Source organism: Sphaeramia orbicularis, chromosome 8, assembly GCF_902148855.1.
Source record: "Sphaeramia orbicularis chromosome 8, fSphaOr1.1, whole genome shotgun sequence".
Taxonomy (NCBI): domain Eukaryota; kingdom Metazoa; phylum Chordata; class Actinopteri; order Kurtiformes; family Apogonidae; genus Sphaeramia; species Sphaeramia orbicularis.
Window position 1 is genome coordinate 47,637,225 of NC_043964.1, and position 144,179 is coordinate 47,781,403.

At 39.8% G+C, this 144,179-nt stretch overlaps 4 protein-coding genes across 9 annotated transcripts; all 4 read left to right on the forward strand.

The window, feature by feature from the left end:
- Nucleotides 1–10,063: 10,063 nt before the first annotated feature.
- On the forward strand, nucleotides 10,064–72,037 carry hoxb3a (homeobox B3a). Of its 6 annotated transcripts, XM_030141866.1 has the most exons (5): nucleotides 10,064–10,187; nucleotides 22,353–22,722; nucleotides 54,724–54,790; nucleotides 62,016–62,713; nucleotides 67,514–72,037. In XM_030141866.1, exons 4-5 carry the CDS (start codon nucleotides 62,137–62,139, stop codon nucleotides 68,380–68,382), a joined length of 1,446 nt encoding a protein of 481 aa, XP_029997726.1. In that variant the 5' UTR covers nucleotides 10,064–10,187; nucleotides 22,353–22,722; nucleotides 54,724–54,790; nucleotides 62,016–62,136; the 3' UTR covers nucleotides 68,383–72,037. The 6 variants fall into 6 exon arrangements, with proteins under 6 accessions (XP_029997726.1, XP_029997730.1, XP_029997727.1 ...); XM_030141870.1 differs by lacking the exon at nucleotides 54,724–54,790; XM_030141867.1 differs by lacking the exon at nucleotides 10,064–10,187 and having other exon boundaries at nucleotides 22,309–22,722.
- Nucleotides 16,123–20,469, forward strand: hoxb4a (homeobox B4a). Its single transcript, XM_030141871.1, has 2 exons — nucleotides 16,123–16,964; nucleotides 18,371–20,469. The coding sequence occupies exons 1-2, from the start codon at nucleotides 16,475–16,477 to the stop codon at nucleotides 18,682–18,684; spliced, it is 804 nt and encodes a 267-aa protein (XP_029997731.1). The 5' UTR covers nucleotides 16,123–16,474; the 3' UTR covers nucleotides 18,685–20,469.
- Nucleotides 72,038–75,401: 3,364 nt separating the features above from the next.
- Nucleotides 75,402–79,043, forward strand: hoxb2a (homeobox B2a). Its single transcript, XM_030141864.1, has 2 exons — nucleotides 75,402–76,182; nucleotides 77,595–79,043. Exons 1-2 carry the CDS (start codon nucleotides 75,564–75,566, stop codon nucleotides 78,437–78,439), a joined length of 1,464 nt encoding a protein of 487 aa, XP_029997724.1. The 5' UTR covers nucleotides 75,402–75,563; the 3' UTR covers nucleotides 78,440–79,043.
- A 27,609-nt stretch (nucleotides 79,044–106,652) lies between these two features.
- hoxb1a (homeobox B1a) lies at nucleotides 106,653–117,005 on the forward strand. The gene is given in 9 exon segments (XM_030142269.1): nucleotides 106,653–106,699; nucleotides 110,367–110,524; nucleotides 113,060–113,098; nucleotides 113,640–113,833; nucleotides 114,031–114,198; nucleotides 114,200–114,323; nucleotides 114,326–114,370; nucleotides 114,373–114,429; nucleotides 116,613–117,005. Coding segments are annotated over 9 exon segments (1,206 nt in total). The 3' UTR covers nucleotides 116,987–117,005.
- Nucleotides 117,006–144,179: the final 27,174 nt, after the last annotated feature.

A 144,179-nucleotide genomic window follows, 5' to 3' on the forward strand; every position in this document is an offset into this window, starting at 1 on the left:
ATGTATGTATGTATGTATGTATGTATGTATGTATGTATGTATGTATGTATGTATGTATGTATGTATGTATCAGATTAAACTTTAACAAAAAAAAGTGATTTTTAACTTTCTACCAACTTGCTGGAGTGCCAAAATAGAGCTCGAACTGACCCAGTTGGGTGTTTACGTTATTTTTAAAGGCATGAAACTGATCTTTGCTCTCTCTGTGGATTTATAGAAAAATAGATACCTATTATGCTGTAAAGTGAATTCATATGTCTTGTCTTATGGCTTTTACTGCTATTGATTGATAACACTTTACCCCTTTCTTCATTCACGTTTACGCACGATCGGCCTGTGCGTAAAAATGGCTCCAATAAAAGACTAAGAGTGGGAGGAATTCTGCCTGTGTCTGCTAACATCTACCAACAATAAACGGACATAGACACATACACGAATGTGCACATACACAGTGATATATAGTGAAATGCGTCCTTGGGTACAAGAAAATCTGTGTGCATTCCCCGCCCTTGTATTTTCCAGACAGGATGGGTGTGAGTGAAAAAGTGTCGCGGATACAAACATTCCCAAGGCCCGCCATCACAGGAGTCCTTGCAGGTTATTTTGCGCTCAGTGTTGGCCTATTTTTTAACTCTTAGAAAACGTACAAGCATTGTGTGTGCTGCGGTCAGAATAAGGGAAAAATCTATCCAAACTCGTACTAAACATGTCACCTTTGAATGAAGTCCTTGCTATTATTAAAAAAGTAAGGCGATTTTTCATATAATTGGAGCAATTTACTGTAATGTCTACAACATGCATATACTACTGGCGTTTGTATAAAGAATCTTCAAACTGAAAACTTAACCAAATATTATTGAAGACAAATCAATCAACCAACCAGTCAACTAAACTACACACTGACGATGTGGGGACCCCAGAGGAACCATGGTCATATGCAAATTAATCACATATTAACCCGTATTACACAAATACATTTTGACACTGAAACTGAAAATGCGCCACTTGCACGGAAGTCAATTATTATTCAATTTCGCTAAGTGCCTTCGTGTCAGATATATCGTCCAAGCACACAAGTAAAAATTTTTGAACCAGTTCAGTCAAAGAATTAAATATTCATTGATTTCAAGCAACCATAAGGCCACGTGACACCACGCGTCTACATTAACACAACTCGGCCTTCAGCGTTAATGCAACTTTCAGTAAAACGCCAACATTGTACAGAAATATTCATTACGTTTTTCGACAAAATGAAAGGAGGTTATAAGTGTGTAAAGGCAAAAAAAAAAAAAAAAAAAAAAAAAAAAAGATACACATAATGAAGTTATAAGCCTGAGTTTCTTTTGAAAAGACTAGAGCAGAATGATGGAGTAATACTATTAAAGCCACCTTTAAAGCATAAATAACAGTATATGCTGTAGAAGCTTTTGGTGTCAACAGTACAGCATATCCCTGCATGCACTGACCCTCTAAACCTTTATTTCTCCCCTGCACTCTTCCTCTCCCTGTGATGTCTGAAAAAGAGCTGAAGCCAATCCACCTCTGTCGCTCTCTATTGCTCGTATCTGTCATGCAAATCGTTTAACATCTCATTCACATTTCGGTACACGACTGAGTTACAAACTTTTCCCCCCTCAAACACTGCATTGCGCCGTCTTTCTCTCGGCCCTTCCCAGTTATCAGCCCCAACAGGCGGAGTTAAACTGTCCATCAAAAGGGGAAAAGACGCGACATAATCACGACAATAAAGTTCATAGTAGCGGTTTTGTGTAGGGGCTCAATGCAACATGGCGCCCTGAAGAGAGAACACCGATAAATGTAGAGTATGGAGAGATGGATGAGTCTCAGCACTGAAGCGCTTTTACAATACAATATAAAATACCACAGAATGCGCTACAAACACCAGAAAAATCTGAAAGTGGACACTGAGGTGTAGTTTTGTATATTACTGTTTCATTTGTTATAGAAAAGTTGGCATAATTCCATAAGAGCTCTATCAGTTACTAGTGTTTTTATGGTCTAAAACGCTATATAATATAATATGTTCGAGTTAACACATTTCCTCAGTGTTGTATTTCATCGGCTGCTGCACAAAGTGTTTTACTGCGGAATAAATGTAAACCAAAGCTCTCTTCACTGTATTTACACACAGTCCAAGTGTGCGTCAGATCGCACGGTTAATCCTCTGTCCTCAGCACACTCCGCTAATAAGAGAGGAAGGATTCTGCTTTCGGAACTCTCGCTCTCTCTGGGTGAGTGCCTCTTTTTTCTCAACTCTCAAACTCTCATTTATTATGTTCACTTTACACGTGAGGCCGGTATAACTCCCCCGATGCATTTTCAGTCTGTGTTTTTGTGGGGTGATTTTTCAGCGTTTGCCTTTTTTAGCCTTTGGAATGATTTTTCACACAAAGGCTTCTCAAGAATGTTACTGAGAGTCATGTTGGGGATGCCATCAATTATGGAGATACCAGTAGACCAGCAAAAAAAATTCTTTGAAGAAGTGTCCCCCCCCCCCCCCCCCCCCCGCGTTTTGAGCTATTAATGAATGTTAAAAGTTTTCCCTATAAACTCTGAACTGTGTCTCCGCTGTGATGACACATACAAATATCTATTTCGATGTTTGTTTGTTTTGTTTTTTTTCCTTTTTAATAATCATGTTCGCTCAGAAAATAAACAGCCTTCTGTTTTATTTGGACACAATTTTTGTTTTCCAAAATTACTCATATCATGCGCACATATACGAAATAAACAGTGAAATATTAGTAAAAATAAATAAATAAATAAATATATATATATATATATATATATATATATATATATATATATATATATATATATATATATATACACACACAATGAACAATCAGTTACATTCGCATAGAGCAATTGTCCTATTGGTATTTTTATACTTTTTGAGAATCTGATATTGATATATTGTATATTTTTCGTAAAAAATGCGTACTGAAATGCATCTGAATGCAATATTTTTCCTCCTATTTTTTTGTAGCAGTGCATTCATTTTAACTTCTCTTCTCTACAATGACGAAATTGTTTTTGTACTTCCTGTGTTAGATACAACATGTAACCGTGTGTGTGTGTGTGTGTGTGTGTGTGTGTGTGTGTGTGTGTGTGTGTGTGTGTGTGTGTGTGTGTGTGTGTACATATATGTGAGAGTATCTGTGGAGTGTCCTGGGCCCCGAGGAAGTTTCAGTATAGTAAACAGGAAGACGAAAAAACTCCCCATTTCATTTTTCATCAGCTTCCTCCTTTTAATGATGATACAGGAATCCACCCTCCCCAAAACCCCAGGAGCTTCCCCTAACACTCACACACACACACACACACACACACACACACACACACACACACACACGCACACACATGCGCGAGACATAACACGTATAACACGCCTGACAAATATCGTTGCGTTTCTTGTCGGAAAAAAGTGAGAGAGGTATTTTAACGCACAGGCCGATCCTGCGTAAAAGTGAATGAACATGACATGAGAAGGCGCAGCAGCAGCAGCAGCAACAGCAGCAGCTCTTCTATGGCCTCCTTTGTTTTTTTCTCGCTCTGTTATGTGTGTGTGTCATCTGGTTCCCGTTTATGTACACAGGGCAGCTCCAGCCTACACAGTTCGCTTCTTCTCATAGCATTATGTGTATTATGTGTACGGGCTTGCTGTCTCCTTTGAACCTGTCGAGGCTGTCAGAAGGCGCTGAGTTTGGCTTTACAGTCTGTGTGTTGGTGATGATGAGTGGGGTGAGTAACTAATGCGACCGGCCCTTTTTTCTCTTCCTCTTTCTTTTTTTTTCAACTGCTAGTGCAAGGTGTGTGTTTGTGTGTGTCTGAAAGATTCTTGGGCTTTGTGTGGGAGTTAGTGGGGAGTGTTTTGTTGTGTTTGGTGGGTCTATTGGCAGGGCATGAGAGAGTAAAGAAAAAGAGAGAAAGGTGAATGACCCGGGCATGGGAAAAAAAAGAAACACAAGTAGGAAAACTTTCCTTGAAAATTTAAGGTGATTTCTTCATTGTTAAGTCCTCATTTTCCCATTCTATGCATTCCAGCAAAATAGATTGTTACTGTGAAGCCTATTTGGAAAAGGCAGCACACCCATCTGATTCCTTTCTCAAACAGACTCTATTTCCCCTCTCTGCATCTCCTCTGATTGCTTTACGTTTAAATCGACATTTACGGAGCCTTTAATGTCTCCTGCATACTGATAGGGGTGAAACGCGCGGCCATGCCTCATGAATAATGCACGAGGAGGAGTCATCGCGGGGTCAGCAGACAAGATCGAGCCACGCACTTGTGCCGGGAGGTCGTTCGCGCAGGCGCAGAGGAAATGGGGAAAAAAAAGAAAAAGAAAGACAGCAGCTAAGCAAGCCCTTAACACGTACCCCGATGTCTGCGGTTTGTTTACCCGACAAACACGGGGAAAAGGATTCAACAACTGGCAGTTTGTGTTTATATGTCACTGTTCCTCCTTTCCGGGTCAAACAGGGAGGGAAATTTACCTCAAACGATTTTCCACAATTTAAACAATTTGCAGCTCTCCACTGTGCCCACATACACCTTTGGTGTTTTTAAATGAATAAAAGAGCAGGACATGTATCTTAAATCAACGCTGAACCCTTTAAATGAAAGGGAAATCAACCTTGATTGGCTTGTTATTATTTTTAAAATGTGTTTTCAGTCGATTGTAGGAAGGCGTTATCAGCACCGCCTTGTGAGAAAAGGAATAAAGCCTTGATAAGACAACAATAAGCTTTTGTTTGTCTTGGCCACGGGTTATGACAAGTCGATAACCTTGCAAATATTTAAAGTTAGATAGGTCAGAGGTGGCATTAGCCTGAGTTTATTTTTCAGGTTATGTGTAATGTAGTGTATTAGATAAAGGTTTAAAATCATAATAGGCTAATGATAAAAGGTAAAGGCAAAATGTCCATATGAAAGGTCTCCAGTCCTCAAAGACCCAAATAGCCACAGGCAACCAAAACCACCTACTAATGTAAAATGTTTAATACCTGTTGATCCACTTTATGTAAATAATTGGTGTAAAATGCAGTTTGTCATATTTTCATGGTCATCAACTATGTCCCATTTGGACGTTGAGACGAACGTGGAAACACCGTCATCTTCTCCAACATTAATTCACCAGTAAAACCCATGGAATTTGATGCATGGCCATGAATGAAGACGGTTGTTTTTACATTCAGTTACTGATATCTTTGCTGTAAAAACCCACTTTATCTCCAGTTTTCCGTGTTTCTGATATAATAACTCTCAACTTGAGTGTTATTGAGCTTTAAGTTTTTGATGAACATCTACATGATCAGTAAATTATAACAGCTACCTGATTTTCACCGAAGAAAATGCAAAATACAGAGGATAACATTATAATAAATGATGATAAATCACTTAAGAAAGGTTAAATACAGAGGAAAAAATAACTTGGGGACTGCCATAAAAGTAGCACTGGGTCTTTATGGGATAAATAAGCAAAGTCTGTTAATAAAATTAGCATCTATCGATAAATACATTAGAACAACCTAATGATAAAGATATTACAATAATTATGCAAAAAAGGAAAAAAAAAATAAGAAAAACTAATATAGGAGATGGCTGACGGGCTGTTAGGTTTTTATTTCTCTAACCCGACTGAATTATTTTCCTCTGTATTCCAACCATCGTAACTCGGTGTCGGCGTCTGTCAGAACAATTTTCCCACCGAATGCAGCTCTCTCGCGCCGCCACCAGAGCCCGCTTCAGACCAAGAGGACGGTGCGAGCCCCCGCGAGCCCACACTGTGTTATCTCCACTGCCAGCACGCGCCCCCGTCCTTTAGAATGTTAACCGACGATAACCTGGAACAACCTCCCGTCTCTGTCTGTCGCTGTTAAAATACACAACTGTCAGAACTGTCACTAGCGCTCAGGTGATTAATGCTGAGCGAAAAGACACGCAAGTAAAAGCCTGGTAAGTGTAAGAGGAGTATTTGTGTAAAAAAGAGCGTTTAGGAGGCGCTGTCTGATCATTTATGCCTCTTTTGGGCTCAGTTTTCTGAGTTGTTTTTAACCCTAAAGAAGCCAATTAGCATAAACCGTCAAACTTAAACCCACTAGTGAGTTTGCCTGTTTCTCTTTTTTCTTTTTCTGGCTCTGTCGTTGCTGTTTTAACACCAGAAGCGAGTTTGAGAAGGAAGAATCCGAGGTTATCATGATGGGAGCAGCGTGGTTGGACGTCCAAGCTTCTAGAACAGTGTACAGCTGAGGGGTCACGGAGTTGAAGGGTCAAAAGTTCAGCGGCGCGCGTGAGTTCCGCCCTCTCCTCTCCTCTCCTCTCCTCTCCTCTCCTCTCCTCTCCTCTCCTCTCCTCTCCTCTCCTCTCCTCTCCTCTCCTCTCCTCTCCTCTCTCCAGACCAAAGAGAGAGGGGAGTAAGGGAGTAAGAGGAGCAGAGCTACAGAGGGGAGGGGGCTGGGGGAGTGCAGATGAGAGAAATGATAGCAGGAGGCAAAAGAGAGGTGAAGGCTTGACCTTCCCTTCCCTTCCGCGTTAACAAAGGCTGAGCTCCTCCCTGCACAAGAGACCGAGATGAAGGGAAAAGAAAGACAGGAAAATGGAGGATTAAAGGGTTCAAGGTGGCGGTGGGAGGGCGGAAGGTATTCGGTGACATGGAGCTGGGGGGTGGACGTCTGGGGCTGGATGTATGAATGTGTGTCTGCAGGTGTTTGCACATTTAGTTCACACTTAGGCTTAAAGCCCAGTCACAGCTACCCGTCATCCTCCCCAAAAACAAGGACTAAGTAGTCGTCTACCTGTTTAGTTTGTACCAACCTCAGTCATATTAACAATAATAATAAAAATAATGACCAAATTAGTACATAATAAATAATCGTGATTTAACTACTATACCTAACATAACAGATTACTGCAATCTTACACTTTGATTTTATTGTGCATTTACTGGTCAATTCCTTTTCCATACAGACAGTTTAAATTAGTAGTTTATTCTTCTTAACCCATAAAGACCAAATCAGCCACCATTAACCAAAACATCTACAGATCTAAAATGATTAATACCTGTTGATCCACAAACCCTATCAATACACGTAAATAATTGGAGTAAAATGCAGTTTGTCATCCGCTCCGTAGTGAACTTGGAAACATCATCATCTTCTACAACATTGATTTGCCAGTAAAACCCATGGAGTTTGATAAATGACAGTGAATGGAGACACTTGTTTTTATGTTGTTAATGATATACTTTGCTGAAAAGTCACATTTTCTTCAGTTTTCTTCTGTTTTGATAAAATAACCTTTGAATTTATGATGAGATATAATAAACATCTACATGATCACTGAATTAAATAGCCAATAGGAAAATACATGATTTACTCTGAAAAATGCAAAATGCGAACAATAATATAATAAATGAAAATAAATCACTTTAGAAAGGCTAATGTAAAACTAAGCCTATATATGAATAATGTGATCAAATAAAAATTGGAAAAAGTATCAGCAATGGACAATACTATTAATGATGTTAAAATTCTAATACAGATGATGTAGTAAAGTAACACTGAGGCCAAATGCAAAAACTAGGCTTGTGCCTATAGCCTGTTGTTATTTTCATGTGTTGTAGTTAATGTGTTACTGCTAACGCCACATATCTATGATCCCATGTGTATCAGAGTTTAGTGGTAGTGGTGGTGTTTACTTTGGAGCTACATCTATATTGTATAAACCCCTTGCAGCCATTTTTGAGAGGCAGTTATAGCAAAGCAGAGTGCTTCCTCTCCTCAGCCTTATCTACACCAGCCTGTCAAAAATAAACTCTTATCTTGCACCGCATCCAAAAAATATTACTCTCCTTATCTGATTTTTCCACTACAAGATTAATGTTTGGGCCCAGTTTACGTTTTTCTTTCTTTTTTTTAGTTAAAAAGAATGAGCCTCAAACCTTTTTCTGCTCTTTATTTTCTTCTTCTTTTGTGTTCTTTCTTGCTGCTTCTCCTTTTTTCAGTGTTGACAAGTCAGCTATAGCTACTTTACTGAAAAATATGTGGTAGGCTGTGGTACTAAATTTCAGTAAGTAAGAGACAACTTCAAATTGTGGTAAATAAGTTGTCAGTGTACACAACATTAACATTTTCACCTAAGGCGAAATTTATGCTTTATGGAAGAATTGTTTGATTATTTATTTGGTTATTTATAGGCCTATTTAACAGTGACAAAATGTGTATGAAAACGTGTGAGACAGGAAACTTGGACCAGGGTTAAAAAAAAAGGGAAACAGTAAAAAAGACAAAAGAATGATTAATAATAGAAGTTGTTGGATGTGTTTTTGATGAATTGTGACAAAAAAAGATGTCCCAAACTAAAGTCCAATTCGTTTTTATCTCAGTTCTTGTTCACTAAACCTGTTTCTACAGATATTATTTTATGGTAAAATAGTGATAAGGTATAGAGGGGGAGAAACTAGTCCCCACTAATGGACTAAATGGTAATTCAGTAAATAAACAGTCTATAATAATCTCGTAAATAAATAGGACTGGCTCGGCTGCGACCGGCCCGGTAACCCCCTTCCTACTCCAGTCCCCAAATAGGTAATGGCTATCTAACTGTGTTACAGGTTCCTTTCTCCGGGGTTCATCTCCAGTTCACGACATTAATTCAATTTAAGAGGCAGCGCGAGCGCCTGTCAGTCTGTCAAACGTGACTTTTAATCATCTCCAACATGTGCGCCTGCGCGTATAAACATCATCCTCTTAGCATGTATCTCCAGAAATATATCGCCTGGATAAAATGTTTTGCTACAAAGTCTTCTCCGTCACTGTAAGCGTTGTGATGGTGATAAAATGTGGAAATATTAGGGGAGTAATAGTAGTGGAATTAGTAGGAAAAGTGTGGATATATGCTGCAGTTAACTCGATAAAAATCCATCCGGAGAGTCGAATGTCATCAATATGAATCCACCTGATACCTCTGAGTCTGAAATCTGCCCGGCTCAGAGCACGTTAAGCACAAACACAAAACGAACCGAGCTGCAACACAACGCATTTGTTTCGAGCAAATAACCGGAGTGTAAAAGTGATGGTGCGGTTAGACGCTGCGGGTTCACGTGTCAGCGTGAAAGCGCCGCGGAGTCATTTATATTTCTACAACAAAAGGAGAAGAAGGAGAAATGATCCTGGAAGAAAAGAAAAATCTCTGAAAGAAGGAGAGGGAGAGAGACCCCCTCCCCCTGCGCATCTACTGACCATTTTTCTTCAAAGTAATGACTCCAACTCAATTTAGTATGACGAGAGGGAGAAAGAGAGGGAGGCAAAAATGACAGAAAGAAAGAGGGAATGAGGGAGAGAAGGGAGGAAATGACAACAAGAAAGGGTGTGGAAAAGGAGAGGATGGGGGAGGACAAGAGGAGGAGGAGGAGGAGGGGGCTTGGCTGTGTTCGAGGTGAACGGGAGGTCAGCGCGTCTCTCCGATATTAAAATGTGTACCGGGGACGCGGGGGTGACACGCCTCGCCCGTTAAACAAAGAGTGTGCCAAACTGGCAGATTAATTTGAAAACTTGAGTCCGTGCACACACACACAACAGTTAATGCCTTAAAGAGCCCACAGTCACCACAGCAGCCCTTTGCTTCGGTCTCCATCAGTCCCAAAACAGCTCGCTTTAACACCGGGGGAAAAGCGGCCACCGGTGAACGGGGCTTTTCCTCGTTCAAGTTTGATGACGCCTCACCTTTATTTTCACTGGACTATCTCCGTCCTAAACTGGCTTTAAACTCGGCACATAATTTTAAAGTCGGGTTTTGATTCGGTTCGGATAAAGACTTGAGCTTTATCGGCGTCTGGAGCCGGTGCGTCTTTACGCGCGTGCGTGTACGTGATGGGGGGGGGGGGTGTCCACGGAAATGACTTTTTTTTAAAATGCCACGAAGAATCCCGAAGAGGTCAAAAACCTGTGGCGTCAGAAGAGGAGAGAAGACTAAATTGGGGTTTAAATGCAGAACCAGGAAGGCTTTTTTTTTTTTTTTTTTTTTAAAGAAAAACAGTGGAGCGGAGCTGCGAGCGGACGAAGACGGAAAAGAAGACAATGTCATTCTAACAAGTAGAAAATGGTTGAAATCTACGTTACGACGACGCCACATAGGAGAGGCGGATCCGGCGAGCTACAGAGGAGTGAGTACACAAAAACAGAAATGGCCTTGTAGAAGAAGAAGAAGCTGCCTAATTTGCATATTGCTGTGTGTGTGTGTGTGTGTGTGTGTGTGTGTGTGCTCCTTCTTCTTCGTTTTTTTTCGATGCCAGCAGCGCAAATGTGTGTGAGTGTGTGTGGCAGGTGCTTTGCCCACGCTGGGAGGAAAAGGGGAAGACCACGTGTTGCAGTCAGAAGCCATGTTCCCCCCTCCTTTCCCTACGTCCCCCCTGTCCCCCATTCTTGTCTTTATTTTCGTCCACATCTGCCTTGCCTTTTCGTTTTTACTAATTCTACCGATTCTGCGAGATTTATGGATTTATTATAGATAGATAGATAGATAGATAGATAGATAGATAGATAGATAGATAGATAGATAGATAGATAGATAGATAGATAGATAGACATTCTACATGACGACCACTAAATAGCTACTGAGGGTGAAGGCGAGGTCGTGGTCAGAAGGTTAAAGGTCACGCTGCACAACTTTCTCTCCCTTCAGTCTGAAATCTCAAAATGCCCCTCTATGCTACTTCTAACTTATGTAGGAGCAAGTATTTCTTTATTTTTTCTTTATTATTTCTATTTCTTTATTCAAATATTTATTTTGGCTGTGATTGCTACAATGCTTTCACGTTTGTTGTTTTAAAATTCCTTAAAGAAGAAGGTTCTGATCCTCATGTGGTAGAAATATTTTGACGAGGAGGAAGTGTTTTTGCTCATGTTTGATTCAAAACAGTCTCAGTATTGCGTTTTCTATTTTTTTTTTTTTTTTTTTTTTTTTTACAATTTTCCATGCGCATTTGTGGTTTCCGAGCACATGGTTGTATTAAACGTGTTGGCAATTGTCGGCAAGCCGGTGGTTAGGGCTGTTTATTATTCTCTGCTGATTGCTAATGTCCTCTGTCTTTGATTGTAAGGCTGCATGTGGAAAACAATTCTGCAGGGACCATTTGTTTGTTTCTTCTTTTTTTTTTAACATGACACGGGTTGCTTTTTAGAGACTACCAATATTTATGCGCAACTTTTTTTTTGTAGTCTGCACGCATGTTTCTAACATGTAAAAGCTGATACATTGTGTTTAGAAAAATATATATTTTTTTAGTTCAATTTTAAAGGGTATTATAAAATAAAGACTGAAAATAGGAGCATTGTAGATTTTCACAACATCAGAGCAGTGATATCTTCTAATCTGCCAAAAATATTAAATAGACCTATATAAAATTGCAACCGTATGTTAAAATCACATGCTTACATTCACAACTTCTAGTCGAAGCCACCAGGCCTCTGCGGCACATTTTTTTCGCTCCCTCTGTCCGAATACTTTGCATCACAATAAAGCAGCTCGACTTATTTTTCACACTGCACAAAGGAGGAAAAACATTTTTCTTCTGTCTTTCACCTCAGTAATATTTCAGAGCATTGACAAGCCTGGGCGTTGAAGATAATATGGCCGTTTAACCCTTCAATATGGTCTTTTAGCTTTTCACATTGTGGCCTTATTTTTAACGCGGGCCTGTTGTTTAAAAAAAACAACTCTATCCATCCTTACAGGCCATAGTTTCTATTACTTATTGTATTATTATAAAGATTTCAACTTATTTTACGGTTCTTACATAGGCTGCTTTATGCAGCTTCTAGTCTTACATTTTAGCTGAAATCTTACCTTAACGCATGTTCAAAATCGTCCATTTCAGAGAGTTTAAGTCCCAATTTGTGGTCGAAAGAGAGGTAATAGGAGCGAAAGGTTTATCGCAGCTTTTCTGCTGCTTTTCTGTAGCTTTGTGAGCTGCTTTGCCAGACTCACTCGCTGAAAAGGTCGTAAAGGGGGTTGTAAATAGTGAGAAAGTGGTTAAAAGTTATTTATTCACTCCGACCCGCTTCCGTTCTCTGAATATTTTATTGCCTCTTCTCTTTATTTTAGCCCCTCTTCTCCTCCACTGCTACCTCGCTGTTGGTGTTTGAGCTGTAAACGGAACTGACCCGCAATAAAACACACAACCACATGTTTCAAATCCAGATGCGTTGACCTTTTGCACTGCTGTATCCTCGCCGTATGTCATCCGCTGTGTCTGCCACTGTATCTCTGGATCTGTGTCTTCACTTCACTTTATCCTGATATTACAACCAAAGTCTTCTCCTGCAAGTTTATAGTGCGCCATTTCAGAGAAAACAAGACAGGCTGGTTTGTCAGGTGTTGTTGAAGTGGTCCTTAGCTGCATGACAGGCCAGGATTTATTTTATTTAAAGAAGCTAAACCCTCGAATAAAGGGCTGAAAGAATAGACCAACGAATGAAAGCTGCCTTTAGGAATACAGGCCTAATCTTTCCAGCACATCATAACCTTTTTCCTTTATTGTTTAAATGTTTCCGAGCGTGTGTGGATCTTCCTATTGGACATTGACCTCTACCTGTAGCCGGAAGTGGTGATTGGGGGGGCTGCTGACAAACTTGACAGAGGGTTAAAGGAAGTGGCGCAGTCAGACAGACAACACACCTTGATCGATACCTGAGATGACCTGCAGCAGAGAGGGAGGTCAAGGTGACATGAGCACACACCTGCACACAACGGAACACAATAGAATGGAATAGAATATTTTGTGATGCAGAATAGGGGACATTGGAAGCCTATATGCTATATATATGCTATTCACTAACTAGATGCAGAAAGACAGAGCTGAAGCAGGTTTTTTGCGGTGACAGTGATTCCTCCTGCGGCCTAAAGATTCTCCATGTTCCTCGCTTTTGTTGTCCAGGTCCGGGTGATGTATGAGCAATTTTTGGAGGAAACGGGAGCTGGAGAAAGAGTGTCAGTGTCACAAAATCAATGCGGGGAGTAACAAAGGAGTAGCGTGACACCATGATAGAAATTACACTGAGAATACAACGGGAATTCTATGTGAAAAACACCCAAAATGCAACGCGAGCAGAACACGTCTAACATGTGAATCGATATGTGGTTTATTTCGTCCCTGATTTGTCTCAGAGCGGTGTTACATGACATGAACTAAAAGCAGATTTTAAACAATTAATGGATAAATGGATTAAATCATAGATAGATAGATAGATAGATAGATAGATAGATAGATAGATAGATAGATAGATAGATAGATAGATAGAGTGTAGTATTTATTTTTTGATGGTAAATTTCATTCAGTTAGATCAGATTAAATCAGAGTTTTTTGGGTTTGTTTTTTTTTTTTTTTTTTAGATGGATTGCAATTCATTTAATACACATTGAAATGCTTTTATTTCTTTATTCATTGCTCCATCTATTTTTCAGTCGCATCATTCAGAACATTTTTGATAGGACAGTGTTTCCCCGTCGTGCCAAGTAATTTGTCTTTTTTTTCTCCTTTCATTAAATTCATTCTAGTAGAACCGTCTACGTTCAGGGCTGCCAAGTTTTGTTTTTTTTTTTCTTCTCCGTTTCTCATCCTTTTCCAAGTAATTGCAACTTTATTTCTAATTAGATTTTTTTTTTTGGGGGGGGGGGGTATTACGTGCATGGATTTTTTTTTTCTTCCTTTTAAATTAAGTTCTGAAATTAACCGTAAAAATATTAAAACAAAATAAATGCTAAAAATTAGAGATGGTTGCCTTTGTGACTTTCTTCTCGTGTTCTGTAGTATGTCGCTTCAACCAATTTAACCAATAATATTTCGCATATTTAATTTAATACTGTTTTGCTATCTTTGTAGCCTAAAATTATCTGGGCCTAAAATACCGCCTTCCGTTTTTAAAACTCGTTCATTGAAAATGCCAGTTGGCAACGAATTTATGACAATAGGCCTTGGTTTTATAGTATTATTTCGATGTTTTGCATTTAATTATTGCAGTGTTTGGACCTTTATTTCATCATAGAGTTACCATTCATGTATCATTACATTTCCATTACACGTGAAGCTAAAAAAAAAAAAAAAGACAAATTAAAGACTTTTTTTTTTCTTCATTTTGCCTTATTTTTTCTTTGGGTTCTTTACGAATAGGCTATTTAATCCGCAATATTGTCTTACAGGAAACATGCTATTGTAACTTCATTTCCCAGACTCCCACCAGCAAGTGAGAAAGAGAGTCAGGGGGTCAGAGATAGTACAGATAGATGAACATTTTCCAGCGGTGGCTATAAAAGACAGGGAGTTTATGAAAGCAATAAAAGTCTATCGACGGTGCGTAAAGCTTGTGCCTCCAGAGAGCCGCTGTCTTCTATATCTACCCTGTAGATCCGGATTTGTGTGAAAATCCTTTAAACAATCACAAATTCGCTTCTAGGGGAGTATATAGTGGATTTATACGCGACGGCAGCGATGGATCCAATGCAGGCAAAGAAAGGCCTTTAGTCGCTATTATTGGGTTGTAATGCGTTCAAATCTGTTGCTGGTCGCTGGTTTATGTTTTATTTTGTTTATATGCGGTGGGAAAAATACATTTAAGTGTGATGTTTCGTTTATAAATTCCATACAAGTATTTTTAGCGCTTTGTTGGTTATTTTAAGTCCGTCTCAGCTCATATATTTTCTACAAAGTGATTTTTTTTTCTTTCGATCGTCAAACCACCTCAGACTTTTAAAGGCCAACTCCAGGTTGAATTGGACTCTTTTTTATTTATTATTTGTCTGGTTGAAAAATGATGCGGCCGCCTTTTACTGTTCATCCAGGAGGAAAGCGTAGTAAGGGTGGGGTGGAGTGAGCAGGTTATGTGTGTATGTGTGTGGGGGGTGAGGTTTCGATTTTGAGACGGTCAATTTTCTAGAAACAAAGGATGCTGGATGTCTCCATCATCTTCCCTCTGCGTGTGAGCATCTGTAACGTCCACAGCTTCATTTTGGTCCAGTTGTGTTCTACTTGTATATGCTTTCATTTGTATTTTTGGCAAATGCTATATGTCTTTTTTGCACTTTTTTTTTTTTTTTAATTTCGTGTGCATTACAGAGTATATGATGATATGGGTGTTGTGTTTAAATGCAGTCCTATTTGTAGCTGATGTAGGTGGAGGTGTGAGCTCTGGTGAATGTTACATCAGCGTTAGTATTTGAGAGGAGAAAATAAACAAGTGTATAATAGTATGTTGCTCCTTGTGCGAGTGGGACGGCTGGGGAAATGGAAAACAAAGAGCGTTATATCTCTGCCTGCTAATGCACAGCTCAAGGGCAAAAAAGCAGCCTCGCACTTTGGATGTGGCATATGTTTGCGAGTGGATTTGGACTTACTATGCCAGTGATGTTAATATCGGGGCAGAAGTGGCGGAAGGGGCAATAAATACTGTTTATAAATGTGAGGCAAAAGGCTGAACGGCTGAATTACCATGCAAGAAGAGTTGAACATGTGGAATGAACAGTCTGTTGGAACCAAACACTGGTTTTAAAAAAGCGAAACGATGCTGCTGGATGCTCGTTCCTAATGCAAAGGTCTGCAAGTGATTTAGGAGGCCCTGGAACTTGAATTAGTTGATGAATTTTCTATCGATCCTAAACAAGCCAGATTTATCTCTGACACGGTGCTGCTGGGTGGCGGCGCAGGAGCCGCTCAGGCCACTCTCCTCTTTATTAGCGATTTAGAAAAAAAAAAAAAAAAAAAAAAGAACAGGGGAAGAAAAAAAGGAAAAGGCTTTGGAAAGCACGTTTTAACACACACCCAAATATACACAGTGAGGGTGGTAGAGGCGCCACCTTAAATCCCCTCAAGCACTTTCGTTCTGCTGCTTTCCACCGTTCTCATTATTTCTTTTTTTCTATTTGAAGTTCCAGCCAAACGCGTAAGAGGAGGGAAAGGGTTGGTTTGTAGTAGGCCTACTTGTCATCTGTACTGTACTCTCGCGTGTGTCCATGCGTGCGCGTCATCCCCGTCTTCAGTGCGGCAACAGCTGGAGCAAGAATTTATTTCGTCGCACGCGCTTTGTTATTGTTGTGATTGGGCTTCGGGGGAGACGCATGCGAGAGAAATGTGAAGAGAGAGCGAGCAGGACATAAAGAATAGAGCCGGGGAGGGAGAGGGCAAAGTATTGTAAGACTGTGAATGCCCACAAACTGAGGCCATATGATGATGCGCGTGCTGGGGCCGTGTATATGCTTAATCCTATTTCCTTATCCGGGGTTCGTCCTGGAGCGGCGCCATTGGCCAACTGCTGTCACGTGGCTTCTTAACTTTGTTCACTTGACAGAAAAGTAGGAGGGTTCAACGGAACAGGAATAACCGAAGAGTAAAGGGATGAGATATAAATTTTAGTTATATATTTTCCGAGTAGGTGCAATTCCACAAAAAGACTGAAATTAATGGCCATGAGCTCCTATTTGATCAACTCCAACTATGTGGACCCGAAGTTCCCACCGTGCGAGGAATACTCACAGAGTGACTATCTACCCAGCCACTCTCCGGACTATTACAGCTCCCAGAGGCAGGAGCCAGCCGCCTTCCAGCCGGACTCTCTCTACCACCACCACCATCAACAGCACCACCACCAACACCACCCACAGCCACAGCAGCAGCGCGCCGAGCCGCCGTACACGCCGTGCCAGCGCGCAGGGCAGCCAGCCTCGGTGGTGATGTCCCCTCGGGGTCACGTTCTCCCCCCGAACACCACCAGTACAAACGCCGCCGTCGTCCCGGAGCAGAGCCACCGCTGCGAATCGGTGACACCCAGCCCTCCTCCGCCTCCGTCTTGCGGTCAAACGCCCCACAGCCAAAGCACTTCTTCGTCCCCCGCCAGCACTCGTAAGGACCCGGTAGTCTACCCGTGGATGAAGAAAGTCCATGTAAACATCGGTAAGTGCTGCATGCAAACTTCTTTCTCTCTCTCTCCCACTCACTCTCTCGCTGCGCCTTTGTGCCGTGCGCCTTTGGAGTCAGCTAGGTGTCCACCGTCAAAATCTACGGCTTTCCCCTCCCTGTTTTCTGCTGGAAACAGTAGAGTAGCCCTTGGGTCAAGATTTACGATCGTCTGTTTGCTGGGCCAATATAATTACACCCTCCATAAATTTTTATTACACCTCTTTGCTGAGGTGCCTTTTGAAGTCCGATCTCCAGCTCGTCTGCTCTAATTCCTCGCCTTATGACAACTCGGACCGAGACCATAAGTTAGCTTTTATGCTTTGGTAATTTGATTTTAAGTGGTCGGGTTATATAAACGATGTACTTTACTCTGTCGAGCCTTCCTACCCCACTCGTAGTTCCAGGGGAGGGAAAGTTTTATAGCAGCTGAAATATTCATGTTTATGGAGTCGGCCGTAAAACACTAATGTTAAACCCGAATAGCTCCAGTCTATTGCTCCTCTCTGATGATATAACAGACCTGCTGCCTATTGACTAGTACTGGGAGAACTGCATGTCTTTTGCAGCTACAACAGAAAAAAAAAATGCAAAGTCACTGTAATGCAATAGTGGTTCGGAAAGAAAAGTCATTGCGTTTTGTGTTATGAAAAAATGGACAGTGTTGTAGCACTTTTTTTACTCTGGTTGTTTTTCTTTTAGGAGGTTTGTTGAATCATTACCCAGACCATTCAGTGTCGTCGTGTAGCTGCTACACCTCCCCACGCCACGACCTTTATTCTCCAACAGCTTATACAGCGGATACAATGCCACCGTCTTCGCTTTCCACCGTGGCATCTGTGCGTAAAATCATTGGAAAATGAGGGCTCTGAACTGCTCAGTGCCGCGTTCTCTGCAGCCCCTCTTATTATTTCTACTCTGCTCATACATGCCTGCGTGTGTAGACGTGTCAGAACAGTAGATTCGGGCCCCCGATTTGCTGTCAGATCACAACATTTGGACACCAGCGTCAGGCTGGATGTGCGGTGAGTCACATCGCCGCAGGGCCAGAAAATGACACCTGACAACATGGTCACTGAAAATACAGAGGCGAGCACAGACCCGTGGTCGTCTTCTTTATACAGACCACCTAAGCCTCAGTTAAAAAATATTTGATGCAGCTTTTTCCACTTAAAGTGTTTTTAATTTATTGTGGCTTCTGATGGTAATTTAAAAGCATTTGCTGTAGGACTCAGTGTTATTATTATTATTATTATTATTATTAGTCTGTTATTATTGTTGGTGGTGGTCATATGATTGTGAATGTTGTGTTTATTTGTCCTTGTATTTACCTCCATATGCTTTAATATGACATGTATTTGGTTGTTATGTTATCATGACCATGTATTTGCTTTTCCCCACAGTGAGTTCAAGCTACACAGGAGGAGAACCTAAACGATCTCGGACAGCCTACACGCGCCAGCAGGTCCTGGAGCTCGAGAAAGAGTTCCACTACAATCGGTACCTGACGCGCAGGCGCAGGGTGGAGATAGCCCATACGCTTTGTCTATCAGAGCGCCAGATCAAGATCTGGTTCCAGAACCGAAGAATGAAATGGAAGAAAGATCACAAGCTGCCAAACACGAAGGTCCGCTCCGGAACCAGTACCAGCAACACCAATAGTACAAACTCACAGGTTCTAACTGGCTCCCAGAACCGCTCTAGCGGACCCCTATAGCCCGGTTCTTCTAGATCCTCTTGTCTTCCTTCCCTTTTACCCTGTTTTGTTTCACAAACTGAACGCCGACGCGGCAGCTATACGCTTCGAAATCCCGGAAACCTGCACTTTTGGACCGGATTAACGCCTTTGCTTTGGATGGAGAAAGGATGTCATTGCTGCGTGTGCGGCCTGATCTATACTGATGTTCCTCACTATAAATATGACGTTAGGACGTGGGAGGAGAATAGAGAGGGAGATTTCCCATTCATAAAAAATTAAATGAACAGAAAGTAGGTGAAGAAGGAGCCTGAAAGAACTGAGAAAACGATAGAGCTGCTTTATGCTTCTGTCCCCTCTGTCTCTCTCGGCTTTCTTTTTATACTACGCTCTCTCTCTTTCTCTCTGTGACGGTATAGTCAGAAGATAACCAGCCCGTGTGTGTGAGTGTGTATGGTTTCTTTACTCTTTTTTTTTTTTTTTGGTGAAGATGGATCCTCGTTTTCATCTTTAATCATGCCAAACTCGGGCCCCATTTGTCATGTTTACTCTGCGGGTACAAAGAAAAAAGGGGTGAACCGCAGCTCTACCCATTACCCCCCCCCCCTCTCTCTCTCTCTTACCAAAACCACTACCCAACCCCACACACGCACACACACGCGTAAATTAATGGAACTATCGTTTCGTCAAAAGAAGTATTGTTAAACCCCGCCACACACTTTTATCCTTAAAGTATTCTAACATCAAGTATAACCTAACTCACCTCCAAAACGACACCGGACAGATTTCTGTCTTGCTCTTAATTATAACAGTTTGTTTTGTTTATTGACAAAAATAGCTTTTTAAATTTTAATTCTAGGGTTTTTTTGTTTGTTTGTTTGTTTGGTTTTGCTTTTGTTTTTATTTTTTTAATTACGTGTTGATTGTACAATGATGCTGTTATTGCTGAGAATGTCATGGAGCATTTATGTGGTCCGCAGATTGTTCACTTGTGATGTTATATATACAGGGAAGCACAGACTAACAGGGTGATTAAAATAGAATAAAGTTAAATTAAGGCATTTTTTTCCACTACGAACCACACAGGGTTTTTAAAGCTGCCTAAAACAGAACATTATAATACTTCAAACCAAAACCCAGTTACGAGAAAATACATATGAACACATTATAAACGCAGCACTATACAATGTACGACCTATTACCTCAGTTGTACTTACATATACTTTTATTATTTGGTCATCTTCTTTTCTCTTGCTCGTATAGGCCTAATGAAGTGACTGCTATTCAAGGTTTTATATTTTTGGAATTGTGTGACAAGTTACTATATTAATTATTATTATTACCTGGATAACATAAAGCGCTATTAATTTCTTGTACGTGAAATTTAAACAAAAAATGTAATTTAATTAAAAAAGCATTTGTTCTAGCCAGGGACATTCAGAAAAAAAATAAGGAGCATTATTATTATTGCATGTCTGAATTGTGTTGATTTATTTTTCTATTTTTTTCCCTCTCCTCTTTTTCTCTTTGTGCCACTTTTTAGATATTTAATTCTGAAAATGTTCTTTTTGTTAAATCTATGTTATTTTATTTACATTCCAAAGATCAGTTTCTATCGGTATTGATGAAAATAATAATAATGATAATAATAATGATAATAATAATAATGAGAATGGTAATAATGGTGGTATTGTTGAACATGTGTTACCTTGTACGTTGCTCCTTTTCTCGCTTATGCCCCTCAGTGTTTACCTTCCTATTTTTTGTAAATAGTTCATAGAAATTTAAATAAATGGCTGAAAACTCTCCCTTTTCTCTCTCTTCTCATTTCCTTCCTGATATTCACGGTTCATTGGTGCCGATAGAATATTCCCAGGTTTAAATCCGCATATGTCTGAATGAATTCATGTTTCCTGATTAAATTTCTGTTTTCTTCCATATATAATAGAATCGTTTTCATTTTGCTTTGCATCTAACAGCATCTAACACAGGAAAATGCCCTGGTCTTCTCCCCCTGTATTTGCTGTATTTAAAGGCAGCTTGGACGTACTCATACATGCGCACACAATAAATATTTTCATTTCATTTCAGTGTTGGTTTTTTTCCTCCAAAACGCACAGCGACCTGTCTTCAAAAATCAGGAGCCTGCGATGATTAATCTGTCCCAGCCGTGAGTGATCTTGGTACATTACGTCCTGTAATCTCGTTTTAAATCACAAACCGTCCCTCCGTTTCACTCCCATTCTCCCGTTAATTTAACGGCTGCTCAGACGCGCCTGCAACCGGCCCCGGCTCGTATCTTACCACCACCACCACCCACCCCCCATCCTCCTCTCCTCTTCTTTCGCCACCTTAGTTTTTTGCTTCTTAAAAAAATACTTTCTCGGTTCGTGGTCTTTTAATACTTTAATGAGTGTAATTTTCGCACAACAGTTTTTTTTCTGTCAGTGTTTTGCGGACCGCTGGAGTGCGCGCATGTGTGTTTTATTTTTTATATATTACAAAAAGGGAGCGGCCCGGCGCCATAGCTCAAACCCTGACAACCAAATAGATAATCAACAAGACGAATGGCTCCTTTTGTAAGGCGCGGCTCCCGTATTAATTTTCATTTTCTTTTCTTAGAGCAGGTATCGAAAAATATAGAGCAAAGGGGGGAGAACGAGAAAATAGCATTCCTCTCGATGAACTTTAAACAAAAAAAGTGTGCCCCCCAAATTGGTCCCCTCGTATTCCTCGGCCCAGAGAAGATTCCCTATTACTTGTTGGTTGATTTCTCCCTGGGCCTCTTGCCACAGAGACTCCCTCTGCCCATTTATCTGTTTTCTTCCTATTTATGAAAGGCTCCTCTGGCGCAAAAAACCCGCCCTCCTATCAAACTATACACATGTGTTCTAAAAACCAATGCGCATTGCGCCAACGTCAGCTCAGTTTGCGTAAAAAGCATGACTCCAATCTTCTTAACCTGCTTTCCTAATGATTCAGTGTTTCATTATTGGGACACATATTTTTATTTGATTCTTTATGTACCACTGAACACTAGTCTGAAGTCAATCTCAAGCTTACATATATGTATTTGTTTATGTTTAATTCTGCTGGGTATGATTTAACACTCTCCTCTTTCCAGTATACATTTCCTCACACGGGATAATAGTTGTGTCCGAATGCTGCAATCGTCATATACTGCAGCATCTAAACAGCATCCCCCCTCCACAATATTCACACACACAGGCACCCACATATGTGCTTTCACAATAACCCCTAAAGCCCCCTGAGCAGTCACAGTTCAAGATGAAATAAATGAATTTGCGTGCGGGGTGACACCGCTCACAATAAAATCCACTAAGGAATCCTTATTCTTTTTTAGCCTCCTTTATCAGCTGGTCCCTTCTGCTGCTTCTGTGAATGGGAGCAGATTTTTTTTTTTTTTTTACCACCATCACCACCTCTCTCTCTCTCTCTCTCTCTCTCTCTCTCTCTCTCTCTCTCTCTCTCTCTCTCTCTCACACACACACACACACACACACACACACCATTGAAAAAGTTCACCGCCATTATTTTCTGAACAAGACAAGGGGGGGGATGATCTTCAAGAAAAATGCGAGAATTATACAAGAAAAATCATTAATCATTTGTTCTTCTTTAAACACTTCTTTTTCCCTTCTTCTGCTTCTCTATTGTCATCTCGGCAGCCACACACAAGACCCTTCTGCCAAGAGAGAGTGAGAAAGAAACATCCAGACAAGAGGAAAAGAAGAAGAAAAAGAAGACGTCTTGGAAGACACTTGGAAGACAACCCCCTCCTCCACCCCCTCTCCTCCACCCCCCTTTCTCACACGCACACAACTTTGTTCACACATAAACACTCATACATTCCCTCCCCTTCCCACCCAGCTATTTTTTACACCCCACAAGTATCCTAGCATAAGAAAAAAACTTTTTCTTCCTTATTGGAAAGAAGGAAAATCCCTCCAAAGAATCACCCAACAAACCAGTCAGAGAGGCTTCACAGCGTAGAAGAAGAAGATGGCCCAGGGGTTGCTGCAAGTGGTGTCGTCTAAGGTAAGAAAGAGGACTGGGAATTGAATTTTCCTGCCGTTTCTATCGTTGACTCTCTTGCTTGGCTGTTTTGTGATGGCTCTGTGGCGTTTTTATGGTTTTATTGCCCCCTGCGCATTTGGCGAGGTCAGGAGATGGGGGCATGTGTGGCCTCGGGGCTTTGATTTTTCAGACTTTTGGTGTTTGTGTTGAAAGGTGTGTGTCTGTGTGGGTGTGAGTGTTTGGATTCAGGGTATATACAGTCACAGATGACAGCTTTGACAACAGTTTCCATCCCCTTTTATTTATTTGTGCATCACTGTATCATTGACGTTTTATGCACGGGATGTTGGTACCAGTTATTTTTTAAATATATTTTTAAGATGATCAGTGTGTGAATTCAATTGTCTGGGCTTATGAGGACTTTTGGTTGCACAGTTGCATATTCAGGTTCATATTATCATTGGAAAAAATTCAGAAATGTTGTACCTAATGTATGACAGAGTAGCCCATGTGAATAATTCCTGGTTCATCCAGAGCTTATTATGCATTTTGTCTTGGCTTTCCTTGGTTATAAAGTGTTGCAGTGGTTTAAGGCCTATAGCTTATAATGAGATACTGTGTGTGTGCGCGTGTACGCTGTCAGCCAGGTGCAAACACAGAGACTGCCGTGGGAATATGAAAAATACGGCGCTCAATTGGAGAGAGGGACACAGAGGGAGGAGGGAGGGTGAAAAAGAAAAATTAAAAGAACTAGGGGAGCGCTGGTTAATGGATACTCTCTCGGTTGCGCTCCAAAACAATTTAGCTTGAAAACAAACGATCTGCGAGGCTTTCCAAATGAACTGCGAACGATCGGCGGGTCGAGCTGAGTCCGCTCCGGTCTCGGCTCTGTTGAGCCGAGCAGCAGCGGCCCTCAGGACGCGCATTCACTCCTGTTTGACCCCTCAGAAATCAATCCGACCGGGATTAAAAAGAAAGGGGTAGTGGGTGTGGTGGACACTCTCTGGCCTCTCAGGGCTCAGGCCGTGGCGTGATGTGATGCGTGGAGAAGTAAGAGAAACTAATGTCAGAAATATTAGCGGTGGGTATCGAAGGGAAGGCAGAGAGGGAAAAAATCGATGGTCATGCAGGGGCAGCGGAATGGCCAAGCTGCGGCCAGAGAGGGTTCAACCAGGGGACACGTTTTTCTGACCGATGAGGTCCACTGGCTCTGAAGCCAGAGGCTGACCCGTGCTTACCCCCTCTCCCCCACCTCCTACGCACACATACGCTGCTCCCATACTCCCACCAACTCTGGGTCCCCCTTGACCTCCCAAGGCTGATGGAACCCTCACATCACTTGGACATTCCCAGACCTCCGGACCCCCCGGGCCACTCAGTCATAACAGGCCGAGTTCAGGGCACTGTATCTCTTGGGCACCGGGGTGACAGTGCGCTGTCCGCTCCCACACCACCAGACAAGCTCAAGTAAACCCTCCTCCTATAGACAGGGGTCATGCGTAGGCCAGAGCTGACTGGCAGTCTGTTTAGTCGGGTCCAAATGTAGAAGAGCAAACTTTACCTCCATCTATTAAACCTAGTTTCAGTTTGTGGTTAAATGACATAACGCGACATGAAATTTTCAACGCCTTGGCAAATATAATCGTGTCATGATATATGGTGTTCCACAGTTAAAATCGGTTGATTTGAACAACTGGTGAGCACACAAATAAAAAAAAAAGTAAAGGTCATGTCAGTATCGCCAGTCTCATGTACCTTAGCTTCACTTTGATTCATGTCAGTGACTTCTATTTTTAGCTTATGAAACAGTTTTCCTATTTTACAGTCCTGGAACTGAGGATGTCGGAGGATTTCTGCATTAATTATTTTTTTGTAAGTAAAAGGACAATCTGGTTGAGCATGTAGAGAACAAAGTTAACAGCTGTAGCTTGTTTCTGGTTGGAGAAATTCAAGGTGTTACAAGTAGAGATTGATCTGTGAATCACGCTGATGAGACATTTTACAAACTAGTGGTATCAGCAGAATTTGGTTCCAGCTGGTGTCTAGTATTAGGCTTCTAAATTGGCATTACTTAGTTTGAAGGAAAATAATACTGTAGAAAAATGAAAATTGTATCCACAGCTACCCAGACTCCAAAGGTTTAGCTTGATATCCAATTCCACATTTTTGATTGACTGATTTGTCCATTTAAGTCTAGATTTAAGAGTATCATACATTTTGTTTAACTTGATACTTGTGAATTTGGCTGTACAATCGCAAATCTCACCTTCCTATTAGAAAAATTAAAACATAGTCATTATATACGCTTTTAGAAAGCCACCATTTGGTGCCCTGACTCCCCAACATCAATTTAATGATCCTGACAAATTCATAATCTAATTTTGTCAAGCCTAAAGGAAAATATGCAAATATGACTACAAATTTGTACCCATGTGGCTTTAATTGACATACTTGTAGGAGCCATATGTAAGTTTTCTTTTTGTATTCGTGGGTTTGGTTTGTGTCTGTACAGTGCATTGGTGCTCGGGTGAGGGGTGTGTCACTGTGGGTGTGTCACAAGTGGTTATTTGTAATTGCACTCACCTGTCCTCCTTGGCTGGCGTATTGGACATGGCGTGGGGTGAGCATCGGGAGTGAAATTTTCTGTTGAGCACAGTATTACTGTGCTTTATAATCATTGCAGGAACGACTGAAAGCAATTGAAGCTTCTGTATTGTGAAAAAGAAATAAAGGTGCAGGTCACAGTTTTCTCACACGTGTAGCCCGCCGCGGCTGATTGTTGTTGTTGTTGTTGTTGTTCCTGGTTTGCCGCAAAAATACTAATACAAACCTGTTGTTACTATGTGTACTTATGTTTTACCTTCAACAATGTTATCCATATAGCAAGTTTAATGTCATTATATGAAAAATCATTATTTGTCCTCAGTTTAAGGACTGACTCAGTCCTGAGTGACAGTTTAAAAAAACAGATGATTGTTTGCAGTTTTTCTTGTGGTCAAAACACGATTAAACCTTACCAGACAATGTGCAATATTTCAGAAATATAGAGGTGTAACATTCAGAATAATTATAATGCTAAAATATTACTCCAACATCAAAATGTGCATGACTGTAGTTACATAAAACAACAAAACACTGACAAAAAAACCTTTAGTTGACGATGCAAACTGAATAAATTTCAATGTGCATTGTACTATGTAGGCCTATAACTGTGCATGTGACAAATAAACCTTATAACCCCAAAATACAATAGAGTATATTGCACTAATGATAACTAATACAATACTAAATTATATTGCAGTAATGATGATTATTGCTTATTGCCCAGCCCGTATCAGCAGTCCCCATTTTTAAATCATCTAAAGCTCTGCACACTCTAATGTAAGCTGTGCATTGGTCTAGTTGTAATATGTGCTGTAAGAGGGAATCGGATCAGGCAGGCCTTTTAGACAGGCTCAAACAGTATTTAGACAGACTGGGCCCTGAGTGTAAACAGAGCCTTCCCCTCCTGATTGCCTTACTGAAAAGCTGCTGAGCAGTGTTTTCAACTTCCCAACCTTTTCATCCACTGAGTTATAAATAGGAGCAGGACATACTTCGTCCGACAAAACATGGCACTGATTTTTTTTTTTTTTTTTTTTTGACATGCCTTGGCAAAGTCATTCACATAAAAAAGCAATACATTAAAAAAGATGAAGTCAAATGAAATATAGAATGCTGATCATTTCACTGGTTGTGCTATTCAATGAGCTGCAGCCATTACTATTCAGCAGCATTTGGCTGGTGCTGCTGGTCATTTTCCAGCCTGGTAATCTGACCTGCAGCTGGGAGGAGTGGTGGGTGTGTGTGTGTGTGTGTGTGTCTGTGCCTGGGCGTACTGATTAATCAAAGGGACAGTGGCATAAGGGGGGGTGGGGGGAGATGGTGGGGGATACTGTTGATTAGTTTGGTTCCAATCTGTCTTTATTGCCAAGATGTTTTCCAACACTAAGATGCTTTTTCCTATTTTATATTTTACCAAACCCTTTGGAGCCATGAAACATTTAATAGTATTATATGTACTCCAGAGCCACTGAAAGATTTATGCTTCAGCTTACCTGATGTATAGATCCATGTAAGTGTCTATATATTCGGTTAGAATCTTAGACAGCATACACAGAATACTGATTAGACTCAGTAATGGGGAAATCAGGTTCTTGTTTGGGGCCAAAGGTCCCCTGATTGAGGCTAATGGCTGTTCTTGAGAATGAGTAACTTAGTCCTCTTAATTACCTTACACATATATGTATTACACTCGTGCCAAATGCTTTATACTGAAATTACTCACCTTGCATCTTAAATAAATACTACAGGAGCTTTCCCAAAGTACTTTTGGTGCATCTTGCAGGAGAAAGTGGTTATGAAGCACAGAAAATACTTGTGTCAGTTATAGCAATTTTACCAGGATCTAAAATAGGATGTTTATTTATATATTTCACAGAAATACTGTACAAAGCAGTGTCTTTGCAGTATCCAAACACAGCTCTCCATCACTCTTTCCTTGTCATGTAATTTCTGTGAGCCTAACAAGAGAAAGCCCACTCAAGCAGATGAGATCAATACCATCATTTACATTAACATGAGAGATGAAAAGGTCAGAGGCCACTGCACCTTTGGGATTGTTAGAAATCTTTAGGTACAAGTGTAAATATGATACCATGGTGTCATGCCTGCTGTGTAATATACCTTTACCTGACTCATTTTACCAGAACAGCAGTACAATTACATGAGTTACTATCAGATGGAACATATGATGCCTGAACTGTCTGAAAATAGCTTTTTTAAACTAAGGAAATAAGAATGTTTAATAGCCAGAAAGGAGCCAAAGAACTGTAAGTTTCCATGGGTGTTTATCTCTGTTTAAAGATGTAGATCGGAGTATAATGTACTTGAATGACACAAAAAAAGAGATTGGAAGATGGCTTCCAAAAGATGATATATATATTTAAAAAAAAAAAAAAAAAAAAACAGTTGATAGCCTATAGCTAATATAAGTCCATCTTTTAGGATTTTAGTTTGTTCATAAAAACTTAAAATTTGCTTTATTTGCTTTTGTAATACAATTGGGTTAGGGTTTTAAAAAAGTAATTTATGTTATCTTAAGATATAGCATGGTATAGATGAGCTGAACTAGCATGTATACATGCAAAGACACTGGAGACTGAACATGTATTAGATTTAAACATCTTAATATTGAATATGTGGAGACATTTGTCGTCATTGCAGTAGAGGTTTGACGACTTCAGTGCTTAAAGAAAGGGCTGATGTTCATGAGACTTAACAAAGCAGTTTGTTGAGTTATGTGGCAGTCACGTGACCTAATCGTATAAATATGTGCTCAACCTAAATGAGAGCCTTAGTGGTTTTAATTCTTTACTCCTCATTGACTTAAACAGAAACGCGATGTAGTTGTTTGTAAAGTTTCTCAGCCTGAAACCTTGAATGGGCAAAATCTAAATCTAATTTCTGCCCGGAGCACAGGCAGGTTCATTAAAAGCACACTTGTTAAATTAAAACTCCTGCTGCTCAGCTTCTACAAAACCACCCACTGAGTTTATTCAGTGCAACTACACGTTACTTGTGATTTGAAGTTTTCCTGTTTTCCCTGGTTAATTTTTTCCCTGTGGTTTAACTGCCGTCCCATGATGATCCTCTCTGTTCTTAAAAAAAGTCCTTGTTTTTGTAATCTCAGTGGGATTAGCAGTTAAATAAGTGTAGTAAAAACAAAAAAAACTGAACCAACGGGGGTGAATCGGGGGTCGTCGCTCTGACCTGTGGTTTACAGAAGGGCTGCTCTGCTGTAACTGCTGTACAGTGATGCTGTCATTGAGATGTTTGAAGCAGCTGATGGAGATGATGTTTCAGCACCAGCTTTACACAGGAAGCGGCGGGATTACGCGTGCATGTGAGAGAGGGACAGCAGCTTCTATCCAACACATAACCCAGTGTTCAGACAGGAAATAAACAACCCGAAGCAGGAATTGGACCGGGTCTCTCCTTCTCTCTGTTTCTCTCTCTAGCCCGGGGAGTCTCGCGGTGGTTTGCTAATTGCCAGACAAATCGCCCCGCGCCCCCCCCCCTCCTTTTTTTTGCTCCCCCTCGCGCTCGTTACAGCCACGTTGCCCGAGAAATTTATTATTCCGGAGAGCGCGAGGAGCCGAGGAGGTCACGGTGGAAGGCGCACGGACTGCAGGAGGAGGTCGTCACCAGAGATATATGGCTGCCAGAGCTTTTTCTCCACTAGGCTACTGGGTGTGCGCGTGAGAGCGCTTGTGTAAGCGGGAAACGAGAGCACGCGAACCGTCTAAAAGTAGACACGTATTAAGTATTAAAAGCAGAAGAGCCAAATGATGGGGCCAAGTTGGAGCGCTCACATGGGGTCAGGCTGTTACAGCACAACACTGGGCTATATATTAATAATTAACGGTTATTTTTAAATCATTAACAAGTGAACAAGCGGATTTACATGTCCTAAGGTTTTACTAGGAAACCTCTTAATTCCCTTTTGTATATAATAAACAGGAAAGAATGACCTTTCAAGTCCATTCCCTTTTTGTAAAAGAAAAAAAAGTGGAAAAAGTAGCCTACATGCATAAATAGAATACTTTTACATTTTGTTGTCTAAGAAATAGATTGTTTTATTCAATTTCAAGTGTCGTTTATAAAGGTGCGTAATACAGTCAAATCAATTAAGTAATCACTATAAATTAAAACTCGCTGTGGGTTGACCAGTATTTATTTATTGTAGAATTATTAGTGTCGGTGTTGCTTTTTTTTTTTTTTTTTTTTTTTTTTTTTTTTTTTTTTTTTTTTTTTTAATACAGACAATCAGGTCTGCGTCATGACGAACCTGGCGTTTTGTGTTACAGCACAGCTCATATTCTATAGATGTGAGTGATAAATAGGCTTCCGCGGCCTGTTTGACTAATGGTAAGGCATTAGGCCAGTAAAATACACTATATTGCTGATAGTAAAGTATTTAACAACCCCACTGCCCACGTTGCTTTTCACTTATCACTGTCTGTGTAATGATGCTGACTGTTATGTCGCATATAACAGCAAATGAAACACACAAAGATAGCACTCAGAGAGGCCTATTCAAAAGAAAATATTAGTTACTGAAACAGGGTAAATTAGGTTAAGCACGCCCTTTTTGGACCTTTTTTCCCCATAACCCTGATAATAAAGTTTAATAAAAATAAAAATAAAAAAAAAACACAAAGAGCAGAATGACGAGGAACATTTCACTGGAGGGATTCATTATAAATAAGCCCTTTTATGTTTTATGTTAACGTTAAACGTGACAGTGTTTTGAAGCTCAACATCAGGTTATTCAAACCTCATGCACACTTACTGTAAGCAATAAAAGCGTGACAACGACACTTTATATTGTTTGCTTTATTGTATCATATTGCTGCTTATGACCTGACATTTGAAGCTAACCTGTGAAGTGTAAATGCACTAAATAGTCGAACATGTTCGGTGTAATGGATCTGCACTGTAACGCAGCAGGCTCTGTCGCTGCCATTCTGAAGTGAACAATGGAAACACATTCTGAACATTGCTCAGAAGTCATTGATCCTGTCATGGCTGACAACAACACAGTCAACAGCAGCCTATTAAGAGTACACAGAGACGGATCTCAAATATGATTACAATATCAATTATGGATCTCGCCTTCTCATTAGTAAATGATAAACACGCAGCAGTTCCTTAAAGATGTTAATTAGACTCTTTAAAATCTTATGTAGCCTGTGGGTTAGTGATTTACGGGTTTTGTCTTTATCAACAAAAATAAATAAACACAGGGAGATCATAAAAATAATAGCACCAGGGGAGTTTGCGCTTCTACCGGCGCAGCCACGCGGCTCTCGGGACCGTCCGGGGATGTCTCACGGCGCAGTCCCACTACGGAGGGAAGACCTCACGTCTCGCGCAGGAGAATATATTTCAAAAACCGGTTGTGTGCGTGCTGCCGTCTTGAGACAGATTTACGAGCCGCTGTAAAAGGCGAGATGTCGCCGCGTGGTAAATCAATCTCCCCTCTCCCTGCTACTCTCTCAACTCACTATCTCTATTCCTTTCCCACTCTGATCAGTCTATAATAATAATAATAATAATAATAATAATAATAATAATAATAATAATAATAATAATAGTAATATAGCAGTTTAGGCTTTCAAACGAACAACGAAACCACCTTATCAGGTCTCGGACTCTTTAATTTTACAGCCATTCTACATCTTAACAAAAAGACATTTCCACTTTCTCTCCCTCTTTTTTTTTTCAAATTTAAAGCCTAGTTAATGTTTAACGAAAAGGAAGAATCTACCTGTCTTAATCCATCACGGACCATGAGACCCCCATGATCTCAAAGAACGCCAAAATCCCGTCATATATTGGGGTTTCTGCCAGATTGAATGTTGAAATAACCTTTATAATAACCCTCATGAGTTTATTTATTCTGCGTTGATGCATATTATATGGACTTTATTATTATTATTATTGTTATTATTATTATTATTATTAGTAGTAGTAGTAGTAGTAGCGGGAGATACATGTACTAATAACACAGGTTGGGCGTTATGTTGTCAGTGTATCTTTAAAATATCGCTAATATTCTCTGTTATGTAATGGATTAAGTGATTTTTTTAAATTCCTTTGTGTTTTTTCAAATATAACTATTGGTCATTATGGCTTAGCCAAATCGTCACCACTGCTGAGCTGCCAGTATTTACTACGGGTTGAAGTGACGCTGATCATAATTCGGATGTTTAGACTGTTGAAATGTTGTTGTTTTTTTGTTTTTGTTTTTTTGTTTTTTTATTTGTTTGTTTGTTTTTAAATAGCTTTCTTTGCGCCTGTGCCAAATTTGCAGAGCTGAGTCGTGCTGCTGTTGTCAGGCCGGCCCAGGTCTCCGGTGCTACTTATCTTAGCTGTTGTTTCACACTGTGATTGCTGTAATTTATGGCCATCATTACAGACGCCATCATCACCACCACAAATGTTTGATTTCAATCTTGTTGTGGGTTGAATTTCAGGGAACCGCCGCACTGCCTAGAATGCAATTTGAAAGAACTCTTTCTCCGCTTTATTTTTTATTTATAGGCTATATTTAGCCTATATATTTTTTCTACTCTGTCAGAAACAAGTAACAAATTAATTACCACACAACTGTTACATTGGTAATAACATTAGAACTAAATGTGTTTCTTATTTCGTAATTATTTTTCTGCTTTTGTCGTCTTGTAGAAATATATTTTAGGAACAAACTACTCCAATCTGGCCTCTCTATCTGAGGAGGAAGTCATTTTGGCTGATTGCGTTTGATATTACACATCTTTATGGCTTCAGTGCTATTTAAAATTAACAAAGAAAAGTATAAACAGATTGAGTTTGTTTTTAATTGATACATATAACGCACTTAAAAGAGGATTAGTTTGGCATAGAGCAGCATCCTAATATTGTGAGAGTTGTGTTTCCCAGTGGTCTGACGTGGTCTTTGAAAGCGTCCGGGTCTTTGAGGAGAAGCTGCTTTGGTTCATTGTTTGACCTTGAAGTGTTTCTTGTTAGCTTCTCAGCAGCTAGGTTTAGCTCTGTCCCAACATCCCAGCCCGAGCTGCTTCTTCTCCTCATTTTTTTTCTTTTTAAAGAGTGTCGAGCTCCATTGTTCTGAGGCGACTCGAGCTCAGGAACCGGGAGACAGAGCTCGAGCTCAGAAAGGGATTCCAGCGTCCTATTGTTACTGCCCTGCACGGCCTCGCGACAGGGGTTGGTGTCTGTCCGTTGTTTCTCATTCTCCGTCTCTTCTTTGCGCCTCCTTTAAACAGTCTCGTGAGCCTCTCCCTTTCTCTTTGTCTCCTTCTGTTTCTCTAACAGTTCTTCTACCTGTCTGCCTGTCCGTTAGCTTACCCTACCTTCCAAACAAATAAATTGCTCATTTTCTTAAATAAATTACTGTTCGTGCACAAAGCCACCCCACGAGGAGGACAAGTTAATAGGCTAAAAGAGCTGCGCGTGCAAAGCGTTCACTTCTTCTTCCTGCATATAATAAAATAGTAAAAAAAAAAAAAAAAAGGGATATTAATTAAGTTTATTTGTCCGTAAATATCAGATGTCGATGCAGCTAAACATACATTTATCTGCGTGAAACAGTTACTTGAGTCTTGATGCTGATAAATATTTTTCTAAGCTGTAGGGAGTTAAAATATGACAGAATGAGAGCAATAAACTATGTTGCGTATTTCCTACAGATAAAACATGCCCGTGCTTTAAACTGTCATCATCTTTGTAAAGGCTGAAATAATAGGAAAAAATTATAGTGTTTGCCAAAACAGATACAGTGAGCTGTGATAGGAGACAGTATAAGGAATCCCCCTTGTTCTGCAGACTAACTGCGAACTGAGAAAGAGATGACAGTGAGGAATAACAAAGAAAGAGTCTGAGGCGTACAGTCATTTTTTAAAAACGAACATAGATGGTGACAATCATCATTTAAAGGTGTCTGTGTGTGTTTGTCACAGGCCTGGCCCTGCCTCTTCCTCGGAGTTTTGTGGCACATAAAGCTGAAAGGTAAACACAACTGCTCTCGCCGCTTTTATGTTCATTTTACAACTGAAAACACACAGCAGTCCTGCACCACACAGTACCTCATTGGACCGATCCGGGTGGGTCCCATGAACAGGAGAGGCGCATGGATACCCCCCCAACACACCAACAACCATCCTGTCTCTTACACCCCCGCCCAGATCAACATGTCACGTGATTCATTAAATAATTAATGCAGAGGTTGCAGAATAGATATGTATTCGTCAAGAATATAACGGTTCGACATGGTGCTGCTCCGGCGTGTGTGTGTCTGACGTGGAAAATTCAACTGTCCTTTCAAAAAAAAAAAAAAAAAAAAAAATACAAGCCCCCCTATAGCAGCGGAGAGAGGGGGAGAGAGAGAGAAAGAAGAGAGAGAGGAAGAGGGGGAGAGAGAAGACACTGAGAAACGCCAACAGAGAGAGAGAGAGGAAGAGAAAAGAGAGAAGGAGGCTGCAATAAAACAAATTTGGACGGGTGTGCGTCTTGCGGGTCGTTGTGGACACCGTGAGTATTGCGGAAGGAAGGAAGGAAGGGAAACTGCATGGGGGGAACCACACTACTACTTCTTCTTCTTCTTCTTCCTCATCCTCTACGCCGCTGCGCCGCCTTCGCCCGCATCCCTCTCCTCAGTGAATCATAGGCTTTTTTAACATCGTGGTAAATATGCCCGAAAAAAAACACATAAGCCATCTTTCGCCGTGTTTTCTCATCGTGCATGTTGTGCTGTCGTGTTGTTTACACATCACCCCCCACCCATCATCATCATCAGCCATTGTTTATAGGTTGAAGCGGTGCAGCCGCTGCAAACCGGGAGGAGAGAGAGGGAGCAGCCCCGGTGGCTGGTGATATTTTAAGAAGCACTTGGATATTCTTCTCCATCTTTCCCCCATCATCCTGTCTGCCTCAACATCTCTCTCTATCTGCCTAACTCCCCCGTCCATCTCTCTCTCTCTCTCTCTCTCTCTCTCTCCCACTCTTCCTCTTCCCCCTCTCTCTCCTCTTCTTCTTCGTGTTTTTTTTTTTCTCTCCCAGCTACTTCTCTTGATTTATAGTGAGGCATGGTGTCAGCGTGCGGCCGGGGCTGCCATTGTGTGTTTGTGAGAGAGTGCTGTTGTTTATGGTGTCGCCTGCGATAAATCATGTTTTTCCCCTCTTGCTGTGGGAAAACGGTAGGGGGAAAAATGACGGTCGATGGACCGATGATACACCGGAACGAGGAAGAAGAACAAGAGGAACAGATCTCGCCACGGGCTCCTCTTTCGGTTCTCCTCCTCCTCGGGTTCCGGCTCTGTTTATTCCACTGCCTCCTTTTCCCTCCTTCTCCGTACCTTTTCATTTGCCATGCCCTCGCACACACCCCTCCACGTTTTTCCCCCTTCTTAGACTTAATTATTACAAGGGGTGTTTTCTTTATTCCGTGCTCAGTGTGACAGTGGCTGGCTGCTAACTCAAGGTCTTGAATTACTGCGGCGACCAATTAACTGGAGATTTGTTTAAATTTGGCAAACGGGCGCGCCTTGGCTGCCATCAAATCTCATAAAAAAGGGAACCTGCCGGCCCGAGGGGGGGGGGGGGGATCTCATCTGCCTACCCGGGAGGTGTTGTCGGTGGAGTCAGGCTTAAGACACCGGTTCAGGCACATTTAGCCTTGAGCCGTTGCTTTTAACTGAATACCATCATGTACCTGCTTTGTGCACTGACAGGAGTTAAGGGACAACTTGGAATTTAAATTATGTCAACTAGTCTGTTTCTGCATTAAGTGAAAAATACTTTGCTTTTGATTCATCTGGTTATGGGGCTCGAATAGTTAACTTGTGTAAAAGCAGACTGCACACTGACTTTGATTTTTTTTTTTTTTACTAATTTATTTTAACTTTTTTTCTCTCTTTTTCTCTCTCCCGGCATTTTTTTCCAGTGTGTTTTCTTTGGATGCTTGCTGGAATGGAGCAGGGCGCCATTATTCATGTCAGCACTCAGTGTCTCTGCCTTTGCTCAAATCCTTCACAGGGAATCAGACCTTCTTCTTCTTCTTCTTCTTCTTCTTCTTCTTCTTCTTCTTCTTCTTCTTCTCTTTTAATCTGGTATTGAAATTAGGCTATTTGTCTGTCTTTTCCCATATTCACGTGTGTTGTATCAAAATTGTGGTACATGGCTGGAGAAAATCAGAAACTGGGGAATGGCTGTGGTACCTTTTTATTTTAGGCGAGTAGAAAGTGAGGGGGTAGTGGTGGGAAAGGTGTAAACATAATTTTATCACCAAACCCCATAACTCATAAAAATGGTGCTTGTGTGATTTATTTATTCATTTCAAATTGTTAATTAATTATTAATTTTTGTTTTTGGTCAGCTTTCAAGTGAAAAAATGCAGACAGTGAACACAACATTAGGCAGATTTATTACAGGCCCACAAGATGTTACATAAATACAACAGTAATTGTGATGGTAAGATGATTGTGTTTATATATTTAAGTATTTATTTACAAACATTCACAACTGTAGGCATGTGTTTCCTGCAGCTCTGGATGGATGGATGGATGGATGGATGGATGGATAGAATGAGGCTTCTCCACAGTTATATTTCCAGTGCTGTTCCCTTCTGCATCCACCCGTCTCTCTCTTTCTCTCTCTCTTTCTCTCTCTCTTTCTCTCTCTCTCTCTCTCTCTCTCTCTCTCTCTCTCTCTTTCTCTTTCTCTCTCTCTCTCTCTCCCTCCCTCCTACCTCCCCACTTGGCCATCACTACCAGTGCAAACCTTAGTGTAACCAAATTAGAATGGCTGCACGGCTTCCCATCATATAATAACGGCAGCAGCAGCGAGGATGGCAGCACGTTTCCAAATATGTATTCGTGCTGTCCGCCGCCGTGTCAAAAACAATATCCAGCCTCATTTCTGTGGATGGAGAAAGACACGAAGAGAGGACAAGAGAGGAGAGAGAGGGGGAGAGGCACATTTCCCCTCCTTTTTTCATACATTTATATATTTATCCGGATATCTCAACCTTATATCTGATTTGGATGACAGGGAAGCGTCGAAATCATATTTCCAAACGCCACTCAGGCCGCCTGCTGCGGACAAACAGAGACAAAAGTTTTAAATGGAACCATACTTGACATAGAATAAAAAAAAAACATCATCTTGGCCTGAAAATCATACAAAGTAAAGAAACGAGACAGCAGGAGCGCTTGGTTTATCTTATCTTATCCCAGGCATGTGTCCACTGTTAAGTGTGTTTTGTCTGACACGATAGCTCCACATCAGCTGAAATACTTAAAATATTTGAAACAGTGTTGAGAAATGATATCACTGGCCGTCTGAGATCTATTATCCGAGCTAAAAGAGAGGCTGAATTTCAGCTCTTGAGGCCTCCCTTCTCTTCCTTCCTATTCCATTTACCCTTCACTAATGCACTCCTGTTCTGAACCGATATTGAAATTCGGAAAAAGAGCCTGTTCTTGGCGTCACTATGAAAAACACAACGTTTTATGCGCAGCTTATAGAACAAGAATGGCGCCTACTGTTGTGCGTTTGTGGCAGGTTTATTCACACCAAAAAATACTCCAGGACAATGGCACCAAGAGAAAAACACAAATATAACACCAATAATGCGCATGAAAGTAAAAACATTATTTAAGATTGACGTCTTATATTTTTTAGCCTACACCGCCACTGTTAAACCAGGGTGGTGTTCTGCGATTCCTTCGACAGTAGCACTAGCTATAAACTCTAGATGCATCATATCATCTACAAACTTGTAACTATGTTTGACTGCATTTTCCCTGCCAAATGAATAAATAAATAGATAAATAAATAAATAATGACGCGTCTTCAGCATTTAAAAGGATGGACGTTCGTATGTGAAAAAGACTCGCAGAGAAACACTGTCTTTTACCTACATTTAATGTTTTCTTCTATTTTATCCAGTTACGGGTGGAATCATTTTGGTTGAGCTCCTTACCGTGGCATCTTTAAGTCCGTAAAAGGCTGAAAACACTAACCAAAAAGAACAATACTGTTCATGTTGTTTGTTTCTATAATATTAGCGTCTCTGGTCATATACAAGGTCGGTTTAAGTCCCACGCATCTGACAGACACGCGCAGAAGAAAGCAAAGCAACACGCGGACAAGGCTTCACACAAGGCGGATCTTCCCACTCACTGGCAGCCATATTGTCTCGGTCATTGTAATGCTCCCACGCAAGATCCAAGTTCCACGCAGATCCAAAATACGTCAAGGAGTGTTTTCCTGCACAGAACGGGATGTGTTTTTGTTTATCAATTTAAAGAGATAACGTTTTAATGTTAATGTTTTAAAATATGTATAGTGTTAAAACGTTTCAAAACTTAGAGATAAAAATGTACAAATATAAATAATACATAAGACACGCAAAATACGCAATAAGATATTGTAACAACCGGCAAATATTGTTCAAAGGTATTTAGCGTGAATATTAGGGTTCCTACCTCTGTTGATGACAAATTAAAAAAACAACAAAAAAAAAGGTTTTAGACTTTAATTGCACGATATTTAGTCTGTTTTCTGTGCTCTTTTGCAAATAGCTCAATGACATAGAAGAGCACTACTACTAAAAAGCATTTAAATGTAAAGTATCCCCCAAATCTTAACGGCACTAACGTGAATTATATGTGTATATGTCCATACGCTGGGTATTCATTTTTCCAATTCGCCTTCTGTAAAAAATATCACAGCTGAATAAATCGACATTTAAAGGTTTGTGACGACTAACAGCAAAATTTTGGGTAATGTGGATTCAAAAAAAGTGGAGTGGATGCTGGAAATCCTCAAAAACATAAATCCAAACTCTTGGCTCGGCCTCATAAATCTGTGTTAACAAGCGAATTTAAGTGGCGAGAAAATAAGTTAAAATGGGTTTAAATCAGCCTTGATGTTAAATTATTATTATTATTATTATTATTATTATTATTATTATTATTATTATTATCATTATTATTATTATTATATCTATTCATTATTATTTATTTTTTATCTTTATTTATTTTATTTTATTTTTATTTTTTTTTATTATTCGCTAAATCTCCGTATCTCTGATAGGGTATCCAGTCTCGTGAGCCATGCGCCAGGTATTTCCCGGGCCCTTCCTCGCGTGGAGATTATTACCCGTTCGGAAATAAATCAATAAGAAGCCCTCGTGCTAATTTATAATCGTCTGTGCGAGGGCAGTGATTCAAAGCGCGTGAAAAATGAGCGGCTGAAACCGTATCCAGAGCCCGCGAGCATAGATGTTTTTTTTTTTTTGTTTTTTTTTTTTGTTTTATATTCTCACTCCTTCTCTCCTCTCTCTTCTTCCATGCACGAGAGCGATAAGACAGACAAGACCGAACCGGAAATGTTTCCACCGTGGGCAAAGGGGGAACAAACGGTGCGCGAGCCTCTTCTCCATCTCTCTCTCTCTCTCTTCCTGCCTGTCCGGTTGCATTTTTTCTTTTATCATAGCGAAGACAAGCTAAAAATAACGCGTTGTTTGGGTGTAATTGAACTCTCTCTCTCTCTTCGCCAGTTTATCTCTCTCGCACCCCTCGTGTGTGTGTGTGTGTGTGTGTGTGTGTGTGTGTGTGTGTGTGTGTGTGTGTGTGTGTGTGTGTGTGTGTGTGTGTGTGTGTGTGTGTGTGAAAACATGTCTACACGCGTGGGCTGATAACACAAATATCTTCACGGTGAAAGCCATGGAGGCAGTTGCATGTATTTGAACGGATATTTTTACAGTGTGACGGACAGAAGCGTGCATTAACAACACTATCCGTTTGCTCCTAAAATGCACCAGGACACAATCTGAATCTCATTCTTCCCAGTTCCCTGTGAAGGTCTTAAGAGCACATGTGATAGTTGTATTCGCCTAAGTTATTTGTCCTGAGGGGGGATGTGATTCTGGAAATTCCCCCTTGCTATTTTGGTTAGCGAAACTGGTCGGTATAGTAAAATCAATTTTACGCTGCATTCAGTTTTGGTTTAATTTGGGTCAGTGTCCATGGTTTTGACTTTAATGCACCCGAAATGCGCTTATGTGTAAATGTTGCACCAGTGAACGTGTAAATAAGCGAAACACGACGGAAACCGTTTCCTGTGTGGACGCACAGGTCAAATCGCAGCGGATAGCCTGCTCTTGCTCCCCTCTCTCCATCTCCATCTCCATCTTCCTTTCCTCTGATCGCCGCTCAGTTTGACGCCATGTAATAACCAACATCTGGACAGACACCGCAGGTCGGCTGGACCTCCTAACCCCATCGGCGCACCTCAACCAGACTCCACTATTGGACAGGAACAAGAACCAGAACCCCTCGACTCACCCCCTCCCATCCCGTCCCATCCCACCCCTCCTTTCTACCCGACTCCCTGTGTTCTGGAGGCCTGTCAGTTCGCAGCCCGGTTCAGAAACAGTTCACGATGTCAATCTGACGATCCGGCAAGAGCAAATCCGGGACTAAAGAGGTCCGCGTTTGGAGAACCATCAGAAGATAAACAGGGGAACAGAGGAACCGGGCTATGTTCACTCTGACGGTCTTTAATGACAGATATAATATTAAAACGCATAAAGAAGGACGAAATCTAGATAATTTAAATACCAGAGGTTACAGGTCAGCAGGGTGGTGTAACGTATCCGCCGTTACACTACATCAGCAAAGCAACAACACAACTAAACAGCACGCGTTAGGTTGAGCTGAGGGTGGATTTAAGCATTGAATAACAGACACCAGGTATTTAAGAAAGAGAAGAAGAGGATGATGATGACTCTGCTCCCCTAGTTTAGAACTGAAAGGGTTAGATAGGAAGAGGCTCAGTCAGTAAAAGGCACCGGCGGACACTCGGTCATCGTAGTTCAGGCCTGCTGGCGCGTCGACACCCGTGGATTTTCTTTGTGGTGAGAGACGACTGCAGAAAAAAGGGGGTGCGCGAGCTGTGGCTGCCTGTCTGGCCGTGGTACTCGCGGTCAGGCACGCACCGGCCTCGCCAGAAGGAAATAGGGGGAATCTTGCAGCAGCCCGGCGCATTGGCGGAGGAGGGGGTGAGCGCGCGCACGCAATGTGTTTTTTAGGGTAAAGAAGCGACTACGAGCCCCAGACTGAGCAGTCCCCGTCAGACTGGTGCTGTAGGTGGGCTTTGAATGTGAAAGATTTATGGCGCAGCCGCTCAAGATTTATGGCTTTCCCAAAACGGCCACGGAAGAGCGTGCTGTCTCTTTTACATTATGTTACCGAGACTTGTAGATGGACAGGAAAGAGTTATATCTAAATTTCGCCTAATTGACTTGAATTAATTTTCATTAGCTGTTTTAGTTCCCTTTTGAGTACGAAAGATTCTTAGCAAAAAAGCGACACTGTCTTGTCCGGCTGCGCGTAATTACGCACTTGCAGTTTTTCAAAAAATCGTCCACTCTTTTCCAAGAAGGCGCTGTCTGGTCTTCCTTACACCCGTAAAAAGAGGCTGCATCCAGGGGAAATAGCCAACGTAGTACCGTCAGAAGATCCAGGAGGACAGAGCCGCCGAGACAGAGCAGGTAAGGTCTGTCGGGATGCTTCTAACTCGGTGTCCCGGTGTGTGTTCCCGAGGCGTCCCCATCCCATGCGCTCCGCCGCTCGACATGTCATTAATTATCTGTTGTGTGACCGTGGTCTCTCTCCAGCTCACAGAGGCATACGCGGGGTGTGCCCGCGTGCTGGCTCTGTTACTAGCCCACTTCTTCTTCTTCTTCGTCTTCTTCTTCTTCTTCTTCTTCTTCTTCTACTTCTTCTTCTTCTTCTTCTTCTTCTTCTTCTTCTTCTTCTTCTTCTTCTACTTCTTCTTCTTCTTCTTCTTCGTGTGTGTGTGTGTTTGTGCGTTAAGGCAGCTGAAGAAAGATTGCCTCAGAATAGGTAGCAGACAAGGGGACGAAATACCCCCCCCCCCCCCCCCCCCCCGTGTATTTAGAGAGAAGTTTACTTGTGGTTTGGGCATAGATAGGTGTGCTGGTATGCGCGTGTGACAAGCAGAGACAGAGTGAGTCGTATAGTGAATGAATAGGGGGCTGATAGGTGTTAGGAAAGAAGATGCATGTTGGCCACTCTGTGATTTATGATGGGGGGGGGGGGCAGCTTCTTGCTTACTCTGGAACCTACTACCCCCTCCTTTATTTACTCCACTTCTATCCACAAATTGTCAAGGCCTTACCCCATGCCTCCTCAAGTTGCATTTCATTTTGGATTATATATGACCCTAATTCAGTAAGTTTTTCCTTTTTTTTTACCTTAGTCTGGCATATCAGGTCATTTAACAGCAATCTTTAAAAAAAAAAAAAAACATTTAAGAACAATTTTCGTTTACAGGGTGGCCTTAATGCTTACAGAGCACCACTCCAGCTGTATTCAAGTAAAATGAGTGTGGTGGACAAAACTAGCTGAATGAGTAATGGCTAATAGTTTCACTTGGTCCGAGCTAGCTTTGTTTTTTAATTATTGTGATGTTTGTTGTGTTTAATTATTATCTGTTCTAGCATTTCCAAATATTTGTGCACAGATAATGATGATGGTTGAAAGTGATGGCAAATAGTTAAAAAAAAAAAGTGAAAATGGTTTAGTGTAATATAGTTTGTATATTGTGTTTCACTTTGTGTAGCTTAACCAGGTTTTCTATATATTGAGTTTTATAGTTTTTTTCAAGCCTATAGATAGATAGATAGATAGCTAGATAGCTAGATAGCTAGATAGATAGATAGATAGATAGATAGATAGATAGATAGATAGATAGATATGTTTCTGTGGTAACCCACGTTTTTGAATAATCACGACTTACCTTATTATAGGCTGCATTTAGAAAGTGTGAGAAATGTGAACTTGTTTGTAAATATTTGCTATCACTCTGACTATCCTTTGTACATCATTTCCTGAATAAGGTAACCGTTACAAAGAGCTGCATTTGACACAGCTAACCTGTGTTTAAAACTTTGTGCACTCGTTCAAAGTAAAAATTTCTCTATTAGCCAATCTACTAACCGACTGTAGGCTGTAACCTTGTCTTTCTTGAATGCACATGGAATATGGTAGCACTTACAGAAAAAAGTTTTCTAAGAAAATTACTAACCAGTAATCTACCTGTTTGGAAATATTTCAATCAGTAGAGGATTATAGACCCCAGTATCAGTTAGAAGATGACAAATTATTCAGCGTACATAATTTACGGATAGATAAATACACAGTTCAAACATTTTTAAGTGCCAGTCAATATCAGTAGGGTTTAGATGATCAGATCCCAATAAACAATGTGGAGAAATGGGTAAGACCTTTAACATTACAGCAGATTATGTTTTAGCATGTCTGAGCTTTATCGCCTTGAATGTTTGCTATTTACAAAGTTAAAGTTATTTATTTCACATTTACATGTAAATCTGCTTGAATTCATGTACATCACACATTTTGGTATTGTTGCACATGTGGGACATGAGACAAACCATAGAAATGCTGTACCCCCCCCCCCGACACACACACACATACATTTCCATCAGAGGCCACCTCGCATGAATCTATTGTGCATTACTATCATGCAGAATTATGAAAATAGGCAAAAAATATCAACATGCTTTTCTTTAATTGAGCCTACCAACTAATTTTACATAATTAGTGGAGTCTCGTATTGACAAAATGGAGTAGTTAGAATCCAGATACCTCATGGATGGTTCAGATGATGCTAATGCTAAAGCTATAGAACCTGTGAAAGGATAAAAACAACAGCTCCTCTGGAAGCTCACTTGACCTTGGTGGTTTCCACTCACTTCCGGGTAGAGTGACTTAAAACTCATGTAAAACCCACAGCAACTCCCAACACGGTTGTGATTTAATTGATTTTTTCATACATCACTGACAAACTATGGGCAAAATACCAATCAGAGTAAAAGAGTGGGGGCAAGCATGCCTAACGCTGTAGCAGTGTATAAAGTCTGACAGGTCTGGCCCAGATCCATACAGACGCTTTCTCCTGGTGTAACAGGCTTAATCGCAGGCCCGTCTGCTGCTGGGCCAAGTGGCCTGATTATATTACAATCACTGGCTTCTTTTTCTGATCTATGTGTCAGAAGATGAGTGTGTTGTAAGGAAATGGATACAGGCCTGTTTTACTGGTGCAGGTTGTTCAACACTCAGCGTAATCAGGCCTCAAAGCAATATAATAATAACTTAAGAAAATCAATTGTTTAAGGTTTGCCAAACCACAAATTACTACATACGCATATCACTGAGTGTCTTTGACTATATATATTTTGACTAACATGCAGCCAAAGTGGGCATAAAATACCTGATGTGACAGATGGATACACAATTAAAAGAAGTCTACAAAACAAAGCTTAGTCATTAAACTAAGTGGTTTTCAGAGGACGAACAACCTGCTTGTAACCTTACAATTCAGTGTGAATCACATACCATTCTGTAATGTAGCATCAGGGTTTGTTGCCTATTACTCAAATGTAGCCAGGTATTTTCTACACAGGCCTGGACTGTTTAATGGAAAATTCATGCAAGTCATCGGCATTAGTACATTTTAAACTGAAGGGCCCACTGTACTATAGACATGAACTCTTCTCAAAGAGCAGTCGGACACACTTACACTTACCTTCATACCCATAGTCACTTGCAACAACTCAACCCATATACAGTATTTATGCATGATTTATAAGTATGTCATTATTTAAGTAAATAAGTAAGTTTTATTTATAGAGAACTTTTCACAGACAGGGAGTCACAAAGTGCTTTACAATTACAAGATACAATTAAAAGCAATTAAAAATACAGAATAAAATACAGTTTTAAAATCCAGTTAAAATACAATTAAGATGTGATAAAGACATTAAGTGCAGTCAGTTTGTAACAGCCCTGAGTCATTTAGATTTTAAAAGCTTTTAAAGTACTCAGTAATCAGAGTTAAGCCACTTATTGGTGTGGAACACTTAAACACATAGGCATCAACATATCATCCATGATAAAGGATATTAGTATCTCAGTGATGCAAAATAATTTCAGTGAGTGTCAATAAACATGTAGGTAATTATGTACAAACTGGGACAGACCTAATAATTGTTTTCACATGCATATTCAGATTCACTGTTTGGCAAAATCAAGTTACTGCTGTGCTTTTCAATATATTTATTCTGTTAAACGTCACATTATCATTATCATTTATCTGTTGAACATGTCAAACCATTAGTAATGAGTTACTGCAAATCATAAAAGTTGAAATGGAGCCTTGCTGTTAGTATCAAACACAATTTATTTAGACTTTACTAATATTTAACATCAGAAGTTACAATATTTGTATGAAAGTTTGATCCTCTGCAAAGTAATATCATATGTATGATAATCAGAGCACTTTGTGACACAGTAGTTTTAATCATTTAGGGTTAACTGACTTCATGTCATAATGATATATATGGATCCAACACAGTGCATTTCTTCTCCTAGGACAGTGGGCATGGATGTCCTTGACTTCCCTATCTCTCCTCTTTACTAATCAGGCAAGTTTTGTATTTTATATTGACCACTGAAATACTCCTACTATATTTATGCAACATAAAACTGTCTTTTCTCCTCAAACAACAATAATTGAAGCCTCTGGTATGATGGCTTTACAACACGGATCATAATATGTCCCTTTTATGACACTGACAGGTGTGAATGCTGCTGATGGAGTATGTAAGGGAAGCTCAGTGACCAATGAAACTAGAGATTTAATATTAACAATAAATGCAGGCTCAGTATTGGGAAAGCAACTAGTCCTTTGTTGTTTTTTGTGATGGGTCACAACAGCTAATTATTGATTCATGCAAACATAGTATAAAATATTTAGAAATCCTGTATAAGTTCAAATCCTGGGAATTCTTTCAAAATAACACCCGGACACATTCCACAAGTTTTAATATGCAATATTTAATTATAGTTCATTAAAGTTATGGTCAGATATGCATCCTGCTCCACCATCCACCTTCTACTTAAAGCACACACACGCACACACACACACACACACACACACACACACACCGAAGCAAACACATCCATCCCTGTTCCTCTGATGCCTGACAAACTTGGTGAGCTTGGCACTTTTCATGGTCCAGAAGCAAAAAGGGCAATTTGCCCCCCCCCCCAACATACCCCACCCCCCAAACACCCAGCCTCTCTCTCTTTCTCTCTCTCTCTTCTTGTGTCAGGGTTTTCTTTGAGCTTGAGGTTAAAGATTAGCATCTCTGATAAAGATTAACTCTCTGTCAAAGGAAGGCGCTGATGGCATGGCTTTCTGATGCAGGAGGAGGACAACCCTGCCTAAAGCAAGGCAGGATTTTCCACAGCCAAATGTTGGCAACACACGATGAAACTCAAAATGAGCATGATTAAAATGGTTTCATCATGGCTGGGTCTTTTGGGTTTAGGTCATCACTTACCAGAAAAAAAAAAAAAAAAAACTTTCACTGTAGGTTTCCACAAACCAAGGAACATGCAATTTTTCAGATATGTTTTGTTAGTTTATATTATTTTAAACACACAGAATGTAGCATTTTCACATTGAAATATTTAAATATGACTATGTCTCTGTTAAATGAACAAAATTTTCTCAAATTTTGGTGATATGTTTAGTCTCACCATATTAACAGTTTTCTACTAAATTAAGAATCCAATTCAGATTCAGAATACTTTATTTATCCAAAAGGAAATTATTGTGTGTTGCACTTGCTCCATGTACAGGGTGGGGAAGCTAAATTTACAATGAACATTTAGTTGTTTTTTCTCAGCAGGCACTACGTCAGTTGTTTTGAAACCAAACATATATTGATGTCATAATCATACCTAACACTATTATCCATACCTTTTCAGAAACTTTTGCCCATATGAGTAATCAGGAAAGCAAACGTCAAAGAGTGTGTGATTTGCTGAATGCACTCGTCACACCAAAGGAGATTTCAAAAATAGTTGGAGTGTCCATAAAGGCTGTTTATAATGTAAAGAAGAGAATGACTATGAGCAAAACTATTACGAGAAAGTCTGGAAGATACTACTAAAGAAGAATGGGAGAAGTTGTCACCCGAATATTTGAGGAACACTTGCGCAAGTTTCAGGAAGTGTGTGAAGGCAGTTATTGAGAAAGAAGGAGGACACATAGAATAAAAACATTTTGTATTATGTAAATTTTCTTGTGGCAAATAAATTTTCATGACTTTCAATAAACTATTTGGCCATACACTGTCTTTCAATCCCTGCCTCAAAATATTGTAAATTTTGCTTCCCCACCCTGTAGGTATAAAAAAAAAGTAGCACACACACTTACCTTACCCACACACACATACCAGAGAAATATTGGCAATATATAAGAAGTAAAAGTAGTAAGTAATAAGTAAGTAGTATGATAAGTAAAAGAAATGTGCATGAATAAGTGCAAAATATTGTGTATGTGGATATATATATATATATATATATATATATATATATATATATATATATATATATATATGTGTGTGTGTGTGTGTGTGTGTGTGTGTGTGTATATATATATACATATATATATATATATATATATATATATATATATATATATATATATATATATATATATATATATATATAAATTTCTGAGTTCACATTAAGATTCAACTTTAATGTTTTGTTTTTTTTTGGTTGGTTTTTTTTGCTATTGTTGTGATTGAAAGACCCCTAATGGCAGATATTACAAATACGTTTATCAAATCGATGTCCATATGCATAGTTTGTATGGATAGGTTTAAGTAAAGACAGCACTTGGTTAAGTTTAACAAAAGATTCAAGGGCTTGAAAGTCCACAAAGTTGTACATAAACAACACATTATCTTTCCCTAACTACAACCATAGCTTAAACATAAAAGCTTACAAAATTTGCAATGCAAGTTTAGGATCAGTTTTGCTTATTTTCCATCCACCCTACTACTTCTTGCCTTCCTGACAAATTACAAAACATATCCATGGTTTTCGGAAGGTACCATACAAAGATTTCCCTTTCTCAGTTGGGTTGAAAAATGGCCAGGCTAAGTAGAAAATGTTTATTTGTGCATTCTATTCCTTTAGAAAACAATCACACAGGTACTTTCAATTAGATGTTTTCAATGGGACTAAAGCTGACTCTTGTTAATAATTTGTAGAAGAAATTCAGGTCCACTTGGAAACCAAGTTTGTGTGCGTCAGCAGCAGCTTGTTTCAAATGGGTCTTTGTGGACATGATGAGCGTCATGCCTCAGTTATGTGTCTACAGGCTGTAGGAGTAGATGATTTGTTCATATTTCACAACTCTGAATGAAAAGTATATAACTGGATGTGCATCCGAAGCACGGTGGATGGTGTTTCTACCTCCATGCTCCAGTTAACCCCCTGGTGTAAAACACATGCGAAGCTGTTAGATGTAACTGAGAAGTATCTGGTTTGAGGTTTTAAGAAACATGTTGAACACGCCCATGGAAATTATATAATTTGGAGAACTTGTGAAATGAATAGCTTATGATGTGTATACTCACAGGGACTGTCGGATCAACATATTTCCCATGAACACAAACAGGTAGAGTTTTCTCAGTTCTCTTAAGCCAATCCATCAAGGCCTTCCATTTCACAATTAATGGACAAGGTTTTTTAAGGTACGTATGATGTAATGAGTTTTTTTTTTTTTGGTGTATGAGTACTGGACAAAGACCAAACCAAACAGAGTCTTTATTCCCAGACCTGACTTTAATTTCTGACAGGAAGCAGAGGAATAGTTTCTCTCTGTAGTGCATATCTCTCCTCCGAAAAACAGCATTGAAACATATGTGTCATCCACACAGAGTTTGGAGGGGAGGAGCTGAAACGTGTTGCTGTGCTGGGTTTGTCGTCGCTTGACCATTTGGTGTGGCCGGGTCTGTGGCGGTGCTGCTGAGGTGATGATGCCATGGTTGTTCAAGCTCATTACACTTTAAGGATATGTCAGAATGGAGTTGATGAAAAGAAAAGAAAAAGAATGGAAACTGACTGATTGTTAGGAGGGAGTGGCAGTAGTTGCTTTGGTTCCCCACAAGGTAAAAAGTCAGAGAGAGAGACTTTGAATTATGCAAAGGTAAAAAACAGAGAGGCAACAAGTTAACTTACAAGTCACCAAGGGCTATAGGGGGTTAGGGTTACATCTGAGCCACAGCTGAACTGATGTAGTTTAGTTTGTGTTTTCACCATATGATTAACACAGAAACTAGAAAATATTTGACTTCCCATGAAGTCTACAGTTATTTGAACATTAACAACCCAAATTTGTATTTCATTAGAGCTCTAGCTATCAATTATTTTGTTTGATTGGATTCGATTAAATGATTATTTCAATAGGAAAAAAATCATAAAAATGTGAAACAGACATGTCTGAAAATGACAACTTGTCTTTTATTCCAGATCCAGCTACAACAACAACAACAACCATAAAAGTATAAAAATAAAGGATGGGCCTTTATAAAAAGATATCTATATAGAAACAACACCAATAACAACAGTATAAAAGCATTTATAAAAAATATCTATAGATATAAACAACAACAAACAAGTCAAATAACATCTACAAACAATATGTGCACTGCAGTCTTCAACACATTTGTATCCAACTTATTAACTTACTAACAATTTAAGATGGAACTAACATACAACTATGTGTTGATCCTGGTGTCATATGCGTCACAATAAGTATCTGTGTGAAACACAACAGTGGAACCAATGTTTAAAATTAAGGAAATGAAAATTTTAATGGAATATTTTTTTTTAATTGATAAGAGTTGATCAATTGATTAATCAATTAATCAGCTCAGTTCTATATTTCACGCAGCACAACACTGAATAAGTGAAGTCTGTTTTTATCTTGAATTAAGTGACATTATTCCCCTGATCTGATGTCAAAGCTATCACTTACAGATAACAAAATACAAAAAGATGTTTTAGCACTTTTTAGACTTTCATTTACCATCACCAGTGCAGCCTCCATAGTCCTTGACTGGGAAATAGGCTCAATAGATGCAGCATTGAGGAAACAAAAGAAAATGTTACAAGAGACTAATATTATCCCAGGACCTCTGATTTTGCTGAAATAGGGAAGGCAATTTGAAAGTTTTACTTTACAAATTACAGAGAAGAAAGATTCATATAAGATTAAGATCACAGACAACCTCTGTAATTTTGACAAATTATTATTAGCAATGTGTGGATTTTTGCATGATTCTAACTCTAAGCCTAATGAACTTCCATTAAAATACAGTTGTAAAACTAGATGGATGTTCAACACGGCTCATAAATATCTCACAATGAGAGAAGAAGTGAAATAAATTGCAGGATCCACCTCCTCTTATGGAGTGCTCTACAGTGCCTGTGCCCTACCTTCTACCAACTTTCATGAAAACGTGTGCAGTAGTTCACTAAACTAACAACCAAACACATACAGGCCAAAATATAATGAAACCCATATTAAATCTATTATATGTGACTTTTGCACATTAAAACATAGTCATAAAACAAGGCCTGCATTATAATAATAGAACTGTAACACTGACTAACAATAATTTAATTATTCATTTAAAGTTTCTTGTAGCTTTTCCTATTCTCATTAACGGAAATGACAGAACATGAAAGAATATTATATACATTTGCAAACTAGAAGCACTCGGAGAGCGCAGACCTCCGCCAAGGCTGATCAGTGGCCCCCCCCCACCCCCGATCACCACCAAAATTAATCATTTCTTCCTTATCCCATTTCCAACAAACCCTGAAAATTTCATCAAAATCTGTCCATAACTTTTTGAGTTATGTTGCACACTAACGGACAGACAAACAAACAGACAGACAGACAGACAAACAAACCCTGGCAAAAACATAACCTCCTTGGCGGAGGTAATTATTGTCCATTGTCATGACTGATTTCCATCAGCAGTAGGAAATGATCCCACATTACACCATTTACTCCTTTGTCTTGTAGAATTTGTTTGACAGAGAGACCGCCGCTGGCAGAAATTACATACTTTTTACCTCTGCCAAGGAGGTTATGCTTTTGTCAGCGTTGGTTTGTCTGTTTGTTTGTCTGTCTGTTTGTCCATAACGTCCATAACTCAAAAAGTTATGGAAGGATTTGGATGAAAATTTCAGGAAATGTTGATACTGGCACAAGGAACAATTGATTAAATTTTGGTGGTGTTCGGGGGAAGGGGGGCCACTGATCTGTCTTGGCGGAGGTCTGCGCTCTACAAGTGCTATTCTAGAAAAGACAGCGCAGACCTCCGCCAAGGCAGATCAGTGCCCCCCACCCCACCCCCAATCACCACCAAAATTTAATCATTTGTTCCTTGTGCCAGTATCAACATTTCCTGAAATTTTCATCCAAATCCAGGGCACTGATCTGCCTTGGCGGAGGTCTGTGCTCTCCGAGTGCTTGTAGTTTGTTTCTCTATTTCGACATATTATGTTGGTTATTTAGTATGTGAAGGAGTTTTACATGTTGAGTCCTTCAGTGTTTTGTTTACTTCTCAAGATTTTGAACATTAAGCTCCTTATTACCAATGATTACCATTGAACACAAAATGAGTTTCCGAGGGGAAATACAGGCCTAAAAATAAGTTATCAAATTTTTGCATGTGAATCTGCACACCAGCATATGTCCATATTTGTACTAAACAGCAAAACAGAGAACAAACAGAAAATACTAATTACTAATCATAGATATGCAGAGGTAGCAGTTAATGATGAGATCCTGTGACTGAACACAAACGTGGGGTGACTCCCAAAGATAGGTTGTTCAAGGCGTTATAAAAGGTCTAAGAGAATTATATTACAGGTTTTAGCTTTTCAAGGTTTGACTCTGAGTGAGATTATTCCTCGGCAGCATTTCCAATCAAGCTTCGACAAAGATAGAATCCAGTTTATGGTATCTTGCAAAAACGCAAAAGAAACTAACATATTTCTAAAAAGAAATGGTGTAAAGAAAAAGAAAAAACACTTTCATAACCAAGGTCAGTCATTTGGTAAGGAAATCATTTGGGCTTAGTTGAGTAGATTTGTTAGTTTTAGAGCAGTGTACTAAGGTTTCATTTCTGCCGTCTGTCCTGTTCAGCATCACTGACAACATAAAAAAACAAACAAAAAAAAAAAAACAGTTAGAGTGAAACCAAACCTTTGATGCAGTCTTGTCTTAGTAAGAAGCTTAAAGGTTTATGGATAAAAACATAAAATACCACATAGTAAAATGGCATCCAGGAGCACTTTACACCAGTGAGTTGATCATTAAGGGCTGAGGTATTGCACCCCCGGGTCAAAGGTCACTTTCTTCAGTGAACCTCTGAAGATACTTTTACCACAGAGTGTATAAAGTCGCATATTCTTAGTAGTGAAAAGAGTAAAGCTGGTATACGCACTTAAGTGCTGAAATGGACTGAAGGTCAAAAACTATATGAACACAAAGAAAAGAGCTTCTACATCAACGTTTAGATCAGTCTAACTTAAAATCACAGTTACACTCAATAGGCTTTGATAAACACAGTGGTATGGAAAGGAGCTGATGTGTGTGTGGGCTGAGGAGAGCGGTGACGGCACCACCAGACCAGGCAGAGATAAGAGCAGGCTGCACATGATAAAGTTTGTTCAGGTCATGTGAATGTTTGGATAGAAGCCTCTGCACCAACCAGCAACTTCACTCCACCTCTGTGTTAGCTGATGTAGAAGAAGAAAACGCACAAAGACAAAACCATCCAATATGGAAAGGAATCTTTATTGCCGCAAAAATAGTAGCCATCTGATCCACTTGAATTAGTGGTTGCTTATAACGACTGCATGATGAGTGGGTTAAAGTTCAAGTTAATCCGGCAACACAACCACAGAATTCACAGTTGAAATTTCTATCCATATACTGTCATTATTTAGATCCATACATTCATGTGTTTATCTCCCTTGAGCCTGACTTGGTGTTCACTCGCTTAATATGCACTGAGTGAAATTATCCAGACTCTTTGTTGCTGTTTCTGGACAAAAAATGTGGCTAAAAATGTTCATGATAAAACATTTTAGATCATGTTATTTTTTTGAAGTTCACAGGCTGAGCGTAGGTCCTAAGTGATGAAACCAAATGGTTATTTATAGCCTTGGTTTTGTTGTCAGGACTGCAACAGTCATTATATAATGATCTTTTTACTACATCAGAAACAGCATGTGTAAAAACTTAAGTAAACAACTAATGTAACACAAAGTTACACCCCAATCATTTTCATAGTAATTTTAGAACCCAGGCCTCTTAGGTTTTGGGTAAATAGGTTGTGTTTGGGAGTTGTGCCATTAGACTTCATTTGCAAGGGAACATCTTTTAGTTTCTGTGTTTAACGTGTGGATAAAAGACAACATAAACTACACTCGTCAAATGTGACCCTAAGCGTAAATGAGTCAGTGGCTTCTTTAACACTTGAATTCGGGAAATGGATCATTCAAAAACAATTATGCTCTTTAAAACCATTTTTATCATAATAGTAAACAAAACAACAACAAAAAATGTTAGCTATCAGTGTGAACCAAATGGACCCAAAAGGAAAACATTACTATTACTGCTGCTCCATCTTTGTTTTCAAAGTTAAACATCCGCACTCCTACCCTATGTTTTGCTTCTGTATCAGAAATCGTAATTTCAAGTGAGAACCCCCCCCCCCCCCCCCCCCCCCCCTCGGCCTCCCCTGATCCCTCGGCCTCCCCTGATCCCCTTCTTGAAATTTTGGCTCCTCAGCTGTTCTGGAGACTGTGGAGGTGGAGGCCTCCTCCTCCTCCCTTTGTCTCGGCCTACAAGGGCTAACCCGGCTGGGCTAGTCGGCCTCTGCTGCATCACTCACTCTCCGGGCAACTTTAGACCAGTCCACTCCAGCCTCCCCCAGCGTCCCCCCGGCTCCAAACGGTGAAGGTAAAGGAGAAGGGGTGGGGGACACCGGGAGGGAAAAGGCGGCTGGTGCTGCGGTGGAGATGGACGGTGAGCAGAGCTGAGCGCGTGAGTGCGCGGACCCAGGCAAGAAACAACTTTATAGGCATGTAGTAGTAGTAGTAGTAGTAGTATAGAAGTAGTATAGTAGTAGTAGTAGCAGTAGCAGTAGTAGTAGTGGTGGTGGTGGTGTAGGCTGGTACGGGGAGGTCGTGGGATCCTTGTGTTTGATTTATGTGTTTGGAAGAAGCTGTCAAGAGCAGAAACAGGAGCAGCAGAGCGGGTTTTACTCCAACATCCTCATAAGAATAAGAAAAATAGGAATAAGAACAGGAGCCACTGCCATAACACGGACCGTGGATTCTATTACACAATTAAACTGTGGACGGATGCGGGCCTGTCTGTCTGTCTGTCTGTCTGTCTGTCTGAGCCGGGACTCTTCCTCTTCTTCTTTCTCTCTCTCCGGCAGTGAATCGGGTTTTCCCCCCTGAATGATGCTGAAGTTATTTATGATCTGTGTAAAACGCTGGGAAACAGCTGTTCACCTTATGGGGGCCCGTTTCATGTTCTGCTTTTTTTTCCTGTCTCGGATCGTTTGGTTGTTTATGGCATTTATTTGGTCTTTCACAAGTCATTATTATGAATCACTGTTTAGTTTTAATGCAACTAGTGTAAACAATGGGCTAGTTTTATAAAGGCATCTGTAATTAGTATTAAAACTAAGAATATTTTATATTTTAAATATTAGATTTTTTTCGGAACTTGTTATATTTTGTGTTTTATTGTAGTCCCAGTCTATATGTAATGGTTTCTACAGCAGGTCGCGGCTAGTAGCTATTTTAATGGGACAATTAATTATTTAACATCCTCTATATTCTTCCCTCCGTCTTCATTTCAGAAATGTTTTGCCCTTTAGGACCACATTCTCCAACATAAGTATCGTTTTTTACAGGGATATCTTTTTATGCGACAGGGTTACACTGCGTGCGTATTTCTATGAAAAAAATTTGTCGATAAATTTTACCAAATTTTTGGTTGTTTCTGATGGGATCAAGCGCCATTATTCTTATTTAAATTGGTAAAAAAAAAAAAAAAAAAAAAAAAAAAAAAAAAAAGAAGAAGAAGTAAAACAGAAGCTTTTTAGGCAACCCGTGATTCCCACATTTTCAGTAAATATGTGTATTATGATGAGCAGAATCAATATCCTTTGGGCTCATTCCCACCCACCCTTCATCCAGCCCTTTCCATCTCTGCTCTTATGGCTTTTATTCCTGGATTTTACCGGGAATTATTTACCTTCAGCATCCCCGTCAGCGGTTGCTCCCTGTCCGAACCGTTCGATTACTCTTACAAGAGGTCTGTGATCTGTATCGGATTTTCACCAGGACCTTTTGATTCCATATCTCTCATCTCTTTTCCCTCCTTTTCCTCTTTATCCTGCAGTTCTTCGGAGCTTTCTGGACGCCGTTTTCTTCCATCAAAACATCAGGACGTAACAGAGCCTCTTCCGGTGAGTCCTAGTGGTTTTATATTCTTTTACATTCGTTCGTTGTGTTGTTGAACGAGGCCTTCAGCGCGTGGATCTGTCACCTCGTGAAGTGTGTGATGGTTAAACTACCGTCATTACACTTGGAGACGATTTTTTTTTAAAAATAAGAATTGGCCCTCGAATTAAAATTTCAACTTTATTTAGGCTATACAGCGACAAATCTTAATGGATAAATAAACATATCTTATCAAGTAAGTAATCAAAATGTTTAATTAATATACAGAAAAAGACACCAAAAGCAAGCAATTACACATACTGGGAAGGAAAAGTCTGTATGACAACATTAAAAACGGTTCCTAAAAAGAATGTGGTCAACCATATTTTACAATAAAGTCAGCATAAGTCACTATTTATTACGACTGTTATTACTATGAATTATTATCATTATATTGACCTTTTATCATTATTATATTGCTTCGATGATGCACTGTAGGAAATGGAAGCGGATGTTAATGTAACACGGATAAATACATGTTTAATTAGCCTACTTCGTAAAAGGCCTATATCAGCAAAAAAAAAAAAAAAAAAAAAAATGTATGTGATGTAATGTAATGACACGTGCTAATGTAATATAATCTAGAGGTGTGAAGGGCACACTGAAATGGCCGCGGGTTATGAACGCAGCAGGAATGGTATCAGGGTCAGTCCATCTTGTGTTTAGAGTTATTAAAGCAGCACTTCATATCTGCAATAACGACACTAATGGACACAAAGTTCCCAATAATAGTGATAATAACAATAAAACCAGGCTATAAAGGCGGAGATCAAAGCGGTATAACAGCAACAAATGACTGGACTTGTTTTCATTTAGACAACAAAAAGGAAAATGAAAAATGGAATGAAGCCTTTTGTTTTATGTTTTGGGGGGGAGCAACAAAACTCGTGGTTAAAAAAAAAATCTGATCTTAAATCCGGCAGTCAAAAGAAATTCCTTAGTGCCATCCTCATGGCCTAGATTTGTCAAGTCCCAGAGGAGGAGAAAGAAGGAGCAAAGATGGGATAGAGGATTTCCATGGCTCTGCGAGGCACGGAGTTGTGAAACCCAATATCCGTGACTCAATCCGAAACACGGAGGCGTCCTTACGCGTCTGTCATCCAAGGAAAATAAAAAAAAAAAAAACTGCAGTCCTTTTTTACAAGTAGCGACGTGTTTTGTTTGGTTTTTGTTTTTTTGCTTCACAGTTCATACATGTAACAGCTTATTTCTCTCCTTCCCACACTGTTAGAGGAAAAAAAACTAAATACAGAGACAATAAAAAGCTGATTAGTAGTTTGGTTAATGAGTGATGAGTATTTTCAGCAGCGGTTAGCACATCCCTCAGTCCGTACAAAAGGCAAGATTGAAAGAAGAAGAAGAAAAAAGGGGGGAAAGTTGCAGACGGAACAGATTTTCGGCTCCCACCTTCCACCTACACGGAGAAAGCATCCTCTCATTTCAGCAGCCCACAGCGAATGCTATCTGTTTTTAAGTTTGCTGTTTACGCACACACACACATTCACACACACGCAGCGAGAGAACTCATAAATCTTACGTAGCCATAAACGACAGGGGTAGCGTCCTGAATAATAAAAATAGAGGGAAGTGGGAGAGAGAGCTGCGGAGATGGGGAGAGAACGGTGAGCTGTGTGTGATGGAGAGCTGGGAAACATTTTCACGCACCTTCAGATTATCATTTCCACCTTTTCTCTTTGCTCTCACCTTCTGGGTTTTCTTGTCACTCTGACTCTGTCCTTTTTTTTGTTTCTTTTAGCCTGTATATCACCTCTTTCTTCAGACGTTGTTGCACTTCCTCCCCTGTGTGTTCAAATCAAAACACAGGGCAGTTCCTGTCTCTAAAAGACCCTGAAGTGGACATTCACAAGCATGTGTTCCTCATGTCCCCTCATGTACATTGCACTACTCTCTTCTATATCTGCTGTCTATTTATGTATGTCCTTCCACCCTCCCCTGACATTCCCTCTGTGCAACGTGGCCTCTTTTCCTTTCTTTTAATTCATTTTATGGATTGTACATAGGTAGTATAGCCTCAGGGGGGAGATGAGGTGTTGAAAACGTAACAATGCAGACTACATGTGTACTTTTTGCAAGGAGACATGGAATGAGATGTGATAGGTGTCCTGGAATTTTAACAGACAGATGAGGGGGATAGAAAGGGGCAAAAATATCTGAAGATGAATGATTGAAATAAATGTATAGAAGAATCAGACGTCTATAGGCTAAATACCTAAACTTCAGTGATATAATAAATAAATAAATAAAATAATATAACTAATAATCTACATTAGACTAAGTAGTGGTATTCAGCAAATACAGAAAAAAACTAATGTAGCTTATTCAGCTTTATTTCAATTCAAGCTATGTATCTCGCCATTATAGCCCCATATATCTGATACTACTGCACCACTTTTTGAACATAGCAAGCTAGACATTACTTTAGCATAATTAGCTAACATGGTCCCTGCTAACCAGCTAACTGTGCTATGCTAGAGTACACAGCCAGAAAAAAAGAAAAGTTAACCCTTGGTTAAAAAAAATAATTTAACTTATAGTTGTCTAGAGATGCTGCCTTCCTTTTTTCCCTCTTTGAATAAATAATTAAAGTCCAGCTGGGTCACTCAAACTTAGCTAAGTCAACCAGGTAGGTTAGCTAAAGCTAGCTGAAATATGCAGCATAGCCTACAAAAAAAGAGAGGGGAAAATAGGCTCGGATAGGGTCAGTTTTAAGTTATTGGACTGAAATGAAGCTGCAGTTATTTTTAAGCTAGTCATAGACCACTAAAGTTTAGTTTTTTATAGTTTAGTTTATTAATTTATTAATTTATTAATTAATTAATTTATTTCATAAGACAGGCCTAAGGAAAATCTACATGTCAGGAAATTGACCACATTATGAATGAAAAGCAGCAAAAAGAAGAACACATTTTATATTTTCTGCCCCTTTAACAAAATAGGCCTACTTGTACGTCTACAGTAGTAAGCTAATTTCAAAACAGAATTGTGAAACCAACCTCTTAATACAATATCAGCCATCACTTTGTGGTGCAATTCATCATATGCAAAAAATGAAATATCAAACAATTTCTTCTTTAGTTTCTCATTTTCTTTAACCTTAACCTAACAGCTCGATAAAACGACGTGATGACATTCATAGAATAATAAAGGTTTGTTTCGTACTAGTGTAGACACGTAGGAGAGTGACCATGGCTCGGTTGTATGTGGCCGCTGGGCCGCGTGCGTGTTGAAATTAACATAATTTGTGAGTGACGCTGAGCTGTTTGATGGGGAATCAACGTCCGCGAGTCAAGCCCCGTTATTTCCTCCGTTACGGCCCCATCAGCGTCTCTGAGCAGGACGTATAGTAAACAACTCAATGGGAATATTAACCAGGCTGCTGTTACTTGTACCACTACTACTATAGCCTATTAGTGGAGCTGCTGGCCGAGTGGAAGCCCACCTATACAGGCTTCCATAGGGAGGCGAGACGGGAGCATAGAGCCGAGAAGACGAGGAGGTAGAGGGGCAGAAGACCAGGGAAAACGCTGGGGAGATTTAATGAAGCGGACGAATTAACACCCCAACATGCAATGGGGTGATATTTCCAAGCAATCCGGTTCCTCAGATGCGGTGTGACAGTGTGACTGTCCGGCTCTGAGACTAAAAAAGAAAGAAATTTGAGGCCATTGTTATCAGCCAGCGGTGCTGGGGCGGAGGGTGGAGGTGGAGGGCGGGTGCGGGGTGGGGGGCGCGAGCAGGCAAGCAGGCTGGCTCCCGGTATGCTCGTTTCAGCTCGCGTGCTAGCTTAGCCTGGCCGAGCTTCTTACTATAACATCGAGCCCCCCCACCGACGTCTGGAGCCCTGCCTGCTCTCCCATCCGCCAGCCGTTCATGCCACACGGTGTCCGGTTCGCCACCCTCGCGCAGCCCGCCCTGCCGCTCTGCTGCCGCTGCGGGCTCCGGGAGGTGTTGTTGTGGAGGTGGAGAGCAGCAGCAGCAGCAGCGCTAGTATCGACACAGCACCGGAGGAAAGAGGAAACCAGGAGTGGAGGAAAAGAAGAGAACAGAAGAAAGCGAGCGGATTTGTTATTTATTTAATTATTTATCATTGTTATTGATTACCTAGTCAGCGCACGGGAGGACTAATCTGCGATGTGGTGTTTCTGGCTCTGTGTCGGGCTGGACCGGGACCACCGGTGCTAAGGAAGGTAAGGAGCATCACCGACTAAGCAGGCAGGCCAGCCGGTAATGCACGAGCTCAGAACAACAAACCAGAAGCCCAGCGCGTTTGTTGGCTGTGCAGTTTGTGAACGGAGTGGCTCAGTGATTTATGGCCCGTATGACTTCAATCCCGGTTCAAGAAGAGTTCACAATGCTTTAAGCTGCCGTGGCTACCCGCTGCAATCAGCCCCCCTTCTGCTTTCGGCCTTCCATCATTGTCCTTTCCTTTTTTTTTATTTCTTCTTTTCAATCCTGTTTCTCACTTATGGCCATTTATTTACAAAGCAATACCCAACATTTTTTCCTATTATGGATAATGCAATTCTCCCTTTCTCCCTGGTGTCTTTTTTATTATTATTTTGCAAATACCTAATATTAATGTTAATTTTAATTCTCCATTAAAATGTTCAGACGGTGTAATTTTGTCACACATGGAGGTATACTTTGTTTGAGTCTAATTTGAATCCATGAGTGTAGCAACAATAGCAGTGATCAGGCCAGTGTTTTATTGTTTCTGGGCTTGGCTCCATATAATTGGCCCTTCTCTCGCTCTCAGTGTCTTTTAATGGAATAAGGAATATGTGGATTGTCCAAGTTAATGCGTTCTCTCCGTGTGTCTCTGCCTGCATTGCTTTTCATGGCAGGCGCCATTTGTAATTTTATATCCCAGGATAAAACACAGACACTGGACACCAAGGCCGCCCCCCCCCCCCCCGCCCCCCCCCCTCTCTGTTGTTTTTGTTTGGGTGGCTGTTTCTCTGTCAGTGTTCGTGGATTATTCAGGGAGGCGTCTAAAGTTGGTGATTGCATTAAGCTGTAGCCCTACAACCAGGGGCACAGACATTACGTGTCCCGTTTAATGGCGAAACAGCGATATGATTTAATAACATATTCCTCCTACACTCACTGCCATGGCCTCTCTCTCTCCCTCTCCTTCTATTCCTCTGAGTAAATAATTAGGATTCCAGCTTGTCTACCAGAAAGATAAATGGCTGACATGTGTGACGTGCTGAGAGCTGGAGCAGGGCTGTCTAATCTTGGGAAAAACAGAACAATACTTATAAAATATAACAATCAGTGCTATTGTAACCGTTTTGACAAATTTCGATTTCATATTTATTTTTCTATTTTGTATGAAACAAATTGCCCTAATAATATGTTGGGGGTTTTTTTGCGTTCTTTTTGTGTTTTTGCTATCTATTCTGACTCATACATAGGCTGTTTATTTAACTTTTCATTTATTTAAGCTTCATGCTGAAATGTTTCATCCAAAGACGCGTTTTAAAAATGTAATTTAGGGCCTATGAAGCTACAATTTAGAAATAGTCTGCAGTATAAAAATAAGTAGAATAAATTCAAGTGAAAATATGCTACCTATTCAGTACCCAGGCCTAATATGCAGACTGCCCGTGTATTCACTTTTTTTTTTTTTTAAGCACACATTGCCTTCTCCATTCTCCAACAGTAGCTTTAATTTTATGACACGGGAATGGTTTTGATCCGTCTGTAGTTTGTCGTTAATATGAAAACGCAGAGAATTAATTAACCCTCTGGTAACCAAAAGCAGGCTGCTGTTTTACTTAGTTAGCTGTAATGCTAACAACCGTGGTATAGATGCTCTGTTTGCTCCTGGAGGCAGCGTCAGCAGTCAGTGCTGCTTCACCGCCGTCCTTGCTGTTGAACATTTTATCTCCAGAGGAGAAATGAATGCCAGGTGCTCCATTGCTCCTGACAGGACGGCCTCGCGCGGCCACAGGCCCACCCCGACACTGAGCGCGAGATAGGGAGTCTATGTGGGCTCGAGCCACTGCTTCGTCTGCTTCTTTTCCCCGAAGGGGCCATGATAGTGCACTGGGGCCGCGCGACCCTAATGGAACACTGAGTCGTCAAGCTTATTCCGGGATGTTCTTTCTTTCTTTCTTTCGTAAAATATATGTATTTTCCACGGCACTCAGTTCAACACAGAAAATTGCTCGCGTAGCCGGCTCCATTGTACACCGTTATGTTTTAGGGTTTTTTTTTTTTTTTTTTTTTCTTAATTAGGCCTATTCGATTTAAAGACGTAAATTTCGTATTATTATATATTCCTCCGTTCAGTTTCGAAAACGTCCAAAGCGACCGAAGAAAATAACGAATAATAGAAAATACTAGTTATTCAGCGGCAGCAATGATGGTTTCCGGAGATATGGGTGAGGTAAGAGCGAGCAGACGGAATACAGTAAATCATGTGTGAAAAGGCAGAGGGTGACAGAAATAGGCTACCTACATCAGTCACAAAGGAAAAAATATACAGGCCAGGTTCACTGGCGCCCTTACACAACCCAAAAATAAATAATAAAACTGTACACATGGACACATGGGTTTATTACAACACACAAATGCAGCAACTTGTTTTATTAAATTACATGCATAAGAATATGGCATTATGAATACTCAAAATAACCATTCAATTTATTTGATTTGATTGGAAAAAAATGTGTTAAAATTAAATGAATGAGATTGTTAATCTCATTTTAGACGTAGAGTAAGGATATAGTGCATAACATAAATGTAACAATTAATAATTCTAACAATAAGATAAATATAACAAGCTACTTTAATACTGGTATTGCTCTACTGAGTAAGCTATGATACTGTTAATATTAAAATAATTAATTATTATTCTCCTATAATGTTTATAATAATCCCTGGTTATTGCTAAGTGAATTAGGGTAACCATCTTTAACATGAATTGTTCAAGTGTCTTGTCTGTGTGTACAGAGGGAAAGAGGGAACAGTTTGCCCTCCTTGTGCCCCCTCCACAAGAGCATCTGCAGGCTGTGTACTGGGCTCAGAGGGGAGGGGTAGGATTGGGGGGGGGGGGGTGAGGAAAGAAAAGCAGTGGTTTCTATTCATGTCATGGTGCCTTTCATTTGAGGAAGATGGATTTATCTCTCTCATTTCTTTATTCTGCCTCTCCTAACCTTTTAGGTCAGATTGCAGGGGACCGTTGGAGAGACACCGTCACGTGACCCCCGGTACCAAATGGTCTTCCGGCAGTGGCTCTCAGCAAGGACCGGAGCACAAGAAGACGCCGCCACTTCTCTCAGAAATGCAGAAAACAACATATTACGACAACTCCTCAACGCTTTTTGGTGGCTACTCATCCTACCAGGTGCAGGGGACGACTACAGCCGCCAATGGCTTTGGGGGCTATGATGCCCCAGTCCCAGTGTCCCACCACCAGCCGGCCTTTCAGTCGGCAGCCCATCTGGATGTGGATTCATACCAGCGCTCTGCCTGTTCTTTACAAGCGCTGGGCAGTAACAGCAGCCACCAGCAGCAGCAGCAGCTAGCCAAAACCAAGGAGCTGAATGGCAGCTGTATGCGGCCCAGCCTGCCGCCCGAACACCATCCCAGCTCCCAGGTGTCCCCTCCACTGCCCCCCAACTCCAGCAACAGTAATACCGGGGCTCAACAGCCGGGGGGCAGTGCTGGGGCCTCCTCAGTCTCTAAATCAGGCCCTAATAAGTCGTCTAATTCCTCCTCCTCTACATCCTCCTCCACGTCGGCTTCCTCCTCACTGCCCCCCAACCCAACCCTGGCCAAGCAGATCTTCCCCTGGATGAAAGAGTGTCGGCAGACGACCAAGCAGAAAAACTGTTCACCCAGCAACAACTCTGGCAACGGTGTGTTAGATTACACTTGTCTCTATTGGTCTGCCTGCCTTTGCTTTGATTTCTCCTCATGGTAACAACATGGCTACAATGACCACCATCCTCTCTTTTTTTCTCCTTGATTTTCCTCCCTCATTACCATCTTGTTTCTTATTATCCTGATTCTCCTTCACATCACCACATCCCTCTGTCTTCACGTCTCTTATTACCATCTTCTTTCTAACCCAAGATCCCTGGAGGATTTCAAAGGTTTCTTGGTCTGCTGTGGTAAAACAGACTTCCCCAGCTGACCGTCCAGGAACTAGTCAAGCTGGTTGTTTTCTGCCTGTAACTCACATCTGCTTTGGTCCAAGGCACTTAAAGAAATAAATGTGGATGGAGATGGACAGTGGGGCTCACTAATATACTCTTATTTATGAAAAGAAAAAAAAACCTCTTTTGACCTACCTTCTTCTGGGTACATGAAAAGAGGAGCAGTGATTTGCTTAGTTCTGCATAAAGATTGAGAAGCAAAATACTTGGCGCCTGGCACTGCCCAAAGTTACAAATATACTTAACATTACCTCTAAAATTCAGTAATTATAATGTTTTTTCTATCCACCAGGTCACCAGAAACCTATTAGGATCACATTTAAGCCATGTTTGAACTGATATAGTTCGGGTTGTTTTTAGTTACTTGATAAACACAGAAGGAAGATTCTGTTTTAAGTTTACAATAAAATTTGCATTTTGGCCATACACTTTTTATGATACAACCCCAACTGTAACTGCAAGTGGAAGATCCATAAAGCTTTACTTAAAGGGGTACATAAAAGATTAAGTCAGTCATTTTCAGATGGGTTTATTTCATATTTAGTATAGAAATTGCTATAAACCTGTGAAACTGCACTGTCAAGCAATAAACTTTTGATTGTCACGAAAAACTTTACTCACCTACAAACCTAGATGGTGTCAATGTAGGTCACCTAAAACTGAGAACACAAAAATGTGTCTCCTGACAAATAGTAGTTGGTAGAAGGAGGAGAATAAATACATGTGTCATTTAATCAGGAATAGTGTCATAATGTCACTTTAAAAGACAGCAAAAGAGAGTGGGATTGAGTAGAGAATCTACAATGTCAATTTGTTTTTCCCTTTTGTTTGATCATAATATTAAGTGAAGCTTCATGGAATTTTCACTTGGGATCATGACTATTGCATTAGATATGCAAGAATAAAATTCATGTATTAAGTTATTCCAGTTCAAGTGATCTGAAGGCAACATCGGTTCAAACATAGCTTAAATGTAACTCCTACCCTTAAACTGATTGCTGATGGATATGGTAAATGTTGAGAAGTTTTAAACCAACATTCTTATCAATATTAAGTGAGCTGTCCCGGATTCATTACAGTAACAGTACAGCCTTTTACTGACAGCCAATTGGCTGCCACAGATCATCTGTCAACTATACAGGTAGCTTCTTTTCCATCATACTTTCCTCTGATCACATCACATCCACCTCCTTCCTTCTCCGCTTATTGTTTTCCTTGTCACCTTTGTCCCGTCTTCTTTTGGCCACTGTCCGCTGCAAGAAGGTAGATATTAAAATGAATCCAAATGTCATGAATGATAACTAATGAGTGTTATTTTAGACAGAGAGACAGAATGGCACAGACATTTCAAATGAGACATATTAGGAGCAGAAATATAACAGGTTGATGAATTTGAATATTATCTGTGTGTCTGATAACACGCAGAAAAACAGTCACAGATTCAGAGAGATATATTATTAGAATTAGGAGTTATCAATGATTACAAATATTCTGTGATATTATTCACGTAAATGTTCGTATCCACAGAAAAGCACCCAGCTGACAGTTTATTGATGAGAATTTGAAACAATTACTTAGAAAAATGTCGGTTAGACGGATGATGTGATGGTTAACTCGGTTGCTCTCTGATCATTCTTTGTCTGTCTGCCGAAATAAACAGTGCTGTGAACACTTTATTCTGTTGAGAGGGAGATCAAATCACGGACAGATAGGATCTAGCTGCTCGCTCACAAAGCATGAACACACGAACAAACTCATGACAGAGCCATCGTCTGCATACTCAGACACAGACAGAGACACAAGAGGCAAGTTATTCCAGCAACACATCATGGAAAATCACCACCACTGCCACTAAAGCTTTATGTGTTATTCCTTTAAATATGCTGCCTTTAAATGAGACAGCGGTTGTTGATATTCAAACTGTTTTAGCTCATGAGAAAGAAAAGCATGTCATGTCCTTTCACACTCAGCAGAACTGCCCTAAGAAAGATTATACAATGCTGCAAGGATGACATATTTTTGTAGGCTAACCTAGAAGTTAGCATTGCGACGGTTCCCTTGACAAAAGCCAGTGGGATTGTTACATGTGGTTTTGAAGTAATGCAGAAAATAAGCTTAATTCAGCTTTATTCGCATACCTATTCTACAAAGAACTTTTCCTCTGAGCGTAATCTGATCTAGCTATTGAATAATATTGTTTGCAAGAGTGAAATACATTAAGGCTGTAAAGGCAGACTAGTGAGTATGTAAATTTTGTTTGGTGGGATGATGTTCAATGTCTGTGATGACCTCTGTAGTTTCATTTAGCTCCTTGTTAGCAACTGCTGTTACTAAGATGCAAAACATTCTAAATGCTTTACTTTATGGTTAAGAACAAAGTTATGTTTACCATTTATCTTATTTCTGGAACTTGAAGTGTGTACTTGCCACTGGGTTATAGGTTTGTCATTTGGCTCTGATAGCAGATCAAGGTGATATCACTAAATATAGTTGTGACAGTGAAAGAATACCAGGAGAGTGGTTGATTCTGATGATGAGAAAACAAATTTGTCTGCTGTAAATACCCAATGCAGTACTTCTGGTGTTAGCCTTGACCTGCTGTAATTACTGCACTACCACTGAAAAGTTTTAGAACTCATCCATTTTCGCTAAAGGTTTATAATATGCGGTCTGTCATTAACTGCCTTTTTTCTGTCCATTCTGTCCCAAAAATTTACTACTACCTGCAGTGCAGCGTTGCCCAAATAATGCTTCAGAGGGTGTGGTAACAGATTCTATTCTAATACTGCTTTTTTATAAAACATCAACAACACCTGGGACACCTGTAGGGATTTCCCATGAACTTTAAATGTTACATTTATTGCCATTACTTCAGTAAAAAGTGAAAGCTGATGACTCATTACTTGTTCCCTGGGAAAGATCCCAGTCTGAAACCTAAAGTTTTTACCTCTGGTAGTTTAGCAGTTACCTGTTCTAAACTTCAGGACAGACATTGGATGTGTTTAAATGTTGAGAAAATTGGAAAAATTCAGGTGTTCTAAAACCAGTTGTGTGCATTGCGGAGCTGCTTACCTTCTGTTTGATCTGACAAATGACAAATCTAATCATAAATAGTGTTACATTCCTCATGCAGACAGTATTATTTTCCAAATGTATTGAGATTGTTTTATTACTGTATTGGGACAAAGTCACAGAGGCTGCAGATGTCTTTTGTTGTGAATTTGGAGTTCTGCTTTCTCTAAACATGAAGTTAACTGACAGTAGGTGATATATTTGAGATGATGAGAGTAACCCAATATGCTTTACATTCACTGTGAGTGACTTATGTGAGCCAATAGGTGGCAAGTTTCTAACCCGGCATCATCCTTGTCAGCAGAAGCGTGTATTCACACTCCTCACCGCTGTCTCTGAACTCTTGAAATACATTCCAGCTGTATTTGTAGTCAGAGTTACTGTCATATAAATGGGATTTGAGTTGGACTTTTCTTGGCGGGGTAACCTCAGCTCGGTTCCTCATCCTCCTGCAGCTGTTCTCGCTGTGGGTTTTTTTTTCTCTCCAGCCAAGATGCAATTTAGCTGCCCTTGGCCACTAGCGGGTCCTCCGCCTCTTAATAACTGCCACTGTTATGAAGTGTTGACAACTAATATCAAGGGGTAATTCATCCAGCCTGCACAGACCCCCCTCTGCTTTATTAACAACATGAATGCTTTCAATTTCCTCCAGCATGCAGCTGCAATGGCTTTTATTTCCTCTATCTTTCTTTTTACCACACCTGTCTTATATGAACCTCTCCCTTCTCTGTCATTTCTACATTTTGCTTAACTTTTTTTGCATTCCCCAATTTTTGTGCCCTAGGTCTTATTTCTATTATTTATGCTTTGTCTTTTCCCTTTCTTTCCTTTTCTTAACTGAAATGAATTTGTTCTTTGCCCAGTAAAATTGTATATGAATACTAGCTAACAACAATGAATATTAAACTTAATTTCTGTTTATTTTTTATTTAAGTAATGCTATTCTCCTGCGAGCAATAATTGTACTAGAGTAGCATTGAGGGTAGTGAGCACAGCTCAAGAAACACTGTATGCTTGGATAGTTTGTTTTGTGATTCCCTGACTTTATTCCAAATTCATTTTTTGAGAAGTGGTTTTCTCTTGCCCACAATTACATAAAAATCATCAACCTTTTCTAACATCATCCAACTAAACTATTTTGTCCAGAATGATTGAAATGCTTCCACTTCAGTGCTTAAGTGTGTTTACTTCCCTCTCTTTCTACCCGACTGGTTCTACACATGTGCAACATGAAACAGAGATGAGAACGAAATGAGACGACTCATTCCTTTACTACATCCATCAACTTCTGACCAAAACGCTTGTTTATCCTTTTAGCACTTGGCCAGTTAGCTTGCCTAACACGACATTTTATCCTTTATGTTGGACTTTCCTTCATGTGATTTTCCTTGCCATTCCTTTGTGTAACTTATTTTCTGGTCTCCTCAGCATCAGGGGGAGCTGACAGTGGGAGCAGTGGGGAGAAGAGTCCCACCAGCGGGTCGTCAGCATCATCAAAGCGAGCTCGTACAGCATACACCAGTGCCCAGCTGGTCGAGCTGGAGAAGGAGTTCCACTTCAACCGGTACCTGTGCCGGCCACGGCGGGTGGAGATGGCCAACTTACTCAACTTATCAGAACGCCAGATCAAGATCTGGTTCCAGAACCGACGCATGAAGTACAAGAAGGACCAGAAGTCCAAGGGTCTGAGCTCCAGCTCTGGAGGACCATCACCAACCGGCTCGCCACCCCTGCCCATGCAGTCCACCGCCAGCTTTCTCAACTCAATGCATCCCATGGCGGGGGGAGGTGGGGGAGGTGGGGCTGGGTATGACGCCCCATCTCCACCGTCCTTTAGCAAGCACCAGGGAGTGTCTTACTCCATGTCCACTGCCTACTCCAATGTCCCCATGAAGGGCTGCCCCCCCCAGCAGAAGTATGGTGCTCCAGACCCGGACTACGGTGACCCTCATCCCCACCATGGATTAGTACAGGCCAACAGCGCTGGATATGGGACACCCACCAACATGCAGGCCAGTCCGGTGTATGTGGGGGGTGGCAGCTATGTGGAATCCATGCCTGGCTCGGGGCCTTCCATGTACGGGCTAAACCACCTCGGTCCTACGCCACCCCACCACCAAACCATGGACTATAATGGCGCAGGGCCAATGTCGGCCACCAACCAGCACCATGTGGGTGGAGGGGGCCCTGCAGGTCCCTGTGACCCCCCCACACACCCGACATACACTGAGCTGTCGGCACACCACACCTCGACTCAGGGCAGAATCCAGGAAGCACCCAAGCTCACTCACCTGTAGCAGGTTTGGAATAAAATGACAACGTAGGCAGTAGAAGAAGACGACATACAAGAAATAACATGACACGACTCACTAACAGACTAACATGTGGGGAGTCCACTGCTGCAACGAGATGGTGGAAGAAACAGGAGGGACCAGCCCAGTGGTTTTTCCTGTGCTTTTGGAAGGGGGGGAGTCACTGTCCTGGTGTTATACAATCCCACCCAGTTCCCACTGCCATTATTAGATCAGATTACAACCACAACTCTCATCAGCCCTGTCTCCATAGAAGTGTCATGTGAATTTGAAAGAACCTCACAAAAAAGAAAAAGTTTCCATATTGAGGTTAAAAAAATGAGGCTGCACAGTGTCATAAGATGCAGAGATAAGCTACATTAGTTGAATGGACAGAGTAGAAGAAGGGCATTCTGGCAATATTTTCCATCTAAAATAGCTTTTTTTCAGACATGATACAGGAGCAATACATTTAACCATCAGTTCACACTACCATTTGCTATTTCTAGCCATATTTTCGCACTTTATAGGAATATGCAAGATAACGCCAAGGAAACAGTTGATCACTTGTGAGTTAAATGTTCACTAGAATAAAACTTATTTGAAAAAAGTCATTGCATCTTGTAGACCAGGGTTGTCAAAACTGGCCCGCCAAACGTTCCAAACCGGCCTGTGAGGAGAATTTGTGAAATGCAAAACCTAGGGTATGAAAATCATTTTGGTTGAGGTTCCATATACGAGTTAAAATACTGTCATAATAACCTCTCAATAATGATAACTCCAAATTTTCCTCTTGGTTTAATGTTAAAAAAGTAACATTACATTGTAAAAATGTTTAAAGTTACAAACTATCATCAACTATCAACATTTCAACTAAGTTTAAATCTGTTACAAACAGATTGATAATTTTTTTCCAGATTTGCTGCCTCCATCAACTTATTCTATCCTTTTCTTCAAAATTGCATAAAAATACACTAATGGGTGTTTAGCAGTTACCAGCTTTAAGTTACAACTTAAGTGACTTGATCGTTTTCTGCTTTTGACCCTGGCATGACGGGAAACATTTGAGGATTCTAATATATGAGAGTTCTTTTGCAATAAGCTGCCCATTCAAAGCTTAATGATTAGTGAACATTATCAGTGATCAACTTCAACCATTTCATATTAAATGTATACTTAAGTCTGCATAGATTTGTTGGTGGCAGGGCAGTGAAGCATACTGTAGGTGTAGGAGACAAGGTGCAGTCAATTGTCCTCACACCCACTGAGGACAATAAATGTCAGGGAGCTTGTCTTGTGGCGCTGGTGCACAAACGTATTGGCAGCTGCACGCCATAACAAGACGTATGGGGAGCACCACTGTTCAGTCAGTATTAAGTCTACAACTAATGAGTATTTTCTCTCTTATTTTCTTGATTAGTTCTTTCATCTATATAAGGTTGATGGTTCCCTCAGCTCAAGGGACAATATCCTGTTTGGTCCAAAACCCAAAGATATTCCATTTAATATCAAAGAGGGGGAAAGAATGTTCAATTTAAGAAGCTAGAGTAAGAGGATTTAGACAGTTTTCTCCAAGAGCCCTTATCAAAATTATTTCAAAAAGTATAAGAACAATCTTTGTAGAATTATCTTTTAATGCTTCTTCCAAGTGTTTCTCAAGCATTATTGGACTTTTTCAAACTGATTTTGTGTGGGTGAAGCAAATGAAGGCCTGGTTCTGCTAACAAGTAGTAAAACAGCTTGTAATGGCTCAGTCAGAGCTAGTGTGTGGTTTAAAAATGTACTTTGATAATAAAATCCCCCCCTTAAGACACATGCAACACATATACAAACAGCTCTCCCGCCTGGTAAATGAAATAGTTGAGATTTTAATGGGCAGTTAACGAGGTGCTTAGATTTATGACGCCGAGCTCTTTCCCCCCTCCAGGCAACACATGTTGTTGTCAGCTAAGCTGAGCTATGTGGAGGGCTCTGCCACTCCATCAGCCCGAGAGAGTGAGAGAGAGAGTACAGAAATATATGGCTTGCGCTAGCATCCTTGTGATCACCCAACAGACCCCCACCACCCAAAGCACTTCAAAACCACTGGACCAGCCTCTTCCTGTGCTGCCTCTCTTCACCTTCTACCGTATTGTACCTGTCTACAACAGACTGAATCACTACTAATACACCATCCTCTTGTCTGTGGCACCGTCATGGCTTCTGAGGGAGCCTTCATTACCCACAGTCCCCCAACTCTTCTTCCCTCCCCATACATATGCACTCACCCCCTTTCTCATCACTTTTACAGGGTTTAATAGCTCGAAAGGTTTAAGTAGCTCACAGTCAGCACACCAATCTGTGCTAAATTCTATTAGCTAATCACTCATACACAGAGATGCTAAGCTAAGCTAAGCTTCTTTTTCGTTGACACAATTTTGCAGCCAGCTGTTGACATCTTCAAACAAACACATGAGAGGATGTGAAAGAGAAATTTTTAATGTTCCTTTTTTAGCACATCATCGACACAGGGTAAATATAAGAGTGGAGAACACTATTTATTTATGTTTGGGTAAGTCATTACCCTCCTCTCTCTCTTTCCTCTCTATTTCTCTCTCTCTCTTTATCTATCAGTTTGGAAGGGTGTACTCTTACATTAGTGGACGGCAATGCGTAAAAGTCCCCATTTATTTTTTTTGTTTTGTTTTTTTTGTTTTGCTTTTTTTTAACTATTGTTCTCACATATCTTGACTTTTAACGTGGATACAGGGTATATATTTGAACAAAAATGCATGTCCCAGACTCAGAGCCACTGTGTATCTCACATTTTAAAACAGCTGGTTGGTTTGTTTGAACAGTGTGTGAGAACAGTCGGAGAGAACACACACAAACACACAAAAAGGACCCTCAGACTTTTTGACTCAATGTTCACAACTGAAGCTGTGTGTGTGTATGTGTATGTGTGACCCCGACTGCACTCACTCATGTTCTGGAAATAAACCTGTCCGACGGTTTTTTAAACTGCAGACTTACACAATAGGCTCGTCACCTCTGGGCATCATTGTTGCACTTAGAGTTTACATTTTGATGGTTAAAGGTAAAAAATAATAATAAAATCTTATTTTGAAGACGGAAGGCCCTCCAATCAAAGCGTCTTTCGGCCAATGTGTGTTCAAGTGAACATTCATATATAAATATTTATTTGTTATAGCCAGTTTAAAAAAGACTTTCTGTTTTGTATTATTATTTATCCTTCATGTATTTATATTGAGAAAAAATACTGTACTTTTTTAGTATTTACCTGTTATGAAAGAAAAAAAACAAAGTTGTGTTTCTTCTTGTCCATTGTACTGAAGTTACATTTTTTAGTTCTTGTATTCTAGAAGAAAAATAAGTAGTTTTTATGTTCCTATAAATGACCCTTGTACATAAATGTCTTGGCTTGTACAGGGAAAAAGGCATGGATGGGGATTGGTTACCCATCCATGCATAGTTGAAAAATTTAAACAAACTATTAGCTGGAAAAAACAAGTCTTTTGGAGAAAACAACTTCTTTCTTTGTCCTTTGTAGCTCCTTTTCTTTCATTGTTGAGAGAGTTGTCTGTCGAACAATTCTTTAATAAAAATGTTATGTTATTCAGAGTAATCGTTGATTTCTTAACAGAAAGTTGACTCATGGCTTGTCCCTAAGAAGTTAGACTGGTATAAATCCCAGTCTTTCAATCTCCAAAACATATCATGTATTAGAATGTTAAAGAAAAATGTCAACATGTACTGTTTGATGATCTGTGCTCCTCAAAATCCATGCCAGAAAGTGCAACCACTGTCATTATTAGACATAATATTTCACAAAACTAAATGATCCAGGTTCAGATATCAGGAAACATGCAACCTTTCCTGTTAAAACTGACCTCAGGACACAGGATCAAATCACAGAGAATGAATGAGCATCCATATAATTAAAGTGTATTTTAATTTAAACTTTTTAAGTCGAGGGGAAGGTTATTCTTTCCAGTCAATGACTATTCATGATAAACATGTAGCTGTTCAACAAGTGGATGTAAAGTTCAGTCTTCATCTTTCTTATTTTTTCTTGTTCAATCCCATGTCACTCTTTTTTCGTTTTTGCACAATAACGTGCTGATCTTCCTGGCAGTATTGTGTCCATACTATACACATGTTTAGATCTAAAAGACAGCCTCAGGCCTGCGCCATGGCCCCGTCACGTGGTGCCGAGACCACCCCACCCCCCTCTCCCTAGCACGCGCCTCGTGTGTTCAGTTCAGTAGGAAGGCAACGGCATAAAACTTAAGACATAAATCAGCTTCCCATAAATAATGGCCCTACTTCCCTTTACATCTCCGTTGGACTAACAGACAATAAAAAACACCAATAAGCAGAGATTGGATCTAATTTATAGCCTCATAAAAACAGACGGAGGTTCTCTGGGCTGCCGCTGCTGCTGAAAACAGACCGGTTATTTCTACAGAACACGAGCAGGTCCACGCAGGGCTGACAAATCACAACTATACTCACATCACATCCGTCCAATGTGATGAGAGACGTTTAAGGAACCATCTTTATAACAGCCAGGCCCTTTCACAATCACAGTTTGGCCGTTGTTTTAGGTGTAGCCTCAGTCGACTACACTTAGGGAGATCTTACTTAAGATACGCGATGCACACTGATTTGGGTAGATTATGCTAAGATAATGTGACTCAGATTTAAACCAGCAGCACCTTGACTAAATTTACGGTGAAACTCATTTAGTTTTCCCATTTGTCCAAAAGTAGAACTTACGCAAGTGGCGCATATTCATTCTGAACGCAAAATTATTAATTATTAATACAATTATTTTGATCTGGCGTTTGATTTAAATTCCTTTAGACCCATTATTATTATTATTATTATTATTAGTAGTAGTAGTAGTAGTAGTAGTAGTAGTAGTAGTAGTTGTTGTAGTAGTAGTAGTATTTACTAGGCTATGTTTAACATAAAGCTTAATACACTTTATGTAGGCCAATAATAAATACCTGCCAAATAATAACTGCAATGTAATTAGTGTTTTATGCCAATATTCATGCCAGTAAAGAAAAATAAATGGCCCTGTGGATAATAGTGATAACAACACTGGTAAGTAGCAACAGCAGCTGAAACACACCACTCACCCGAGCCTTATGCAATTTTAACGCAACATCTGCTGCTGTTTTTCGTCTTTAACGTTAGACGTTCACAGTCTTACGTCAAAACGCACCAATTCATCACTGACATTCGCTAGCCAGAATTTGACTTTCAAAAAAAACGTAGGCCTATAATATTTGTTAACACAATTAAAAAAAAAAAACTGAACCCAGAATCATCATTACATGTCAAAACGAAAAGAACAAAATAAAAACAAAATCCCATTCTCATTCAGCCAGTCCGGTGCCCTGGTATTGTTGAATGGAAAACAAATGCATTTTCTCTTCCAAATTCTTTCAGTAAAATAAAATGTAAAATGTGATGCTGGTATCCGTTCAGGAGTTCAGTCTGCAGCATGTGTCTGCTGGCTTCGGTATTGTGTGTGTTTTCTGTCTTTTTTTTTTTTTTTTTTAATTGTGTGTTGGTGCAGAGTCGCTTGGCCTACTCACTGCCCTCAATGGCTCCCACTCCCACGCACCTTTTTTTTCCAGTAGCAGCTAAATAGCATGGGGACAAGGGCAAGCAATGGGAAATAGTCTTGCGTTTTTTCTTTTCTCTCCTTTTTAAATTTCTACTTCAATAACACAGACAATACAAATAAACGTAGTTCCACTGTGCGCGTATTTGTGCGTAAAACCACTGTTCAAATTGCTGTGTTAGTGTTAGTAGTGCAGCTAAATGGAGAGAGGCAGAACGAGAGCAGGACGGGAGTCTTTCTCGTTATTTTGGGAGAGGGGGGGTTGCTGTCAGCCTCTTTGCACACACAGAAAGATTGATCACCGCGCTCCTTTTTTCCACTCGGGGCTCCTCGGGCCCTCCCCAAAAATATCCTCTCTGCTAAAAAAAAAACTCCTGATCTTTCTAAAACTCTACATGTGCGTCCTGTTGAGTCTGAGGCTTGCCACAGACTCAGCAGACGCTCACTCACTGTTCGCTTTAATATTACTGCTGCTGGATTATTATTTTTGCTATTATGAGGAACAGGAGGCTCCCGGCGCTCCCTCTCCTCTTGTTTCAGTTGTGTAGTTGTTTCCTACTGAGCGACCTCACTGTGAACTCTGTTTAAACACACGGAACATTTTTAACACACATACAACACACTGACACAGAAGATGGTGTGAGAGGACCATCTGAGCCTGATATGCGAGGAGACTGTTTTAGGATGACAGTATATTTACGCAATATTTCACATGCATAAACCTGAGAATATAGCAGAATGGTAAAATACTGAGAACAAAAAATGGCACACTTACACAACAGGCTGCCTCCCTCCATTTCCTCCCTAAGTTTGGGTGTCTGTGCTCTGTTCTAACCCGCTCTGCTTCACCCTCTCCACAAATCATCATCTAAAACACTCTCCAAGTTTGCAGTGTCTAAGTTGGAGATTTGGAGTCTTTGTCAGTCTTGTAAAGATTAATGAGCTGAGAGCTCTGTACTGTTTTTCCCCCCTCTCTCTTTCTCTTTCTGAAGGAGCCATATTGTAAACGGTGCTAGCCAGCTCCGGTCACCTAATGTTAACCGTCATTACATCATCCACAGGACCGAAAAATGTCTATTGTTTGTGCGTAAAAACCTGGCTGGGATGCGCCAGGGCTTTCCGCCCACACTGTGCACATGGCGACCGGTCGCCTTCTGATTTTTACACCCATGCTTTTTTTTTTTTTTTTTTTTACCCCCCGTTAAGACAAAACAATAGCAGCTATCCTGTGATATAGCCAGTGCTTTTGGTTCAAAAAATAATAATGCTGCTTCTCACGGCAATCGCTGCCGCCAGGCCCGGTCCAGCGATTGGTTATCTGGCGTCACATGACCAGGAATTGGCTGCAATTTCGCCCCATAGTTATTCAGTTTAGCCTGCCCAGGTCCCCATACGCTAGTAATATCACCAATATACACAATTATTATATAGGCACCGCATTTACGCCATTGCGGTCGAGAGCCTACATGCATTTCGTGCGTTTTTTTCTTTTATTTTTTCCAAACGAAGCCATATTGAGTTGTGTGCGTGTGCGTGCGTGCGTGTGTGGATGTGTTTTGTGTGTGTGTGTGTTTTTTTTTTTTTTTTATTTTGGGGAAGGGATTGTTCGGGGGTCTCCGCCGTTTGGAGCGTGATACGGTCTGAGGGAGCTATGAATTTTGAATTTGAGAGGGAGATCGGTTTCATAAACATCCAGCCGTCCCTAGCAGAGTGCCTGACGTCCTTCCCCGCCGTCCTGGAGTCATTTCAAACTTCATCAATCAAGGAGTCGACAGTAATTCCGCCTCCCTTCGAGCACACCATCCCCAGCCTCAGCCCCTGCACAGCCAGCCAGCCGAGACCGGCAGCAGCCAGGAGCCAGCAGAACCACCGGAGAACCTCCTCCTCCGCCGCCGCCGCCACTAATGGCCTCCAGACGCAGCACCATCGAGCCACCCAGCAGCAGCAGACCTGTCCGACCGGGCAGGCCCCTGCCCCGACCACCGCCACCATCTCCACCCCGCTTGCCCATGAGTTCCCCTGGATGAAGGAAAAGAAGTCATCCAAGAAGTGCCCCAAGCCTGGGAGCAGCTCCGGCGGCGGGGCTGGATCCATCATCACCCCCGCCTCATCTTCCCCTTCGCCGACCGCCTCCGGGTACGCATCGGCGGGCATCGAGTCACCCACAGGTCGGTACGCAAAGCTGGGCGAGCCGGTGTGTGTATGTATGCACGTTGTGTTTGCATCTTCTTTTCCACAGTAGTAGTAACCCAGCATCCTTTCAACGCACATTAGATGACATTGTCTTTTCTTTCCCCAGTGTGTGTGTGTGTGTGTGTGTGTGTGTGTGTGTGTGTGTGTGTGTGTGTGTGTTGTGCAGTGCTGATGCTCTGTCAACAGGGAAGCCATATCGACACCACTGCATCATGCTGCAGTGTTTTGCACACACTCTCATCATGCATTTCAATGTGTGCCAATTGACATCTTACACCTATAATTTGCGTCATTTTAATGCTCATTTCTTATCGTTGAACTACAATCCAGTGCAAGCCTTTTAACGTCACAAATCTGCTGTTAAATTAAACTTGTCCATACTCAGATTAGTGGGTGAAGGTGCAGCATTTGTTCCAGTCTGCATCATTCCCTTCACACTAGCAGCAGCATCGGCCTGATATTATATATTCATAACGCAAGTGGTGATGGTAGCCATATTGGATGGTGGAAGGGAATATAATGGCGAGGCAAGACAAGCGGACAAAATATGGTGTGGAGCGGGGGCTGGAGAGTGTGGGGGGGTTGAACAGGCCAGGCATCCACACAGGAAATAGAATGGGGAAAAAATGGACAGCTTTGGATCATTTTGGAGCATATTCCCCTCCATGACATGCTTTTAAAAAAATATTTATTTTAGGCTATAGCTATTATTTATCCACTTATAATAAATCCCAACCCTGCTCCTTTTTAATAGAGAGTCTTGTATTCCCCCTTTCATTTCCTTTCCCTTTCCTTTCTGATCTCATTCATAAACAGGCTTTGAGTTCTGCTTTTGACACACTCCGCCACAGTCGTTTCACATCGACTTTCCCACATTTCCCCGCACATTTCCTCCCGATCCCATGATTTATTTATTTTCCTCTCTTTGCATTTCTCTAATCACATGGTGCAGCCTTTTCACAGAGATCTGCAATCCAAGCTTTCACAGAGTAAAGGAAGCCAACTCTGACATCAGCATCATCTGTCTTTATCTGCGCTTTGTTTTCTTTAGTTCATTGTTTTTGTTTTTGTTTTTTTGTTTTTTTTAGGGCACCAAATTGGCTCGCTTTTACAGTTATGGCTTTGGCTGCTACTGTAATTGGGAAGAGTATTTTGTTATGAAACTTTTTGTGTTTTATTAGGCCTACTGTTTTATTACACACAGAAGAGCCAAGGGGGATTTCTACTCTTATTTCTCGGTTGGAAATCCTGCACTCAATAAAGCTGTAGAGGATTTACAGGGGACTATAATTTGAAGTTTAAAGAATTATAATGTCAAAATGAAAAAAAAATATGGTCCAGCAGGTTATTTCGTCATGACTCCCCCTTTTATTTGTGTTTGTTTCAGATCCGACCCAGGCGGGTCTGGATGCTGGAGGAGCCGGGTCCCGTCGCCTCCGCACCGCCTACACCAACACACAGCTGCTGGAGCTGGAGAAGGAGTTTCACTTCAACAAATACTTATGCCGGCCCAGAAGGGTAGAAATTGCCGCCCTTTTGGATCTGACGGAGCGTCAGGTTAAAGTTTGGTTCCAGAACCGGCGCATGAAACACAAACGCCAGACCACGCATCACCGGGATGGAGGAGGTGGTGGCCACGAATCCGGCGACCCGGGTGGGTTCGAGCCACTCGAAGGCACCGACGCCTCCTCTCCGTACTCCAGCCAGCCACTGGAAGCATCTGGCACCGGGGACACTGCGGCTGCGTCGGAGGAAGCCGAGCCGGGGAGCAGCAATCCATCTTCGGCCGCCGCCTACGCTAATGACAGCGGGGACAATGCGCAGCCCACGCCCGAGGAGGGAGGCCGATTGAGCCGCCTCGAACGCCCACATCTGCCGAGGGCATCTGGTTCCTCTGACACCTCCGCCCCCCGTCAGTCCCCTCCGGTGTTCGGGTCATCCACCTCCACCGGTGACGGCTCCGGTTTGATGCAGCTGAGCGAGGCCGGACCGGAGCAGCGGGACTCCTCCATCTCCACTTCCACCTCCTCTTCTTCCACCTCCTCTGCTCCTCCTGCTTCCTCTTCCTCATCATCCTCCGTGCTCCCTGAGCTCACCTTGTTCACCGGGGACGCGTGCCTGTCGCCCAGCCTGCAAAGCTCCCTGGACAGCCCGGTGGATTTCTCCGAGGAGGACTTCGACCTGTTCACAAGCACACTGTGCACCATCGACCTGCAGCACCTCAACTTCTGAGGCCGAAAAATAGGACAAAAAGACAGAACGCAGAACGCACCGGTTCTGAACCCCGGGTGGACGGGACGGGCCTATGGAGGAACAATCGGAGGATTGTGTCTAAATAGAAGAAACGCTTCTCGGCAACATTCCTGAAACATCCGAAGAATGAAAATTATATTGATTTAGACATTTTTTCTATCTCATTTTACTGTTTTTTTATTTAAATTATACGGCCTAGTTTAAGAGACGGTGGTGAAATTTATTTTCTAATTTCAACATCCAATGGAAGCAGTCTTTTGCATTTTCTCCGTTGTGGATTTTTTTCTCCTGCATTTTTTAAATTCCAGGTATTTATTACCCTTTTTTTTGTTTGTTTTTTCATATTTTGTACTTTTTTCTCCAGCTGATTCTAAACCATTGCCACTAGGCTTTCTAGTCCATCGGTGCAGCTTCATGGATCCTTAATAACTTCTCAGGAACTGTTCACGGAGTCTAAAGGTGCAGATACAAGGACTGCTTTTAGGGGAAAGATAAAAAAAAAAAAAAAGAAAAAAAAAGAAAAAGAAAAAGAAAAAAAGAAAAGTGGAGAATGAATTCGTCCTCTTTGGAGGCGACAAGAGAGGAGCCCTGCTGAACCCGAGTTTAGACCCTAGTTTATTTATTGAGATTCTTTAATAGTGAAAATCCAAATTATTTATTGTACATATATTTTCATAGTGGAATAATAATAATAATAATAAAAACACAAACATTTACAATATGGCCCATGTCGTTTTCTTTTTATATATTGTAGACTCTGAATTAAGGACTAGGATTTTCAAATATGACTTTTTTAAACAGACAACTGCAAATATGTATATACATAAAAAATGTTAGTCTATATTTTTTATTATTTATTACTGTAAAGGCAGGTTATATTTCATAGCTAAAAATGCTGGTAAAAACCCTGAAAGGGCCTGTTACAGATATTCTAAGTCACTTTATAGCTGTAAAGTAGCCTACAAAATAGCCTATTCTTTTTATTAGTCTGAATACGTGAACAGTCTAGTTATTATTTAACCTGCTTGGATAATTTAATTCCAATTTTATGTTTTTATGTTTCCTTCTTTTACAGGCTGTTCTTGATTTTCTTTTAATTCCTTATCATTTGGACTAAGAGCTAAAAGCAGGTTACAAATCTGGTTTCTGTCTTGTTTTTCCCACATAACTACAGTACAGGCCTATTTATAACTCATAGAGCAAATGGCCTTGTATTGTGTGGCTTGCATGTTTACACAAAGATAACCCCTGGAAGAATGAGATATTTTCCAGAGCTGATAGTAAAGAGAAGAAAAACAGGCTGAGAGGCCATGGCAGGACCGTCTGCCGCCCCGGTGCTTTTTAGAGCTAGCTTAGCACACTGCTAATAGGAGCTAAGGTTAGCATAGCACGGCCCACCACCAAGAAAAAAATAAAAACACCTTGTGAGAAAACCCACAGTTTATAGTGTGTGTGTGTGTGTGTGTGTGTGTGTGTGTGTGTGTGTGTGTGTGTGTAGAGGCATGTAATGATAGTGGGTGAGACACTGAACTAACCACGTTTTGGCATAACTCACCTTCTGTTAGGAGTGTGAGAGCTTTGACTTCAGCTTGTCATAAAGGCTACAAGCTATTTGTGTTCCTGTAGGATAGTGGTAAAGAAAGTCTAGCAGCGGCGGCTACAGCTAGCTGCCATTAGTGTGTGTGAATGTGATGCTAACTAGCTGCTCCTCCTCCCGCAGAGTCAAAATGGCGCTGAAGACAAAGCAGGATGTGAACAATGAGCAGTGGCAGCCATTACAGGATGACTGGCTCACTGTGACAGCTCAGTGTTTGTGTGGAAGAGGGACTGAGGGGAGGGAGAGAGGAAAACAGGAATGTTGTTTTTTATGCCACAGTTTTAAGACCACTTTATGACTCAGGCTATTTCCTGGATCATTTTCATGCAACAGTGATAGGTCACTGAGCAACAGCAACACTAATAATAATAGTAATAGTAATAATAATAATAATAATAATAATTATTATTATTATTATTATTATATACATATGAGGCTTTTAATTTCCTTTTCTTACCCTCTGTGTTAGTTTATATAAGAAAACCAAATCAAAATGTAATGAAAGTAGATATATTATTTGAAATATTACATTACATTGCAGTTGAGTAGGGCCTAACCTATAATGTGTTTATTTTGAACCTTAAAAATAAAAATCACAAAACAAGAGCTACTATTGACCCTCTATTGGATCTTTAATTTAATACACCCTGCCCAACAGGCTTTATTTCCTCATTGCTGCTCCATAAACTTTGATGAGACTACACTGAAGATACAGTATAATGGCCTATTAAAATTTGGATGAACCCATCTGCTTTTTTTCCTCCTCCAAGACATCTCATTTGTCATGATGCACTCAAACCACTCCTCACTTCTTCAGATTGAGCTGACTGAATCGTTGTCATAGCTTATCCCACCCCTGAAGCATTATAATAACAATATACAATCATTCAGACTGACTTTGATATTCATTGTGACTCAACTGTTTATCACACAGTGGCCTTAAATAATGTTTAATCCCTACCTTTAACTGAACTAAATGTTCTGCAGAAAGACAGAGGGGAAAAATTACTATGTATATTGATATAGTGATGAAAGTTAAGTTTTGTACTGTGTAAGTGTAGTTCTCATGGGGAAACAATGAGCACAACAGATGCATAATAATAAGTCCAACTTATAATAGCATTATTCAACAAGAAGACATCTTGATTGTCACTGTTTTCTACTAACACCCTGAACAACAGATGTAATTATGTGTTTCTCCAACAGCAAATGTCACATACTGAAGTATTGTTACAAATTGCAAAAATGAAGACAAGACCACTCAGGTCCTATGATTCTCAAAGACAATTAAATTCTATGTAATATATTAAAAATATAGATTAAACCACATTGCATGAATTGTAAGGAGAGATTAACATACAGTAAAAGTTAATAAAAGAGGTATTAGATAGATAAAAGAGCAAAAAAAAAAAAGAAAGAAAGAAAGAAAGAAAATAGTAGTCCTAATGTATTTGAGAAAAATTACCAAATAGAATTAGAAACTGATGTCATACTGATCTTTAGTATATGTACAATATTGTATATTAAGCTGGACAGGTTGGAAATCTCGGCTTGATTTATATCAATATATGCTTTGTGAGTCATTTTTCATCATATCTCTGAGGACTTTTTTCAACATTAAATCAAGGTTTGATGTCTTTTTCTAGCCCTGAAAAACTAGCTATTTATTTTTAAGCTAACTTTAATACTATTTTTTATTAATACTGTTGTCACATCAAGCAAATATTGTTTAGTGGTTGACAGAAAACAATTACTATCCCCCTATGACTGATATCAACAGTTTGATTCTTTGATAGTTTCAGTATACTGATGACCAACATTATTGTGTTACAATGAGATTATATGCAGTATGTATAGTATTATGCCCTTAACAGGACATACATAACATTCAAGTTTAGGCTAGGGCCAGTGGGTTCAAATTACTCAATATATAAATGAAATAAAAGAAAATATTTAATCTCCCTTACCGTGTACCATGTATGATGAGTGTAAATATAAGAGTAGTGGCGGAAGTATACGACCCTGGGGAACACCACTGGTCACAAGTACTTTATATGAATTTGAAATCAAAATACCAAAGTATTATTTGTTTTGTAATACTGATCCTTAGATTTTCATCCATATTTTAAACTGAAACTAATCGTGAATGCAGAGCTACAGTTCAGAATAACTACAACAAAAACTGAGCCTTGGTCACTTCAAGCAGTATGACACAGTTGTACTCATAACATTGAAGCATTTTACATTCTGTACCTTAACATCCTTGTAAAATTAGAACACATTAATGCAGATTCTAAAGGATAACCGATTTAATGCAATTAATGTATACATCTGTGCTTCGGCTTCTACTGTGACTGACCTTTAGTCAGGCGGAAAGTGAGTTAGCCAAATGACAAAGGTATCTTCCAAAGTAATAGAGTTTAATGTAAAACATACTGCTGTGGATAGTGTCTTCCAATGCACAGCTTTGGAAAAGGATAACCAACTTTCTTGCTACTCCTTTGGTGAGAGACATATGATTGAATCTGCAAGGACCCAAAATACCTGCAGATGTAGAGAGTCTGGCATTACCTTTCACTGATGATTAGGACGCATTTTTTAAAGAGTTGGTGAAGTTTCTCACTTGAAGGTGCAATGTGTGACATGTGTCTGTGAGCTTAAGGGACCTTGGGTTGAAGCTTGAGTTTAGCTGGAAGCTGGTAATTTAGCAGAGTCACTTTCCAAGCTAATATGGCTGGTGCTGAGAGGTACTGAAGAACTTAGGGGTGAGCACAAGAGTCCTCTACAAAGGTTGCTATCATTGATGTATGGGAGAAAGTCGTGAAAGGTACTAGTGTTTTAAGGTTTCAATGTGCACATTAGGCTAGAGTTGCAGCTATTGATAATTTTTGTAACTGATTGAAATATCGATTATTTTCTTAGATTTTATTTAATGAAATGATTATTTGAATTGGTGAAAAAATAGTAAAAATATGAAAAAGACATGTCTGAAAATCACAAAAAAAACTTTTCCTTTATTCCAGAACCAAGTGAAACAATTACAAAACTAAAAGGATATACAAAAACATCTATATAGAAATGACAACAACAATAACAACAGTATAAAAGTATATATAAAATATCTATAGATGTAAACAACAACAAACAAGTCAAATGACATCTACAAACAACATATGTGCTGCAGTCTTCAACATATTTGTATCCAATTTACTAACTTACTAACAACTTCAGATGGAACTAACATACAACTTAAAAAAATAGAGATGAATATTTTTAATGTTAATGTATGAAAGTTTAAAAGTTTAAAGGAGCAAGTGATGGTTCCAATGAAGAAAAGTGAGCATTTAGACATTTTCTCCCTTGTTGTCCTTGTCTCTTCTGAGTTACACTGCATGTTGTTTGTGTTGAACCTGGTGTCATGTGCATCATAGCAAGTGTCTGTATGAAACACAACAACAGAACCAATGTTTAGAAGCAGCGGAATTAAGGAAACAAAGTTCTGATTCAGGAAAATTGTAATTAAATAATTGTATTGATTAATTCGAGTTAATTAATCGATTAATCATTTCAGCTCCTCATTAGCCATAAAAAAGACATTAGTACATGTACATTTCTTCACATATTGTATGGTCACACTCATAGGCAATGTTTTGAAATGTAGATTTAGAGGTCTATCGGTATGTTAATGCTACATTAAGTAAGACTGGAGGGAAGCCAAACGTCTCTTAAGGAGATCATGATTTAAAATGCTTAGCACTTGGCAAATATAATAAAGTGAATAAGTATTAAGCCCTTATAAAATATATATTAAAGATGGCAGTAGGTTCAACAAACTGGAGACAGGAACGTATGGCAACACACTCTCTCTCCTGTAACATCCATCTAAGTGTATCTTGTAGACAAAGAGATTACAGCAGAGTACGTCTCTATGCTGGAGACATATCTCACCTTCTGAGTGTCTCTGTGTGTGTGAGAGAGAAAGAAATTGTGAGTGTGTGTGTTCCAATAATCTCTCTCTCTCGTGGCTGTCACCGCCTGTCGGCCGCTGCCATGCTGTAATATGCGGACTGCTCCTTTATCTCTTGCATCACCGTCACCATCACTGTTATGATTTCTGCCTGAGTGTGTGTAGGTGTGTGTCCGTGTGTGTGTGTGTGTGTGTGTGTGTGTGATATTGCATAACTCAGCCATGATAGATCACCCACTTAGTAGCAGTGGTGAAATATGTGAGCAGTGGATTTTTATCATCCGCAGCGTCAAGAGGAAACTTTACCCTTAGATACACAGAGAGACCTGCTGAGCAGCTGCTGCACGAACTTAACACACTGTGTTGTGGCCTGAAAAGTGAAGGGATGGAAATAATGCTGCAACTCATGCTCCAGCAGCCTGGCAGGTTCAACATACCTCAATATGAATGTACAGCTGAGGGCGTCACGATTTGGGAGAAAATAAACAGATCCTGTCGGTTTCCACTATTTAAAACATTGCTGCTTAATTAACCTGTAAAGACCCAGTGCTACTTTTGTGGCAGTTCCCAAATGGATTTTTCTCTCTATTTCTCCTTTCTTAAGTGATTTATTACCGTTTATCAGAATATTATCCTCAGTATTTGGCATTTTCTCAGTCAAAATCTGGTATTTTCCAATATCTAATTTACTGATCATGTTGATGTTCATAAAAGCTAGATTAAAGTTAGATTTATTATATCAGAAACAGCAAAACTGGAAAAAAAGTGACTTTTTTCATCAAAGATATCAATAACTGAACATAAACAGTGTCCCTATGCACTGTCATTTGTCAAACTCCAGGGTTTTTACTAGTGAATCAATGTTGTAGAAGATGACTATGTTTCCACATTCCCTACAGGACCGTCCTGAACGTCCAAATGGGTCATATCTGATGACCATGAAAAGATGACAAAACTGCATTTTACACCAATTATTTACATGTACTGACAGGATTAGTGATTCAGAAGTTATTAAACATTTTAGATCAGTAGAAGATTTAGGGTTGCCAGCGACTGTTTGGATCTTTATGGGTGAAGACTACAGAACACTAGTTAGACTTTCTGGCTTTCCAAAAGCCTTTCTCTAAGAATAATACATAGTCAGTACAGTAGAGTACAGAAGGCCATCAGAGAGCAACAAACCCCTACCAGACCAATGTAATCCACTGTTCTTACCGTTCCACAGTATTATTCACCCACAAACAAAACATTACACATCAAGATGATGCAACAGTTTGATTAAGTTTAGACACAAAAACAGCTTGGTAAAAATTAGACAAAGGGTCAGAGGAAGGGATGAATAAGATACACAAAGAGAATCAACACAAATACATGGGACACATTAGCCCTGGATTTCTCTGTGTTAGTCCCACTATAACCATCCCACCCCCTCCTACTAAGGGTTTTGTACGTAACTACATTACCGGCTCCATGTCAACAATTTCCAACATCTACGGACCTACACTGACTTCAATTTGATGCCATGTGTCTTCAGAATTGAACCACAGAGGTGGTACTCCCAAGTGTTGAAAATGGATGGAATGGGTTTGTGGCCGCGCATTTGTAGGTGATGACAATGAGCAGATTATGGATCTATGTTTCTCCCCTTTTCTCCTCCCCCAACTGTAAAGTTCTAAAGTAAAGGTCTAAGTTAACTTTGGGACTCTGGTCTTCAAAATGAAAAAAAAGTGAGAATAATTCCAGACTCTCCAAAATTTACTAGGTTAATTCTTGTCCATGCCCTGTCCTTCGATCAGGATACATAAGTCTTTTTTTCTTTTTTTTTTGTATTTTTCTTTTATTTGTGAATCCTGCTCACAGGCAGATGAACAGGCAGCCATAGCTGTGAACACACGAACTTCTTGGCTGATGTAATAATCATGCCACAATTTCTTATATATTAAGGGAATTATACATTTATTTAATTTCAGTTCTGTTTGTGTTTTTATTCATTGCCATCAATTCCCAAGTGTCTGCAGGAAGTTTAATACACTGATTATCCACAAGATACCTCTGATGTTTTTTTTCTCTGTAAGGGAATAAAATATCCACCATCTATAATCAAATAGAAATTCAAAAACATGTTGAAGCAGTTGAAGATTCAATCATCATATCACCAAGAGAACAAACGTAATGGTCAAAGTTGTCATGTGGATTTTAAGGTGTAATTACTGAGTCTCAGCCTTCACCTCATGCCCATTTTAAACACTGCCCTCAAAGAAATACATTTGCAGTGGTGGATCCAGAAATAAATTGAAGTGGGGGGTAATCCAGAATCGGAGGCCTGATGGGAGTTCAAGGGGGCAAAGCAAAGCAAAATTAACATTATAAATGCTTAAAATTACATAAATGTATTTTTTGAAATGATCATGCACTACTAAAAATGATTGCAACTTAACCTCACTAATCTGACCACTTTGGAACCAAATCAAGAGTTTGGTTTAATAAGGTTGACCTCAGTTATGGCATTTAATTCACTGCATTCCAAATATTTCAAATTAAACAATAACAATAATACATTACATACTATCTGTGGCTGCCTGTTTGTTTTTCAAGCATGCAGACCCAAATGCAGCTTCAATAGACATGTTGTCTCTTTATGATTAGACTTCAGTGTAAATTAGATTTAACTCCTTTTACCACAAAGACTCTTTTTATTAATAGTGCATGCGCAGGAGAGGCCCATCCAATACAAGAGATAGGAGAGCATTCAGGTGCATAAATTTGCATTTTGACATGCAAGTGGGTGGATAGCTCAGGAAGTAATGCTATAGTCTGTGACTCAGGAGATTCCTGGCAAGAGCAATGATATTGTTTTCAAATTTTATATGGTGCCAAGGGCGCCAGTAGTATCCACTATTTTATTTTACAAAGAAACATTCAAATCCAGCCTGTTCAGCCAAATCCAGTTAAATACATGTGTTTGTGATATTAACTCGAGGATTCCCTGCATACCATAAGACCTATTTAACCAAGGGATTGAATGTTGGTGGCTTGTCGTTGGACAACCTGAACGATCCCAACATAGACTTTTTAGAGTCAGATATCTCTCTGTCAGAGGACCACTTCACTGTCTGGGTACTGATTCTGGAATTATGATGGACCTGGATCATGAAGGAAAAAAATCATCAAATGATACACGTCATTTGATCATTTGTCCAGATTGTCCAGCCCTTGTCATGGTTTCTGCATCTGACCCTCTTGCTTTATCTCCACTTTGAGCTAAAATCTGTGCACAGTGTGAGGTGGATCAGGTTAAAGAGAGGAATGCAGAACCAGAGCGGTCAGGGTTGAAAACAGTCAACTGCAGTTCACACATGCACAGACTGATGTCATATGTAGAGCTGCAGCTATCAATTTTTTTTGTAATTGATTATTCTATCAATTATTTTTCTCAGTTTGTTTAAATTACTATTTGTATAGGTGGAAAAAAATTGTAAAAATATGAAAAATACATGTCTGAAAATGACAACTTATTCTAGAACCAGCTGAAACCACAACTACAAAAATGTAAAGAAAAAAAAGCAAAAGGATATATAAATACTATATAGAAATAACAACAATAACAACAGTAAAAAAAAAAAAAAAAGTACAATAACAATAACATCAGTAAAAAACGATATATATAAAAATATCTATATATATGAACAACAACAAACAAGTGAAATGACAAATACAAACAATACGTGCACTGAAGTCTTCAACACATTTGCGTCCAATTTACTAACAACTTAAGATGGAAGAAACATACAACTGTGTGTTAATCCTGGCATCATGTACATAACAATAAGCATCCATATAAAACACAACAGTGGAACTAATGTTTAGCAGTAGCGAAATGAAGGGAATGAAGGTTCAGTTCAGAAAATGTCTGATAACTTTTTTAACTGACTCGAGCCAATTAATCATTTCAGCTCTAGTGGAAGTATTTCAGTAGTAAAAACTATTTTGAAAAGCTTAGATTCAGAACAATTGTAATTATTACATCATTTCTGAACCCGCTTTATCCTCACTAGGGTCACGGGGGGTCGCTTGGAGCCTATCCCAGCTACATAGGGGCAAAGGCGGGGTACACCCTGGACAAGTCGCCAGTTCATCGCAGGGCTGACATATAGAGACAAACAGTCACTCTCACATTCACACCTATGGGCAATTTAGATTAACCAATTAACCTATTAGTGCATGTTTTGGATTGTGGGAGGAAAGCCGGAGTACCCAGAGATAACCCACGCAGACACGGGGAGAAATGCAAACTCCACACAGAAAGGTCCCCACCCCCCGTCGACTGTGTTGGAATTGAACCCAGGACCTTCTTGCTGTGAGGCACGAGTGCTAACCACTGCACCACCGTGTCGCCCTGTAATTATTATAATTTTTTTTAATCAATTTGAGACAATCAATTGATTAATCGTTTCGACTCCAGTCATATACATGCAAGTTTCCCTCTTTGAGGACACTGTAATGTGTATAATAAGGTATTTATCAGTTAAAGCTAAAACAGTACTGTCCGCTGTGCATGTCAGTAAAAGGCAGATGATCAATGTTTTAGCTCCTGAAGGGACCATCAATATGTCCTGCAGCACACAGTCACACTATATATTGAGTTGGCAGGTAAGACACACACCAAATACAAATCACTGTGTGTATGTGAGTGTTAATGCAGAGATGCAGACCTGCTCCTCCTCCACTCCACAATCTGTGTCTAATAAGTCAATAAAGAGCCATTCCAAAGGATTTACTGTTATATACCAAGGGACCAGCACGGACAATTGTCAGTCAATCCAAGTGGGCTGATTAACAACCAGTAAATAGACCACTGAGTGGAATATACAGGGGGTTAGCTGGCACCCAGACTGCTACCCAGTTAAGCTAATGATAAAAAAAACAAAACAAGTCAAAGTAACAAAGCTCTAGTGTGAAAGTTTAGTCTGTTCATGTGTTAATACAGCAAAACAAGGTGATACAATGGAGTAGCTTATGGAAAATGTAAAAACATAATAAAAGTGATGGAAAGTGAACACACCTCCTCAGGCCATGCGCCACACAGACGCCTGACTGTTCCTTGAGAAAACAAATTTCATGCCCTCAGACTATTTGGCCTGATAAAGTCTGCTGTGACAGGATACATTTGGCAGAGTTAGAGACGCTACCAAGAACCAAGAACCATTATGCATGAAAGAAAGTAGCAGTGGCAGGATTTATGTACAACAGGGTGGACAGGACAGATACGTATCATGGTTGATTCTGAGACCTCAAATTGCATATAACACTTAACATGTTACACTCCTTCCATTTCCTTACTTCCCCCTTTTCTACATAAATGGCATACTACTATTTTCATCAAATTCACTGTAGAGATTTCTCAGGGATACAAGAACTCATCCAGTAAAACACTGACAGTCACTCATTTTTGTTGATAGTTACTCAGCGTTAGTGCATGTAATCACATATTCAGAACAAAGTGGCAGAGTTGGTGGTGTGAAATGATCATGTTTTCTCAGGTTTAATCTACAGGAGAAAACCTCAACACTAGCGTACATGTGAATGTGCAGTGTTCTAATGGAACATCTTTTCATCACAGTAAAGTGCTATTTGAAATATTCACATATTGCTCTAAATACAAAATCAGCCATGTAGGGCCATGTAGAATATTGTCAGCCAAATATCTGGACATAAATGGACAAATAACATAAAGACATGATTGCTTATTTAAATATTTAAAGAGTTTTAAGAGAGTTTTTATCAAATGAGAATTAATATTTTTTATTTCCAAGACAGACCTACAACCAATCACAGTCATTTGGTGAATCAGACTAATCAAATCTTGTAAGAAATTTCACATAACACAAAATACTAGAGCTGTGCAGATGCAGAACATTGTCTGTCCAGTCAGTTTTGGCTTCAATATGAAGATGCACTCCTTTTCTTTCTTGATTTTGGTGATGCTTAGATTAAATCCACCAGAACAGTTAAGTTAACGTAACACAGCTGATGTATGCACAAAACTATTAACTGAATTAAAATCTGCATCAAGAGCAAGATAACCATCTGTGATGTGAAATAAATATAAGAAAATAAGCACAGAGGTCTATTCAGAACAATATGTTAATATTAACCAACTACAGGACAAAAAATACTACCTGTACTCAAACAGTATAGCCAGTTACATAGAAAATATCTCCCGTTACATTTAAGGCTTGTAAGACTTGAATGAATTTACAGTAGCTGTTTTTAATCAGTGTTGGGGACAAAATAGTTAAATGTTACAGTGAAACATAATTAAAAACTTTATTAATTGTTACAGCTCCTGAGAAGAAACATATACATAACTAGAAAAGCACTTGGAGAGTGCAGACCTCCGCCAAGACAGATCACCGCCCCCCCCCATCACCACCAAAATTTAATAATTTTTCCTTGTGCCAGTATCAACATTTCCTAAAAATTTCATCAAAATCCTTCCTTAACTTTTTGAGTTATCTTGCTAACAAACAAGCAAACAGACAAACCCCTATGAAAACATAACCTCCTTGGTGGAGGTAATAAGAGCTACAAATCCAAAATGCTGCTGGTTGCAGAGGGGTTTCATCCAAATATATACTGTGTTATTTTATGTAAAAAGACAGGTTTGCCTATCTTAACCAGCCATATTGGCAGCATCTTTCTTAGTCTATATTTAGTTTAGTAAGATTTAGTGGATAAGTGGATGCACAAATAATTGACTGATAAGGGAATACACATGTACTGCATAAAATACATGAAAGAGAATCAAATGTTAATCTAAACAATGAGTAAAATAAGAATGTCAGCCATAAAAAGTACATTTTTTTCTTGTTGTCAACAAAAACACCTACAATATTTAAGTCAACACTGGTGACAACTGAGGAGCCCATGGACCACATGACGCAGCGAGTGGCGAGTAGAGGGCGCCAGGGTGCCACCCCACCTGTCTCACATGAAGAAGAAGACAGTAGGAATCACCTGAAATAATTTTACAAAAGTCTTAATATTTCAGTAAACAACCTATACATTACACAGCCTGTGAGTACCGTATATAATCTGCATTCAAGTGTAGTTCAAAAATGTTTTCGGTCGTTTAGTGGGGCAGTCAAGTCACATGTCTCCTGTTTGAGGTGCAAAAATCTGCATCCAAGGCTCTTGTTTTAAATGGCGAGTGTGAAGTAAATCCCCTCCAATATAAGAGATAGGAGAGCCTTGGGATGCAAAAAAGCACCACCACCACCCACAGGAATAAACATCACATCCGGAAAAGAATCAAGACCTTCCACCAAAATGGAATCAGTAAAAAGGTCCATAAGTAATAGTGTTGAGCTTTGACTAAGTCGCTGGATAGCTGAGTGGTTAACACAAGTGTCTTTGCTGCGATTAAATGGAGGGTCGAGTCCCAGCACGAGCGGCATCTTTGATATGTTTTAGTCCTTACGTTGGTTTTCTAAGTTTTTAATGCCATGCAATCTACCCACAGTACCTTAACCCTGGTCTATATGCATTGTCCATTTTATCAGTGGAAAAGGTACTTGGAAGGGACAAGCCTGACTTTAACAAAATAATCATAGAAAAATTTGCATGTTTGAAGGATAGACATATGAATTTATATAGAAAAAAATTACATGATTGAAAACACATACTGTGCATTTTTATTTTAATTTAAAATAATATTTTAAAATGGTGGTTCATGTATTTTGGTGTATCCTAGTGGTGACTTGGATACTGCGCCCCACCAAAAAATAATTTCACCATCCGCCACTGGACACAGCCAGAATGAATTTGTTTTCAGTTCACTTTATGAAAACACATGTAATTTGCATGTTCTTTTTTGCTTCTTTTCAAAAGTTCACTTCTAATTTACTTGACATCATATTTAACGATCTGAAATTGAGCACCATAGTAACCTCTCTTTTTTTCCCAGAATTCCATGCACACATGCAAGGCTATTGGCTGGTGGCAGTGGTTGTCCTCTGCTGTAGTCTGGGTGTAAATGTGCGGTGCAGATAAGGGTGGCCGGGGCTGACAGCGTCTTATCACAGATGGCTGATAGTCCATGAGGCAGCAGGAAAATCCCTTCCAGCGCTGACTTCACTCCTCTGATCTGCACCGTATCATTACTCTGTGCTCACTGGACTGTCACACAGCTGCTGAGGCCTCTGACCTTTGACCTCTGTCAAAGGTTAAAGGGCAATTTGAAGGTCATATTTGAAACTGTTTATTTTGCAGTTACAGGAATTATTGTTCTGATTGTGAACATTGATCTAACAGTCACCCTATGATGCAAGCACCAGAATAAAATGTTGCTGTTGTATGTTTCAGATATTAAGTTTGTTTATAGTTAAGTTTTGACACTGGCAGTATTTGGTTAGGTTTAGGGAGATACATAATGAGAAAGATCCACATTAAGATCCAAGAACTTGGGTTAATGCAAAATATCTCTCTAAAGATGCAATAGAACATGACTGTGATTTGGTTTAAGAATTAATAAATGCATCATGTGTGATTTTATAATTCCATTCCAATCCTTAACTTAGCACTATTATTGCTTAAACTTAAAATATTGCAGGGGTCAGGATGTTTACTCCAGTCTCTGGTCAGAAAATCATGGATTTTTTTAAAATCCACCATTCCCGTACCTATCTTTACTGAGGAAAGGACATGAGATGATGTTGGAATTGAAGATGAAATGAGATGCAATTCCTTTAAAGAAGACTTCAAGGTTTTAAGATCAATGCAGGCAAATGTATTTCAATACACAACATTTTCATTATGAATGTAGTTTTCTGGCTGGCAAAAAAAGTCTACATATGGATGTAACTGAAATAGTTCAAATAGTGCAAACTAGCAAACTAGCAAATAGTTTAGATCCTTTGATTGGGTATTTACTGCAGTAATTAATATGTTTCAGCTACTACATGTTCTTTAACCCTTTAACTGATGCATTAGCTTCGCATTTCTAAGTAACCATCAGTTTTGGTAGGGAGCATAAAGATTGGACTGTGTTTCAATTGACAAAGGTCATGTGGTCTGATGAGTCCAGACTGACCCTATTCCACACCACAAAAATAAATAATAAACTAAGGTATGATGTGGACACAGACTGTGTGATGACAACACCAGATTAAAAAAATCTAACATGAAAAGTTCTTGCTAAAATTCATGCAACAAGCAGCAACACAGCCAAAATGATCACCAAAAAAATAAAAAATTGGAGGAAAATGCACAGAAATGTCTGAGCAGGGACAGTTTAATTTAATAAAATGCAATATTTCCTGACAGACAGTTCCACTGTAGTAACAATTAATAGTTTCCAACAGCAAGACCTTGAAATTACTTTGGTAGACAAGTCTTGATGACGTTTACCAGTTTACCAATCAGTTTGCCAAAACACTTAGTATTAACTCCCCTGTCAACCTTAAGGCTCCTGTAACTTTTTCTCATTGTTTTCAGTTATATCCTTCTCATTGTTTTGTTTCTTAGATGTGCAGAAATTTTCTGTAATAAAGTGCTTCTTACTGCAAAAGTATATAATTTTTGTCACCACATATCAAACTGTATTTGAGATATTTTATGCTCCGACAGTGTAGAGACATTTGTGTTTATGCATAAATTTTCTAACCTGTCCATATTTAAAGAGTATAAACATGGATGTGGAAGAAGACCTGGGCAGTAGTCTGAGTAGTATACATCTGGGTATATTTGGCAGAGTCCAGTTTTGATGTTTGTCATGCACTCCATACAGCTTTTGGTCAGAAACTATTATATTAGTTATCAGCTATTTCAAACACAGCTATTCTAGACAAGCTTTGCCTGGTGCATTTCTGGTATTTTGCAGTAAATCTAATCTATGAACTTGAATAATTTGAGAGGAATTATGATCCTGCAAAATCATGACACATCTTCAAGATCCAGTTGGAGATAAAACTAATGAGAAAGATGTCATTTGTAAAGAATCTACAAATACAATAGCTTCCTTCCATTAGCTTCCATTATCCTGCATTGCAGACAGAGCAGACTCTGTTGCCTGTTGTATTAATGCACTATGGTTGTGGGTTGGATGGAAAATGAAACAGCTGATTGTTATATTTCTCTTTATAACATAAGACAAATGAGAAGATTAAAAGTGATGAAAATATTGGTGAGACGGTAAAATAACTCTAAAAGCCAAACCTACGGAAAAATAAGAATAGTTTTGTCATTTCAGTTAAAAAAAAAAAAACAAAAACTGTAGGATGTATTTACCTGCCTCTTACTGTACTTGTCATCACATATTAAATTAAAAAAAAGTCTTGAGGGAACATATGAAGAGCAATATGGCCGACAGCAGTGAGAAGCTGCATAGTGTTATTAAATTAAGTCTGACAGCATCAAACACTGAAAAAAACTGTCTCTGCAGAGTTCATGTTCAGATTCTTTCTTTCTTTGTCCATGTTTTTCTGTGGGAACTTGTTTTTATAGTCACTGGTGGGAACTCAGCAAAAGATGCAAAGGCAGAACCCATACTTTTATCTTAACCATAAATACTTGGTTTATTTGTGTTCAAATCAAATAATTCTTTGTACGAAAATTGTTTGCGTTAATGAAGTCAAATGATTCACGGCAGTTGGTTTCCTCAAATGATCTGAGTTGAAGTAACTCATCAGATTTTACAATAAATCATTACATTTAGGCCGGATCTACTAAAGGTTTGTGTGTATGAAAATGCGTGCAAACTCACTGCACAAGCAAAAAAATCTACAAACTGATTTACTAAGAGTACGCCCTAAGGGTTGTGTCTTTCAAAGGTGCAAAATAGCATGTCTGCATCCAGTTAGTACATTTGCTACAATGAATATGCAATAGGTGGTGTTTACGCACAAATGTGCGTGTGCTTGGAGGAGAAAATTAGATACATTAATTTAACACACGCAAAGTCATTTATCAAACCGGAAAGCAATTTTGCTCATAGAAACTGCGTCCATATTTAACATGTGCAAACAGTTTGTATGTGTAATTGCACACACATGGCTGTGGTTATTGTCGCAAGAAGGAGACATTGAAACCATGAAACAAGACACAGAGAACATATTTTTCACCCTCGTGTGAACATTTTTGGAATGATGGAAGGAAACATAATTGAGACGTCTGCCCCACCCCACCCCACCCCACACACCACACCACACCACACACACACACACACACACACACACACACTTGATGGGATTCTTGTAGCAAAGTCTACTTTTCCACTGGATCTGATGATTGAGATCAAAAATACGCACGAACGTTAGCCTACAGTGTGACAAAATTATGTACGCCTGACAGTCATTCAATCCAACAAACCCCATCTCTAAAACAAATCCGGCGCCACTGCCCAGCAATGCCATTTTAGAACTCCTAGATGAACTAGGGACTGATTTGGGGCCACTCACAAGGAGGAGTCCTGCAATACCTTCTACGACAAAACTTCTTGCAACGTTACATTTCCTTGCATCTGGATCATTCCAGCGCACTGTTGCCATCATTGCGGCTTATTCCAGAGCAGTTTTTCCAGCATATTGTCTGCAGCACAACAACCAGTAGTGCACGCAAAATCCTAATTCAAATAGGGCGGTCTCCAAGACTTTGCAACTGATACACTTGTGTAAGCAATCTTAGTCAATCAAACCTCTTACTCAAAAACCCAGATTGCACATGCAAATTTGTACACACAAACTGGGATCTTAGTAGATCTAGCCCTAAAGGTTAAATTGTTTTAAAGAAATACATTTATATCTAATACATAATACTGCCAAGAGTCATTTCTGAAAGCTTGTTAAAAGTAGTAGCAATGAACTGTAGAGAATGTTTCTACCAGTTTTGTTTTCTACATGTTTTGGTGGGTCTGAAATGGGGTTTGGGGAGTCATAATTATGGAGCCAAAATGAGGACTTTAATGTTCGATACTGAGAATAAAATTTGCTTGAAAACACCCTGAAATTGAAAAAAGAAATATTGGCAAATGTGTATTGTAAAAATTGTAATTGCATCAAAACAGGTATTAGCATTGATAACATTAAAAATCATATTATTTTTATTTGATGTCACTGTTTTTTCAAGGACAGTTTATAGTTTCAATGATATTTTCTTTTTTCAATCACTGTTTTGTTTTGTTTTTTACTCTTACTGTGTTTTTTCAGTTTCAACTTTCTGTTACCTTTTTGGAGTGGAGGGAGGCTTTGAGGGGTAGGGCTAGGAGGGCAGGATTTGCATATTATTTGCATATTGAAAACAGTGACACTTGGCTTAGTTGGCTGGACCCTGCCAGACTTAGAGAGACAGCGGGTGCATATCAAGCACGGGTGCTGTGGCTACATGCCACTGGTGCCACAGCCACATGCCACAAGCACCTTGGTTCCCCCTCACCTCCACACGGATTGGACAGCGGTGTTTGGAGAGGTGGCAGGTACTTCCTATTGGCGCTCTTTGTAGACCGTGGATCTGTCCTTTTGTTGTTGCTCCTCGGTGCAGGTTTGTTTCTGCTCCCAGTTGTAGGCCCAGATGGAAATGAATGACAAAAACGAAGGGGCTGATGTTCACAACTCCCCAACTCACCTCTTCTTCACCTTGCTCAAGGAATGGTGGGCTCCCTCTTTGGCAAAAGATGGAAGCTGGAGGCGGGACAGAGGGCTTGGATGGCAGCCACATGTAGCACATGGTCCCAGGGAACCAGTGGCTGGACGTTGTGGAGCTCCCGACCATGCTCTCTGCTCAGGCTCTGAGGGAGAAGAAGATCAACTGGGCTCTATCCCCAGCCCAACCGAAGAATGTGCCCATGGTGGTCGCTTCCCAAGATCCAGGGTGGCATCACGAAGCAGACTCTGAGTGTCAAACCAGGGTCCATCCACCTGGGAATCCGCATCTCCAGGTGCAGTCCGTGGGGGGTCTGGGCCACAGAGGAGCTGAAGGAGGCAAACTGGCATGGAAGCTCTCCTCCACGGTCGCGATGAACAGAGCCTTCGCAGGGACAGTGGCCAAAGGAGTCGGCAGCAGAGGAAGGTGTCGCACGCCAGTATTGGATCCAATGACCTGTCCAAGGACTGCGCCCCAGGAAGCTGTCCCCCACCAACAGTGGCTCTGAGCTGTCGGACTGCACCTCCGACAAGAACAAACTGTCCACAGATGAGATGAGCAGTGACACCGAGTTACGAAGCAGCCTGGGCAGGGGGCTGGATGGAGACAAGCTGCTCAGAGACTGACCCAGGACTGGTGGCACCCAGGGCGGCTGCTGCAGAATCCAATGCCAGAGCCTCAATATGTACCCACTGTCTCTCTAAGTCTGGCAAGGTCCAGCCAACTAAGCTGAGTGTCACTGTTCTCAATATGCAAATAATATGCAAATCATTCCCTCCTAGCCCTTCCCCTCAAACCCTCCCCTCCACACCAAAAATGGTGACAGAAAGTTGGAAACTGAAAAACCATGGTAAAAAACAAAAAAACAAAACTGAACGTCATCACGTCGAAAAACGTTCATCAACGAAAAACGAGATCAAAATTATAAAACTGTCATTGATAAAACAGAGACATCAAATAAAATAATGTGATTTTCAACAGTGTCAGTGCCGATACTGGTTATGATGCCATTATAATTTTTTTTTGCAATACATGTTTTTCAATGCCAATGTTCTTTTTCAGTTCACTGTGTGTTTTCAATGCAAAATTTTCATTCAATATCATATTAAAGTCCTCGTTTTACCTCCATACATAATTAGCATAAACTCAGCTTTAATACTGTTAATGTAAGTCTTGGTTTACAGAGCACAGATTCAAAGAGTCACTCAATGACACCTCAACTGTTACTGATTTCAAAGTCTATGAACAACAACCTAAGAGTTGCAAATATGCACTGACAAATAAACACTTTTTCATGCCGAATTTTCATTTGCAGGGATTTAGTGATTTAATGTATCTCATTTCCAAATTGCAAATGTTCCAATGTCTCCCTCCACACTATTTTTTAAAGACAGTATTGTGGTGTAGCGGGGCTTCAGAAAATGACAATGTTGTATCGTTTAATGCCTTTTACTGAGGAACTCAGAGACATATCAGTACAAGCGTAGCATCACAACAATAGCATCCTCTTCTTCATTCATCTACAGCCCGTTACCATCCATCTCTATTAGTTAACAGCACTACCTGGCAGTAGCACAGTAGAACTGCATTACAGAACACAACATCTCTCTGTAAAAGAATACTCTTACATCAGTGCTTAACAATGAAATGAATAGTGCCTGATCTATGATAAGAATTATCAAAGTGGTAACCCAAAAATTTATATCAACTAAAAGAGCACAACTAGGTTTCGAGTTTACCGTAGTGGAATGTCCAACAATTACATGAACCTTTATAACAGAGAGGTTATAGCAACACAATAGCACCGGAATATACATGGTAATAGAATTCCAGTCCTTTATCAAACATATACCTATATTAGTTAAGAGGAGGAATAACTGTTTGTAGTTAACACATCAATAGACAACATAGTCCTGGTGCCACTTTGGTGTGACCCTGGTGCATGAAGGGTCTTGAGGAGTGTGTGTAGAGGCCTGTGAGTGTGATAGAGTGTTGTTGTTTGTTGTCTGTCCATCCTTTGTTCCTAGTGGAAGGTGAGACAGGTGAGCTACATTTCACTTCTTTCCGTCACTCAGTAAGAAAGTATTTGGGCCCACTCGCTTTTCCACTCGCACAGGTGTAGAGAATCTGGGTGAGCTTTGGCGTTAGGCGAGGAATCCATATCCTCTCTCTCTCTCCCTCCCGAAATGGAGGATCACGTGCACCACGCTTGGCATCAGCATAGCGCTTCATCTTATCCTGCGTCCTTGGCACGGTATCACGTAACAGCGTCATGTGAAGACATTGCAGAAGCCAAAAGAGGTAAGATATCCAGCTTATGCGCATCGTACAACCATAAAGCAGTTCATTGGGAGATATAGAGGTGGTGGACATGCGGTGTTGCACGGTAACCTGCAGCCAGGTGAGCACCAGCCTCTTTCCATGGTGTGTCTGCAGGGATGGCTGTTTGTAGGCACTTCTTAGGGACCAATGGAACCTTTCACATTTCCATTCATGGCAGGGTATACACTGACGTCCAAATATGACAAATGCCATGTGTCACCATGAACTCAGCGAACTCTGCTGAACAAACTGGTGGCCCATTATCAGTAACCATGCTTCTGGATTGCCATGGTGCTGAATGTGGAACGGAGGAACTTGGTTACATCTGTGTTGTGGGCACTGTGAGAGAAGGCGAGTTCAGGCCACTTGAGTAGAAGTACACCAGTGTTATAGCACAGCGCAGGCAGGGGAAGCATGTTTGAATGGGCCCACAATATCAAGGCCAAGTTTCAGCCAGTGCCCTCAGGGCTGGACCAGGTTGCAGAGGTGCTGGATGAGTTGATGCAGTTTTATCATTTGACTGGCAGGCAACACAGGATGCTATGTAGTCTTGTACCTCGGAATCCCTTCTTGGCCAACATACAAAGCTCGCAGACGCAGTTTGTGCATACCACTCCTTGGTGACTTTCGTGGGCCAGGGCCAGGGCCAGCAAGGGTTTGGCGTACAGCTGTGGGTACTATGAGTCGTGAGCCTTTGAAAATGAAATTCTCCCTAACTGAGAGCACCTCTGTCACCTAGTAATGGAAAGTCAAGGCCTGGTTCACTGTTCTGGTGGAGGTTGGCCACCACGATGAATCTTTCATGAAGCCTGTCATTTCAGGACATGCAGAACAAGCAGCTCCAAAGTCCCGTCACTGGAAGTGCATGCAGTGCGGATGAGATGAGAGCCACTAATTCTGGCTCCACATCAGCTGGACGTCAGCAGGTATTGGGTAAGGAGACGAGAGAGGCAGTCAGCCGTACAGTTTTGGAGCCTGGACGATACACTATGTCATAATCAAAGACAAAGCAACGCAAAACAAAGCAGACCAACGGGCCACGCACAGTCCCGCTCTGCCTATGCCCTTGGTGCTTAGCAGAATGGTGAGCGCCTGGTGGTCTGTGCACGAGTAAAACGATGTCCCACAAGTACGTCCGCCATTTCTCTGTAGCCCTATGCATGCCAGCGCTTCCTTTTCCACTACAGAATATTTCTGCTCTGTCGAGTCAGTGTCTGGAGGCCAAAAAGCCACTGGTTTTTCTGAGCCTCAGACTGAATTTGCGCAAAACACAGCACCTAATCTGTAGTCACTGGCATCTGTGGGAGATAACTGAGCGGAATGTGGGTCGTAGAGGGGCAAGGGCTGGACAGCTACCAGGAGGTTTTTAACTTCATTAAAACTACTTTGAGCAGCATCAGTCCACCTGAAGAGTCTGCGTCTTTGCACACTCATGCATAGGGGCAACAACTGCAGTGAAGCTTGGTAAAAATTTGGAGTACCACGACACAAGGCCTAAGAAAGACCTTTACTTAGCTACATCCAATGGGGGAGGGGCATTCAGGACAGCGTCAATGTGTTCGTGGTCAGGCAGAATCCCCTCAGCATTAATAACATGACCAAGGAAACGAAGCGAGGTTTGCTTGAAGTGGCATTTGTTGTCATTTAGTACTATGCCACCTCTTTTAATTTCAGCAGGACTATCTCAAGGCTACGATCAATGTGCGTAGGTTGCGGCACCATAAACGATCAAATCTTCAAGGTAATTTTGAACACCAGAAACACTTGTAAGATTGTATCATCATTTTTGGAAAAGCTGCGGTGCAGACGGTAAACCGAAGGGTACCCTACAAAGTCTGAAGAGGCCCTCGGGTGTATGAAAGCTGTAATGTCTTTACTGTCCTCATGGAGAGCAGCTGATAGTAAGCTTTGCAAGGTCAATAGCGGAAAATACCTTAGCACCCCGCAGGTTGGCAAGCAGTTCATCAGTGTGCGGCAGCGGCTAGCTGTCTACCACACCGGCTTGTCTGGCTCAAGGAGTCTGGGCACAGCATTGCACCTGTCTTCTTTGTGGTGACCACAATGGGGGTACACCCAGGCAGAGGCATCAATTCTCTCTATAATGCCAGCCTTCAGAGGCAATTCAGCTCAGCAGAGATGCTTTCTCTAACTGCAAAAGGCAAACACGTAGCTTTGACGTACAGGTTTGATAGTAGGATCCAGTTTCACTTTGTGCACAAAAGCCTTAAACACATCCATTACGGAGTACTGTTATCAGTTGGGTTGCAGTGTTTGTTGACATCACTGATGCCGATGGCATTGAGGCAGATTTTGACGGTATCCCCTTGAATGCACAGGTCTAAGCAATGAATAAGTCCATACCCAGCAGAGCGGTCCCTTTTTCACTATGAAGAAGGCGCTGTAGTAAAGGGCGCTGTCCGTACATACCTTGGCACGAGGCACCCCTACACATGGATGCTAGCTCGTTGCGTAAGTCACCAGTTGTGTAGATGCTGCAGACAGTGGGATGTCCATGAAAAACTTCTTGTAGGTATGGTGGGGCAATATAGACACAGCAGAACGCATGTCCCCACCAGCTCCAGCTGCATAGCTGAGTTTAGCGGAAGTGTGAAAACATTGACATTGTACATAAGTCTTTTGGAGCATGGGTAGAATGCTCCAAATACAGAATATTGACATCAGGTAGTAGAAGCTGATGCTTGCTGCTCGATGGTGCTGACTGACACACATGGGCAAAATGTCCTCTCTTATTGCAAGACTTGCACTGCGCTTTAGCTGCGGGACACTGGAAGAATTTGCTACGTTTTGTCAGAGCCACATCTGTAACATGATTTGTACTGCAAGGATGTGGCAGTTGCAGCAGCAGTATGAGGAGCAGCATGGGATGTAGGTTGGTGAAAGTTCTTTTTACTTTTCACATAGTGGGGCTTGTAGTCTATAGCCTGTACTTCAGCGCCATTGCCATCAGTTTTTATTTTATTTTGCCTGCTCTGTAGCTGCTTCCGTTGTTATTGCTAATGTAGCGGCTTTTCTAAGTCAGCTCAGTTCTAATAACAGTCTTTTCCTTATCCTGTCACTTAACAGTGCTCCAGCAGTTGATCACAAATTATTTCATCAGTGTTTTCTCCAAAGCCACATTTAGCAGGAAGCGCCCGAAGGGCAGCTATGTACTGCATCACCGTCTCATGAGGCAGTTGCGATTGTTTACGGAATGTATGCTGCTCCACAACGATGTTAACTTTAGGAACGAGGTGTTCTTGTAGCGCTTGTACAGCACTTTCAAACGTTGTACCCGTATTGGGTAGTGAGTAGAAGATCTTCTGTCCCTCAGCGCCAAGGCAGTGGAGTAAAGTTGCTCTCTTGCGGGCATTTGGCCAAGAATTCCCCGTAGCATTTATCACTGGCATGTAGTTATCGAACATACAAAGCCACATCTCGAATGGCATAGCCAGTTCTCCCGGACAAGGCAAAAAACAGTGCAGGCGCAGGGACGTGGACTGACATCTTGTCACAAGTCACGGAAAAAAAAATATCCTTGTCGCCAATTTGTGGTGTAGCGGGCTTCAGAATAAGACACGTTGTATCGTTTAATACTGAGGAACTCAGAGACGTATCGGTACAAGCGTAGCATCACAACCATAGCATCCTTCTTCTTCGTTCATCTACAGCCCCTTACCATCCATCTCTATTAGTTAACAGCGCTACCTGGCACAGTAGAACTGCATTACAGAACACAAGTATTGCTTTGTGCTGCGCTCATCTGACAAAGATGAGTGTGATTCTTTAAGAAGAATACAAATTAAGCATCCAGCTTTAACTTTTATTGCACAAACACAGTGGCAGACTCAATGTAAAAGCAAGTACTGAGATACATCTGGGTATGCAACACTACTGTGGTGATGTAAAAGAACTGGTGCATTGATATCAGTACATTCTCCAAACTAATTGTAGCTTTGTAAGTTGTGCTGGTCAGTAAAACAGATTTAGCCCCTAGCCAATTTATATAAATAGAAAACAAGGTAATTGCATAACTGAGAGGTTGTGTTTTTTTTTTTTTTTTTTTGTGATGTTCGACACATGCCCATGTAGGTTGATTCCACCCTCAGACATGCTTCTGTGACTGAAAAGAAAAAAATGTTTTATCCAACCTTTTCAGTGGTTCTGCAGAGTGAAATTAGTAGTTTGTGTCAGAGGGGTCTGGTGACTGAGAGGACAGCACTGTAATGGCTTTAAGTTTACCATTAACCCTTTGTAGACTGTTGTTTGCAATTCACCTCAATATTCCACTGTTCTTGGAATGAGGTGCTGCTCACCAGTCTTTGAAAGAGCAGTTACCTGGTTATTATGATCCCTGACATTCATGGATCCAATTTCAAGCCCCTTTTTCTATATTACATTATTAATTTCAGTACCTTCTACAGATTTTTGTTTGTTGTTTGGATTGTTTGACTGGAATTACTGATCAATAACATAATCAATAAAATTAACTACTTGCCTCAGACTAGAGAATTTGTTTGATTACTGTTATGACAATTATGTCTAATGTCACTATGTCACTATTTTGTGTAATTTGCATCATAGTTATTACATTTTGCTATGTCAAATTAACAATCTCCTCTTAATTTAGGATCTGTATGACAACAACACAAATATATGTATTAGGGCTGGGCAAGTTAACATGTTATTACCGCGTTAATGCATTCATTAAATAACGCCAACAATTTTTTTTAAATCTCCCGTTAATGCTGTTCAAGCAAGTCTTAGTTCATTTATACATACGGACTCTTATTTTGAAACTCATGCTTTTATTGTGGCGCTCCACACGCACTGTAGAACCAAGCGCCGGTGCTCTGTGGGAACTGTGCACGTAGCTGAGAGGAGAAAAGCCAGCGAACCTTCCCAGTAATGCTGAATCAAACTTGCCTAACTCCTGCAGAAGCAACGCCTGTATGTATCAATCATTCTGTTGTTTGCTCAATAATTTCACATGCAAACCGCGCTGTTAGAAACATGTTTATGACGTTATTTTCGATGTGTTTATTACAATGTGTTATTAATATGGTTTAAGCTAATTCGTTAATGCTAGCAGTCGGAATGGGTTGCTAATTCTTCATGCAGGCGCATGCTAAGTGTAATGCAAATTCATTGGTTGTGTTTAGGTATAATATGCCAGCCTTTGAACTAACCTTATTTATTTACAATGTGATTGTTGTTTAAGCAATCATTTAAGTTTATAATAATTACATCTACGCATTCTCCGTGATATGCATATCATTAATAGACATAACTAATTGATTTATTTTGTCTTTATTTTATAGTTTCACTCTGTCAATCTGCATGATGTCAAGTATGTACATTAAAGCTGCAAACTTCAAAGAGGACATATCTTGCATCGTCAATTCAGAGTTTAGCTTGCTGTCTAGCTCAGACTTAGTACAGACGTCTTAGCAAGGACAGTATACTCATATTCTTCTGTCCCCGCTGTGTGCATGTAGCGATTAGCTCGGCAGATAGACAACAGGTTTCCCAAGAAAAGCCGGAAAATTTAGGTCCTTTTTGTCCAGCAACAAAGGTTCACATCAGGAGATATTGATACTATTCATTCTTACAACAACTGAACATAAATACTCACAGGCAAACGTTTTGAGGTCATACAAACAGAGTGACAGAAACATGTCTGTTAGTTCCTTCTTATGTCCAAACTGGCTATGGGAACACCACAAGTACAAACCATACGTTAGTGCAAGTTTTTCCGACCACTACAGGCCCCCTTTGCTTTCTTTCAACAACTGAACATCACGTATTATTGGGCTTATTAGTATTAGTACTTATTATTGGGCTTACGACTCCTGCCAATCACTCACAAGCGGAAATAACTGGAGGGGACATACACCATGGAGAAAAGTAGCTGTCTTTTCCATGACTTTTCATTTTAAATGTCTTCAGATGGTGGGGTTGAGAAGGACAAAGTTGTTGGAAGCACTGCAATATGGAATTATTTTTTATCTCTGGAGTATTTCCAGTCTGAAATATGACTTAAAAGGCAACACACGCTGTTGATGCCGGCACCCCCCCCACACACACACACCCAAAATAACTATGCAATTAATCACGAAATCACGCGATTAATTGCGATTAAAATTTAATACTGCCAGCACTAATAGAGAGAGAGGGAGAGAGAGAGAGAGAGAGGAGAGAGAGAGAGAGAGAGAAAACTGTAGATAAATTTAGGCAGTAAGGGTCAAAGAGGTGGTCTGATGGCAAGACAAAATGGACAGTTAGCCTTTCTCTGAATGCTAAGACATCCACTGCGCATTGCAGATCCACCACTCAGATGATCTGCATGCTGTGACTAAACATATACTTATAGCATTCCACTGAGAGAATGAAAACTCTCTTATGGAACTACTTCCTTGTATCATTTCCAGTGGCAGTTGGTGAAATTATGTTTTGGTGGGGCACAGTATTCAAGTCAGCTTTTAGCTGCACTACAACCACATATCACCACCAGGATACACCAAAGTAGATGCACCAGCTATTTAAGATATTAATTTGAATTATATTAAAAATCCACAGTATTGTGTTTTCCTGCCTATCCTTCAAACTTTCACATTTTTCTATGACCCTATTGTTAAGGTCAGGCATGTCCCTGACAACAGTCTTTTTCCACTGACAGTATGATGGACAATGGATTTAGATGGCAGTATGGGTAGATCACATTATATTAAAAAATAGTAAATCAACGCAAGGGCTAAAAACAAATCAATGTACAACTACTGCTGGGAACCGAACCCCCGCCTCCTGCATCGACACCTGTTGTGTTAGCCACTGAGTCATACCTTAGTAGTTTTAGTATGGACCAATTTGCTGGTTCGATTTCTGAGGAAGATCTAGATTCTTTTTGGGATGTGATGTTAATTCCTGTGAGCGGTGCTTGCAATGTTTTGCACTCCGAGGCTCCTGTCTCTTCTATTGAAGGGAGTCTACTGTGCAGGCGCCATTTATAATGAGAGTATGGTAAACGGAGAGCCTGGGCACAGATTTTGTGCCACAAACAGGAAAACACATGACTTGACTGCTCACTAAAAGGCCAAAAATATTTTTAAACTACACTTGAAAGCAGATTATACAAGGTACTCGCAAGCTGTATCATGTCACACATTTATTTAAATATTAATGTTTTTTTTAAATTATTTTAGGTGATTCCTATCGTCTTCTTCTTCATGTGAGACAGGTGGCGCAGCACCCTAGCACCCTCTATTGACAAGCCACCACCGATCATTTCATTTTAGAATAAAAACCTGCCTGGCACAGACCTTAATTATAAGGTAAGGCTTATGGCTGTGATGATGGTTAATGTTAAGCGTTGTATGTATGTGTATGCATGTGTATATTTTACCCTATAACATAGTATCACAGTTTATGTTTGTGTAGACGTTATTAATAATGGTTAAAAAAATGCTGTAATGCATCTGCATCAGTGGATCGGGTTTACATAATGCAGCATCAGCAGTCTGGACATGCACCTCCTTTCTCTCTCCTTCAGTCTGTCAGTGTCTCTCACCCACTTTCTCTCCCGTATCATCTTTCATGATTTTCAGAAAGCCCCCTTGTAATACACACACACACACACACACACATGCAATACATCTCCAGTCTTTTCCAGGAATATGAGGTATAACTTCCTGGTTCTGGAGATATTTGAGCTGTCTGATAGGTCAGTGTCTGTAAAGTGGTGTATAATTCAATGTTGAAATCATTCACTGTTCTTTCCCCTTATTTCGATAAAACCCTTTATTTTCCCTGAAGTTGGACCATGACACAACCCATGAACATCTCAGGAGAAGAATATTGTATATGTATCTGGTAAGTTTTTTATACAGCTGTTATTGTCGACAAACAGTAAATACATTTTTCTATTTTTAGCATTTTTTGTGTGACCTAGTGACCAAGAGACAAAGATGGAGCTCCATTGCACAGGCAGAGGAAAACAAGTATTTAAATGCCTAATAAACAGGTGTAAAATGTGCCCAGTTTGTGTGTGTCAGTTTGTTGAGCTCAAAGTGCTTGTTAACATGTAGGCCTTCATTCTTCCTCTGGGTTATGACCTCAGACTGACTGAGCCTGGTCTCTATCTTGTCTCAGGTCAGCAGTGGAATTTAAGAATCCACATCAAGATCTCCACCTGGGACTATCTGTTACTACGTGTTTGTACCCATGAAAACCTGCACCTCTTAATATTTTACAGGTCAAAATACTCTTATCAGTAAGTGTTTCAAGAAAGACAGCCAAAAAGGAGCAAATACTTCAGTTTCAAGTAGAGCTGCAGCTATTGATTATTTTTGTAATTGATTAATCTATTTATAATTTTCTTCAGTTCAATTAAACAATTATCTGAATAGATGTAAAAAACAGTAACTGTGAAAAAGACATGTCTGAAAATGACAACTTGTCCTTTATTCCAGAAACAGCAGAAACAATCACAAGAATTAATGTGTGTGTAAATACATATATATATATACTATATATATATATATATATATATATATATATATATATATATATATATATATATATATATATATATATATATATATGGGGTGGGGAAGCAAAATGTACAATATTTTGAGGCAGGGATTGAAAGACAGTGTATGACCAATTAGTTTATTGAAAGTCATGAGAATTTATTTGCCACAAGAAAATTTACATAATACAAAATGTTTTTATTCTATGTGTCCTCCTTCTTTCTCAATAACTGCCTTCACACGCTTCCTGAAACTTGCGCAAGTGTTCCTCAAATATTCGGGTGACAACTTCTCCCATCCTTCTTCAATAGTATCTTCCAGACTTTCTCGTAATAGTTTTGCTCATAGTCATTCTCTCCTTTCCATTATAAACAGTCTTTATGGACACTCCAACTATTTTTGAAATCTCCTTTGGTGTGACGAGTGCATTCAGCAAATCACACACTCTTTGATGTTTGCTTTCCTGATTACTCATATGGGCAAAAGTTTCTGAAAAGGTATGGATAATAGTGTTAGGTATGATTATGACATCAATATATGTTTGGTTTCAAAATAATTAACGCAGTGCCTGCTGAGAAAAAACAACTAAATGTTCATTGTAAATTTTGCTTCCCCACCCTGTGTATATATATATATATATATATATATATATATATACATATATATATATACATATATAATATATATATATATATATCTATATATATATATATATATATATATATATATATATATATACAACAAAAAAGTAGTTAAATGACATCTACAAACAATATGTGCACTGCAGTCTTCCACACATTTGTACATTTGTATCCAATTACTAGTTTACTAACAACTTAAGATGGAACAAAGATACAACTTAAAAATAAAGCTGAATATTTTTCATGTTTGTTTGAAAGCTTAAAAGTTTAAAAGAGTAAGTAATGGTTCCAACGAAGAAAAGTGAGCACGAAGACATTTTCTGCCTTTTTATCCTTGTCTCTTCTGAGCTACGCTCCACATTGTTTATGTTGATCCTGGCATCATGTGCGTCATGATAAGCATCCGTGTGAACCACAACATTGGAGCTAATGTTTAGCAGCAGAGAAATTAAGGAACCAAAGCTTCAATTCACAAAAATTGGAATCCAATTTTTTTTAAAATCCATTTGAGTCAGTTAATGTTCTGCCATTTTTTTTTTCAGCTGGGAAAAGATTGTTCTCGAATTTACCCTGCCATTAAAAAAATCCATCATGCTAATATTCCTAATGAAGGTATAGATCTAGAGGGGATGTCCTGGGCAGCATTCAGTGGCTCAAATGCGGAAGTCAAATTTCCCTAAATTGAACTAAACAATTGAATTTTTGTCCACATAAGTGGTTTAAAAATTCATACCAGTATACATATGGTATGAAATGTTAAGTAAAGGTATGGATTTATGCGCAAACTGCACACATATTTATTTATAATGTATCAAATGGATATCATATTTAAATTTGCAAAAGGAAAAACATACTAACACAGATGTCAATAAAATAAGTTTCACAGTGAGTTAGGATTCTTTTGATACAACCAAACCAAAGCAGGAGAAGGAATCTGTAATCTCAACGTTTTGAAGTCAGTAAAATGTGTCATGATGCGTGTCATTACTGATGCCAACTTAGCACATACTGTATGCTGCTGGATTTGACAATTTCTCTGACAGTACCTAGCAACAGATTTATCTATTTAAAAATCTGTTAAAAACTATTAGCAACTTTTGAAAAGTGTCTCAATGCTAAAACACACATAAGACACACATATTTCCCCTCTAAATGACACCAAATGATTTTCTCTGTCACACAGTCAGAAAAACAAATGGTCTCTCAGCCTAGCTGTAAAGCTAGTGTTTCCAACTTAGACACTTGGTTGATATATTTAGTGATTTTCAGACGCCTCTAGAGACTCTATCAAAAAAAAGCAACTAGTAACAGCATCTATCAACTTTGTCTGGTGTTATTGGAGACTTTTGGAGACTCTGACTTGAAAACATGTATTGTTCTTTGTCTAAAACAAATCACTGCACTGAATAAAAATCACTCCCATTGACTTAGATAGTTTTCTCTATTGTCTCTTTTGGTCCATTTAGATTGTTAACGTAGACTGAAAATTAAAAATGTTAAGGTTAAAAATGTTCATGTTTTACAGTGACTTGTTCTAGGCTCCTAAGTGGACCTTAAGATTCAAAAACAATGCTATACATACTATACAACAATACTATAATACAAATATTAACAAACAAGCAAATAAATACCTAACCTAAGTAACTCCTCTAGAGTGTCTCTTTTGGGTCACTTAAGCTGACCCCCATGCCCAGATAAAGGAGGAGGGTTGGACATGGAACATAAAAAAAAAAAAAAAAAAAGAATTGACAGAGTATAGTTCATTTGTAGTTCTAAACATATTTAGAGTGTTTTTATACTCTGTTTTTGTCTCTCCCACCATGTTACTCCTCTCTCCTACATCGTTCATGCAATTGCATGCACATTTACAATAATGCAAAATTAGGTGATGACATTATTTAGCAACTTTTTGAGCAGCCAATACCTACTTTCCTTACTGAGGAGTTGGAAAGACTGAGTGTCAAGTTGCATGGTAAAAACTTACAAACAAGACCTTCTGCTGTGAAGGAAATACGTCTGGCCTGAAAAGTCCTGGTTTGTGGATATCCGGTCACAGTAAACAGGAACAGGTGTCAGTAACAGGTGTCAGTGGAAACTCATGATCAAATGTCAATATCCCAACAATGTGTCCAGTAATTAAAGTTTACTAGAGTTACTATAAGGCTCCTGAACTCATGGATCTCTGACTTCTTGACCTCTTTGTCTCTTCCTCCTGTAGTCTCAGCAGCTCTCAGACGGCAGCGTGGGCGTCATTTAATCTCCTTCTTGTCCTGCTCTGTTCCTGCAGACTTCCTGCCCACTCGCTCGCTCTCCATTCAGCCCTCTCACTGATCATTAACCTCCCATCTTGTCGTACGCCCACGCCGCTGGTCCTGGGTTGGTTGTTGGTGGCGTGGCAGCAGTGCGTTTGCTGTCAGGTCCTTCTCATGGGGAACAGAGGAGAGAAATGGATGATGGGTTCATTAGACGAGGTTGAATGGAGGCTAATCAGTAACCAGAAGGTGACGCAGACACTTGACTAGGAAGGATATGAAGAGGTTTTGGATTTTCTACTGTAAGAATGCAATCATATTTTCATACTTGAGGAACTTCACTATAAGAGGTAAAATACCCACTAAAAAGTACACTCTAAGACTATCCCTGTGTGAAATTAGCCCAGTTGTCAGCCAATGTTTGACACAAACAGAACATTGTTGTGTTGTCAAGGCAACCACAGCTTCCTGTTCTGCAGGGCCGACAAGGGTTGGCTGACCAGAAGGCCTCATGTCTGCCTTAACCTCATTTCTATAACAGATTAGCTCATTCAGTCAATTAGCAAGCACACTCATGCTCACACATGCTCATTCAGCCATCAGAAATCTATGGCTTGCAATCCAATTGTTAAAAAGTAAACTGATTCCCAAAAGTCCCTGTGACAGGAGCATTTTGCCATGCTCTGCATGATCGATCAAAAACATTTGACCTGCAAGAGGTTTCGTCCATCCTGTGAGGAAATGTACAACAGAGAGATAAAGTCAATCAATAATATTTCAAGCTTTAATCAGTGTTTTAGGTATAGCAAAACACAAATGGAGGGAAAACTGTAACAGTGGACTTTGGCTGCTGAGTTGTCCCGCAGACTTTCTGTCAGCACTGGATGTTATATTGTAGGGTCAGTCAATCTTCCACACACTGGCAGATTAAAATGTCAGAGTAGCACTCAGCAGAGTGTTAGCACAAGAGGACATGTTCACAGCAGACTTACAGTCCAGTACAGTCATTTATCTCAAGAGTTGACACCTGAAAGCTTCTTACACAGTTTTATACAAAGACTGAATTCAGACCCTTTTTCATTCTCCTAATCATGGTTTATTTGGTTCCAGAGGGGCTACAATCTCCAAAACACAATGATTGGTCTCACATCTTAATTGCCAGAGAAAAAAAAACAAAAGTTTCCACTGTAATTGTACTGTTTTTGAAAGTTCAATCTGTGGTTTGGTTTGGTTTTTTATCTGCTGAGTTTGCATTCCAACTCTTCTAGGTTTTAAGTAATAGAAGTGCTTTGGTTCTTGTTAAGTATGGATTATATATTAGTTTAAATATTAATCATTATATTTCAATATAATAATTATTATTATATTAAATACATCATCATTTTCTACCACATCTTTGACTTTTTTCTGTTTCAAGGAAGAAAAGCACTTATCAAATCATTAAATCAAACCATAAAAGTTACAAATGAACATTGTCTTTTTTTATACAATGACAATAAAGTATAGATTTGAAGGTCATGATTCAAAAGTAGACTTATCAGTTTAAGACACTATAATGTATTTACAAATGTCTATAATATTGGTATAAAACAATTTTTAGCTCACAAACTTGGAGTTTGTATAATTTTTTTAAAAATATGCCATATTTGTTGAAAGATATAATGTTATGATTTTATTCTGATGACTCATTCATAACTGATCTTAACATGTTTTTCACCAAAAAAAGGGCAAATGCAGCCTTTAGCTTCTAAAAGTTGGAACAATAGCACAAAGTTTGGTTAGTTTTGAAATTTTGGTCATGAGGTCCTTCAAATATCGTTTAAGTTCCAGGCTTACAGTGATAATTAGGGTAATCTCCAAAATCTTTAGGTGTATTTCCATTCTCTTACATCTAAATATTTAAAGTATTGGCTTTTCTTAGAACGTATTTTTTTTTATGTTATTGCATTGCATGGACAGATTCCAGATTTCTGCTTCAGTGTTTCATAAGAAAGTCACAGATGATACAAGTCATTCTTTGTTCTAGTTTTGCAGCTGCTGTGGAAGTGGATGGTTGTAGTTTTCCATTCAGTGATGTCCCCTCATTATTTTACTGTGATTGTTTCCTCTTTGGACTTTGTTGTAGTGTCATGATATCTTTACTATTCTGCATCTTACAAGAGACTTATGTGGGTGATGTGTTATACAAAATAAAGAGGAATTATCACTGATACACTCCGAGCAGCTGGAATAACAGGTTGAGCTGCAGGATTTTCAGCAGTGTTTGGTGTGAGTCTGTAGTATGAGCAGGCCTGTATACATGCACGTATAGCTCTGGTCTTTGTGTTGTGTTGTGTTGTGTTGTGTTGGATGCTGGAGTAGGCCTGGACCAGCGGCCGCTCTCAGCTCCTCTTTTCTTCTCTTTGCTCTGACAGATCCGTGCTGATATCAGATTGATGGCCCGGTTTGATTGAAGTCTCATTGTCGTGCTAATGTCACGGCGAGTGATGGATGAGGCGCGTGCGCCCATACAAATGCGCGAGCACACAGTCTATTCCTAAACCGAAGGCCTCCCCTCCTCCTCCTCTTCCTCCTCCTCCTCCTCCTCCTGCCCTCTACATTACACAACACATACACACTGGTTTCTCCTGACAAACTTCTGGCCTCCTGGTCACTATAGGCGACGACGTGACGACGAACCACGTGACCCGAGCCGGAGGTAAGAAAAGAAGTGACACAGTAAAGAGAGAGAGAGAGAAAGGAGAGAGAGAGAGAGGGTTAGGAAGACTGGGACGGAAAATAGAGCAAAGCGCAGAATTTGAACGATTAGAGAGAGAGAGAAAAAAAAGCCAGCGAATGGAGGAGGACGGAGTGTAACCTAGGCGGAGGTGAAGAGGTGACACAGCGCATCGTGTTTTTTTTTTCCACTGTCACGGAGGAACATTGGAATAGACAGGTTGAGCTATTGACGTTGGGCCTTCCTTCCGTTGACGCACACACATTATTCATGTGTGCGTCGGGACACGCAGTCCACACTTATTGTTCTTCACATCAGGACTTTTGATGCTTTTTCCCTTCTTCTTTTTATCTCATAATTCGAGTCCATATTTTCGCTGAAATGTGTTTAGGCTCTGATTTTTTTTTTTTTTTTTTTTTTTAATTTGGGTTCAGTCTGTCCTATTTATAGCCTAATATTAAGCTTTTTTTATTTCCTTCTAACATGAACTCCTTTGTGGAATATTCTGTTTGTAACCGATCAGGAAATGGCGCTTATTCTGCGCCAAAATCAGGATATCACCATCACCACCACCATCATCATCATCACCCTCATCTCCATCACAACCATCCTTCTGTGGAGCAGCATCAGGGTTTCCCGGTGACCTCCAGCACCTTCCACGCGGGCCCTACCGGCTCCCAAACCACCGTTAACGGGACCCGTAGTGACAGCAGCAGCGTCGGTTACACAGATGGGCGGATGTACGGTGGACCCGGGTCCGGCCCGTCCCAGCAGCATCACCATCACCAGCAGCAGCAGCAGCAGCATCCCTCTCATCATCACGAGCATCAGCAGCAGACTCTGAACGGCTACCATCATCATCCTCAACAAACACAAACCCTCCAGAATGGAATATTGTCCTCCTATAATAACAGTATCGGGAGTCCCGGGGTTACGGGGCCCCGGTCTGCACCACAAACACAGAGTTTGTCCCCACGACAGGCCCTCCCAGTGCCGTGAATCCACAGTACTTCATGGAGGAGTCTTTGCCCCCCACCTTCTATAATCAATCACCCTTCTCCTCCGCTCGGCCCCCGCTGTCGTCCCAGCTACGGGAGCCTGGCCGGGGCCTACTGCGGGCCTCAGGGGCCCCAGTACCCACAGCAACAGCAGCAGCAGCTTGGAGCGGCTGGATACCTGGGTCCTCCGCAGGGAGGGGGGTACGGGAGCTGCCGGGGACCCAGGACAGGGAGAGAGCCGAGGAGGAGAACCAGCAGCCGGACCGGGCCAGACCTTCGACTGGATGAAGGTGAAGAGGAACCCCCCGAAAACAGGTGAGGGAGGGGCAAGATTACAATCCTTTTAGATGATTCTGAACTCAATAAAGAGGGTTTTTAACCACCGTTTATCCTTCATACTGAAGTGTGGCGTGGGGGGTTTTCAGCAGGAGTGCTGGCCTCTTTTCTATCTGTCTGTCAGACATAATGTTAACAGACAATAACCTTAACTCATAAAGACCCAAACATCCACTATCCACCAAAACCATCGCGTGATCTGAAATGATTAATACCTGTTGATCCGCTAACCCTATCGATATATGTAAATAATTGGTGTAAAATGCAGTTTGTCATCTTTTCATGGTCATCACATATGACCCGTTTGGACGTCCAGAGGCTCCGTAACGTGACAACACCGTCATCTTGTACAACACTGATCCGCCAGTAAAAGCCATGGAGTTTGATGAATGACCGTGGATGGAGACACTTGGTTTTTGCTCAGTTAATGATATATTTTGCTGAAAAAGTTTTTCCTCATTTTTTCCAGCATTGATATAACCTTTAAATTACTCTGACCTTTTATGAACATCTACAGTAAATTAAATATTGGAAAATACCCGTTTCCGACTGAAAAATGCAGAGGACAATATTATAATAGGTCTAAATAGTGATAATCACTTTAGAAAGACAAAAAAAGTGTTTGAAAGTTGTGACAAAAATAGCTATGGGTCTTTACGTGTTACAGCAGCAGCTTATTTAAACCACAGGTCAATCCAATTTTATTGCAGCCATAGACAAATATGTAATATGAAATATTAATATTGCATAGGTATATTATTATTATTTTCCTCAATGGAACATGATGGGAAAAGAGAAAAGTAGGGCCTACAGCAAAATATCTAAATTCAAGAATTTCTTGAGTTGGAGAAAGGTTAATAATAACTACTGAAATGACTTAACGCATTTTCATTACAATTAGCTTATTACTATCATTATAACTATTTATTATTATTATTATATTATTATTATTATTATTATTATTATTATTATTATTATTTGCCAACGGAATTAAATAGAGTGAAAATGTTCACTTTTCCCGCAGGCCTCAGTTTTACTTTTCTCGCTTGCAAAAACAGATGCCAGGCTTTTAAAATGGAAATGCAATTTTCCATCTGTCCCTTCGTTTTCTGTCTCTTTTCACATGTCTTAATCAATCAAGACATAATTCCTTGTTTTAACTGTAATCCAGCTGTGTTTAAAAAAATGTTCTAGTGATGATGGTTTAGTATGAGGTATAGAAACAGATAGATTTTTCTTTTACAGATCCATTGTTACTTGAATATTAAAGTGTTGATTATATTGAAAACAAATATATGCTACTGTCATATTTAATCACAGGCTACTGTATAGACTTACAAGAGTTTTATTTTAATAACATAAACAGATAAGAAAATTAACGCAAAAGAGACTAGCAGAATTATTTATTTATTGTTTGTTTGTTTGTTTGTTTGTTTGTTTGTCCCATTTTCATTAAGATAAACTGAAATCGCGGTGTCTTCTGTTCTGGCTAAGCTGTATATTTCCCATTTTCGTGTCAGTTGTGGTTTGTTATTCCTCCTGCCATGTTTCTTTCATTGTCCACTTATTTGATGGTGTATGTATCAGGACAATGGACTGAAGTGATAGTCGGTCTTTGTGCTTCAGGCTTAGACATGTCTCACCCACTCCGTTTCTTAATGGCTATAGCAGACAGTTTATTCGCTCTGGGAAGTCTGCCTCACTCTGTTATCTTTAACCCCCCACCCCCCATTCCGACCCCCAGTTATCCCCCTTACACAAACAGCCCTTCCCGGCCCTGTTCATCCATCCTTCCCTCCGTCTATTGCCTTTTCCCTGTATTTTCTATTTTCAGTTAGGTGCTACAGGGCCCAGTCAGGCCTCCTCATTTTCACCCACTTTCAATGTGTTTTGAACCTGCGTCAAAACATAGAGGAACTACAACACTAAAACTCAGGCGAAAAAGAAAGTGTGTGACAGCAAAGATGGGAGTGTAAGAGTATAGGAGGATATATGTATAAGAGGAGCTGAGGGAAGAGAAGATAGTCTCTAACTGAGGGTACTAGTTAAACTAAACTACAAAATGCCCAGTCTTTAATTGTCTGATAATCAAATAAATAGAAAGAAAGAAAAGTCTAACTGGATCCTATTCTGTCTTTCTTTCTTTTCCATTCCCTCTTCAGTTAAAGTGTCAGACTTCGGCCTCGCTCACAACAACGTCATCCGCACCAACTTCAGCACGCGGCAGTTGACGGAGCTCGAGAAGGAGTTCCACTTCAGTAAGTACCTGACGCGGGCGCGGCGCGTGGAGATCGCCGCCACGCTCGAGCTCAACGAAACCCAGGTGAAGATCTGGTTCCAGAACAGACGCATGAAGCAGAAAAAGCGCGAGCGGGAGGGCACCTCCTCCTCCTCCGCCGGCGCGCGCTCCTCTTCCTCCTCCTCCTCCTCCTCGTCGTCTGGTACCGTCGGTGGCTTCAATAAGGAGCACGAGGACACCAACTCCGACCACTCCTCCGCGTCCACGTCTCCAGGCGCGTCCCCGAGCTCGGACTAAGACAGAGAACAGATGAAGTCCACAGACTAATAGACTTTACACAGTGAATTAAAGTCTGATCTACAGCAATAATTTACTACATGTCCCAGAATTCCTTTAACCAACCGATCCACTCACCCTTTGTTCATCCGGTCAGTATGTCAGTGGAAAACCTGTCTCACCAGACCTTCCTCAGTGGAATCCCTTAAACTACAGGCGTCAAACATGCGGCCCGGGGGCCAAATCCGGCCCACCAATGGGTCCATTCCGGCCCTTGGGATGAATTTGTGAAATGCAAAAATTACACTAAGACACAGGTGTCAAACATGTGGCCCAGGGGTGAAATCCGGCCCGCCAAAGGATCCAATCTGATCCGTAGGATGGATTTGTGAAATACAAAAATTACACTGAAGAATTAACAATCGAGGATGTCACAATCATTTTAATTCAGATTCCACATACAGACCAATTAGATATCAAGTGGTCAGACCAGTAAAATGCTATCATATTAACCTATAAATAATGAAAACAGCCAATTTTCTCTTTGTTTTAGTGTAAAAAAGTAAAATTACTTGAAAATGTTTATATTAAAAAACTGTTATTTTACAAAAAATGTGAAAAACCTGAAATGTCTTAGGATAAGTAAATGCAGTTTTACTAATATGCTGCCTGTTATTAAAGGTTTTGTGTATATGTAATTGTAATGTAAGTTGTAATGCACATTGTAAATGATAAACTGATAAACTGAGGCAGAATATTGTTAAAATTGCAGTTGTTTTTCTTAAAACGTTTCCAGTTGTTCATGTTATTCTGATTTTTGTAGATGTAAACATTATCATAATTTAATTTTACTTTTTTCACTGTTATTATTTACTGGTCCGGCCCACTTAAGATCATATTGGGCTGAATGTGGCCCCTAAACTAAAATGAATTTGACACCCCAGCCTTAAACTGAGTCATTGAACCACCTGTGGAGCCAAGAGTGGATTTTTCGGCAGTGAAACTATTCTCTTAAATTTAGGCTTGAGCTAAACGTTGTCATGTATGTGTCTGCAAAACACACATATGCTTTTGAACCAAAAATACATTTCTGATCAACACTGGTCATTATGCTCATGGAACATTTCATGTGTATGTGACAAAAATCATGATCGTACAGACCAATTTAAGCAATGATTATACTCTTCAATTGGTTCATTTCATTTATTTGTGGCAACATTTTTTTCTGAATGGTAGTTAACAGTGTTTTCATGCAGAAAACAACCAGCTGTATACGAGAATTATTCTATGACATAAATCTGCAGTAAGGCTTCTTTTTGTGGATCACATACTAATAGAAAAGTAATATACTGTGAACTGGATCCAGCTTATGACACCAGAAAAGAAAAAAGTTTCTGTTGATCAGAAGCTACACTTAACCATGAACTGACTTGCATTTTTGTTCCGGCTTTACAGGGTTATGATGAATCATTCCAGTGTGATGATAATGATATGTGATGGGATGCACTTTGGCATCTTTATAAGATGTCTGATACACAGGGTTTAACTGGTATTCAGGTTTGGGGAGGATAATATATACATCAGGTAAAATGTGGGAAAAGGATAATGTATTAGCAACCGTGTGCCATGGGTTTTAACCCTTGCGCCCTCCTCAAATTTACTACCATCTGGACACCTTTGTGACAAAAATGTACATGCACAAAATAGATAAATAATAATAAAAAATAATAATAATTTTGGGGCTTTTTTAAAACCCTTTTAATGAGAGTTTCCTTATTTAAATTATGAGTTATTTTTTACAAAAACTACACAAATTAAATATTTTCAATATGATAAACAGTAAGGGGATGGGGCATTGGATTTGTCAAAGATTAGCAACAAATTGATTGATTGATTTGATTGCATTAGTATTTTGTATGTGATGTCAGATACTCCCTTTGGTTAACTTCAAGGCCAAAATGTCCCACTGACTTCCATTAAAACCAGATTTTCACTGCCATTATAGTATATAACCATATATTCTCTAATTTCAACATTCGACATAAAAGATAATACATTTTTTTTATTGTTATTTTTTATAATAAATAATTCACAATTCAAATAATTAAAGTGGCATTCAAAGGGGTTAAAATCCTGATGATTGAATGTTTGGTAGTTTTGTACAGGGCTGAAGTTGTTTAAGAGATTTATGGGAAAAAATATATTGATGTATGATGATTTAATAGCATTTTGTGTGTGTGTGTGTGTGTGTGTGTGTGTGCGCGTGTATGTGTTTTTACATTTGTGCCACAAAGGTGTCTGGGGGGGGGGGGGGGGGGGGGGGGGGGGGGGGGGGGTGTCATCAACAGAGTTTAAAAGACATGTAAGAGCAAAAAGTGTAACTACAAAGAAAATTTCTTGCCAAAATTCATGCCCCAAGCTGCAACGCAGCCACAATGATCACCAAAAAAAAAAAAAAAAAAGTTGAGAAAAATGTACAAAAATGCCAGAGGAGGGAATAAGGGTTAATTTCAAAATAGGAAAAAACAAATGAAAAATACCCATTGATGATCATGGGTCAGTGAATCTATCCTTAACCAATACCAGTGTAAGCTCAGCCTAAATAAATAAGCCTTATGATCTGGAATACAGGGAGCCTCTGATGGCAAAAACGCCTTTGATCTATCTGCCTGTGGCTTTTTGTTTCACTTGTCAAACATCTATGGTTTTATTGGAATGTTTGAGTGTCTTTTAACTGAATGCGTCAGCTGACCTTTGCACTATGCAACTACAGGGGAATATTACAGACAGAGCACTGACACTTAGGCTGTTCCACGTAAAATCTGCACAATGTAAAAGTCTGATGTACTGTTGCATCTTTGTAAAGTTAGAGTTAGACTCAGGGGTTCATTTAGGATGTCTGTGTGTGTTTAAGATGGAGTGTTTTAGTGTGTGTGGGTCATGTTTAAAGATAACTGCTGAAAAATGCTGCCTCTTTGCTGCATATGTTGAAATATTTTACCTGCCTATTCCCCCACTGTCCCCATGAGAGTAAATTATTGGACACATTTTGTGATATGGATGACAGCTAATGGGAATAGAAGGGGACGTTTTCCATTCGACATATTTTCTTGCTGAAGGCTGTAACACACACAAAAACAACAACATATGAATGGATTAATTCCTGAAAATAAATAGTACTATTGGACAAATGAAACTGAAAATATTTCAAATGAAGGATGGGTTAAGAGTTACAGAAAATACTTTGGGGTTTCACAGATTCCCTGCTCATCCTTCAGGAGTAAATGTCTTCATTTGTGTTGATTTTGTGGCTGGTCTCTCTGCTGATTATTTTTTAATAATTTTTTTATACTGATGTCTGTGGGTTTAAAATGAGAGCAAACTGACTGAGTTTTATTGGTTCTGCTGCCTTAGAAAAAAATGCCAATCATGTTCTTGTCTGTGTTTTGTACTTGGAGCTACCTCAATTAAAGATTCTTCTGTCAATCTACTTCAGGAGCGAAATCGTTCATTTTAACAATCAATAAATATGGACATTTGTCACAACATTCTTCTGTTTCAGCATGAACATTGCCCTGAAAACCAACATTGTCGGTCATGAGGAAATAGTTAACCCATAAAGACCCAGTGCTATTTTTGTGGAAGTTCACAAATCATAATCTTTTTCTCTCTATTTAACCTTTACTAAGCAATTTATCACCATTTATTATGATATTATCCTCTGTATTTTGCATTTTTCAGTGAAAATAATGTATTTTCCAATATTTAGTTTAATGATCATGTAGATTTTCATAAGAGCTCAGATTAAAGTTGAGGGTTATTATATCAAAAACAGAGAAAACTGCAGAAAAAAAATGCCATTTTCAGCCAAGATATCATAACTGAAGGCAAAAACAAATATCCATCTACTGTCATTTATCAGACTCCATGGATTTTAGTGGTGAATCAATGTTGTAGAACATAATGGTGTTTCCACGTTCACTACGGAGCCTCTGAACATCCAAATGGGCCATATTTGATGACCATGAAAAGATGACAAACTGTGTTTACACCAATTATTTACATGTATTGATAGGATCAGTGGATCAACAGGTATTACATATGTTGCATCAGGTGATAGTTTTGGTTGCCCGTAGCTGTTTGAGTTTTTAAGGATTAAAAATATTTTACATTCAAGTCAAACCACATTTAAATGTCTTGGCAATTCATGGTGTATTTTTGTAAATGGAAGACTGAACATTGCATTTAAAACACAGACTTAAGTAGAAAACAATAAAAAAAAAAAAAAAAAAAAAAGGTAAAATAAAGACAGAACACAGAGCCTTACAACTTAGAAAAAAGGAAAAATATTATGTTATCATGCACTGAAAACATATTCTGCCAATTACTATGCGGAAGTTATTACCCTATGCAATTGTGATTATTTCTTCCAGTCCTACACAGAATAACTCATCAGATCAAAGTGGAATCTGTCCAGAAACTATGAACCACCACTGACTCCTTAACACAATATACAAGTATATTGTTTCTGTGCTTTTTTGCCAAACCAAAAAGGTGTGTAATATCAACTTTGTGTTTCCATGGATAATGTAAATGTGTAACTGATGAGTCTGCTACATATTTATGGCCTTTAATTTACACAAATCTGTGACATGACTTTGTATCATTATGGAGTTTTTCTGGAACACACAACCCTATTACCTTTTCCTGACCCTGACCAAGTTATGTAGGTTCCCTCACTATACCATAAAGAGTTTAAGTCAGTATAAAAATGCTGCTAAAACAACTGAACTGCATTTTTTTGTGAACAATTAACAGTTATATACATGCCCAAAGAGCATTGAACAGTATGTTACACAGATGAATTTGTCAATTCAGTTCAATTCAATTCAATTCAGTTCAATTCAATTCAATTCAATTCAATTCAATTCAATTCAATTCAATTCAATTCAATTCAATTCAAATCAGTCATCTTCTGATCCCGCTTTATCCTCACTAGGGTTGTGGGAGGTACTGGAGCCTATCCCTGCTACCTATGGGCGACGGCGTGGTACACCCTGGATGAGTTGACAAACAACCAATCACTCTCACATTCACATGTATTGGCAAATTTTTGGTTGACCAATTAACCTATCAGTGCATGTCTTTGGATGGTGGTGGAAGCCGGAGTATTCAATTCAGTTCAATTCAATTCAATTGGGGATGCAGCTGTCGATTATTTTTGCAACTGATTAATCTATTGATTAATAATTGATCTGAAGATGACAAACAACTTGTTTGATTTGATTCAACTAAACAATTATCTGAACAGGAGAAAAAAAATAGTAAAAATGTGAAACAACATGTCTGAAAATGACAAACAGCTTATCCTTTATTCCAGAACCAGCTGAAACAACAACCACAAAAAGTATAAAAATTAAAGGATATATAAAAAAAAAATATTTATATAGAAATACCAACAACAAAAACAACAGTATTAAAGTATATATACAAATAACTATAAATATAAACAACAACAAATAAGTCAAAAGACATCTATCAACAATATGTGCACTGCAGTCTTCAGCACATTTGGATCCAACTTACTAAAAACTTAGGATGGAACTAACATAAAACAAAAAAATAAATAAATAAAGACAAGTAACTTCAAAGTTTGTGTGAAAGCTAAAAGTTTAAAAGTAAGTGATGGTTCCAATGAAGAATTGTGTTGCTCCTAGCAGCATGTGCATCACAGTAAGCATCCGTGTGAAACACAACGGTGGAACCAATGTTTAGCAGCAGCAAAATTAATGAAAAAAATCAGGATTCAGGAAAATTGTAATTGTATAATTTTTTAAAATCAATTTGAGTTCATTAATCGATTCATTGTTTCAGCTACATTTGACTGTCCAATAACTGTCTTTTTGAACTAACGAAAAACTAAGAAATACTCACTACTTATAAGAAAGTGAGCAGAAAATGAAGAACAAGACAATGAAAGAAGAAGAGGAGCTGTTTTTTTTCCTTTTCATGTGTCAAAGAAACACAAATTCAGACACACCGCCACATCCAGAGCTCTTCATACATTTCAATGGCACTCAGGCCTCTCACATTGATGTGGTGGTGTGGCCTCTGGTTGACCCACGTGCACATGCCAGGCTACAGTGAGGAATGTGGCGGGCCTTTCCGGGTGGCTTACTGACCTCTTCACCTTTGGAGAGCCTCTGGGATATCTAAACTCGTAAACACACCCCGCCCCTCCCCTCCCCCTCCTCCTCTTCCTCATCATCCCCTTCATCTCCAGCTCCTCTCTGTGGTTTTACAGATGCATGTTCACTCATCACCTCATCACATACAAACACACACATTGCCTCCTTAGTCCTGCTACCACGTCACACCTGGGACTTTCTGATATTTAAAGGTTACTTGTGCTGTTTCATGGACAGAACACTGGTATTGGATGATTCTGCAAACACCAGATTACTAAAAGTAATTGGAGAGGAAAAAATGAGAGGAAAGAAAACTAATTAATGCAGGATTGTTAGAAATCAACTCCTTCACCTTTTATTCTTAATGTTTACCATATTAGTAGAAGTTTAGATTGTATGATGTCCTTTGACTATTTCATTTGAGACAATAATATAGTATCATGTTCATAATGTGAACACAAACTGTTTAATTAATAAAGACCCAAACATCCACCAACCAAAAGCATCTGCTGATCTAAAATGTTTAATACCTATTGATCCACTAATCCTATCAATACAATTTTATGAACATCCACATGATCAGTGAATTAAATATAGGAAAATACCAGATTTTCACTGAAAAATTCAAAATGTAATGGATATCATTATAATAAATGGCAATAAATCACTTGGTGAAGAAAAAAAATCATTGGAATCTATGACAAAAATAGTCGTAGGTCTTGAATAGTTAATATATTGTGTGGCCTAGAATAGGAGCATTAAATCTAATTATGAGTTCAGACAATAACATAAAAATGTGATGTGAACAGGTGAAGTTATCATGTTTGGTCCAAAAGCAGCATCCAGGGAAGGTCAAGTCCTTTAGGAGCAAAGGAGGGCCACCAGTCCCGCAACAAAAATTAGTAAATTATTGAAATGTTTTATCAAAATGTTCGTCAAAGAAAGCTAGGAGGGGGATGCGGATAATCCAGCCTCTAATCACAGAATGAAAAGACTGAAGGAATCTGTATGTATTTCAGTGTGTAAAGGACAAAGATTCAAACCTAAGCTGTACACTGTGACCTCTGACCTCTCAGACCAAACCACATCAAGAACTGTCATTCATGTAGAACTGATGGAACCCTGTGGATCTGGATTACTGTAGAGAACCCTTATCAGGTTCCACAACATGGATACAGACACAAATGTTAGTTCAAACTTTGCTGAACCAAATGAAGCTTTATATGAACTGTGTCGAGAAGCATTGCAAACTATCTGGATTCAGAGGAATCTGGGATGGACCACCAACTCAGTGGAGACCTGGATTGTTGTCAAACCCATCTGTATCCAGGTCGTTTCTGAAGAAAGTAACATGGTGTGGGACCATTACTGTTACCAGCAACAAGTCCAGAATCTGGGTCTGCCATGGTGTCAGGTCAAAGGTCATTGTCACTTACAAGCTGAAAAGTACTGTGAGATTTTGGATCAACACATGATGCATTCAAGATGACAACTTTTCCAAGGATATCCATACATATTTCAAGAAAACAAAGAAAAAACACATCGCACACATACTCAAAATGAATTAAAAAAAAAAAAAAAAGGCAACATTCCAATACTTTACTGCAAAAACTTTGTCTTCAATGTGATGCAGGCTGAAAGTGAGGGATGGATGCGTATTTACAAATGAAATTAAGTTGAAAAGTGTTGCATCCATAGATGGGCCTATATTTCCTTTGTAATGGCTATCACTTTTACTTTTACACAAATTAGAATAACAAAAAGTTGACTATATAAAATTTAAAATTTATGTGAATGTGGCACATCTGTCTACTGAATTGGACTGGATAAACATTCTGGTTTGATGTATTTATACCGGGTATTAGACCTACAATAACAGATTTTATTTCGGTGTACGCCTACTGTCCCACATGTCTTGGATTGCTGACAGTTGTTTTTCATGTTTTCTTTAGCTTCTATATTTCTGTAAATGCTGTATTGCCTTGTAATACAATCTATTTGTGTTCAGATACTAAGATTAGCAGCTACTCATATAACACATCATCAGCAGCTGAGACATGTTTTCGAGGTCACTTTGAGCTTTTTTTAAACATTTCCTGGAGGACTTAGTGAAGCGAACTGATTACATTTGGGCTCAATGTAATGTTAGATTAAGAGGAAAAGTACAGTGGACGCAAAAGAAAAGAAATAACAACAATAATAGGGAGATACATGGAAGAGAGTGGTGTGAAATGCTACAAATGGTTAATTTTTGAAGCAGACAATGGAAGAGTGATGATGCAGACAGAGGAGAGGACAGAATATTGATGGCAACTTAGCACATTTGTTGCCAGATTTATCAACTTTTTAAACTACCTTAGCAGCTTTTTTTCTAAAGGCCCATAGAAACAAATTTGGTTACTTATAAAATCTGTTTGGAAACTTTTGAAAAGTGACTCAATTACTAAAATATACACATTTCTCTCTAAATGACATGAAATGATTTTCTCTGTCACAGTCAAAAAAACACATGGTCTAGTTGTAGAAGTCAGCATGTCCAACTTATCCACTTTGTTGGTATATTTAGTCATTTTTCATTCTAGAGACTCAAAGTGACAAATCTATCAACTTTATGATGTCATTGGAGACTTTTGTAGACTCTGACGTGAATGCACATATCATTCTTGTCTAAAACAAATCACTCCACTGAATATAAACCACTCCCATTGACACTGACAGTTGTCTATTGTCTCTTTTTGGTCCATTTAGATCATTAATGTAGTCTGAAAATTAAAAGTTCTAAACATATTTAGGGTGTTAACTCACATTTTGTCTCTAACACAACGTTATTTATCTCTCCTACATCGTCATTACAATGACATGCACCTTTCCAACTATGCAAATTAGGTGATGATGTTATTTAGCAGCTTCTAGTGACTTTTAGGACAGACAGTTTCCTTACTGAGGGGTTGGTAACACTGGGAAAGAAGGACAGACAAAGGACAGAGAGACACAGACATACAGAGAGAGAGAGAGAGAGAGAGAGAGAGAGAGAGAGAGAGAGAGAGAGAGAGAGAGAGAGAGAGAGAGAGACAGAGACAGAGACAGAGGACTGAAGAATGAGAGGAGATTCTTACAGCGTGACCTCATTGGGTCTGACCCCCAACTTCTGTTTTGCTTTCCATAACTCATCTCAAGCTCAACACAGGGCTGTCTGCATGTGTATTTGTCTGCATGTGAGTGCGTGTGCATGTGTATGTGTCTGTATGTGTCTGCACATGTGTACGTGTGTGCATGTGTATGTGTGTGTATGTCTGCATGTATGTGTGTGCATGTGCATGTGTCTGTATGTGTCTGCATGTATGTGTCTGCATGTATGTGTGTGTGCGTGTGTGTGTCTGCATGTATGTGTGTGTCTGAATGTGTCTCAGTCAAATAGATGAGTGAACATGTTCAGCTGCACATAAACCTCACAAAAAGAACAGTTTCTGTCATATTTTCTGTTGTTAGACAAATGATCAGTGAGACTGAGATCAGCACAAAATCCATAGAACCAAAGCCTACTGTGTGTGTGTGTGTGTGTGTGTGTGTGTGTAGGTGTGTGTGTGTGTGTGTGTGTGTGTGTGTGTGTGTGTGTGTGTGTGCTTGTGTGTGTGTGTGTGACTGATTGGAGCCACATGTGGATGTGTTTTAATTGGGCTTAGATTTGTTTTACTCACATTTCTCCAAACTTGTAAAATATTTGTACAACCATAACACAATCCATTTTTCATCATGACACTTAAGTTCAAAGGTAGTGTTTAAAACGGACAATTTTAAGGATATTTACAGTCACCTCTCCTTAGTTCAACTGTTTTTACTGTGATTTTATTGCTTTTAGTTAATAGTAATGATTAAAATATAATTACCATCAATTTAATGATGTGAATCCAACTGTACCAGTGTGATTTAAATGTTTTTAAGCCCTAGTTGTAAACTTTATACTTATATTATATTATATTATATTACTTTCACTTTATATTTATACACTGTTGCCCATAAAGTTGTAATACTTTGGTTTTAGACACATTCCTCCTTTTATTATTGTCTTACTTATTTCTACACATCAGTAATCACCTTTAACCAGGTACAATGATTAAATACGGAGTCCAAGTTACACTTTATCTATCAAGAGATAGTTATTCCAGTTTTATGGGCAACAGTACATTTAAGTATACTTATACATTCATGAAAGTAATAGATAGTCCTAGATTTAAATAGCAGGAATGTCAAACAGTAAATATTATCAATAAAGAATGGCAGCCAAGTATTTTTTTTTTATTATACAGTGAGTTTTGGGTTTTCCCCTGATTCTAACAGATTTCTGTGTTATGAGCCCTGAGTGTTTAATAATAAGTAAAACATTTAAATATACTATCAAATTATATTCTCAGCAATTAAGTATAATTGAACATGAAATAAAATGTGACTAATATTACTAATACTGTCATTAAATGACATATTACTGTTACTTTCTGTACATCAAATTTCATTTTTTACTCATTCAAACCTTCTGCTAAAGTATCAAACAAGTGCCACAAGAAATTTGTTATAATAAATACAGGTAAGGGAAGCATCACGGAAGATAAATACAAAAAAAGGAATAAGTAAAATCAAATGATTTACAATGGAGAATACAGGAGGATACAAGTAAAAAATACAAATGTACTGGATTTATTTACAATACATGGAAAATGTGTTTGCAGGATTTGGCTGAGGCTAAAAATGAAAGGTAGCTAATAAATATAGCTATGTGTCTCAGTTCAATTGAAAATATCAGGACTAATAATAGTATCTTAATAGTGATAAATATTAAAATGTAAAACTTCCATCTATCTGTTCAATAATAAACAGGAGTGAATAAGATGTAGGATGTTCTCTGGTGTGTTCAGTGTGTGTGTTTATGTGCTGGTTGTTGTCGTCTGGCATCATCCAAAGTTCAGGATCTGTTCCCCGCACACATACTTATAAGCAGCAGAAGTCCTGTGTGCCCAGGTAGATCACAATCAATTATTCCAAGAACTTCAACCAGAAGTGCTTCAGCTGCATCTTTTATTATGAGGGTGCTAACGTGGTAATATTAAGACAAATCGACTCAGCTGTCAGGGCAAGCTTTTTTCACTCCAAAAGTGAAACCTTTCCTCAGCCTCTGTGATCTTGTGAAAGCTATTCATGCCTTTATAAGCTCAAGATTGAACTACTGCAACGCTCTGTATGTTGGAGTTAACCAGGCCTCACTGCACCGTCCACAACTTGTGGAGAATGCTGCTGCCCATCTCCTCACAAACAACCGTAAACATGACCACATCACACTTGTTCTATACTCCCTCCATTGGCTCCCATTATTACACCAGCCCAGCAGAGCCCTGCGTTCTGTGTGGCAACAGCTACTGGATGTCCCACAGTCCAGGTGCAAACAGCAAGGTGATTGTGCCTTTGCCAGGGCTGGTCCAAACCTATGGAATTCTCTTCCCCTTGAGTTATGTAGTATCAGAGACCTGTCCACTTTTCGAGCAAAACTTATACCTATCTGTTCGGAATGGCCTTCGACACTTAGTTCTGTGGTACTTCGTTTTAATAGGAGAATTCATGGTATTGTTGTTATTGTTATTTATTTGTGATGCTTTTATCTTTATTCTTCTATTGGACAGAATTTTGGTCAGCTTTGGTTGTTGTAAAGTGCTTTAGAAATAAAAAAAATAGTTGATTGATTGATTGATTGATTGATTGATTAGGAGGGAAGTACTGAAAATTTTCCAACCATATATTAATTACAGGGTTCATCTTTAAATGTCACAAAATCAGTTAAAATATACAATTATGACCAAGCTGCAGTCATCGATTATTTTTGTAATCAATTAATCTATCAATTTTTCTTCGATTCAATCAAACAAATATGTGAATAGGTAAATAAATAAATAAATAAATAAATAAATAAACAGTAAAAATGTGAAACAGACATGTGAAAATGACAACTTATTCTTTATCCCAGAGCCAGCTGAAACAACAACCACAAAAAGTATAAAAGTAAAAGGATATACAAAAAAATCTATAGATAAAACAACATCAAACAAGTCAAATGATATATTAATGCAAGAAAATGACGCATTTGTTTCCAACTTACCAACTTATTTACAGCTTAAGATGGAGCTAACATACAACTTTGTGTTGATCCTGGCATCATGTGCGTCACAATAAGCGTCCGTGTGAAACACAACAGTGGAACCAATGTTCAGTGGTAGCAAAATGAAGGAAATGAAGCTTCTATTCAGCAAAATTCTAATAACTTTTGTAGTTGATTGGAGTCATTTAATCGTCTCAGCTCTAGTGGAAGTATTACACCATCAGTTTCAGGGGTAGAAACACAACAGAAAATTTGTTAAAGACTGTCCAACTCTGAAGACTAATGTTAGTTACTGTGGGTGTGATTGTGTTGTAAAATTACAGACCAAGGACCTCAAGCTTCAATTCAGGAAAATTGTAACTGAATAATTCTTTTAATCGATTAAAATGAATTAAGTTGATTGATCATTTCAGATCTAATTATGACAGCTCACACGTGGTGTATGAAAACAAAACCAAGGAGAACAAAGGCAAAGCATCATGAAGCAACAGAACTTCAGATTCATTTTTGGAGAATGTGTTTGTCAGCCTGCAGAGTAGAGGTCAGAGGTCAAAGGGAGTATGGGTTCAGGAGGTTATCAGGACAGACATGTGGCCTGATAACTGGTCCATCCTGCACTGAGAAAGACCAGGACAAAAGGCCAAGAAGAAGCAACACTTTGAAGTTATAATAAACTGTACTCTTTTTGACACAAGTTTAAACAGTAAGAGGGAAAAAATTAGTAGATGTTTCACAAAATTTGCTGTGCAAGTTTAAAAAAAAAATAATAAAAATTGTGTGTGTTTCAGAGGTACATTAAAGAACGGCAGGAGCTTTCTTATAGGTTTCAAAGATTTTTACTGACAAATAAATCAGATTTAATCAAAGAAACCATTTGTGTCATTCCCAAAACTTTTGTCCACAACTGTATTTAAAAGAATCTAATTTTCTTTTTTAGATCAGTCGATGGCTTTGGGTCTTTGAAGGTTAACAATATTCACAGTTATTTCACCGGAAAAAATTAAACCATGTGCCCTGTGTTACCATGGTAACATCATCACAACATCATCAGCAATCTTTTGTGACCATTTTGATTGAGAGACTCCTAATGGCAGAAATCCCAATCCTTGAAATCCTCTTCTTTTTTGGGGTTCATGCCGTTTGCATTGTACGTCTGTGTGGTGCAGGCTTGAACACACTAAGGCTCTCAAGCCTATGACCCTGTGTCCTCAACCCTACAAACACACACTCTGACACACACAGACACACACATATACACAGCAGATTCTGCATGTTGTGTCAGCTTGAGATAAACAAACTATTGTGGCCCGTTCTTTCAGCACCCTCGCAGAGACGGGGGAAACAGGAACAGCTAAAGTGCATCAGCTGTCCTCAGCACTGGGGCGAAAGCAAGGGCACATCCATCACACACTGACAATACACACACACACACACACACACCACTACAAAATTACAATGGCCAAAACAATATTTAATGAACAAACATGTTTGACATGAAATCAATCAGTAATGGGGTAATAATACCAAGTCAAACTCCACTGTTGACCAAGAACATGGGCTGAGGTTACACACATATACACACTAAAATAGAAACATAAAGAAACACATACACTCCTGATCAAAATCTTAAGATCAGTTGAAAAATTGCAAGAATTCACATTTTGCACTGTTGGATCTTGAAAAGGTTCTAAGTAAAGTTTCAAAATGCAAAAAGAAGAAATGGGAGTGAGACAAAAAAAAAAATGAGAAAGCAATTTATTGAAAGCAACAATTAAACTGAAATAGGCTGTTCATCAGCCGATCAAAAGGTTAAGATCAGTTAAAAAAACGCCCCCTAACATAGAAATAAAAGTTTCAAAGGGAACTCAGTAATGAGTAGCTCCACCGTTCGTGTTGATCGCTTCAAATATTCGTTTCGGCATACTTTATTTTTGTTATTATTATTATTATTATTATTATTATTATTATTATTATTATTAGTGGAGTGTTTCCAGGTGGCTACTGGGAATGTTGCTCCAAGTGGTGAAGATGGCTTCACAGAGGGATTCCACTGTCTGGAACTGATGTCCATTTTTGTTAACTTCCTTTGCCATCCATCCTCAAATGTTCTCAGTTGGATTTAGATCAGGGGAACATGCAGGATGGTCCAAAAGAGTGAGGTTATTCCTCTGGAAGAAGTCCTTTGTCAGGTGGGCATTGTGAACTGCAGCGTTGTCCCGTGTTGTCCACAGACGAGGGCCCCCAGTCATGAGGGATGCCCCTACAACATCTCCACATAGCCAGCCACTGTTTGATGCCCCTGCACGACTTGAAACTCTATTGTTCCACTGAAGGAAAAAGCACCCCAGATCATGATGGCACCCCCTCCACTGTGCTGCGTAGAAAATATCTCCAGTGTGTTCTCCTTGTCATGCCAGTAACATTGGAAGTCATCAGGATTGTTAAGATTACATTTTTTCTCATCAGAGAATAAAACTTTCTTCCACCTTTCAGTGTTCCATGTTTGGTGCTCTCTTGCAAAGCCCAAACAGGCAATTTTATGGCACTGAAGGAAACGAGGCCTTTGAAGACGTTTGTTGTTCTTAAAGCCCCTCTCTTGCAGATGCTGTCTGAGGGTTATTGGGCTGCATTCACCACCAGTCATAGCCTTAATTTGGGTCAAGGATTGTCCCGTGTTTTGACGGACAGCCAATCAGATCCTCCAGTGAAAATTTTTTGAGTCTACCACTTGGCTTTTTTGTTCCATAACCCTCAGGATCTCTTAAGAAATTCAAAATGACTGTCTTACTGTGTCCAATGTCAGCAGCGATGGTGTATTGCAAGAGGCCATGCTTATGCAGCTCAGCAATCCCACCATGTTCTAAGAGAGAAAGCTTTTTTGTCTTTGCCATCAGGAGATCATGACAGTGTGAATACCTGACAGAAAATGACATTAAATCCACATTTTTTGCAGATTTTGGCTTTTAAAGGCTGTGGTCTTAAACTTTTGATTGATTGGCTAAGATAGATAGATAGATAGATAGATAGATAGATAGATAGATAGATAGATAGATAGATAGATAGATAGATAGATAGATAGATAGATAGATAGATAGATAGATAGATAGATAGATAGATAGATAGATAGATAGATAGATAGATAGAGTTTTCTTTCAGAACTTCAAATCTTCCATGATGACCTGTATTTAGTGATTTCCAGGTGGAACTAGAGAACAGGTTCTGTTGGTCTGGTCTTTGTTGTTTCCTGGAGGCCAGACAATGAGGTCATAACCATGGGTTAACATCGATCAGCTAAAGTTCAACAAGGCAAACACCTCAGACGCCTCTAAAGAAACACATGGCCCTTATAAGACCTGGACCTGCCAGGTATCTTGCTTTTATGGCTCCGGAGCACCCGTGATTGAGATCTTTCCTTTTCCAGATTGGTTGGGTGAGTTGAAGGGCTGGAGGGCTGTCCGCTGTTCATTCCCCTTTTATGGCTCCCACTGACACATGACTGAGGCCTTTTGTCATCTCTACTTGGGTCCTAATTGGTGTCAGGTCAGTTGTGAGGTTGCCAGTTTACAGGTGCTTGTGACTCACCACTGAGCTTGTCATTTTTGTCTTCTATTCTGTCAAATCCAGCCCTAAACATACCAGAGTGGACTCCTTCACCTATTTTTCACTACATACTGTATGGCCGTTCATCGCTGCCAGGTCATTGGTCAACTGCCAGGTAACCAGCACTCTATCCTCCTTTTATGACCTCCTGTGACTGGTGACTGAGCTCTGTCCTTAGCATGTTTCACCTCCCACTGTGATCACTGACATGGATGATGTTACGTCACTGACTCTAAAACTTCAGAGGTGTCAGCGCTTATCATTTGCCTCTGGCCCGATGTTTCTTACTTGGAGCATTGAGGAGACCATATACAGGAGAACAAAGGTAAATGAATGTTTGGTGGTTTGAGAGGCCATTGGCATGGATTGGTAGCCATGTTTCTATCGGTCTGCCCCAGGGTTAGGGTTAGACTGTGGATACAGATGGAGTTCTGGCGTTGATCCTGGCTTTGTGCGCATCACAATAAGTGTCAGTGTGAAACACAACAGTGGAACCAATGTTTAGTGGCACTGAAATTAAAGAAACAAAGCTTTCATTCAGGAAAACTGTGATCGATTAATATTTTTGAATCAATTCAAGCTGATTAATAAGCTTTCAGCTCTAGTACAACGTTCAGTATTTTTAGGGCCTGAGCACTGCCCACTGCAACAGATCAACAGATCTGTGAAGATTATTATAAATGCAAAGATTATTAGAATGAAAGACATATTTGAGGAGCTAAATATAATTACTTATAATGTTTTCAAAACTCTGAATACACATCCAAAGTATATACAGTATACGTATTTCTTTTAATTTATTATGTGTACCACACAGAATAAAACATTGCTCACACAGTGATCTTCTTCTCTTATCTTGGTAAAATATACTGATCCACTTGTAAAATTTTCTCTTACCTGGAGGAAGAGCAAAAATAAGAAAACAGTGGTGCATCCAACAAATCTATGGCTACTAACAAAATAAGAGAAAATCCTCCTGAAATAAGTGAGTATATGGTTTATTGCACGACGCCCAATGTCTCTCAGAGAAATATTGACAGGGATTTGTATATTTGAGCCTCTATAGCTCAGAACAGAATAAAAAGATTTGAAGAATGTGAATGTATTTCTTTATGTAAAGGGTTCATGCTGAACACTGTGATTTCTGCAACACCCATCAAATACAGAAAATGTTTGGATGCAAAACATGAATAGCTGAACAATGGTCATTTCATTCTTGTCAGCTACAGATATTAGCATTATGATCCTGGAAACGTGCATGTCTGTTCTCATGGCCTCCTCGAGGTCACTTTGACCCAACACTGTCCTGACAGTATCACTGCCACCTCCAGCTATGTGGATGGGTATGTGGACACAGATAGCTCCTAGAGATCAAGTTTCGTTGACCTTTGCTGACCTTTGCTGGGGTCACAGTGAGGTTGAACGGGCCAAGAGATTCTTAACATCTCTGTGCATAACACCTGACCCAGCACAAACCAGGAGTGTGTGTCAGTGTTTATTTCTGACCATAAGTAACATGGGAGTTATCAGTTCTCACTGTGTTACCATCTGCTGACAGCCAAGACACTTCTGCTTGTAAAACTCCACACATATCATGACATGATGACCAACACACACAAGATTTGATAGTATTTATTAATCTTTAAACAACAGGTTGTCTGTTTTTGAAACAAGAATGTTAAATAGGAATTCAGAATCAGAAGAGGCAGTTAAAAGGCACTTAAAAGAAGTCAATATAAATAGAAAATAGGGCACTATTGTAGCTCTTATTTATCACTGTACAAACTTTTTATCACATTCAGATGTACATTATTAATCAGCAGTTCGTATATACCTATACCTAAATATATACAGTATAAAGTTTTTGACAAAATAGACACATATTTTCATCAATGCATTCATGTACATCACTCTAATACTCATACAACTGTATTTACAGACAAAATAAGGCTGAGCAAACAATCTGTTTTTACTTAACACATATTTTTAAATGACACCAGCATATATATTGGTTCCGAATAGTTAACTTCTGATATATTGCATATATATTGAGTTTCCCTCCCTTTTATGTGGTAGTTTTCAAAACTCCATACTGAACACACTCGGGGTCATATTTGTGTAACAACAATAGAAATTTAGCCTGTTGTCTTTCAGTCAATACCAACTGCATATCTGTCCAAATAAGTGTGACATCAGATTGTGTTTAAAGTAGTGTTCTCAAACAATTAGAATTTTTAATCAGATTAATCACAGGGTTGCTGTGGATTAATTTTGATTAATCACAATTAATCATCCTTCATTTTTAATCTATATTAATTGCATTTCATTTTGCATGTGCAAACAGACTCAAGAATAAGGGAATATATATGCACTTAACGTTTGTCACAAGCTGGGCAACAAACTGGAGTGCTAGCAGAATCCCTGACTAATGTATGCTTCAGATTAATGTGGTATTTTAAGCTTGAAGTGCTTAGTGGAAGTGAAAAGAAAACTCCTTCCTGCAGAGAGTGCATAATATTTTACGTTGGTCGACTGTTCCCTCATCCAGAGGGTCAACATGCTGTTCAGCGTCTTCCATCTCTATGGGTTGGTTCTGCTGCCTGTCACTACCATATCAGCTGCCCATTTGTGCATGCGTGACTGTAACTCTACTTGGACAAACTGCCCCAAACGCGTTGCCAAAGACATTCAGAGTCATTCTGTGCTGCAGATGGTTTAATTGCATTAAAATTTTTAATCAGATTAATCATGATGATGGATTATTCTGTGTTAATGCATTAATTTTGACAGCCCTAGTTTAAAGCACTTTTGGGTCACCACTTGAGAAAGCTGGGTATGGTCAATACCAGAGGCGATTTCTCAAAGACTGCAAGGGAAGCAGTTGTGTTGACATTTCATTGACTACAAATGTGTTAGAACACGTTCATCTAAAAGACGAGTTTGTTCAGAATCAGCTTTATCAACAGACTTATCAACAGACTCGATGTTGTTAACTTCTCATACATTCCCATTGTGCTGTTTTCTCATACGATCTATGGTCAATGCATTTGCCCGTAGATGCTCAGCGTCCATGCACTTCAATGGGACTTCATGGAACAGTTTTTTCATTGCCTCAAAACTGGACGGTAATTGGATAAATGCCACGATGCTGTCCCACCCCCGGATGCTCAGCGTCTCTGGGGGTGAATGGAGCTGTGGGTGGACCTTGGCTGGGCTGGACACTGGGCTTCCACGTGCTGATTGGAGGATCAGTTGAAAGGCTGAATCCCGTTTGATTGACAGCTCTTTTGAGATATACTCCTTCACTTGACAGAGTTCAGTTTAATACTGTCGCACATTCTGCTTGTGAAATTGAGAGAGAAACCACTACGAAATTACTTGTTCATTTCTTGCACTGTAAAATAAAACACACTCAATTTGCATCCTTGTTTCAATTTAACATAGTTTCAATGTTTTCTTGTTTACTTGGTACGATAAGGTCACTGACCATTTTCTTAAAAAGGAACAGAGGGCCGAATTTATGTTTAAATAACTTGACAATTTTTTTGATGTAAGCCAACAATGAGCTTCCCCTCTCTGAAAGACGAGCAGCCGCCACTGGTCAATACACACATTATGTTACTATCCCTGGAACTCACTTGAACAGAACCACTGTGACACGATGGAAGAACTGGGTCTGGCTGTGATCACACACTTACAAGATCAGTCTTGTTCTTACTGGGGCCTGGTTCCACTCCACCAGTCCCCAGTCAGACTCGGCGTCCCCCTCCAGACCACCCCCGCTTGCCGTAACACTGTGACAGACCGTTCTGCGCAGACTCTGATCAGACTCACCAGAATTCGACGGATCTGGACACAGGATCACAGTGAGTCACAATAAACCGTCATGTTCAGTCCTGTATTAAAGTCTACGGTCAATGTCAATACAAAACAAAATGAGAGCCATTGTATTTCTCCTAATCTGTGTGTTCCACCAGTAAGCTTAGTCAAGTTATCTAGTAATATGAATGTGACTAAGTCATACAGTAATGATGTAAAACCCTTTCAAAGAAATATATAAGGTAACTATGAATGCATTCTTTTCTGCTACTTTTGATTTCAAAACAAAACAAAATGAGGGCCATTATATTTTTTCCTAATCTGTATATTACACCAGTAAGCTTAGCTCAGCCCCCCATTTTATCAACTCTACTGCTTTTAGAACTTGTGGATTCCCACGGGTCAAAATGCTAGGTTTCCCACGGGTCAACACGCTAGTTATATAGGTATTCAGAAGTGACTGAATTACTACTAGTAAAATTCTAATCATCTATATCATATATATAGATATCTATATATATCTATATTCTGGGTTGGACACTTGTAAACCACTCTGTTACATTTTTAATTAAGTACTGATAAAAAAAAACAAAAAAAAAACAAAAACATTTGTAATATTAGCCTTGAATTTACTAAGAGTAACAAATAAAAAAACACATCCACAGTAACTAACATTAGTGCTCAGAGTTGGACAATTTTTGACAAACTTTCTGTTATGTTATTACTATTGAAACTCTGATAGTGTAATACTTCCACTAGAGCTGAAATGATTAATTGATTTGGATCAATTAAAACATTTATTTGAATTTTTCTGAACTGAGGCTTCATTTTCTCATTTCACTACCACTAAACATTGGTTCCACTGTTGTGTTTCACACAGATGCTTACTGTGATGCACATGATGCCAGGATCAGCACAAAGTTGTATTTTAGTTCCATCTTAAGTTGTTAGTAAGCTGGATACAAATGTGTTGAAAACTGCAGTGCACATGTAATTTTTAGATGCCATTTGACTGGTTTGTTGTTTATATCTCTAGATATTTTTATATTGTTGTTATTTCTATATAGATTTTTGTTTTTCTTAATTTAGCCTTTTACTTTTATACTTATTGTGGTTGTTGTTTCAGCTGGTTCGGGAATAAAGTAAGAAGAATAAAGTTGTAATTTTCAGACATGTCTGTTTCACATTTCAACTATTTTTTTCACCTACTCAAATAATCGTTTAATCCAAAAAATAATAATTATAAATATAATATAATAATAAACAAAAATAATTGATAGATTAATCAAATTAAAAAATAATCAATAGCTGTAGCTCTAATAACATGTAATGTTGGCCTTACTTTTCTTTTTACTGTGAGCTACATACTCTCTGTACACAGGTGTAAATATGGATGGACAGATGCAGAAATGGCCAAAAAATAGTGTTGCAAGATAAAATCACAAATGACTGGTTTCTAACATCTAACATATAGACTGTTCATTTAATTTGGACATCTCTCCTCTTACTCATTGGACTCGTATTCCGTCTGAATAATTCCACCTTCGTCACTCTCCCTCCTCCTCCTCCTCCTCTCAGATAACCCACATGGTGGTGATGACAAGCAAGTGCCCCCCCCCCCCCCCCCCCCCCCGTTCTCAGATTTCCCACTGTGCCGTGCTGCGGACAAGACGCAGCATCACCTCCGCTTGTCCTCCCGACAACCTCTACCACTCTGACCCTGACAAACACACACACACACACACACACACACACACACACACACACACACACACACACACACACTGATACACACCAACACACACATTGCTGCAGGCCTACAGTTCACCATGTCAGCCCACTCACTCCACAGGTAGTTTTTTTTTTCCCAGGGCCATGTGTCTACAACTAAAAAAAAGTATAAAGCACTAGCATCTCTTTTTACACTGAAAGCTGATCTTCTTTGACTCTTTATTTTTACAATCTGTACAGAATGCAAATTTAACAGATGATGTGTTCTTAAATCCACTCAATGGCTTGTTTCATAGGACTATGACCCCTAAAACTGTTCATGTGTGGTTGTGGACAAACATTAGGATTATATGTGTGAAGTGTATCTGTCTTTTCTGTGCAATTTTCCCACACTTGAAAGGGATAGACTCACTGCTGAAGTTTCACTGGATTTCACTCAAATCAATACACCTTTTATCCATTTATTTCTTCATTTATTTATTGTAGGACAGGGATCCGGCACATTGGTGACTAGCAGTTAGGCAATTAGGTAAAAAAAACTTTAAACAAGAAAACAAGCCCCCAGTGTAAATAACACACAACATAAAATCAGCAAAACTAGATACATACACCCTTAATTGAGTGAGTCGAGTTGACGCAGTTACACAGTGGATTATACAGATACGTAAACTACACTGATACACATTTAAAGCATATTAGATATAGCTAAATGAACATGGTGAGTTCAGACCACTTTAACACCTACTTTTTATTTGCAGTGAATTTTAGAAATAACTTTTTATGTCTGCCAAGGAGGTTATGTCTTCATCGGGGTTTGTCTGTTTGTTTGTCTTCCTGTTCGCAAGATAACTCAAAAAGTTACAGAATGATTTGGATGAAATTTCCAGGAAATGTTGATACTGGCACAAGGAACAAATGATTAAATTTTGGTGATCATCGGGGGGGATGAGACGAGACTGACCTGCCTTGGCAGAGGTCTGCACTCTTCGAGTGTTTTTCTAGTTTTAACTGTTTTAAATTGCAACTAACAATGAAATAGTCTATTTAAATTTTAACTTTACAGTAGACTTTAACCACGAGAACTAATGACTTAAAATGCTTGTTTAAGGTAATTTTGTACTCACCAAAAATTCTAATTATTTGTACACAAAATCCATCCTCCTTTCTTTCCTCAAAAAGAGTTCAACTACTCTGTTGTACAGATTATCCATGTGGGTACCAGGGGTACTGGTCGTAGTTAGAGGACTGAAAGTGACAGACAAATCCTTTTCCTGGTTGTGACCAGCTTGCTTGCTTGGGAACTGGCCAACCTTTCTTAACGATGTCCAGCTTTTCTTGAAAAGTGTATCTTGAAAATGGCTTAGACAATAAATCTGCAACTAAATCCATTTCTTCTCCTCTTTCAGCCATTGTGGGTGGACAAAACAGCTATTAAACCAGCACAACTATATTTCTGTTCTTGCAGCTCACTACAGATGCAGTTTGCTAGCTTTGGCTTGTACACTCTCTGACTATCCAATCAATGGGTGTAGATATGCTGATGTTACTGTATGCCTGCTAAAGGGCCTTGATGTCGCCAACTCAAAATCTGATTGGTTGAAGCAACAGTTTCATCGACATTTATGTTTTGCTAGAGGGCCTGCAGAACTGATTGTGAAGGCCTCCAGGCAGATTACTTTGACTTTGACCCTGCCTGGCAACAAATGATGGCTGAAATGTGATTGGTTAAATGCTTTAATATGAAAATATATGTCTGGAAGCAGCACAACCAGGAGAAAAGCTATGAAAGGAAGTGGACAGACCATTTGGAATTATTTAATAAGTATTCATGGACAAAATATAATTAACATCAGTCTGTCATAAAGATATTTTTTAGGCCAGCAGAGAAGGTCCTTGCAGGCCCTGACGGCCCACCACTGTTAGGTACATACTTCACTTTGGCTTCTTGGAAGGCCCTTCTCACAAGAATTGCTCCTCTCTGCTTCATGGGCATCACCAGATTGAGGGGATCATACAGCCCTGAGACTTGACTGAGAAGCTCTCTGCAGATGAGAGGGTTTGGTGTCCCACTTCCTCTGTAAGAAGGTCTTTCCCCAGCCTATCTTTTTTTTTTTTTTTAGAAAAGTTCACTGCCACCATCATACGGAGCTTGTCATCTTCAGGAGTGTAGCCCAGGCCTAGAGCTTTATTGTCCTCCTTAGTGAGCTGAATTGGCAAGATCATGGACACAAGCTCAGTCTTCTATTTGCGGCCACTCCTCCTACTTTGACCAGAGAAGACCCATGGATTCATGTGAAATCCACCAGCTTGGAGGATCTTCTCAATGTTCGCTGTAATTTGCTTGAGCTGGTTGACATTGTTATGTGAGGTGAGGATGTCATCCATGTAGGCATCCTCCTTCAGCATGCAGCGCTCCTCTGCAAGATGGCAGAACTTGTGTAGCCTTGCAGTCTCTCTCATGGCAACTTGAGCAATGCAGCCAGCTGGTTTGTTACTGATGTTGACTCCTGCAATTGCATATTCACCATTGTCCTCATCTTCAGTGTCTTGCCAGAGGAAACGGTGCAGGTGGATCTCACAGTCTTCCAGCCAGACGGAGTTATACATTTTCTTGATGTCACAGAGTGCAGCATGAACACCTTGCCAGAATCATAGAAGGAGAGCACGGATGTTGTTGAGGATATCTGGACCCTTGAGAGGCTCTTCACAATGGTGGTCTCCCGCTACATAGGTAATGCCCCTTTCTCACTTACTCCAGCTCCTGCTCCTCAGAGAGAGTCAATCTCTTTTCCTCCAGGCTGGCAGTTTTCACAACAGCAGCCACCGCACTTTGGCTCAGAGGCAGCACCGATACTGTCCAACTTCCACCAGTCCTGGAAGTCTTGACTTGCAGCTGACGTGGTGGCCCTGGTGGCTGGAGGCAGATGAGTTGGATCTTTGCTGACATACTCTTGATATTTTGCAGCAGCTGTCCTCATGGAGCATGCAAAATGTGTTCTGGATGTATGGACTGTGATGGTGACCTCTTCTAGGAGGTCTGGATGAGAACCTCCCATGATCTTGCCCAGCGGGCCATCCCAGAGGACAAGATCCTCCAGAGAGCAAACTTTCTGTGGCACCAACTGCCATTCCTTGTGACTGATAAGGAGGTTGATTTGCTGGGATCTGACCAAATCTTTGAGGGGGACATCAGGGAAGATCTTTTAGCAGAGTCTGTGGTGACACATAATGATGGACCTCTGCGATTCTGTCAAAACCATAGCACACCAGCTGATGAGATCTTAGGATGCCTTTTGGAGTGCTGACCAGGATCTACAGAAGGTACCTTTTCATCTTGACTGTGACTTGCATCCCACTGACTTCATGGACCACCAGGGTTACATCCTCACTCCTCGAGTTAAGCTGGTCTGCAGCCTCGTGGGTCATGTAATTTGTGCTCTTGCATTCTTCGCCTTCATCATGAATCTCCAGACACTTCCCACAGGCACCAAGCCTCCTCACTATGTCTTTCCCCTCCACTGGTTTCAGAGTTTAAAATTTTTTGCAGTGGTACAGCTTCTTTGAGTGGCCATCCCCACCACAGATGACACAGGCCTGTAGACGTTGTTTGAGCGTGCTTTGGAGGGAACCTGAGCTCTTTTCTGTTAGTTTCATCATCTCTTAGTTGTTCAAGCTGCTTGTAAATTTCTTCTTGACTTCTCAGAAATGCCAGAAGTTTATCAAATCTGTCCCCAGCTTGTGAAGTGTCTCTGCTCGAAGTAGCGTATACAAGCCACTCCTTCTTTAAACTCTGTGACAAGTTGCTCTCCAGGGTCTTTGTAATAAGGGTTCAGGGCACTTGTGTCTCCCAGCTCACTGAGGTCATGTAGGGCCTTTTCCACCATGTATATCAGTTCAACAATCTTCCTAGGCTGGTGGCCCTTCACTGGAGGCAGGGCCTGTACCTCTTCAATAATGTCCAAAGTTATTGTTATCTTATTCCCATATCAGTTGTCTAAAACGTAGATCTCATCTGCTTTTCTGTACATGTTGAGGTGGAGATCCTTTGTCACATTGCTCTCGAGACTGTCTACTAGTAGGAACTTCTTAAACTTCAACTGGGGTCACCTTGCCTTTGAAGTGCCTCCCAGTCCTTCCTCCAGTGATGGAAATTTCTCCAGTTCCCATCAAACTTTGGGAGTGCTGAAGGTCTCAACTTGATGGCAAGTGTATATGTACTGTGGACTTAAAGCAGTTGCCTTTCTTGCTCAACCTTTGCTTAAAGTAGCTGCTTTCTGGACACCAACTTAGGGAGGCAAATCTCCAGACCATGCATCCAGTACTGCAAGTCCTTATTCTCCGCAATGGGGGCCCAGTGGATCCACAGGCAATGCACCTCTTTGGCAGCCTCAACAAGTCCTTCCAAGTGACCAAGGATAAACTCATACGCCTCCAAACTGGAGCCAGGTTGGGATGCTGAAAGATTTCTGCATTCTGCTTCAGTCACTTCCAAAGCCAGAGACAGCTGTAAGAGTCTGAAATTTTCCCAAATAGTACCCTTAATAATGCCTTTCGCCTCTTCCAGCCTCTCCTCACTCTCTTGTGTTGTCTTTAGGAAGTCTGCCCTCTGTTGCTCATTCAATGTCTGTTCTTCTCCATCTGCTCCTTCAATGCATGCAGCCTCCACGTCTTCATTGTTCCCAGTCACATTTTCAGCCTCCAGTGTGAAATTACTGAACACTTCTTTCAGTTCTTCAGCCGACATACTTCTACAAGATCTAACAACAGCATTGGCCAAACAGGTAGAAAGTCTTTTTGTGGTCATCCTTTCAGACTTCAACTCCTGTGTAGATCTTGATTTAGCCATGGACCTTGGAAGCTTGGACCTTTGGAGCTGGACCTGTGGACCTTGAGGCTTTGAGGCATGGAGCTGGGCCTGCAGACCTTGACACTTTAAAGCATGGAGCTGGGCCTGTGGATCTTGATACTTTAAGGCATGGAGCTGGGCCTGTGGATCTTGACACTTTAAGGCATGGAGCTGGGCCTGTGGATCTTGAGGCTTATAGGCGTGGAGCGGGGCCTGCAGGCCTTGAGGTGTGGAGCTGGGCCTGTGCTGGATTTTGTTTATGTGGTATCAGCCAACTTGACCCTGTGTTTTGCTGTCAAGTGTATGTGTCTTTTCTGTGCAATTTTTCAACAAATGGAAGGGATAGACTCAATACTGAATTTTCACTGGATTTCACTCAAATCAATACACCTTTTATCCATTTATTTCTCCATTTATTTATTTTAGGACAGGGATCAGGCACATTGGGTAATTAGCAATTAGGCAATTATGTAAAAAAAAACCTTTAAACAAAACAACAAAACAACACCAGTGTAAATAACGCACAATGAAAAATCCACAAAAGTAAATATATATACCCTTAATTGAGTGAGTCAAGTTGGCATGTAAATTGCACAATGGATTATACAGGTAAGTACTGATACAGCACTGATAAAGATTTAAAGCACATTAGATATAGCTGAATGAACACGGTGAGTTCAGACCACTTTAACACCTACTTTTTATATGCAGTGGATTTTAGAAATAACTTATTTTAGCTGTTTTAAATTGCAATTAACAATGAAATAGTTCATTTAGATTGTAACTTTACAATAGATTTTAACCACAAGAACTAATGACTGATGAAAGCTCATTTAAGGTAAGTAAAGGTAAGTGCATTTTAATAAAATATTTAAACCAAGGAATTTT

What these genes read in the sequence shown, in the direction of transcription:
- hoxb4a (XM_030141871.1), top strand. Translation starts at nt 16,475, where the DNA reads ATGGCCATGAGCTCCTATTTGATCAACTCCAACTATGTGGACCCGAAG. An exon ending in GAAAGTCCATGTAAACATCG is followed by an intron (nt 16,965 to 18,370) that starts GTAAGTGCTGCA and finishes TTTTCCCCACAG; the next exon opens with TGAGTTCAAGCTACACAGGA.
- hoxb3a (XM_030141866.1), top strand. Translation starts at nt 62,137, where the DNA reads ATGCAGAAAACAACATATTACGACAACTCCTCAACGCTTTTTGGTGGC. An exon ending in CAGCAACAACTCTGGCAACG is followed by an intron (nt 62,714 to 67,513) that starts GTGTGTTAGATT and finishes TGGTCTCCTCAG; the next exon opens with CATCAGGGGGAGCTGACAGT.
- hoxb2a (XM_030141864.1), top strand. Translation starts at nt 75,564, where the DNA reads ATGTGTTTTGTGTGTGTGTGTGTTTTTTTTTTTTTTTTATTTTGGGGA. An exon ending in GGGCATCGAGTCACCCACAG is followed by an intron (nt 76,183 to 77,594) that starts GTCGGTACGCAA and finishes TGTTTGTTTCAG; the next exon opens with ATCCGACCCAGGCGGGTCTG.